The sequence below is a fragment of the Heteronotia binoei genome, chromosome 2, assembly GCF_032191835.1.
Source record: "Heteronotia binoei isolate CCM8104 ecotype False Entrance Well chromosome 2, APGP_CSIRO_Hbin_v1, whole genome shotgun sequence".
Taxonomy (NCBI): domain Eukaryota; kingdom Metazoa; phylum Chordata; class Lepidosauria; order Squamata; family Gekkonidae; genus Heteronotia; species Heteronotia binoei.
Genome location: NC_083224.1, coordinates 81149960 through 81279581, shown reverse-complemented (window position 1 = coordinate 81279581; position 129622 = coordinate 81149960). Strand labels below are relative to the sequence as shown.

Genomic DNA, 129622 nt, shown 5'->3' with positions numbered 1-129622 from the left:
GTTTCTTCCCAGCCCACACAAACTCTGAAATTTTCCTTTGCCATTTATAAAATTGTTTACTGTCTTTCACAAGTTTGAAACAAATACATTATTCTTGGCAAATATTCATCTTAATTGCAGCTATTCTGCCAAGCAATGACAAATTAAGTTTATTCCATTTTATCATATCTTCATCCATTTTACGCCATAGCTTCTCATGATTGTTTTTAAACAAGTCAATATTCTTCATTGTTATCTCCACACTCAAATATTTTACCTTAGAGGTAACTTCACATCCTGTTATCTTCTACAGTTCCTTTTGTTTGCTTACTTGCATATTTTTAGATAGAAGTTTTGATTTTTCTTTATTAATACACAGTCCCACCAATTCCCCATATTCTTGTATTTTATGTAACAACAAAGGTGTGACTTGTATGGGATTTTCATTTATAAACATTATATCATCAGCAAAAGCTCTATATTTGTAAGTAAATCCTTTTACTTTTAATCCTTCTATTTCTTTATCTTCTTGGATTTGCATCAGTAAGATTTCAAGAGTCATTATAAACAACAGTGGGGAAAGCAGACAGCCTTGTCTTATACCTTTGCTAATTATCATGTCTTCTGTAAGATCTGCATTTATACATAACCTTGCACGTTGTTCAGTATATATTGCTTTTATCATCCTTATAAAGTTTTCTCCCAACTCCATTTTCTCCATTACTGCAAACATAAAGTCCCAATTTAAATTATCAAATGCTTTCTCTGCATCCGCAAAGAATAATGCTACTTCCTTTTCTGGATGTCTTTCATAATATTCTACAATATTTACAACAGTTCTAATATTGTCTCTTATTTGCCTTTTGGGGAGAAACCCCGCTTGATCTTCCTTTATAAAATTTATCAAATGTTGTTTAAGCCAATCTGCCAAGATTCTTGTATATATTTAATAGTCATTATTTAATAGTGAGATTGAGCTATAATTATTTACATTCGTGACATCTCTATCTTCTTTTGGAATCAACGAAATAACAGCTTCCTTCCATGTATTTGGTATTTTCCCTTTTATTCTTATCATGTTCATCAATTTCTGAAGTTTCAGAATTAACTCCTCTTTGAAGGTTTTAAAAAATTTAGCTGTATATCCATCTGGCCCAGGTGCTTTTCCATTTTTCATTGCATTAATTGCTGCTTCAATTTCTATTTTTTCAATTGGATCATTCAAGACTTTCCCCATATTTTCTGTTAAGGGTGCTATTTTAATATTTTGTAAATACTCTTCCATCTTTTCTTTCTTTAACACCCTTAAATAATTTGGCATAATACTTAAAGAATTCTCTTTTTATTCCTTCTTGATCTACCACCTCTCTTCCCTCCACCACAATTTTATTAATAATTTTACTTTCTCTCTTTTTCTTCAATTGCCAGGCCAAGTATTTTCCAGGTTTATTTGTTCCCTCTAAAGATTTCTGCTGCAACCTTTTCAGATTCCATTCCAGTTCTTTATTTAACAAATGTCTCATTTGTGTTTGTAATATTGTAATCTCCCTCATAATTTTCTTTTTCCCTGGCCTTTTTCTCAGTTCCCCTTCTTTTTTCTTTATTTCATTTTGAATGTCCAGCATCTGTTTTTCGTTTGCCTTCTTGTCTTTATTATTCAGTGTAATCAATATTCCTCTCATTACTGCTTCATGAATGAAATTCTAGTCCCAATTGCTTATTCCATAAAAATTTGTAATCCTTTTGTTTGATATGTACTTCTTGTAAACAAACTATATTACAATTTTGCTTTTTAATCCAATGAAACGTTGCCTTTCTTTTTTGTGGTGAATTTAGTCCATTTACATTCCAAGATAATAATTTGTAATCCATCATGGTGCAAATTCTTTATGTTCTTCATAAAATCCACACAGTTCCTGTGTGCTTGTAATTGTAATCCTTTTTCCTGGTAGCTCAAAGCTCAAACCTTCAGGTATTATCCATCTATACCTCATTTCATAGTCCCATAATTTTTCTGTCAATTTCTTATATGCTCTTCTGTCATTTATCACTTGTCTTGGCAACTCCTTCATAATTCTTACTCTGCTGCCTCCCACTATCAATGTCTTTTCAAAGTTTTTATTCATGATTTTTCCCACCATTTCTTTTGTCTTGTATCTTATAACCGCATCTCTTGGTAGATTTTTTTTTTCATATAATAATAATAATAATAATAATAATAACTTTTAATTTCTATCCCGCCCTCCCCGCCAAAGCAGGCTCAGGGCGGCTTACAACATAAAATACATTATACATCAGATTACATAAATTGCAAATAAAATCCAAGTTAAGACAAATTACAAGTTAAAATTTACAAATTACAATGGTGCTAAAACATTCGATCTTCAATAATTCCATAAAATTCAGTAACCAAGAGCACTTTTTTAGAGGCATTTCCTAGTTTATCATTGGTTGAAGGCTAGTTTATAGAGGTGGGTCTTACAGGCCCTGCGGAACTGTTCCAAACTCCGCAGGGCCCGCACCTCTACCGGGAGTTGATTCCACAGCAGTGGAGCAGCAATAGAGAAGGCCCTATCTCGGGTGGCCTTCAATCTGGCCTCCCTTGGCCCAGGGACGGTCAGCTGGTTTTTTCCAGCCGACCGCAATGCTCTTTGGGGCTCATATGGGGAGAGACGGTCCTTCAGGTAGGCAGGTCCTCGGCCATATAGGGCTTTAAAGGTGATAACCAGCACCTTGTAACGAACTCGGTATCCCACTGGCAGCCAGTGCAGTTCGCGCAGCCCCGGCTGTATGTGCTCCCATCTTGGGAGTCCCAACAACAGCCTAGCCGCCGCGTTCTGCACCAGCTGCAGCCGCCGAGTTCGGCACAGGGGCAGCCCCATGTAGAGAGCGTTGCAGTAATCCAGTCTCGAGGTGACCGTAGCATGGATCACCGTTGCTAGGTCACGGCGCTCTAGGAAGGGGGCCAACTGCTTCGCCCGTCGGAGATGAAAGAACGCGGACTTGGCAGCGGCCGCTATCTGTGCCTCCATTGATAGTGAAGGCTCCAGAAGAACCCCCAAGCTCTTGACCCTATGTGCCGCTTTCAGCAGCACACCGTCAAAAATCGGCAAGGGGATTTCCCTTCCCAGGGCACCGCGACCCAAGCAAAGGACCTCTGTCTTCGTTGGATTCAACTTCAGCCCGCTCAGTCTGAGCCAACCTGCCACGGCTTGCAATGCTAGGTCCAGGCTTTCTGGGATGGAGTCAGGTCGGCCGTCCATTAATAGATAGAGCTGGGTGTCATCTGCATATTGATGGCACCCAAGCCCAAACCTCCGGGCAATCTGGGCAAGGGGGCGCATGTAGATGTTAAATAACATCGGAGAGAGAACTGCCCCTTGTGGCACCCCACACACTAGGGGGTGCCTCCGGGACAGCTCCCCCCCAATTGCCACCCTTTGTCCCCGTCCATCAAGGAAGGAGGAAAGCCACTGTAAAGCCAACCCCCTTATCCCTGTGTCGGCGAGCCGGCGGGCCAGTAGCTGATGGTCGACCGTATCGAACGCGGCCGACAGATCTAACAACATCAGCACCGCCACGCCGCCTCGATCCAGATGCCGCTGGAGGTCATCCATCAAGGCGACCAGCACTGTCTCCGTCCCATGACCCGGACGAAAGCCGGACTGGTAGGGGTCTAAGGCGGAAGTGTCATCCAAAAAGCCCTGCAACTGCGACGCTACTGCCCTCTCTAAAACCTTACCTAAAAATGGTAGGTTCGAGACCGGTCGATAATTCGCCAATTCGGCCGGGTCTGCTGTACTCTTTTTTAAGAGAGGGCGGACCATAGCCTCTTTCAAAGATGTTGGGAATTGCCCTTCCAAGAGGGATCTATTTATGATATCCCGTATAGGATATCTAAGCTCCCTCTGGCAAGATTTAATTAGCCATGAGGGGCATGGGTCGAGATCACAGGTTGTAGAGCGTGCAGTTGAGAGAATTTCGTCGACTTCCCCAAGACTGAGCGCGTCGAAGTGATCCAGGATAACTTCAGAAGACAGGCACGGAGCCCCGGGTTCTTGTTCTGCATCCAATGTGGCGGGAAAGTCCTGGCGGAGTGACAAGATTTTATCTGCAAAAAATTTCGCAAAAGCCTCACAGCCTATTTCCAATTCTCTCATATTTGGTCTGCCCTGGGGCAGATTGGTCAAATTTTCAATTATCTTAAATAATTGTGCCGGGCGCGAATTTGCAGATGCAATCCTGGCCGCAAAGTAATCTTTCTTTGCGGCTTTGACTGCCATCTCATAAGACTTCATAAACGTTCTATAGGATGTTCTTGTCGCTTCGTCACGAGTATGCCGCCACCGTCTCTCTAGTCGTCTGAGCCCCTGTTTCATCTGGCGAAGCTCCAAGGTGTACCAAGGGGCCAGCCTGCTACGGGGGCGCAGAGGGCGCCGGGGTGCAATCTCGTTGATGGCTCTGGATAGCCTGTCATGCCAGGTCTCTACCAGGTCATCAAGGGAATTGCTAGGGGGCCAGGGGTCCCGCAGAGCCCTTTGGAACTGCTCAGGGTCCATCAGATTCCGCGGGCGAGCCAAAATAGGCTCGCCGCCCATACAGGGTTGAGGCGGCGCACCCACATGGGCCTTGAGGGCTAGGTGGTCCGACCATGGCACCGCTTCTACTGCGATACCGTCCACCAAAATCCCGGACGCAAAGATCAAGTCCAACATGTGTCCGGCCTGATGCGTGGGGGTGGTAACAAATTGGGAGAGTCCCAGTGTCGCCATGGAAGACACCAGGTCCAGCGCCTGATTGGAGGCCGCGTCGTCTGCATGGACGTTGAAGTCACCCAAGACCATAAGCCTTGGGAACTCCAACGCCCAGCCCGCCACCGCCTCCATCAGGGCTGGTAAGGCGTTGGCTGGTGCGTTTGGCGGACGGTACACCAGCCAAATCGCCAACCCCTCCCCCACCTCCCATGCCAGACCGGCACATTCCAGGCCCTCGATCGTTGGGGCCGGGAGAGCCCTGAAGGAGTAACCCTCCCGTATGAATAGCGCCACCCCTCCCCCCCGGCCAGTTGTCCGTGATTGGTGAAAGACCGAGTAGCCTGGGGGCGCCATCTGGGAGAGAGCCACCGTCTCTCCATCCCGCACCCAGGTCTTGGTCACGCAAGCCAGGTCCATATCCTGCTTAAGCAGGTAATCTCTAAGGATTGAGGTCTTATTGTTTATGGACCTGGCGTTACATAACACCAATGACGGAGACTGGCATTCCCTCTTGGCCCCACTACCTGCCACCCTCGGGATGGGACGCAGACTGGAAGGGGAGTTCACTCTATACATATAGTCACACATGTTTCTAGTCCCTTCAGGATCTTCCTCCAAAAATTCTGCAATTATTTTTATTATATATTCTTTCAAATCAGTTTGTTCATCCTCAGATACTCCTCTCAGACGTATCTGGGTCTCCATCAATTTGCAGTCATGAATTGCCACTTTTTCTTGTATTTTTAACATGGTGGAATCATGTACTTTCACTCTCCCTTTCACCTCTTGCACTTTTTTGATGTCACCACAGTCTCATTTCTGAGATCCTCTATATCTTTTTTTAGCTCTTCAATATCTTTTCTTTTCTTTTTTGGAAGCAGTTATCATCTCCCTCACCTCTTTCATTATCCTGGCTTCCATTGCATCTAATTGGTCCTGCATTTTCTCCAGTGAAGCAGTCCTTGCATGGGTTTGCTTATGGTCTGACATGTAAAAACACCGAAAATTTTGACCTCACCAAATTAAATTTCAACTATCAGATTTAAAAGAGTGAGGCTTGCTCTTTTTAATAAGCCTAATTTTGCTGTCCTTAGAGCCTCCTGGGCTCAGATATTAATTTTTAAAGTTTTTATTTTTTCCATAATGGCGGTCGCGACTTTCTACCTCACTTTAAAAAAAATTTCCTTTTTCCTCTAGAGGCTTCTAAAATAGTTATTAACAGTAATGTCCAATAGTATTTACCTTATAATCATCACCTCTGTCGGCTCCACCAATTTTTAATGTCCCGAACACTTTAAAAAAATTATTTAATTTTTAGCCTCCTAGCAATGGCCGCCGATGTTTTTCTATGATATTATAGTCCTAGAGTAGGCTGGCTCCTTCAATGATTTCCCTTTTCCATCCGATACTTCCTGCTTTGCTTGCCACCAAATCCCGTTTTCGCTGGTAGAGAGATCTTACGATGCTTGACGTATTTCCTGTGGTGGCTGTGGGAGCAGCAAGTCTATGATGATGGGTCTTTTTCTCCAAAACCGCAAGTAGACAAAACAATAAATTCCTTTCCACTTTTTAGCACTGTCCTTTAAATTTACAAAGTCCAAATTTCGCTCCTTCTCCCCTTCTTCTTCCAAGCTTTCTAGATTTCAATTTCCCACCTTCTGATTTTATTTTGTTTAACTTTAATTAGTCCCGGAATGAAAGATAGCCATCTGTACCTTTTCTGTCATTATCCAGATCAACACCGGTCTTGTATAGCTTTAGATGTTTAGCAGTATCAAAGAAGATTAGGATCCTGTTGAGCTTATGTCAAATAAATGACTCTGGAAACTTCTGCAGATGATGAAAATGCAACTCGTCTCCGGAGATCCTTCAAAGCCTCAAAGGAGTTCCCCGCCCCCCCAGGACTCCCTTTTAGCCAAGGTAAATCTCCTCAAAGTTTCCTGTGCATATCTTGGACTGATCTCTGACTGAGAAAAATAGGCAGTAGGCATTAGATTGCCTTCCACTACCCCGAACAGAAGTTCCAGCCTGCTCCCCTTCTGAGAAGCAGTTCAGCTCGGCATTTTCCAACCCCGGAAGTCCCTAGACGGCTGATAAAGTCTAAATAGGGCTCTTGTGGCTTTTGACAGTCGCAAAACTATGGGCTGGCCGCCCTTCTGTAGGTACCTTGGCAAAGGCCTGTAAAGCACATTTAGATATTATAGCAAGGGTTGCAACAGGGAGCACAGCTTGTGTTTCAATAGTGCTGAACTGTCCAGATCCATATAGTTGTTCAGCAGTATAAACTCCATTGGAGCCACGCCCTTGAGCATTAGCCAAATTACAATATTCAGTTTCCCATACCTCATACTGTCCAGAAGTTATCATCATCCCCACGATATTTTTCCAATCTTGAGGAATCACAGTGTATCCATTAGAGAGCCCTTCTAAAAGACTTTGCATATCGATTCCCCCTATGCCTGTGTTTCTGACAGCCTTTTGAATTTCACTCAAAACAGAGTGGGGCAACACAGTATAGTTAACAACCAGTTGCCTATTCTCATTCTGTGCATATGTTCATATGTTACTGGGCACACTGATAAAAAGTCAGGCAATTCTTCCCTTGTCAATGCACCCTCTTCCTGTTCCTGTCGTACCTTTTTTTGTAAAGTATTTTCCACAGGTTTTTGTTCCTCCTCCAAAACTTCATGGACCATTCATCCCAGGGCGTTAGATAGTGGGCCCATGGGTGGAGCCGTTAGCGGAGGAGGGGGAAAAGGATGGGCAGGGGGCACAAGTTGGACACCAGCGTATTTTGGGGGACAATCTTTGGAGAGCTGGCTTGTGTTAGAAACGGGCATTAATATCTCTACTGCATACTGACATTGATGCCAGGCTTGAAACAGTTTGATAGAAGCTCGAGGCTCTGTATGAAAAGTCTTCACTATCTTCTCCAAGTCCCAAAGTTTAAGAGAACCTCCCTTCGGGTACTAGGGGCATTGCTTACTGATCTCTTGTAACAGAGTCTTCAGTTGGCCATAAGTCATGGACCCGCTGGACTTTTGGATGAGGAACCTCAGCTCCTCTAAACATTTTCTCTGGGTTTGCGAGAACTGTCCTCCCATACTCACCAATGAAGGGGTCGTTGAGAACGATGGAGTGCAATCAAGGGGCCTATGCCAGGCGTTGATGAGAGGGGTCCCTGCTCACTGCACCACTTGTAGGAATGTCACACGACTCAGGGTTGAGGTTCATCACACCAGTCTGTCTCTGTGTCTCTCTGACAGTGGTGGTCATTTATTTTATACATTCTTCTATACGCAATCATTTACTAGGAGCATGGAGAGCAAGGACACCGATGTTCACCTTAGCTTGTTACCCCAAATGTGCATTCCAGGAATGAGGTGAAAGGGCAGAACATTCCGAGGCCCTCAGCATTCTTGTATAGGGCAAAGTACATAAAGGCTTAAGGCTGCCTTCTAAGTCTATAGGTGAAGCTGGATCAAGATTGGTGTGCCAGACCATTGACCCTTCCTTCAGTAGGGGTCCACTTGGGTGTATTTGTACGTGCTATTGGCCCTGAGCATTGTGACAATGTCAGGTAAGAAGGGGTCTGGAAAATCCAAGGGTAAGCAGCCTGCCCCAAAGGCCCCTAAGGCTCCATCTAAGAGGCCACCACCGCCTTTATCTTCTTCCGATGATGAGGGCGATGAGGGGGTTAATGCTAGCATAATGCAAAGGCTGTTGGCGCTGGAGGAGGCGTCTGGTATTCCTCCTTCAGAGAGGATAGGAGTGAAAAAGGCTTCTAAAAGGGTGCTCCAGGCGAATATGTTAACCAAGTTGTCTATTCTCGAGGGCAGGTCTGGTGCATTCATCACCGGCAGTGCCATGGGTCTCAGCATTCCAGATGGGGGATCGGTGTCATCGTCGGGAGCTGCTGGACCTGGGTCGACACTGGTGCCTGTTGGAACTGTTGGTAAGGCTGGGGAGATTCCGCAGGCATATGCGGGGCTGGCTTGGTCTTGGGGGCCATGGGGTCATGCCTCGCCTGCCGGACAGGTCATCCCTGCTGTGAGTTCTGGGTTTTCTCCTCCCACAGGTATGGGCTCGCAGTCAAATTGGTCTTGGCTGACTGGACAGTGCGGCCCTTATGGAGTTTGGCCGGGTGTGGGGCAGCAGGGTCTTGAAGGCTCTTGTATGGGGGGTTGGGGCTACCTTTCTCCTTACGGGGTGATCCCTTTTACCGCTTTATCTTTTGGGGAAGTAGCTTTGCCTTTAGGGTATCATTTGTTGCCTGCAACAAAAGATAAGATCCTAAAGGGGGAGTATGTCGATATTTTCTCCCTTCTGTTCCAGGAGTTAGAGAAGAAAGATAAGGAAGACCTGGATGACAAGGAAAAAGAAAAATTGAAGAAGCGCAAGGTGGACTGGACTTGGGCCAATTGGCTTCCAGGGTTTTTTATCTATGCTGGAGTAATTGCACGTGCTCAGCCTTGGAGGGTGGCTGCTCTCATCCAATACATGGATATAATTTATAAAGAGTACACTATGTTTAGTGGGCCTGCCTGGATTCAATATGATGAGGAATTCAGGATGAGGGCTGCATTGTACTCTTCCCTTCAGAGGGATCGCATTCATCAGCAGCTGTGGCTACAAGTCATGTCTCCTGCGCAGCCAAATTTAGGCAACCGCTCCGACAGCGGTCATTTGGTGGCCAGGTCAGCAGCAACCTCCTCAGCTTTGGCAGCCTCTTCCTGCAGTTTAGCGGGGCAGGCGGTTCAACCCCGCCTGCTTTGTTGGGAGTTCAGTTTTGTTAGCTATCATAAACAAGTTATATTGTTTATTATATGTTTTCGTGTTTGTTGGTTCCTTCTGGTGCTCCAGTGAACTAGTGGAATACCTAGCACTGTGTCTCTGTACCCAGTTATATTACTGTGTTACCCCCATAAGAACATTTTTGTTTATGGTAATAACAGCACAGTTGTTTAAAAAAATTACAGTAGTAAACAGTATAAACCTGTATTATAGCCACTGTCTCCATCATATGCCTAAGGCTAATTTGCATGTTACAAAGTCCATGTATTCCCCATGTGGACTTCCAACAGATGGGTTTTTGGTGTCACTTGCTGGAAACTTCATATCCAGATCTGCATGGGTCCTATTCAGGTTGGAAACATGGCATATGAATACAGTGGGCTTAAGCATCCCCCTCCCCATGCCATTTTCTCAACCTGAAATGGGCCCAGTGAACCACTATTTGCCCATTGAGAAAATGTACATGTTCTATTAGCTACACACAAGTTTATTTAGTGAGGCTATTTCAATCCAGGGGTTTAAACCTCCTCCCCCTTTTGCCCAATGGTCCCAATCAGAATCAGGCCCTCTCATTGCATATCTGAACAAAAATCCTTGTGATTTGCATTTCCTTAGCATATTTCTTCAATGTTAACAGACTGATAATGTCTTATTAGATCACCCTGGCAAGCTCCAATTCAGCCTAATGCCATTGATTAGATAACCCTGAGAAGTTCATAAGTATGGTGCAATTTAAAAAGTTTTCTCAAGTTTATTTCCAGCAGCTTTTGAAATGGAAGCCCCAGTGTTCGTTATCATAGTCTATCAATAATTCTAAACTTTCCCATTAATTTCATAGATCCTTTAAAAGCCATCTCAGATAGTTGCCAGCATGACATCTAATAATGAATTCCATATGCTGATGCATTGTGTGCAGAAATATTTGGTGTACTGTTTAAAAATGTTGGACTCTAATCTGGACAACAGGGTTGGATTCCCTACTCCTCCAGATGAAATCTGCTAGGTGACCTTGGGCAAGTCACAGTTCTCTCAGAACTCTCTCAGCCCCACATACCTCAAAAGGTGATTGTTGCGGGGGGAAAAGGAGTGATTGCAAGCCACTTTGAGACTCCTTACGGTAGAGAAAAGTAGGGTATAAAAACCAACTCCTCTTCTTTCTTTGACCTGAACTTACTGCCAATCAAATTAATTCAATAGCCTTGAATTCTGGAGTTTGAGTAAATCATTAACTACTTTTTTTTGCAGAGGTCACTCACCTTTTTTTTTTTGCAGAGATCTTAGTGGATCATATACTGAACATGAGTCAACAGTGTGATGCAGTGGCTAAAATGGTAAATGCAATTTTGGGCTGTATCAACAGAAGTATAGTGTCCAGATCACGTGATGTGATGGTATCACTTTACTCTGCTCTGGTAAGACCTCACCTGGAGTATTGTGTTCAGTTTTGGGCACCACATTTTAAGAAGGATATAGACAAGCTGGTCCAGAGGTGAGCGACAAAGATGGTGAGGGGTCTGGAGACCAAGTCCTATGAGGAAAGGTTGAACGAGCTGGGGATGTTTAGCCTGGAGAGGAGGCGGCTGAGAGGTGATATGATCACCATCTTCAAGTACTTGAAGGGCTGTCATATAGAGGATGGTGTGGAATTGTTTTCTGTGGCCCCGGAATGTAGGACCAGAACCAATGGGTTGAAATTAAATCAAGAGTTTCTGGCTCAACATTAGGAAGAACTTCCTGACTGTTAGAGTGATTCCTCAGTGGAACAGGCTTCCTCGGGAGGTGGTGGGTTCTCCTTCCTTGGAGGTTTTTAAACAGAGGCTAGATGGCCACCTGACAGTGATGAAGATCCTGTGAATTTAGGGGGAGGCATTTGTGAGTTTCCTGCATTGTGCAATGGGTTGGACTAGATGACCCTAGCAGTCCCTTCCAACTCTATGATTCTATGATTCTATGCCCATAAATTTATCATCCTCCCATAATCTTTTTTCCTGCCTCCTTCAGCTGATAACCATAACCAGAGTTGACGTCAGCCCTTTAAAAAAAAAAAACGTTGGTTGCCAATGTAATGAGTTTCTGGAAAACCATAATGTGATTTCAACAAAGATGTTTATGTAAATGCACCATATATACTATATTAATATCTTAAATGTGTCTCAGCATTTATAACAACTTTAAACAGTTGATGATCTTAAGGAATCAGTTGACTCCAAATGGAAATCGACCATACTGGGTTTTTCATAGTTTTACACAATGATCCTGAATTTATAACATTACTTCTCAAATTCCATCCCAAACTCTCATTTATTATTGTGTTTATGTATTTAAAAGATTGTAACCCTGCAGCCTTCAGGTTGGTTTACAAGTTACTTCCATAAAATATAGAATACTAATAATGAATAACAGAAATTAGAGATGATAGCAGTTCAAAAGTGTATTAATTTCCATTAATGTGTCAAGCAAGCAGAACGGTCTTAGCCTGACATCTCAATAGAAGTTACAATGATATCAAAAATACCAAGGGAGGAAATTCCAAAGTCAAGATGCCACCGCAGTAAAGAACTTCTCACCTGTAGATATCCACCCACCTAGGATTATAGCAAGGGCAGCCAATCAACAGCATTAGGCAAATAATCCAATTGATATAGTCAGGGGTTGCTTTGCAGAAAACTAGGTGGTGGAGCTCATTAGCATAACGCATTAGCATACACTACCCCCCCACCAGCTAAAAGCAACCCAATGCAAGAAGAGAGAGTCCCAGGCAAGCAAGGCTTGCATGGGCTGGCTAGAGATCCAGCCAGCCCAAGCAGGCCTTGCTCACCTGGGGCTATCCTTGGTCACCCCCTCCCCAAATCAAAAGACCAGCAAGCCACCCACCACCCAAAATCACATAAGAAGTGGGAAAAGGGTGATGTGGGCTTCTCCAGGGGTTAATGAGGCTGCTGGGGGCATGGCAAAGCCCCTGTTGGCTAGCTGACTGCCCGCTCTCCTAATCCAGGGATTGTTATGCAGCTGCACCTACTATTCAATGGACAAAGTAGGTGGGGAGGAGGAGGGGCTCAGGAAAAAGGTTCAGGAGCTGCACTCCTGTGAGCTCACAGCTCAAGGCCTGGTAATAGTACAATCCTAAAAAAAGTTTCCTCAGAGTAAGCACCACTAAATAGACTTGAGTAGGATTTTAAGTAGATCTCCTTAGGACTATTTTCATAATCATCTGAAAATAGGTGTCCCTTTCAAACAATAAGAGTCCTAGATCTTTGTAGATTTAAAAAAAACCCACAGAGTGGACTGTTCTTGGTAACAAATTGGAAACCAGTTAATATTTTAAAAATACTGATTAAATGTGTTCACCACAGCAGTTCCCAATTATCATTTTCACCATTGCATCTGGAGCAGTTTAAGTTTTGTAATATTTATTTTTTCATATTATATCATTGTATGAGTTTAAAATACAATGAGGAGATAGGACTAAGAAAAAATCAGGTGTCTTACCACACCAACTGTACAGTCCAAAGCAGTTAACATCCTTCTAAATCTGTTGTGGTCAATGGGTTCAGGAAAGTGTAGCTCTGCTAAGGACTGCATTGCTAATTACTTTCTCCCAGACCAAACTAAATTCTTCATACAACCAATGGCAATGGAATTTGGGCACATTAGAGTTTGTTCATCTGTAGCAATTAAAATTACCAACCTCTAGGTGAGACATGGAGTTCCCCAGAATTACCACTAATCTCCAGATTACAGAGATCTGTTCCCCTAGAAAAAATGGCACCTCTGGAGAGTAAGCTCTATGCCATTATGCCCCAGTGAGGTCCTTCCCCTCCCCAAAGTCTATTCTCCCCAGGCTCTGCCCCCCCAAATCCCCAGGAATTTCCAGAGCTGGAGTTGACAATTCTAGTAGCAATGGGTCACAAGACAACTGATAAGATACATGACTAAGCAGTCTATCTAGGGACAGTTAAGGCACATGGCAGTCTGCTTTACAAACTTAATCTGAAATTCTGAAAATTTCACAAACTTAATCTGAAATCAGAAACCAAGAGAACAGCAGCATTCAACGGGGAAGACTGACTTTGTTTAATCTAGGCTGATGGTGCAAAGCCCACCCTGTTGTTGGCCATATCAAAGACTGAATAATACTCCTTCAGAAAAACATCTCCCAGGATCCATAGAGGCTGTCCATTTGGGGAAGGAAGATAGGTGGGCTCAATTGCAACATAGCAATATCCATTATTCTGTAAAACAAAAAATTGAAAAGAAAATAAAAGTTTTCAGCTGTATATCCACCCAGGAAAATAACACATACATTTAAGGATGTCTGGGATCAAGTCCTAACTAGATCGCAACACTAGGATATAACTGTCCATCACTAGGTCTTTTCAGTAATAGTATTTCTGAAACATAGGGCCTTTCTTCAAGAACATATTTATAAGAAATAGACCCACATTACTGGTGCTCCCACCAAGCACCTGTGTTCAGCCTATGCTGATCCTGTACATATCAAACAAAAAGGGCAATAATAGCCAATACAATAAGTGGAATTTGCACACTTGCAGAAGCAGCAATAGTGTGGAACATAATCTGCCCATAATTCACTGGTATTGCTACTGTTCATAGTCTTACTTTTAGCAGATTTTATAATAAAACTTCTGCATTTGCAAATTGAGGGAAAGAATTCAGAATCAAATGACACATTGATGAAAAATTCATGACCTCAAGGAGATGACCACAAAAAAAGGCTGGGCAACAGAATAACAGTTGTCTCAAACAAAAAGATGGCATCCCTGTATAACAGTTATGTTTGCTATTCATATCTTAAACAGAATTTCCAAGCTATTATAGCTAAGTGAATTGCCATTAAGTTTTGGACACTCAAAGAATATGGCTTAAAACATTCACTGGAGAATTAAGAACACCGTATACATACAGTGGAGACATAGGCAGAAGGAGGCAGTGGGAACTGGGATCCATTAATGACAAAGGTGATGGTGGGCATGTTCTGAACATCATTGCAGTTAACAACATACTATGAAGGAAGAAATATGAGAAGGAAGTTAACTCTGGAAGAAGGTTGGCGGAGACATTCAGTGGATCAATACCCCCACCCAAAAACAGACAGATAAAACATTTTAGTGCAATTCTGAGAATGGAAGCCGTACTGTAAATAAATGCACCTGTCCTATGCACAGCAGCTTTTCCAGCTGCCTTGTTCACAGATATAAGAATATCCTATACAGCAGGGGTGGCCAATGGTAGCTCTCCAGATGTTTTTTGTCTACAACTCCCATCAGTCCCAGCCAGCATGGCCAATGGCTGGAGCTGATGAGAGTTGTAGGCAAAAAACATCTGGAGAGCTACTGTTGGCCACCCCTGCTATACAGAACAGACCAATGTTTGTCTAGTCTGACTATCTGTTTCCAAAGGCAGCAGTCCAATGAGTATGCAGGAGACGCCAAAGTAAGATGATCTCACATCTCCTGAATTCAGTCTGCTTATTTGGCCATTATCTTTGGTGTGACTACACTCTTCTCAATATCATTTCTTTACTTCAAATATTTATATCCCATTTCTTCATATAAATATAGGTGAGATAGCTTATAACACTAAACATTCTTAAAAAACAGAAATCAACAAGATAAAAGGATAGTAACAAAAACAGACAAAATACAGAAAAACCATTAAAAACTGCCTAAGATAAAATGATGTGAGGTCACACACACCTGTGGTGAAGTACTTAAATTTCTCCTTCCACATAGCCAACAGATGAATAGCAGATACTTCCTTCCACATATTCAACAAATGAATAGCAGAAGCACTCTTTCACCTACCTCCCCATTGTATTCTTCTGCTCCTACAGCCTGTAGGAAGCTTCCTATGTACTGCCCTGGGACAGTAAGCTGACATGTGCCAGTGTCCACAATTGCTTGGCAGCCTTGGCTGCACCAGCCAGTTGCCTGGCTTCCAATTGCAAACCTTTCGAGACAAAAACAAATATTACCATTGTGTAAACTTTGCAACAAAGCCAGATAAGTGTCAGAAAAATATAAAATGCCTAATAATAAATAAGAAGGGGGATTATACAAAAACATTTGTTGTAGTACCAACATTCTGCTAAAGAGATTCCAAATACAGCTGTCATCTTAAAGATAATAATTTACTATGGAGCATTCAGGACCATCTATAGACATCACATTGACAAGAAGAGGCACACTATTTCTTATCACTGTCAAACATGCTAGCTTTTGGAAACTAGAAACCATGGAGCATTCAGAAATGTAAGGGAATGATGTGCATATTACTGACAAAGGTGAAAATTGATTAAAACAAAATGATAGTATTCAGAACCCTGCCTCACCTAATTATCATGTCCTGGAAAGTTTTTGTTGTTAATACCCACAGTCAGATATATGACTGGTAGATGGTGTTCTCCAGTTCAAAATCTAGCCATGTTATTGGAAATTGTAGATGATGATGGAGGCGGAGGAATTGTTCCAGTCAAATATTTGACCAGTACATGTTGCCTGCAATTTGAGATCTTGCCAAGTTCTTGGGAATTGCAGAGGTGTCTTCCCATTATTCTCACTGTTTCAAGCCACACTGTCTTCTGGAGCTGAACTGTGCCCAGTGCTCAGTGCCCAGAATATCCAGGTGTTTTTTGAGACTTCTAGGTACTGCCCCAAAGATTCCAAATGACAGCTGGCATGATGGTCACCTTCTTCTCCCAGAAGTGCTCTAATTCTATTCATAGGTCTTGGTATTTTGTGACCTTCTCCTGTTCTTTTCTATTCTGCTGTCTCCTGGGATTGCAGTGTCAATGATCCATACACTATTTCTCATTTTTTCTACAATTTTGATACCAGATATGCTATGTTCCAGGTGTTTATCTGCTTGTAACTGGAAGTTCCAACAAATCTTTATTTCATCATTCTCCATGATGTTTTGTCTGGTTTGTGCTCCCATTAATTTCTGGCTGATTGATTGATTGATTATTGGATTTTTATCCCACACTCCTGCAGAGTACAGTGTGCCAGTAAAACATAAATCAATTTCCATATGGTCAGGCCCATAGCTATGAGGGGGCCTGTGAGGGCACAGTCCCCTGACTGCTAGGCAGGGCCCCCTGACTTGGGGCCCCTAACCAGCCTCCAGTGCCTCGGCTGCATCCTTCTCTATTCTGCCGTCATCATACACCATTGCTTCTGCTTGCTTAGGGGCAAGAAGAATTCTCTGATCCATCAGCATGCAGAAACAACAAGGCACTTTTGGAGCCCAGGACTGAAACTTAAGCTCCACCTTGCTTCTGCTTGCTTAGGGGCTGGAAGAATTCTCTGACCCCTCAGCAAGCAGAAACAACAGGGCACTTTCGGAGCCCAAGACTGAAAGTTAAGCTCCCTGTTGCTTCTGCTTGCTTAGGGGCTGGAAGAAATCTCTGACCCCTCAGCAAGCAGAAACAACGGAGCACTGAAAGTGCTCAGGACTGAAAGTTAAGCTCCCCGTTGCTTCTGCTTGCTTAGGGGCTGGAAGAAATCTCTGACCCCTCAGCAAGCAGAAACAAGGGGGCACTTTCAGTGCCCAGAACTGAAAGTTAAGTTCAAAGTTGCTTCTGCTTGCTTAGGGGCTGGAAGAAATCTCTGACCCCTCAGCAAGCAGAAACAATGGAGCACTGAAAGTGCTCAGGACTGAAAGTTAAGCTCCCCGTTGCTTCTGCTTGCTTAGGGGCTGGAAGAAATCTCTGACCCCTCAGCAAGCAGAAACAAGGGGGCACTTTCAGTGCCCAGAACTGAAAGTTAAGTTCAAAGTTGCTTCTGCTTGCTTAGGGGATGGAAGAAATCTCTGACCCCTCAGCAAGCAGAAACAATGGGGCACCTTCGGAGCCCAGGACTGAAAGTTAAGCTCAAAGTTGCTTCTGCTTGCTTAGGGGCTGGAGGAAATCTCTGACCCCTCAGCAAGCAGAAACAAGGGGGCACTTTCAGTGCCCAGAACTGAAAGTTAAGTTCAAAGTTGCTTCTGCTTGCTTAGGGGATGGAAGAAATCTCTGACCCCTCAGCAAGCAGAAACAATGGGGCACCTTCGGAGCCCAGGACTGAAAGTTAAGCTCAAAGTTGCTTCTGCTTGCTTAGGGGCTGGAAGAAATCTCTGACCCCTCAGCAAGCAGAAACAATGGAGCACTGAAAGTGCTCAGGACTGAAAGTTAAGCTCCCCGTTGCTTCTGCTTGCTTAGGGGCTGGAAGAAATCTCTGACCCCTCAGCAAGCAGAAACAAGGGGGCACTTTCAGTGCCCAGAACTGAAAGTTAAGTTCAAAGTTGCTTCTGCTTGCTTAGGGGATGGAAGAAATCTCTGACCCCTCAGCAAGCAGAAACAATGGGGCACCTTCGGAGCCCAGGACTGAAAGTTAAGCTCAAAGTTGCTTCTGCTTGCTTAGGGGCTGGAAGAAATCTCTGACCCCTCAGCAAGCAGAAACAATGGAGCACTGAAAGTGCTCAGGACTGAAAGTTAAGCTCCCCGTTGCTTCTGCTTGCTTAGGGGCTGGAAGAAATCTCTGACCCCTCAGCAAGCAGAAACAAGGGGGCACTTTCAGTGCCCAGAACTGAAAGTTAAGTTCAAAGTTGCTTCTGCTTGCTTAGGGGATGGAAGAAATCTCTGACCCCTCAGCAAGCAGAAACAATGGGGCACCTTCGGAGCCCAGGACTGAAAGTTAAGCTCAAAGTTGCTTCTGCTTGCTTAGGGGCTGGAAGAAATCTCTGACCCCTCAGCAAGCAGAAACAATGGAGCACTGAAAGTGCTCAGGACTGAAAGTTAAGCTCCCCGTTGCTTCTGCTTGCTTAGGGGCTGGAAGAAATCTCTGACCCCTCAGCAAGCAGAAACAAGGGGGCACTTTCAGTGCCCAGAACTGAAAGTTAAGTCCAAAGTTGCTTCTGCTTGCTTAGGGGCTGGAAGAAATCTCTGACCCCTCAGCAAGCAGAAACAAGGGGGCACTTTCAGTGCCCAGAACTGAAAGTTAAGTTCAAAGTTGCTTCTGCTTGCTTAGGGGATGGAAGAAATCTCTGACCCCTCAGCAAGCAGAAACAATGGGGCACCTTCGGAGCCCAGGACTGAAAGTTAAGCTCAAAGTTGCTTCTGTTTGCTTAGGGGCTGGAAGAAATCTCTGACCCCTCAGCAAGCAGAAACAACGGAGCACTGAAAGTGCTCAGGACTGAAAGTTAAGCTCCCCATTGCTTCTGCTTGCTTAGGGGCTGGAAGAAATCTCTGACCCCCCAGCAAGCAGAAACAACGGGGCGCTTTCAGCGCCCAGGACTGAAAGTGAAACTCCACATTGGGCTGACGTTGGGCTAGAGGGCGCCTGCAAGAAGAGGCCATTCTGGCCCTCAAGTGGGTTGGCAGGGGTAGGGGGCGGATGGCTCCATTGCAGACAGGGCAGGGTAGGGTAGGCTGGCGCACACAAGTGGAGGTCCCGGCTGCAGTCCTGGGCTGGGGATCAGTGGAGAGGTGATGTTCGCCTGCAGGGGTTTTCTGGCCCGGTCTCGCTGGCCACCCAAGCGAGGGTGGGAGCTGCGCTTGGCCAGCCTCGGCTCGCCCTCCGACAGGAATAAATCCGAATTGGAGGTCTTGTAGCCCCAGAAGTCAGTTGTGACTTGGTGGCGCCTTCCACCACCACCCCTTGTCTCACCGGGCTTGCCTAGCTGGATCATGCTACAGGTAAGGGCAGGAGACCATGCGGCACGTAGCTAAACCTCTGAGTGGCTCCCCACCAGAGCTGCTGGAAGAGGGGTGGAAAGGGATCACCTTGGGGCAGCTGTGAGGAGGGAGGAGGCTGTATGGCAGCAAGCTGGCAGCTTTCCTCCTCAGCAGTGGTAGGAGAGAAGGCCATGGAGGTTGGGGCCACTATGTGCCCCCTGAAAAAAAATCAGGGCCCCCCAATTCTTCAAATCCTGGCTACAGGGCTGCATATAGTTTCAGTTAAAATCTAAAAACACAACTAATCTACCTGATGGTGAGTAAGTAATACATCAGACCTGAGGGATATAACTGTATATAACTCTGGAAAGGGTCACCATGTTAATAACTGGACATAGCCCCTAGCCTATGGTGGAAGTTAGTATGATGAATAACTTAGGCTAGTAGGAAAAGGGGCTGGTTAGAGCAGGGGTAGCCGGTATAATGAGCCACCCATCGCCTCAACCAAAGGCCTGACAGAACAGCTCCATTTTACAGGCTCCGTGGAACTGTAATAGGTCCCCCAGGCTTTGATCTCAATTGGCATGGTAAGTCAATACTTCTTGCAATCCAGTGCAACATAGCTGCAACTCTATTGTGATATTCTTTATATGTTTAGGCAACTTTACTGTGGACACTGACCATGTTGTCCACTGTTTCATCCTTCGTCTTGCAAAGTCAACATTTACTGTCATTACTGGTATTCTGAACCTTGGCTTTCATACTTATCGTTTTTAGTGCCTGCTCTTGCGCAGCTAGGATGAGTCCGCCTGTTTCTTTCTTCAGGTGTCCATTTTGGAGCCACTTCCAAGTGTTTTCATTATCAACTTTATTCTCTATATCTTTCCGATATTGCCCACGCAAGTACTTTTCCTTCTAGTTGTCAGAGTGAGTTTTGATTGCAATCTTTTTTGTAATCGTCTTTGGTTTCTGTAATTTTAAATAAGTCTGCCTTGTATACTTTAACTCAAAGCTTCTCTTTGCTTTTCTTGGTGTAGTCATTCAATGCTTGTTTTTTTCCCCCTTCACCTGGTTGTTTAATTTTCAGGAGACCTCTTCCACCTAACTTCTTTAGTAAGAAAAGATGATCAACATCACTTCTAGGGTGCAGTGAGTGATGCATCATCATTATCTTGAAAGTTTTGCAATCTATTATTTCTAATTCTGGTTGTTTCCAACCCATAATGCCAGCTATGTATCTTGGAACTGGGACTGCCCACAGCCCTCCTGCCTTTACCATGTTGCCTCTATTTAATTTTGTTCGCAATATCTTTTTGACTTTTTTCATCTGAGGCAGGCCCGACAATTGGTCCCTTACCTTACCTCCCATGATCTAGCCATAGTGATTCATGCAATGGTCACCTCCAGATTAGACTATTGTCACTCTCTCTGTGTGGAACTTCCCTTGACCCTGCTCCAGCAACTCTAGTAGGTGCACAATGCAGCAGCCCAGTTATTGGCATCAAGTCCTATGCGGGCGCGGATGCATCCAGTGCTGCGTGAACTACACTGGCTACCTCTCAAGTACTGGATCCAGTTCAAGGTATTGGTCCTTACCTTTAAGGCCCTTTATGGCCAGGGGCCTGCATATCTTCGGAATCGCTTCTCCCTGGGCTCTGAGGTCTGCTGCTGCTCAACATCTGCGTCCCTGAAAATTTAGACCGGGCCTTGCAGGATATGGCAATGTGGTTGAGGGGGAGCGGGCTGAAATTGAATCCAGCGAAGACAGAAGTCCTTTGTCTGGGTCGGGGCGCCCGGGAAGGGGAAATACCTCTCCCGGTCTTCGACGGGGCGCCGCTGAAAGCGACGCACCGGGTTAGGAGTCTGGGAGTTTTACTGGAGCCTTCTTTATCAATGGAGGCCCAGATTGCAGCCACTTCCAAGTCAGCCTTTTTTCACCTGAGGCGGGCAAGGCAGTTGGCTCCCTTCCTAGAGCGCCAAGACCTGGCAACGGTACTTCACGCAACGGTCACCTCGAGACTGGATTACTGTAATGCCCTCTACATGGGGCTGCCTCTGTACCGAACCCGGAAGCTGCAGCTGGTGCAGAACGCAGCGGCCAGACTGTTGTTGGGGCTCCCTAAATGGGAGCACATACAGCCTGGGCTGCGCGAGCTGCACTGGCTGCCAGTTACATACCGGATTCGTTACAAAGTGCTGGTCATTACCTTTAAAGCCCTATATGGTCGAGGACCTGTCTACCTTAGGGACCGTCTCTCCCCATACGAACCCCAGAGAGCACTGAGGTCAGCTGGAAAAAACTTGTTGACCACCCCCGGACCGAAAGAGGTGAAGCTGCAATGCACCCGTAACCGGGCCTTCTCCTCTGCAGCCCCGAACCTATGGAACCAACTTCCAGAGGAAATGCGGGCCCTGCGGGACCTTGAACAATTCCGCAGGGCCTGCAAGACCTTCCTCTTCCGACTGGCTTTCGCTGACAAAGAAAGAAATTGCTAATGATTACCGCCATTATAAAAGCACAATTAGCATTAGCACTTTTATCAACTTAATTAAGTGATTTTAAACTTATCAGAATTTTTAATGTTTAATGTTAATGTAACCTTGTCTTTTGTATAAGGGAAATTGAATGATGTTGTTAGCCGCCCTGAGCCTGCTCCGGCGGGGAGGGCGGGATATAAATAAAATTATCTATCTATCTATCTATCTATCTATCTATCTATCTATCTATCTATCTATCTATCTATCTATCTATCTATCTATCTATCTATCTACCTACCTACCTACCTATCTATTCCCTGGTCCTAAGGATACCAGGCTGACTTCAATGAGGGCCAGGGTCTTTTCAGTCCTACCTAGTGGAATGAGCTCCTGCTGGAGATCCGGGCCCTGCAGAACTTATCAAGGTTTTGCAGAGCCTGTAAAATGGAGCTCTTCCACCAGGTTTTTAATTAATCCAGCAGGTGTCCTTGAAAGTCATCACTTCCCCCAGCATTTCCTCATTATGGTGCTATGCTATGTTGTTAGCCATCAGCCACATGCTGTTTACCACCTATGTCTGTGCTGTTCCTGTTTTGTAATGTCTGTTTTTATGATATTATTTTAACTCTGTTGTGTTATTGCTGTAAGCCGCCCTGAGCCCGCTTGCAGGATAGGACGGGAAATAAATCTAAAAATTAAATAAATCTAAAAATTAAATAAATCTAAAAATTAAATTAAATTACAATTAAACTCTTCAGTAGTACTCTTTGGTTGCATTTTTCTTAGCAAGGGTATGTTTGATGCTGTCATCTTCCAGAATTCCAAGATATCTGTAGTTTTCTTCAAAGCCCAATGTTTTGAAGTTGTTGTTGTCTGACATCCTGTTTAATTACCTTTTCTCTAGTCAGTGCTAATGGTCCACATTTGTCAAGACTAAATTCCACTGCTATGTCTTTGCTGAATATTTGAACTGTATTTGAACTGTGTTTAGTAAAGAATCAATTTCTAATTATGATTTTCCATACATTTTCATGTCATCCATATAAAATAAGTGTGAAATTTTGGAGGCCTGACTTTGAAAGCTGGTATTCTAGGCCTGTGCAGTTGAGAATGATGGTGGGTGGTACTAGGCAAATGTCAAAGAGCAATGGTGATAGCAAATCTCCTTGGAAGAGTCCTCATTTGATATTAATACTAATTTCTTCTCTGCCCAGGGCTGCAGCCTCACCCCCTGCTCAGACAGTCTGGTGGCCCCAAACATCACAACCCTACTAGGACCAGCCCCCACCCAGCAAACTCACCCAAAGCTCCAGAAGGCAGTGAGCAATGGCAGGCACTGGCAGACAAAGCCATGGGTGGGGAGGAAAAGGTAGAAGTGGTGGTAGCTGACAGGGAGCCCAAGGAGGCCAGAAGGAAGATGGAAGAAGGTGTGGAGGTTATACAGGGAAAGGAACATAAAAGGAGACTCTGAGGAACAGGCCAAGGAGGAGAAGGGCTGGAGGTTTGGGTTAACAGCAAAGCTTACCAGCTGGAAGCAGGCAAGAACCCCTCCCTGGCTATTTCTGAGGCCTGAGAAGTGTCCCACCAGGGGAATATGCAAAGGTGCAGCACAGCATTCCCACAGGGGTGACTCACAGTGTAACATTCTCCATTCACTATTAACATGGTGTTCTATTTACTCACATCATTTTTTTATAAACAATTGTTAGTTTTGCTGATGACTGTCATTTCTAGTGTTTCCAGTATCTATGTATAGGGAAACTAGTCAGACGAATTCTTGTGATCAATCCCAGCAACATTCAGGTTGTTTTCCCACCATTTACAATTTTGTAAGAGTATTTTATCAATCAATGCCTTAAGATTTTTGGGAGATTTTTTTTTTGTTTTTGTGGTAAAATTGAATTGAGCCATAGATATTCTTGAATAGAATTGGCTACAATTTCTGTCAGTAGTTTAAAAGCTGTTGAGAGGCAGGTACTGGGGTGAAGTTGATTAGCACTGCTCCTTTATCTTTGTTCTTTAGAATAAGAAATGTTCCTCCAGTTGTTATATCATCTTCTACAGCTTTGGAACAGAGTGCATCATTAAGCTATTGCACCAATCATGGATGAAAACCTGTCAGTTTTTCAAGCTAATGGCCATCGACTTCATGGACTTCAGAGCCAGCTTGGTGTAGTGGTTAAGTGTGCAGACTCTTATCTGGGAGAACCAGATTTGATTCCGCTGGACCTTGGGTCAGTCATAATTCTCAGGATGTTCTGTCAAGAGCAGTTTTTCAAGAGCTCTTTCAACCAAATCTAACCTCACAGAGTGTCTGTTGTGGGGAGGGGAAGGGAACGGAGATTATAAGCCACTCTGAGACTCCTTTGGGTACTGAAGGGTGGGGTATAAATCCAATCTCCTCCTCCTTCTCTTCTTCTTCTTCTTCCAGGTGCTGTCCAGTTTTTCACTTTCTTCAATTGTTTTCAAAGGCTTTCCAAGGTTATTGTAAATTCCTCCATTTGCTTTCCTTTCAGTTTGTTTTCCACATCTGTGATCCAGGTGGCTTTTTATATTGTATTCTTTTGAGTCTTTGTCCTAGAGTTCTTTCCAGAAGGCTGCAGTATTTTCTTTGTCTGGTTTTACTTCTACTTTTTCATCTCCCTCTAGTGATATTGTAGAACTGTCTTTGGTTAGTCTGGAACTGGAAGTTTTATCTGTATTGCTAGATCCTACTGTTGAACCTTTTAATCTTACTGGATATTGCAACAATTCTTTGATTTCTTCTGCAACTTGGGCTAGTGTTTTTATATCTAACTGATATTTCTTCCTAAGGTTTGCTTTTCTTCTTTTGTTCTTGAGTTTCCCTTACTTTAATTCTTTTAAAGCAGTTTAAGTCTGAATTATTATTGTTGTTGTTGGGAGCAAAATCCAACACATGCTTAAAACTGTTATTGAAATTAACAGGATTTAAGAGTGGCTAGCATTAGCTGGATCTCACCTTTAGCACCTTGAAAATGATATAGTCTTCCTTTCCAGTATCCAAGCAGACTAGTTGTCTCCCTTCAACCCCCACTTTAAAATGTCACAAAGGAATAATGCTATACCCGTCTACAGAAAAGCCCTTTTTATCATTTGGAAAGTGACATACCAACTAATAGTCAAAGCACAGAGAGAATGAGAATTGTGACTTTCACTTACTCCTCAATGCCAATCTGCCAGTAAACCTCGCGGGTGACAGGTGCCCAGGAAATCTGCCCAGAGAAGAGCTGAGTATCAACACCTCCCAAGATCAATTCCCCTCCATACTGAACAGTTGGTTGACTGGATAAAGAAAGTCAAAACAACGAGGTTAGCTATTCATCTTTCATCATCATTCATAAACCTACTGAAGGTTTATATGTGTGGATATGAGAGCAGAGAACACCAGAGGAAGTCTAAAAGGAGAGCAGAAAGCAGAAGATAGTTAAAGAGAACAAAATAAGCATATCAAGCACAATTTATTTCAAAGTACATAACAACTCACATTCTCTGAGACCAAATTTTTTTAGACTTCTGTTTGTTTTCAGATTTTTATCATCCAACTCTGTTGTACAGTTCATTGGATGTTCCATCCTGTTGACTGTGTTTTACACTGTGTAATTTGCCTTGAACTTCCACAGGTGGACTATAAATAAAACCTAAATAAAATACATCAACTCCAAGGATCATATCCTCAAAAATGGAACCAAGGAGCACTAGTTTAGGCTCATTTGTCAATTTTAAAGAGTTCTATTGGTTTCAGAAAGAGTAAGGGTACTGTCACCCTTGCATTTTGTGAAGAATATATTGCTTCTACTGCTCTCAAGTTTTCACCACATTCCATGCCTTTCAGTTGCTGTAGCATAAAGTGCCAATGGACATTATTGAAGGCCTTCTCAGCATCTAAACAAATTAAAGCCAGTTGTTTCTCTGGATAAGTTTCATAATATTCCAAGATATTACAAACTGTTCTGACATTATCTTTCAAATATCTTCTAGGAAGGAACCCTGCTTGATCATAATGTATTATAGACTGTAGAACTTTCTTCAAACATTGTGCCAATATTGCAGCAAAAATTTTATAATCCACATTTAAGAGGGAAATTGGACGATAGTTTTTAATATCGTTCAAATCATTATTTTTTTTTTTGGAATCAAAGATATTGTAGCTTCTTGCCATGAAACTGGTATTTAGTCTTCCTCTTGAATCTTTTCAATAAGACACTTAAATGGTAAGAGTAAAAACTCTTCATAAGCTTTGTAGAATTCTGCAGGTAATCCATCTGGACCTGGAGTTTTACCATTCTTTTGAGATGCCATTGCATCTCCAAGGTCCCTTATTGTTATTGGCTCATTTAAAGTTTTTAGTTGTTCTTCTGTAAATTTATTGAGATTATTTTGGTTGATATATTCTTCTAAATCTATTTTATGAACTTGCTTAACTTCATATAATTTTTTATAGAACTGTTCCACAGTTTGGCATATTTCTTGCTTTTGAGTTTTCCCTTTATTGTTCTCATCTTTCAGTGTCGTAATTATTCTTTTGGCCTTTTCTTTTCTCATCCTATAAGCCAACCATCTTTCAGGCTTGTTGGCATTTTCAAAAAAATTTTGTCTACATACCTCAATTTAATCTCCATCTCCTCCATAAGAATCAAATTCAATTTGTGTTGCATTTCTTTCACCTTTTTTTGCAATTCATGTTTTGTTGGCTGTTTTTTAAGATTCTTTTCAGCTTTTCCAGCTTGTGACATTAAGTTTTGAAAATTTTCAATTCTTTCTTTCTTTTTCTTGATGCTATATCTAATTGCAAGGCCCCTATAATAAGCTTTAGCAGTGTCTCAAACTACTTGTATCTTTACCTCTTGTGTTATGTTCTGTTTGAAAGAAGATTCCATTTCGACCTTAGATTCTTTAAGAAAGTCTTTATCTTTCAAAATTGAAATATTTAGCCTCCATGATCTTCTCATCCATGAACCTTTGAGTTTTATCATTACAAGGCTATGGTCTGAAATAACTCTTGTTTGAATTTCTGTGTCAACTAAGTCATTAATCAAGCTTGCAGAAAGTCAACACATATCAATTCTTGACCAAGTTTGGTGACTAGAAGAATAGTAAGTAAAGTCTTTGGAGTTAGGATATCTTGTTCTCCATACATCAACCAAGTTCATTTCTTCTGATAATTTCCAAAAACTTATTGGCAACTGAAGACCTTTACTTTTCATCTGTTTGTGCATTTTTTTGTCCAGTTGTCTATCAGAAACTGCATTGAAATCTTCTATTAGGCAATATTCTACATACTCCGAATTTGATAAATCTTGAAAAAAATTCTCTTGATGATCATTTGGGGCATAGATATTTGCAAGTAAATTTTTTTTATTATCCACTGTAATTTCCACTAATAGAATTCTTCCATCTTCAGAAGCATACTGCAATTGTGGGTTAAATTTGTCTTTAATATATGAGAGGAGTGAAATAATGAAATGAGCTGAAACAGGAGGAACCAAATGTAATGTCTTAGTGATTGTTAAGGTGCAAGGAGCAGAACCGGGTACAAACATTTAGTAACCATAGCACAGGGGTATTAGCCATTGTTAAAATGCAGAAACCGAAAAGAAATAACACGGCTGAACAAGCCATGGCAACAGTAAGATTGATAGCAATAGAAATTAATCAGCAGCAAGTACGCAGGCGTAATCAAGTAATGAATATTAACTGACACACCCCACCTCGGGGAAAAGTAAATTTAAATGCACATGCAATGTATATAACGGGAGGGGTACATATCAAGGAGGGGGTGAAGTAGGCATGCCGGGTAGCCTGTACCCTCTAAGTACCTCAGCCTATGGGGAAAGGAGGAGGGACTCATCGGCCGGGAGTAAAGGATAAAATGGCATGTATGGAACTAATCAGGGAGCTCGTTGAAAAGCGACTCCCCTCTTTCTTGATATCAATAAAGTTGTATACTTCAAAGGAGACTCCCGACTGACAGCTCTTTTTCTTTGCATCTCCTGGAGGGGCCAGGGGAGGCAGCCAAATTGTCTCTAACAATTGGGGGCTCTCGTCCGGGATCACGTGACCTGTCGCCAGCCCACTCAGCGAACTCCAATTGGGAAGGTGCACCTCGTGAGTATTTCACGACCCATTGGATCTCCGTTGGCTGGGATTGGAGACAGCTCAAGACCCGTGACACTGTAGATAGCAGTCAGTCGGTGACGCTCCAGGCAGGAGGGGCCTGCCAGGCAGGAGGGGCCTGCCAGAAAGACGAGCTCGCACAAACTTGGGAATCGGGACGTCCCGTCTAGTTAAGGTAAGACCGCGGCAAATGGGAAATAGAAGTTCTCAGTTTAAAGAGGGTAACGGATCTGGGGAGGTTTAGGGAATCCCCCAGATACAGACAGACAGTCATTTAGCACTGATGCTAAAGAAGCTAGAAGGATAGTCTTTGACTGTTTGAATAATGAGAAGATGGTGAACTTCTCTGTTTTTGTGTGGCCAAAGTATAGGTTGCTGGAATTTATTTGGCCTCCCTTTGGTAGCTTTGATGAAACAGTGAGACAGCTGTTAAACATTTATATTAATGAAAGGAGGCCTTGAAATGAGGAATCCAGTTATGTGGGGGCATGGATGCCTCAACCAGGATCACTGGTCTGCATGATGAAATTTAAAAGGGAAAAACAAAAAGAAATGGTTGCTTTTAGTGTTGCCACACCAAGGGGAACTCTCTTGGCTAAAGTCTCTTGGGGAGGGACAGTGGCTCAGTGGTAGAGCATCTGCTTGGAAGCAGAAGGTCCCAGGTTCAATCCCTGGCATCTCCAAAAAGGGTCCAGGCAAATAGGTGTGAAAAGCCTCAGCTTGAGACCCTGGAGAGCCACTGCCAGTCTGAGTAGACAATACTGACTTTGATGGACCAAGGGTCTGATTCAGTATAAGGCAGCTTCATATGTTCATGTTCAAGTCTGGATACCAGTCTCCAGGTGTAGCCAGGAGACATCCTGCAATTTCTCTAGATTGCAGCTGCATTCTTAAAGTATTCCAGGAACTTCAACCTGGACATGGTTATTGGGTGATCTTTGTCAGATAATCCTCTTGTAGTAAAGAAAGTATTTATAGTAATGAGTGTTGGGAAACAGAGAGGGGAGAGAACTGGTCAAACCCCCCCCCCACTCTGTTGGAATATTTTTTCCTTTTCCTTTCTTTTCCCTTCTTTTGTTCTTGTTAGTATTTGGTATTTGTAAAGAAGTGACATATCTTTACACTTAGTGAAAAGTGTTAAGTTCTGTCTTGCATAAGTAAACTAATTTGGAAATGTTGTTGGAACATTATAAAGAAATACATTATAAAGAGAGTGCTGTCTGTATAGTCAGAGATTAAAAGTGTTGGAAGGTAGTAAAGTGTTAAAATAAAGTTTGCTTTCATGGTTGGACTTTAGCAGGATAACTGTGGCACAGAAGGTTAAAATAGCTGAAAGTATTGGGAAGGATTTCTTTCTTTTAAAGTGGTAATGAGAGTTAAGAGTTTATTTTGGTGTACATATTTTGAGTAGCTAAAACAGATTCAGTTGCTTTCCTTGTACATTGTTTGGCAAAACCTTTTATAGACCAAACTTTGAGCCTTTCTCCTGCCAGGAGACTGGCATCCTCCAAGTCCTAGCCCCTCCTTTTGGAATGTTAGGAAACAATACAATATGTAGCTAAAATGGAGAAAGCAGGTTCTTTCTCCAAGGATTTTTTTTCTTGCTGAACAGAGGTTTGCCTTAAAACAAAGCAGAGTTAAGTATTCAGAATGAATGTAAGATGAGAGTTTTTTTAAAAAAAAGTTTTTATAAAGTAAAAGGACAGTTGTAGATAAATTATTTTTCCCCTAATGTTACTCTTTCAAAAGCCGGTTGTTTCCAGTTTTGTTAAGTTTTTAATTTTAAGCATTTACGGCTTTTAAACCTGGTTTTTATCAATGTTCTGTAAATAAACAAGGAAGTTGTTGAAGCACAATTAGTGGGAGAAGAAAGTGCAATGTTTATGTCATTGGTTATAAAGAACATAATGCTTTAACCCTAAAAGGGTGAGGGCCAATGTTCCCTTTAAGATGAATTGGCATGGGCAGGCTCATGGACTTCTAGCCTTCAGCTCACACTTTTTGTAAAAGTAGTCCCAGAGCACAACTGCCAGTACTTGGCAGCTTAAAAGGAACATTGGTAGGGTTAAAATCATGCGCTATTAAAAAATGCACTATTATATCAGAAGTTGTGGAATAAAAAGTGAGATATCTGAATTGGACCCCCAGAGGTAATAACATTCTCTTAAGCAGACTCAAAGTTTTAATGATGTGAATTTAGAGATTTCTAATCCAAAGGTAGGCAGGGCAGATCTCTCCAGCCTTCTAGATGCAGTGGGGTGAGAATGGCAAACTTGTGTGCTGCCTAGAGAAAGAACTTTTGTTGAGAAATACTTTTAATAGTAGTTTATAAGCAATAAAACAGAATAATGCTAGTTATGACAAATTCCAGATTTCTAAAATGTAAAACTAACTTTATATTTGAAATCTGGAGACTTTTAAAGAACAAGGAATGGAGAAACATGATAATGTAAAATTTACAAAACCTCCAGATCAAAAAGCTAACCAAATCTAAAAGATGTTCCTCTACTCCAGGGAAGTGCTGGTTCTTTCCAAGCAGTAGAGGAGAAAAGGTGCAACGATATAAAGGGAACAAGGGGGAACAAATGGCAGGAATAATTAATTTGGGATGGTCTGGCCAAACCTGTACTTCATGTTTTCAAATGTAAACTCTATTAAAGAGAAAGGGTAGTTTATTTAGGTTAATAAAACTCTTAAACATTTTGTAGGGAAAAAGAAAATGAAAATGCTAACCAGTAAAGGTGGGGAATTCAGATCCTGAATTTAGCAGGAGCTCACAGGAGAGCAGCTCCTGAACTTTTCTGATGGCACCATCTCTTTCTCCCCATCTAGCTACCTTGACTATTGAAAAATAGGTGCAACTGCATAACAATTCCTGGATGAAATCCACCAACTATTTTTTTTACAATACCCCTGATAAAATTAATATCAGAAGAATTAAGGATTGGTGAAGCAAAGGGAACAGAACAGTTAATTATGTGTGTGCAGGTATCAGATATAATTTTTGGATAAGGTTATAGAGAATAAGCTAACTAATGTGGCAGTTAAAAAAAAAAGCTAAAGAAGAAACAATAACAGGGTTTTGGGAAAAGTGGCATTATAAAGTTTAGTTAAACTTAAGGTATAATTTGTGTAAGAGACTGTAAAAGGAAAAACAGTGGCTCTCCAAGCCATTAATTAAATAAGTGTTAAAGTGGTTGTATGAAGGGAAGTATTAGGGAGTTCAAGCCAAGATGGATATAGGAAATTTGTATGTTTAGGAAATTTTTAAATAAAACCTATATTGTGTGTGTGGTGTATAAAAGTGGATTGTACTGCCTTGCAGAGGAAGGCTATCAGTTACTCTACCTTGATATACCTACTTCTATCTATCAAAATGATGCTAAAAAGTTTGCCTCAGTCAGGAATAACTGGCTGAGTTATTATGTGTTATTTGGATCAGCTACTGTCCGTGCTGTTTTCTTTCTTCAACAGAAAAGCCTTGCTGATGCGAACGCTGTCCCTACACCAACATGGACTGGGTGACTGGGTTTTAGTCAAGACTGGAAAGGAAAGGCCGTTGTCTCAGCAGTGGTTAGAACCTTGCCAGGTGACACTAACAACGTAAACAGCAGTTGGCACAGCAGAGAGTGGCTGGATGTATTACACATGGTGAAAGAGGCTCCAGCAGCAGTGAATTACATGGCTGATAAATAAAATTGTTGAACGGTAGCATAAAATCACAAACAAATAACTTTTAATTTAAGTTTTCTAAGTGTTAAATGGACTCTAAAAAAATTGTTTTATATAATTCATATCGTTTGATACATTATTAGAACTTTGGAGTAGCAGTAGGTTGCAAAAGTGAGATTGTGTAACACATATAAGGTTAAGGTTTACCAGAATGACAGGTGGCTGGACCCTATCGTCGAAGATTGTATCTGATTTTACAAAAACCTCTGTTAATAATACTGATCTCTAAGGTCCAATGTCCTGGAACTGGAGGAAATACCTGAATCTGCCACGCTCATTATATGTTTCAGCAGCATGGAAAAGCTCTAGATTAATTTATGAGCATCCCACATCAGTAGCCACGCTGAGTCTGCTACCTGGACTAATAAGTGAGCCCCCCATTAGTAGTAGGGTCCTTACAAGCATTATCTCAATGATCAGAACGTGAAATATTGTTTGTCTCCCCCTCAAAAATAGGAAAAACCGGATTAAGGTGGTTTAGATACAGCAAGTTGACCCCAGGCTTGAGTTTCTGTTGCATTCATAGTGGGGTATGGAACTCTATAGTGCCAGGCTTCAACCAGGCACAAGAAAGAATGAGCAAGCTGAGTAACTACAGCGCTTGCACAGACTACTTCTGGTTGTCAAAACCAGGAAATCATACACGGGGGAACAAAACTCTCCTGTGGGGCAAGACAACTTTGGGAGATATTTTTCCTGACATACCAATGTTCCAGGCTGATTATTCAGGTAAAGGTAGTATATGTTCAGGGATGAAAATAAAAGATCCCAACCTGTGGTTTTTCTTTGATAAATGGGCCACTAATTATCACCCTGGGTACAAGAGAGGGGCATGTGTTGGGATAGGATTCTTAACATTCCCGGTGCAGGTGTTGCCCAAGCATTCCCGGGTAAAAAGGGAAGATCACCTCGGTCCCAGAGACGGACAGTTAGGAAGAAATTGCAAAGATGAAGTAATTGTGGGCCATCAGCTCTCAGATGATGCAGGCAGCCGCATAGGGGGAGGATTAATAACAGGTCTTTTAACATTAGGAGCCTATCCAGGAATAGTGGCACAAGAAAATCGTAAAAGCATAATAGGTCTGACCTGTAGACTAGAGAAAACGGTGAATGCAACAGGGAAGGTCATCAGAGGATTGCAAACTGAGATAGAAGAATTAAGTCAAATCCAGCTACAACATCGGATGGCCCTAGACTATTTGTTAGCACAGCAAGGAGGATTCTGTAAGGTGATAGGAACACAATGTCATGTGCAGTTTCGTGATTTAAACAAAAGCATAGAAATGCACCTACAAGAAATGCAAACTACTTCAAAGGAAAACTATGAAGGAATACAAAGTCCCTGGAACTGGCTTAACTCCTGGTTACCAGGCTGGGGGTGGCTCAAGAGCATATTGCAGATCGGTATGATCATAGTAGTAATCAGCATCATCTGTTGTTGTTGTCTCCACTGCTTACCGGTGTGTAGCAGTGCTTGCCAGTCAGCAATAAAGAAGCATACCAAGAAAGGGCAAGCTCAGCTGATGGTTGCAAAGTTTGAGAATGTTTCAGCTCAGGTAAAAATAAAAAGAGTAGGGATTGAGAGGAGTGAAATAATGAAATGAGCTGAAACAGGAGGAACCAAATGTAATGTCTTAGTGATTGTTAAGGTGCAAGGAGCAGAACCGGGTACAAACATTTAGTAACCATAGCACAGGGGTATTAGCCATTGTTAAAATGTAGAAACCGAAAAGAAATAACACGGCTGAACAAGCCATGGCAACAGTAAGATTGATAGCAATAGAAATTAATCAGCAGCAAGTACGCAGGCGTAATCAAGTAATGAATATTAACTGACACACCCCACCTCGGGGAAAAGTAAATTTAAATGCACATGCAATGTATGTAACGGGAGGGGTACATATCAAGGAGGGGGTGAAGTAGGCGTGCCGGGTAGCCTGTACCCTCTAAGTACCTCAGCCTATGGGGAAAGGAGGAGGGACTCATCGGCCGGGAGTAAAGGATAAAATGGCATGTATGGAACTAATCAGGGAGCTCGTTGAAAAGCGACTCCCCTCTTTCTTGATATCAATAAAGTTGTATACTTCAAAGGAGACTCCCGACTGACAGCTCTTTTTCTTTGCATCTCCTGGAGGGGCCAGGGGAGGCAGCCAAATTGTCTCTAACATATATATTGCCACTCCCCTTTTCTTCTTGTTCATGTCTGTTGCTGTAAATAAATTACCAAGTTTTTTTATTTTTCAAAAGATGTTGATCTTTAGTTAAAATATGAGTTTCTTGTAAGCAAATTATGTCCATTTCCATTTTTGTCAAATATCTAAATGTCTTCCTCCTTTTGGCAGGAGAGTTGAGTCCATTCACATTAATTGAAACTATTGAAGCCTTTATGGGTTTTGCTTATCATTATCTTTCTTATCTTTTTTGGAATGCTGTCTTGTGTGGTATCTCCGTGGTTCATATGGATTCTCTTCACCAGAACTTTCTTCTTCCTCCTCCTCCTTCTTTTCCTTGCCTTCTTTTTCCTTCACTCTATCCAGAAAATTCTGAGCTTTAAAAATGGAATTAATCCTGTATCTGTTTTCCTGGTAGGTAAAAAGAAGGCCTTCTGGCATTAGCCACATGTAGGATATTTCTCTTCCTCTCAAAAAGTCTGCTAACGCTTAATATTCTCTTCTCTTTTGTCTCACTGGCCAAGGTACCTCTCTTAGAACTTTCACCATGTTTCCAGCTATCATCATAGGTCTGTCTCTTACTTGCTTCAAAATGTCATCTTTAGTCCTCTTTCTTGTGAGCCTCAAACGAACTTCACTAGGTAATTTGTTTCATCTTGTATAACTCAATGGCACCCATCTAACTTGATTAAACTCTTCTTCCATCCTCTGAGGAGTCACCTGTAAAATTTCAGCCAAGGCTTCACTTAAAATTTTCTGTAAATCTTCAGTTTTCTCTTCTGGTATATTTTGAAACCTCAACATGTAGGCGGCTCTGTCTACTTCCAGTTGCAAGAGTCTAGAATCGTGTATATTCTGTTCTTTTCCCAGATGTTCCACCTTTTGGATATTTTCTGTCACCTGACCATCTAGTACTTTTAAAGCTTTGTTGGTCTCAGCTGTCTGTCTGCTGTTTTCCAAAAGCTCTTGTTTAATCTCTGCCATCTGTTCACCAATATTGTCTACTTTACTAGTCAGCTGTGTTATAGCAGTCATTTAGGTGTTTTGCATTCCTTTCATATCTCCCTGCATGGTCATAAATTTTCCTGGCCCAGGTGGAGCATTAGGTGAAGGAAATAGTGGCTTTCCTTCTCTGTTTTCTTTTTTTTTTTTACTGTTTCTTTGAAGCTAATCCCAGCTTTATTTTCCATTCTTATTAGAGTAAGCACACTCACAGCCACAAGTTCAATAATGCCTCTTCAGCGTTTGTTTTGAAACTCTATGTTCCTGTTTATAACAGATAAGCTAATCTCCACCAAGCAATGCCCTTATTATAAAGTAGTTTTTAAAAGAAAACAATCTTCTAGCTTCTATCAACAATTTGTGGTAGCCAAAACAATGATAAGAATAATAATAAACAAAACTTTTTAGCCAACCACACTAAATAGTCAATAGGCAAAACAATTCAGTTCACTGCAACAACAATTCACTATTACAAGTCCTCTAGCAATGCTGATTCAGTTGAACTCCAAATGATCACGTCTTTCAAATAACTTCAAATTTCAGAAACTTCAAGGTGTAAATTTGTAATCCAGCGCTGAATGCCCTATTTGTAATCCAAGAGTGAGATCCAGAATTAAAAATTAAGCCAATAATCCAAACAAAAGAAAAGGAAATCATGCACTCCCCCCCAAAAAAAGGCAATAAATAATAGGAAATAGGAAAAAGTTCACCTATTTGGTGATACAAAAAGGAATAAAGAATGAAGGCTGCATTAAAAAAAGGAATCCTAAGCCAAAAAATATTTAAACCATGTCAAAAAATCTTCCAACCACAGATAAAAAGAAGGCAAAGAAAAAATAAAAAACAAGTTTAAAAGGTTATATCCATATCATCCAACAAATATAGATAAAAATCCACTTTGGAAATTTGTAGAAGTATTCTTCTTACAGCCAGAGATCCTGCTATGTCTTATAAATCAATATCAAATATCCACCAGCCTTTAAAAGTTAGTTAGAACTCTTATAAATTCATTCAGAGCACTTCAGTTTAAGCTTCAAAGTATTTTTAAGCCAGCTGTCTTTCACATCCATATACACTTGCAAGCAAGCATCTTTCCCAAAATCCAAAACATTTTTCTCCTCTAAAGGGGGTTTAAAGCAGATCAGTTAAGTTCCACCATCAAGTCTCTTATATAACTAAAGATTGGTCTGGTCTCCTCATGGAGGTATTTTCAATATTACCAGGTTAGGCAGAAACTTTTGCAAGCCTTTGAAAAGAATAAGGGAGAGTCCCCCCCCACTTCTCAGTCTTTTGCCCCACTTGAAATCTGGTTCAGTCCTGGTTCTCCTTTTTCCTGCTTGTCAGAGATATCGCCATTCAAAAGATAGTACAGGAAAAACCCTTACAATAGTAGGAACATCGATGTCACTTATCTTGATACTGGAAGATTTTAAGGTCCAAAGTGTAGAATGCAGAAGGAAAAAGAAAGAAGTCAGTGGCTGACCCTCTTGTCATTTAAAAATGGCGATCGGAGCGATGAGGCTAGGAGCAAGCAGGATCAGGGAGCAGCCGCCTCCGCAGAAACCCCCGTTCTACCGCTCAAGCCCCCCTGCCTTCTGGAACCCTTCCTGGGCCCCAGAGTCAAGTCGTCCTTAGGGGGAGACCCCTCTACGAACTGATTTAGAAGCGGCTCTGGACGCGCTGGTCCGACCGCTTCTAGCCGCACGTTGCCAAAACCAGAAGTCCGGCTCACATGCATTTGTGATGCACAGGAAGATTCAAGTGCAATTGAAAAGCAACCTTCCTGCATGGCCATCAGGGCCAGTGCCAGGCTTGTTGGCTCCCTAGGCTGGGAGGGTGGGGGCCGCCCCCTCCCTCCCGGACAATTTAAATCATGCAGGAGGGTGCCCATGAGCAGCTTCTGCCAGCACTACCTGTGATTGGGAGAGCACCCAGGAGCAGGCACTGGCCTCCCAGGCAATTTAAAGTCCCCACCAATCAGCTGATTGGCAGGTCCTTTCCCAGGCACAAGAAGAGCAGTGGCTGCTCCTGGGCATCTCCTACATGATTTAAATTGCCCAGGAGGGAGGGGGTGGTCCCCACCCTCCCAAGGGGTGCCCAATTCAGCACCCCCCCCCAGGGCTGCACCCTAGGTGACTGCCTAAGATCATATTGTGGGTTCACCAACCCTGATGACCATCTATCAAGTCAGAAATCTGACAAAAGCCCATTTAGAATATCCCTTCTAGTTTTTCTGCATACATGTCAGTAGCAGATGAAAGGCTGAAAACCACTTTCAGTAACCTGTCAAAATTCACATGAGCACATGAAACAACCTTATACTGAATCAGATCATTGGTCCACCAAGGTCAGTATTGTCTACTTAGACTGGCAGCATCTCTCCAGAGTTTCAGGTGGAGGTCTTTCACATCTCCTTCTACATGATCTGATCTCCTTAATGGGAGATGCTGGGGGCTGAATCTGGGACCTTCTACATGCCATGCAGTTGCTCTTCCACTAAACCACAGCCCCACCCAATTTTGTTTATTCTAGATTAAGCCATTATATTCCCTCATTTTTAAAAAAGATATATATATTACCGTGAGAAGTAGAAGCTGAAGTTTGGTTCAGAAAGCTGCCCTTGCCTCAACATCTGTTGCATGGCAGTGTAGCCCCCTACGGCCATGGCAGGGTAAGCCATCCCCAAAATCCCATCAAAATTGGCATAGTAGAAGGGACTGGCAGGTTCATCCTCACTAAGGCCGAACACCTGGTTTTGAACAACAATGTTTTGGACCTGGGAGAGAGAAGAACATGGATTTTCCTTGTTGTGGGAGGCAACTATTATGGAGAACTCAAGAAATATCATTACCTGCAATACCTGTCATTTTAAAAGTAATGAAGAGAGATACTTTATTTTGATTAATTTCTGCTCTTGTCTTAACAAGAGACCCATACATATGTCCTGATTAGTGCTGTAGGGAAATTTGAATTAGTGCTGCTTTTTATATTTTCATAATGAGACTCAACCTTGTATCTATGTCCCAATAGCCTTAGAACTATCTGCCCATTAAAAGGAGATTAAAATAATTCATGGAGGATAGGTCCATCAATAGCTGTTAGCTATGAGGATAAACTGGAATATCCACATTCAGAGTCAGTAACCCTTTAAATATCAGTATTGGAGGTAAAAAGCACGAGGCTTGGGTCTCCATGCTCTGCTTGAATGCCTTTTGAGAGCATCTGGTTGGCCAGTGTATGAAACATGATCTTCAACAAGATGGATCCACTGACATGATCTAGAATAGCTGCTTTTAGATTCATGAATGTAATTACCTTAGTCATCACAACATCGTAACTCAGTACTTCTAAAGGGGGCAATAGGGTAGTGAATGGCACTAAACTTCTTATGGTGATTTAACCAATGAATTCTTTGGTTGCAGATCACTTGCTTATTATTACTTAATATAATTTAACATAATCATTTTATTATGGATGTTTAATAAGCATGCATGCTTTCATTCTGTTCTGCAAAAGGAATGAATGTGATCATAAAACTGATTTTTAGTGTATAAACTTGAGAGAAAGGTGGTGAAACACAAATAATTAACTTTTATATATCTTTGTAATAGCAACAATAATGTTCCACAAAGCTCACAATACTTTTAAGCTGTCACAGAGGGCCACTTCCTGAAGTAGGGCTGCCAACAACCTAAAGAAAAATGTCCTGACCCTTTAATAGAAGCTTAACCCAGCTCGCTGGGGGTAAAGTGTAGATGACTGGCAAACCACCCCATAAAAAGTCTGCTATGAAAATGTCGCATCACGATGTCACCCCAGAGTAAACAACTGGTGCTTGCACAGGGGACTACCTTTACATTTAGTGCAATGTTGTTTACCAAGTGCTATTATTAAAAGGGGCAGGACACTTTTTCCCCTCTGGATTGTTGGCAACTCTAATTTGAAAGAAGGAATCCTGAGTGAGCCTGAGCCTCATTAGCATGGATCCTAAATAGCACAAGCAGCATACTTCAGTTCTTTGTCTTATTTCTACTTGACAATTATCTTCAAATCACAGTAGTTCTCTGAATTTGAACTGTCTTACTACAAGGATTCATAATATTCTTAACTCAGCCATAGATGGAGGATTTCCAGAGCAGCACAATTAAAGAGTGACTGCGTGAAGCACTTACCTGCAGTGTATCATAGCCTAGCATGACAGTCAAGCTCCCACTGCCATAAGACAGTGTATAGGTCTGTCCCTCATTCGAGTATGTTGAAGATTGACTTGGGTTGAATCTGTTGTGGTTAGCTGGGGCAGGGAAAAAACAAAAACTACAGATTGATGTCTGTGGTAGAGTGTGATATACATTCTCTTCTCAAAGCTCAGTTCACAATACGTCTGACTTTACTACAGACCCAGCCCATTCCTCAAGAGCTTCTCATTGGACGGAACATGTTTGATGAAGTTTCACTCTGAAGTGTCAAACACCTCAAAAAGCAATGATACATCTTGCACAGAGATGTACACAGGAACCTTTCATTTTGCTGCATCTTGAACAGAGTGCTCCCCTTGTATTGTGTGCCCTTACAGCTAAGAGTTTTGAGATGATGACATCACCCCCATATGCCCTTATGTTGTGTCCACGTCATAAGAAAGCCCATATGTGAACAGAGCACTGGGTGAAGAAGGTTCAAATATTTGCTTAGCCATGACATTCATTGGGCGTTTTTGCACTGACCTTAATCGGCAGCAACGCCCCTCTTCACAGCGCAGGATCTGCGCAGATTTCGCACCAATTGCCGCGGAGCACCCGGAAGAGCCGCAAAGTCCCGCGGCTTTTGCAGCGCAAATGGAAACCGCCAAAAACCAGTTTCCATTTGCGCCGCAAAAGCCGCGGGACTTTGTGGCTCTTCCAGGTGCTCCGCGGCAATTGGTGCGAAATCCGCGCAGATCCTGCGCGGTGAAGAGGGGCGTCGCTGCCGATTAAGGTCAGTGCGAAAACGCCCATTAGGAGGCTTTGAGCAAATCATCACCTCCCAATCAATGTCACAGTCCTGCTGGAAGGATGAAATGGGATTGTTCATTGCCCTGAGTTTTTAGAAGATGAGTAATGTACAAATAATGTATTAATTACAGTAGACAATCCATGGAGTAAAAATTTTCCAAGACAACTCTATTCTGTCTCTGCCCACCTCAAGTCTACAGAGGGGAAAATCATATCATGAGAGCCAGTTTGGCATAGTGGTCAAGTGTGTGGATTCTTATCTGGGAGAGCCGGGTTTGATTCCCCACTCCTCCACTTGCAGCTGCTGGAATGGCCTTGGGTCAGCCATAACTATCACAGAGGTCGTCCTTGAAAGGGCAGCTTCTGGGAGAGCTCTCTCAGCCCCACCCACCTCACAGGGTGTCTGTTGTGGGGGAGGAAGATAAAGGAGATTGTGAACCGCTCTGAGACCTTGAGTGGAGTGCGGAATATAAATTCAATGTCATCGTCGTCGTCATCATCATCATCATACCTGAGAGTTAGTGCACAGCATTTTGCCAAAAGCCATTTAACTTAAAATCATTGCTTTCTAACTGTTCCGTTTTTGTACCTATTGTTCTATATTCTTCTGCTGCAGAGACAGCTAATAATAGGGTGGAAAGATGTTATCTCAACAAATGTGTGTTCCCAAGCCAGCATTTGCTAAGAAAACTCAAACATGTGCTGGGAGTAAGCAGCCCCATAGCCATGGCAGGGCCCACAAGGTCCTGGCCCCACCACTTAGACACCAAGACCAGGGCTCTGCCCCCACCACTCATCACACCCGGCTCTCTCCTGTCCTCCCCTCTCTCCAGAGGACAAACCCCTCACTGGCCCAGAGGGTAGCAGGTGAGCCAGGAAGAATGGAGGTGAGACCTGTATGTCTCCCCCAACAGCAGCAGGTGGGCAGAGACTGGTGGCAGGAGGTGCCAGGCTCCGGCAGGTGGGGTGGAACATTCCTGCACTCCCTGGCCTTGCTTAAAAGCAGGTTTATTTGTATATCATTATGAATGGTGATTGCAGCCTTGGCCACATGTGAATAAGTGCTGGATCACAAGCCATCTCACAGGCAAGAATGTGCAGCATGATGTTGGTTTGTTTTTTTGTTGTGGGGAGGGGTTATTGGTGGCCCCCTAACGCTCCCCCAAACAAAAATCATGTATGTGTCCCACCAAAATTGAAAACCTGGCTATGGCTCTGGGAGTAAGGTAAGGAGCAGCAAGTATGCCAGGTGGCATTTCTGTGCAGCTGATTCTCTCCTGCATATGTTCCTTGAGGCCATTTGCATCTGCTCTACCAGTTACCTGAGGTTTCAAAGTTTATTTGGGAGAAAAAATATTTAAGACAGCCATGGTGTGTGTGTGTGGGGGGGAGAAGGTTATTTATTATCTATTACATATATAGCCTGCCTTTATGCTATCTTGGAGCTCAAAGTGACATACTTGGCTTTCCATGGAATTCCTTCATCAAGGCACTGCTCATCTCCATACCCTGCTTAGCTTCAGCTTCATTGTACCATCAAACTTCATTGTGCCAACAAACTATACCATTTGCAGGAGAGAGAATTGGAGGTAAGGAAGGGTAAAGCAACACCCTGCCCAAAATCTTCCTGGTAAAACCCTTCCCCTACACCTCCAGATGTGACTTATGGCCTGTGCATAGGCCATATCAGTATATAAGGTTAACGTGCATAAAGGAAGAGGGAGAGCATGTGTGCTGGTGCCACTCTTTCCTATACACAGTTGTTGTGGGAGGTCACAGCACCTATGCACTCATAAGCATTGCCCTTATCATAAGGAATGATAGCGAACAAACATTTCCTGACCATAGGGGTGGATCCTCTGTGTAAAAAGCTTGTATGCAAGGAGATGCTGTGCCCATGTGCAATGAATACATGTGGGCAGAGCTTTTTTCTTTTTAGAGCAGGAATGCACAGGAACGCAGTTCCGGCTGGCTTGGTGTTGGGGCGTGGCCTAATATGCAAATGAGTTCCTGCAGGGCTTTTTCTACAAAAAAAGCCCTGCATGCAGGCAAGAATGAGGTTCAGCTGTGAGGGAGGGCAGGACCAGCATACTTGCTCCTACTCTTTCTATGTGCAGATTGACCCTTTATGATATGTCAGCAGAACAAAAGTTTTCGCATAACATAGTTTCACTTTCATTACTTTGATATTATTTATCTAACATGCCAGCATTTGTTTTCTCAAAAAAAAACCCTATGTTTTAAATGAGCCTTAGTGTTTTATGCCATTATATCTTTGTTTATTCATTTATTGATAGATAGCTATAAACCTTTGTAGTGTCTTCCCAGATGGAAAGAAGAGCACCTTGCCCATGCAAGTGAAAAAGTAAGGGATACCATACAGTATATGATTATAACCATTTGTGCTTACTGTTTGGCAGATAAGTTCAGCTTTTTCCAACCAAAATCTATTCATATATTCACTTCAAAAAGTCTCAAAACAGTAAGGTGGAATACTCACCACAGGCCTCAGTATTACAGTACACAGATGGTACCCATAGATTGGAAGAACCTGTGTCCATGACAACCAAGAAGTTCTGTGGTGGAGTCCCAATACTGATCTCTCCAAAATAGAATGACTGTCAGATGAAAAACTTTGATAAGAGAGAAGATTCCACACCACTTTTAATTTCAACCACTTTGACATACTAGGAACAGGATTTTTGGAGTATTTCAGACTGCCGTGGAAGAGAAGACGCAGGACAATATTGTCCTTGAACACAAGAGCTTGCAGTTCTGAAACACCAGTGTGGATCCAAACCAGTAACTTTACTATTTCCCTGGAATTTTAAGGACATTAAGAAAACATTTAGATCATAAAAACCAAGCCACAACCCATGAAACAGCTAAGCTAACCAACTCCCCAAAAGGACAGTTGTTGCTGTTGTTGTTCAGTTGCGCAGTTGAGTCCAACTCTTCGCAACCCCGAGGACCATATAACACTAGGCCCTTCTATCTTCCACCATCCTCCTAAGTTCGCTCAAATTCATGTTTGTTGCATTGATAACACTATCTAACCATCTCATCCTTTGCCATGAGCTACTTCTAATACTGAACAACAACTTGCTTATTTTACAGTGATAACTTCTGTGCCAAAAGTGTTAAAATTGTTTTGAATGAATAGCACTTGTAATGGGCTAATGGCATGCAATAGAAAGAGAAAGGAAGAACATGCTAGTGTCACAGAGCCCTGCAAGTTCTCCTGGATGGACAGTATAGACAAGAAAGGGAGCTGAAAAAAGAAAGAAACAGATAGAAAGATAGTGTTTAAATACAGTACTCACATTTAAGTAATTGGTGATTGGTTCATAAGCAACATTGTATTCATTAAGGTGATATTTTGTTGCAGGATCAACATGGTGGTGCTTCAGAAATTCTTCTAATACTCCTTTCTCTTTCATCTCCTCCCGAATGGATTTCCTTTTCTTCAGAATGATTCTACACAAGATGAGAAGAGCTCAGGAGATCAGCAATCTTTCTTCTGTGCCCTCTTTGTTCACCACTTTTCCTCTTGTAGTACTGGAAACTCCTAATAAGCTATAATATTATTTAAGGCAAGGAAAGATATATGGAAGCAGAAGTACATTTATGAAGTTTTCAGACCTACAATTTCTTTGTCATAGAAAGATGCGGATATATTATAGGCAGGAAATGTTGGTCAGAAGTTATTCCCTGATGTATGCACAATGGTACTTCCATTTCATTCATGACCATAGCTGGGATACTCACCTGTCCAGCCCATCTGACAGGTGGAGAAAAACCAGAGCTAAGATCAGCCACTTCATATTGCTCAGTGTTTTCACCAATGTGATCTTCAAGAGATTTCAGCAATCCAGTCCACAGTTGGAACTATGTTTCCATTTTTATACTCAGGACAATTGTCCTCTGATGCCATATCTATTTACCCTTAGTTTTTTATATCATTATGCACACTCAATATCTATACCTTTTGTTTTCTTACAGATTATATTAAATTATTTCCCTTTGTTAGAAAGGGGTGAAATGCAATTTGTGTCCTTGAGTTTAAAAAGTAGTACAAATTGGTGCAGATATGAAGCTGTGTTAAGAGGAAAAGAAATCAGTGATAAGATGTCAGTAAGTCAAAGAATAATCAGTTTGCAACTGCTCCTAATGTTTTCAGATATAATAAAGGCTAATTCGTCATCACACTTGCTGCTATGCGTACTTGCATCAGGCTGTATAGATTCTGTTTTGACTGTGCTGAATCCAACAAAAAACAACAACAACAAAATTTCTTTTGTGGAATGTTGGGCCATGGTGGACCATGACCTGGGAAAGATGCACAGCCACATACTTGAATCACTTGATGCACAGCCACATACTTGAATCACAGTGGTGGTCAATGCAGCTGGCCTTTCAGATTGGCACAATCTATTTGGCTTAAAATGTTCCAGTCTTTCAACCTGAGATGTGTGTCAAAGTGTAAAACTGCTTCTTGTTCCACTTGTCCATTAGAATAAAACGAGGCTTTGAATTTGTGCCCATAGTTTATGGATATGTTTTCACATATCATTTATTTGTAACATTGAGTGCAAATAATCTCCTTTTTCTAAATCTATATTGAAAGAAAGAAAGAAAGAAAGAAAGAAAGAAAGAAAGAAAGAAAGAAAGAAAGAAAGAAAGAAAGAAAGAAAGAAAGAAAGAAAGAAAGAAAGAAAGAAAGAAAGAAGTTAACCATTTGTCAGTATTTCATATAACACATCAAACACTATAGAAAAATCAAAAGAAAAATAGACTAGAATTGTGTTTCCTGTTAAAGAATACCATAGAAATCAAATATAATAAACAGCCAATAAAATTAGTTCATCAAGTAGGGTCAGGCATGGAGGCAGGCAATGGCAAACCGCCCCTGAATGTCTCTTGCTTTGGAAACCCTATGGGGTCACCGTAAGACACCTGTGACTTGATGACACTTTCTACAGCCAAATTGGTTAAAATTTCAAACCCTTATTCAGTGCTCATACATTTTTGATATTTTGAATTTCAAAACATCACTTGAACGTTTATTTCAGAATCCTTTACTTTGCTTTTTAAAAAATTAACTTTCTCAGAGTTCTTTAGCTGATATGAAACTCAGAAAGCACAGTTGGCCAAATCTGTAACTTTTACTTTAGTAATATCTATCTTTTCCTTGGTCTTTTTCTTCCTTATGTCACTAATCCAAGCTTTTCCCATGGTACTTTGCCTTACACAGGAGCACTCCTGAAAAATGAATAACAGATATGGAGCAGCTGAATCCATCACAGATATGGGGAAACTGATCACTCTGGAATTAGGAATACCCAGGATGGGGTCCAGACTCCAACCACACACACAAGAAAATTGGCATTAGACATGACTCGGAGACACTGAGTTTCAGCTTGAGAATATGCTGCGTGGCTCCTGAATTCCTTTTCTGGCAGCAGAAGCAGGTTAGTGTCCCAGTGACAGTATTTTTGGACCATGTTTATGTGATACTGTGAAAGGAACATGGGCTTGTCCATGATTTCCTTTCTCCATGGTCACCTGGAATGTATTAATACATAATATTTGAGAATGTGTTAGTACTGAACACACTCTCTCCTGAATTATTGCCACATATAAAAAGGAAAAGTTCATGCAATTAGCAAAAACTATAAATTATTCTTTGAGTCCAGTGGCACCTTTTAAAGACCAACAGAGTTTAATTCTGGGTATAAGCTTTTGTGTGCATGCACATTCCTTCAGATATATTGAAACAAACTTTCTTGAACCTTACATATAGATGGGGAGATAGTTGCTAGGAAGGGCTAATTTGAATCAAGATGCATATGTAACAGCAATAAATATAGCTAAGATTGGATTAAAGCAGCTGGTAGCACCTGTGAAGAGCAGCAAATTAACATACAGATAATGAAAGAGCAAACCCATGCAGGAACTAAGGGGAAAGCAGGGAAAGATCTGGTCCACCAAAAGTTTCCACAAACTCTTGGTCCTGAAACCCATCTCTGAGTATTGAGCAAGTCTCACAAGCAAAATGCCCTTTTAACCCACTTGCAGCTTGCATCTACGGAGAAAGGAGACAGAGGTAATTCTGCCTTCTCCCTTGTTGCTGCCCTACCCTGACCAGTAGTACATTTTGCTTGTAAAGCTCTCCTGATCCTCAGAGAGGAGTTTAGGGACAAATGTTTGGAGAAGAGGAAGGCAAGGAATTTGTCAATTCCTTCTGTGAACTCTTCTCCCAGATTCAACCTTAGTTATTTTTATGCAGAAATATTGTCTCCATGTCTTTATGTCTGCCATAAACATCAGAAAAAGTCTGTTTATATATGATGTAAAAAAAATTCGTTTCAAGTTTAAGAGAAGCCACAGTTGTGACATCACATTGTTCTGTGCATAAACTTATTCAGATGTTCTAATTTCATGATATTTGATTGAGTTGTTCAGCTGATGCCTCCCATATATATTCTGCTACCATTCCCAAGATTATATCAGTAGGCACTGGTACCATGTTAGGAACATGTATGCTTCCATTGCCCTTTTGCAAGAAGATCACTAAACAAAAACAGCCGTATGTTTCATAATCCCCCTGGGCTGGACTCAGACTAGGAAACAGATTCCTTTGAGGATGATCAGGATGAGCTGGGGATCACTCTGGATAAAGATCAGGATGTTCAGGAGCACACTTAACACCTCAGGACCCTCTTCAGACACAGTGACCCGTTCAAGCCCAACCCCCCCCCCCCCCCCCCCGGATTCCACAGCCACAGTCAGACTTGCCTCTGAAGGCTTAGCTCCTGATGAAGTCAACCTGCCAAACTCCAGGGCAATCAGTCCACTGTCTCAAAAAGACCAGAACCACCAGTTCCCCAGGTTCTCCCCACCACTACTACCATCACCCAGCAGAAGGGGCAGAGATGACTGGACTGCAATGAGGCCCTTCCATAAGTCTTGCAGCCATGCTCCAGCTACTGAGCAGATCATTCACTACGTGATCACATATAGTGCTCCACAAGATCAGAATTCAGCCAAGCCCTGGCCAGATGAAGGCCAGAATCAGGTGGGGTCTCTTGCTGTTCAGGCTATTTAAGCCCTGGGCTAAACAGAGAACTGATCCATCCAGTTAGCATGTCTAATGTACTTCTGCTCTTCCTGTGAACCCACAGCCAGCTAGACTCAGTCTGTGACCCTGACGTCTGTGCTGCTCTGAAGGCCAAACTCCAGGTACTATGCAGATTCCTCCTTTTGGGGATCTGGAATCTACGCAAAGGATCAGCAGCCAAAGCCAGAACAAAATGTCATGCATATACTGAGTTGGCTATTTTTAAAATATCAGCTTTGAATCAGTGGACTGACTCATGAAAGAAAAGTTGGTGTGCTGCCTAACATATGCATAAAAGAAGCTCTCTGCTGTGTTAATGGTTCATATTTATGCACAAATCACATCTGTTGTTAGAAAGTGTTTTAAGATGTTTAGTGAGTGTTGCTGGGTTTATTCATATCATTTCCTTAGTTATGAGATAGATGATAAGCTGTTGGTCAGAGCAATTCCACTTATCAAACAGATGTTTCACTGTTGGTCCTACAGGGAGCACTAAGCAGTCAAGAATTATGTAATGAGGTCTTTGAAATGTGTTATAGTACTCAGAGCTCCAGGTATAAACTAAATTAAAAGGGGACACCCTCCCCCACCCCCACTGATTTGCTAGTAAAATCCTGGTGTTTTCTGTGTTATTGGGCATCATATGTTAGGATTTGCCTTTTTCTGAAAGGCACAAGATCTGTCTCTGCAGATGATTCAGGTTTAGTTTACCTTTAGTTGGCAAGTTTTGGGGTTTATGATAAATATTTTTTACCATGACAATGATAACACCTTGGATATTTTCCTTTTGAAGCAATTACACATTTGTATGCCTAGCCACAAGGATGACGTCCTTTATTTACCTGAATCTCTTGGGGCTACCAAGCTCCAGATGGTGGCTGGAGATATCCAGTTATTAAACCTGTACTCCAAGCAACAGAGAAAATGACTGTTTTGGAAGATGGACTCTATAACATTATAGGCCACTGAAGTCCCTCCCCTCCCCAAACCCCACCCTCCTCAGGCTCCACCCTCAACATCTCCAAGAATTTCCCAGCCCAGAGTTGGCAACTCCCCCGCCCCCTCAATTGAAAAAATATAATTTAGGAGAGGGATCTACCTAGCCAGGGTTCTGCATGTGCATGCATAAACACATGCACACACGCACATGCACTATTCCGGAACCCAGCCAGCATGTGTCAGTTGCTGCACCTGGGCGAGGTGTGAAGGCTGAAGCCCTTGAGCGCTGATGTTGGATGTCTGAAGGGTTCCTGGTGGCAGGTCAACCACTGCTTCATTGTCCTCATGAACGGAAGCTGCTCAACGTAGGCTATCACTCGCTGGGTCGTGTCCTCCTGTAACTCTTCCAGGTTAGTTTGGATTTGGACCTCATAATTCTTCTTCAAGAGCTTTCAATTCCACTGCTAGTTTTTCTGCCTCTGTCCATTGCATTCTCCTTGAATCTTGGCCATTTTTAGGTGTTTCTTCTTCCTGGCAAATTCTGCCTCTTTGGCTGCAGCAGCAGCTCTGGTTCTTGCTTTCACCAATTCCAATGTTACACTTGAAGTTTTGGACTTGATAGAAGAGCGATGTGACAAAGAAACCTTGGAGTGGTGAGATGAGGAAGATACAGATGGCGCCCTTGACATCTTGGGCCCTGCAGGTGCGGCGTTTGGCATTACCTGCTTGTTGGCATCTTCAGCCTCATCTCCACTTTCCTTCAGGTAGAGTTCCTCTGTTTCCCTCTCTCGGGTTCGCTGCTCTATGCTCTCCTGAGTGGCATCGCAGGCGTCTTCCCTTCTCTGATCGGCTACTTGCAAGCGCTATTTTTTTTCCTGGGCTTGAGGTGTGTTCAGCCTGTCTAGGATGCCAATGATACAGCGCTGGTAGTCCTTACATACTACGTAGTTTGTTGTAATTCTTGCCCTTAACTTGCACAGGCTGTCTGTATTGGCTGTCTTAGCTGCTGTATCAATGTCCTTTTGGACCATTTTCCATGCTTTCTTTAACCTCTTGATTAAATCCTCTTTCATGGCTATCAGCCTTTCACTCATCTTTGCAGACAATGGTTTGACCTCTTTCAGCGACATATTGTGGGATGGCCCGGCCTCCGTGCTGGTTGGTAGGGCTGTGTCACATGCATCGCTAGATGTCACTTGTCCTATCTCACTATGACTGGCAGTTGTATCTAAGCTTGGCTGCAATGCGCTGTCATTGGCATCCCCCATGATTTTGGGTCACAGGCTTCAATGTTGAAAATTCACTTGCAGTACTTTCGCTCACCACTAGATGGCACTTGGGTAGACAACTTTCAGGTGTGCAGCTGCAGTTCCCACCCTTGCCATTAGGGGTCACTGCAGGCAGTGAAAACTGCTTACAGTGCTAGCGCTCTTCCACTAGATGATGCTTCAGCATGCAACTTTCAGGCATGCGAATGCAGTTCCCATCCTTGCCACTAGGGGTCGCTGCAGGTGGCCTTCCCCTTGTCACTGATTGAAAGCTCCTAGCTTCTTTTAGGTTAGCTAAGCAATGCAGTATTCTGGTAGGTTGGGAACTCCCTGGGACTGGTTCACTGATTGTTGCCTTCAAGCATCAGCTGTTAGATAAACTCAGATGGTGGCTCTTCCTCGTGGAGGGAGGGAGAGAGGCTCCTGGCTGGGCAATTTCCGTTTGCATGCTCGCATTGGAAAGGACCATATATGACAAGGCAGCGTCTTATCCCTGGAGGGTCTAGCCTAGCTGAATACTGTTGGTTGGCTTGCTTGTGGAGGCATCAGTGAGGTAAATGAAAGGGAAAGGGAGGGGTTGAGCTTTTGACTTGGTTTAAGCTTTCCTCTTTTTTTTTTTTTTGCATCTCTTGGGTTTGGCCTAAAAGGTGTACTTGTCTATCACTTTGTTCTACTGCCTTAGACCAACTCAGCTGCGTTCTTTGTCTTGCAAAGGAGGGCAATAAGTTACTATGGCAATAAAGCCACTTTCCGCTAGGGGCTTGTTTAAGGAAGTTGGTGAGAGGGGGGAAAAGGGCGTCTTGCTTGTCTCCCTTACACCAAGGACATCTGAACACATGTATAGTCTTATCTCTTCAAATGTTAATGGATGAGCGTCTCTAAGGCAGCAGCCAATCCTCTACCCCTCTCTCAACACATGCATATCTGTAGAACTCTCAATGTCTTTGATGCACAGCGTAGAAAAGCATGCAAAGCGAGGATGTGGGGGGGGAGCAGAGGCGAGGTGGAGGGAAGGAGGAAATCAGTTCCTTTGTTCCCTTTCAATGTCTTTAAGGCAAGCTCCATTGACTTTTTTTTCTACACAAAGAAATGTTCATTGTAGGGAGCAAGCTTGTCTTTACATCATGCAAAGAGGTACATTCACATCACAATTGAACTTTTCCCAAAGGGCTCTGTGTCTTTTCACTATTCCAGAGCCCAGCCACTAGGATAGCTTTCTAGCAGCCTTCGTCCAGATGTGTTCAACTCATGCACTCACACTTGTAGAACTTTTACAGACTTTATTGACATCCCAAGGCATTTTCAGAGTACTCACTGTGCCCTGTCTTCTGGTGGGACATGCATGCTGAAATGTCTCTTACAAGTTATGGATGCGAGGTAAAAAGACAGACGCATCCCCTTGGGTCACCATGTTGAGCAAATAGCTTAACAAAGGATTGTAAAACAGACAGGAAAGGGACAATAAACTTTCCCGGGTCTGCAGAGGGGGCTGAACCTTCCACAATTAGCCAATTAGGGGGAACTATATAATCCCACCTGACCTACAGTGCCTAAAGAACTACAAACCCCTTGGTTCCATGCATTTAAAGGTACAGCATTTCCTTCTTATTATTGCATTAATACTCTGCCCTTTAGCGCAGGCAGAACATGCACACTTTTTCCCATTCCAGTGCCCAAACTGGATCGAGGCGGTGTGGCAGTGCTGATGTTATTAGATCTGTCGGCTGCATTTGACACAGTCGACCATCAGCTGCTGATCCACCGCCTCGCCGACATAGGGGTTAGGGGGTTGGCCTTACAATGGCTTTCCTCCTTCCTCATGGGTCAGGGACAAAGGGTGGCAATTGGGGGTGAACGATCCCAGAGGCGCACACTAGATTGTGGGGTGCCTCAGGGAGCAGTTCTCTCCCCGATGTTATTTAACATCTATATGCGCCCCCTTGCCCAGATTGTCCGGAGGTTTGGGCTGGGTTGCCATCAATATGCAGATGACACCCAGCTCTATCTGCTAATGGACGGCCGGCCCGCCTCTGCCCTGGGGAGCCTAGATCAGGCCCTGCAGGCTGTTGCAACATGGCTTAGGCTGAGTGGGCTGAAGCTGAACCCAGCGAAGACAGAGGTTCTCTGTGTGGGTTGTGGCGCTCTAGGGAAGGAAATATCTCTCCCGACCTTTGACGGTGCGCCGCTGAAGGCGGCGCAGTGGGTAAAGAGCTTGGGTGTTTTACTGGAGCCTTCATTATCAATGGAGGCCCAGATAACAGCCACTGCCAAGTCAGCATTTTTTAATCTGAAGCGGGCGAGGCAGTTGGCCCCTTTCCTGGAGCGCCGGGACCTAGCAACGGTGATCCATGCGACGGTCACCTCAAGATTGGACTACTGTAACGCCCTCTACATGGGGCTGCCTCTGTGCCGGACCCGGAGATTGCAGCTAGTGCAGAACGCGGCGGCCAGGCTGCTGCTTGGCCTCCCAAGATGGGAGCATATACGGCCGGGGCTACGCGAACTGCACTGGCTGCCGATTGTATACCGGGTCCAGTACAAAGTGCTGGTGATTACCTTTAAAGCCCTATATGGCCGAGGACCGACCTACCTGAGGGACCGTCTCTCCCCGTATGAGCCCCAGAGAGCACTGAGGTCAGTAGGTAAAAACAGATTGACCACCCCTGGGCCAAAAGAAGTTAAACTTCGGACTACCTATGCACGGGCCTTCTCTACCGCGGCCCCATGCTTGTGGAATCAACTCCCAGAGGAGTTGCGGGCCCTGCGGAACCTTGATCAGTTCCGCAGGGCGGAACCTTGATCAGTTCCGCAGACCCTTTTCAAACAGGCATTCATGAACGGCTGACCAAGTCCACAAAGAAACATCAAAATGGTCCAATCTGGAGATCCGCCATCATTACATAAATTGACAGGCATAGCGTCGATCAATAAAGGTACTGCCAGATTTAACTTAATGTTTTTAGACTTAGTAACTGTTTTAACTAATGTATTAATCAGTTTGGGGTTAATTTAATGTTTTGTTAAATGTATTGTTATTTTGCTGTTGTTAGCCGCCCTGAGCCTGCTTGGCGGGGGAGGGCGGGATATAAATAAAATTTTACTTTTTACTTACTTACTTACAAACTGTATTCAGTATTTAATGAATTCTGTTTTAAATGTACTGTGAATCATGAGACAACATAGAATCATAGAGTTGGAAGGGACCTGCAGGGTCATCTAGTCCAACCCCTGCACAATGCAGGACACAATGAAGGTATACCTCTGTTCTTAGTGATAATTTAATTCAGATGCCACTTGAAATTGTCTCATCTGCCAACAAGGCTCTAACAGGCAGCAGTGGAATGTTTCCATACCAGGTCTGTTTTGACAAGGCAATAGGGAAAACCACCCCTCCTCTGGAAAGAACCACAAGCAGGCTGGGGGTGAGCAGGGACGGCACCCACACACCCTTTCTCTATGCTACTGGCTGCTACGCTGCTCCCCCTCTTTCACCCCTTCATTGAGTTCTGTTGTTTCCTTCCTGCAGTTTGGCAAAAAAAAAAGCCCACTTCACATCTGAGCTGCCTCAAAGAGGAAAACCCTGGGAGTCTCATGTGTTGTGCTCAGAAAGAACAAGCTATCAAGTGGAATCCACCTCCCAAAAATGGGGGCATGCTGTGTTCCCAGGGCTGGAGTGTCTGAGTCAGTGAGGTAGGTGATCACCTATAGCACCATCTGGCAGCAGGGGAGGGCTCCTGCATGCTTACCTTGCCCAGTCAGCAAAAAGAGGAACTGTTGCAGCTGCCCAGCCCTTCCCAGCATGGCAGCACAGTGGCAGGTGCATGTGAAGCAGAGAAATAATGAAGTCCGCATGCATTGTTGGTATGAAACGAATTTTACTTTGGCACCAAAGCAGAACTTAGCTGGCCATAAGCCCCCAAAATGACTAAGTTAAAATCTTTCCCCATCCAGTCAGTTTTATCCACCTCCAAAACAAGCAGGCAGGCTTCACAAGTTATCTGATTTAACATTCTCCACCCCCTTGTATCCCTTTCTAGTACTTTTCCATACCTCCTGTCTCCATGCGTTATCAGCTTCAGCAAGAAGCTTCTCTAAGTCCTCTTTGTTATCTAATACACATCCAGAGGCCTCAATGAGGTCACTGTCTCTAATATAATTTAAAACCTTGAATCCACACCCACCTGGGGCTGTGTGCTTCTAACGAAGGGTTGCATCAGAAATCTTAATTTTAAAGGCAAAAGTATGCTTTTATTCATTATTATAGGGTTATTCATTAATTATTCAGGGGTTCCCCTTCACATGCCACTCCTCCACACAGCCCCCAGCAGGCACAGCAGCCATACTTGAGCAGGGCCAGCATGGAGGAGCCATAGCAGCCACTCTGCCCTTCCCAATGGAGGCAACATGGTGGCGTGGCAGTGGGTGTGCTCCCCCTCCCAGTGCACTGAGGGCAGGAGTACCCTCAGATCAGACCCGCTGCCACTGCCATGCTCGCCCTCATTGCCTCCAGCCCCCCACCCCCCCCAGACACATGCTGGGTAAATTTCTGTGTGGGTGTGGGGCAGGAACTCAGGGGCGGAGCAGGCTGTAGCCTAGAGCACCAAAAATCCTGGCACCAGACCTGTGTGTTCCAGCTGAAGAAAAGTCCCCATGTGGAAGTGTAACCTCAGATTGTGGGTTCTATGGGGCAGAACATGGAATTCATTGTATTACTTAACATTATATCATGTAATAAAAACACAGATCTTTGTAAAACAACAGAACAGTGATATTTTAAAGGCCAAACAATTAACTTTTCCCTCCTTCACAGCTTGCCACCCCCAAAGTCCATCTCTTTCCTCTTGGTGGCCCGAGAAGTCTCCAGCTGAATGCTCTCTGCACCAGCTTTGAAGATAAGGGTCCCAAATGGCACTCCCCATTAGATAACACAGTCCTGAAACAAGGTGTAGAGAGCCTATGATTCAGTTTTAAGCTCCCCAGTAGGGCAGTCTTTCTGTTGCTTCCCTCCTCTGCTGTCCCTACATAATGGACTTTTATGTATATAGAGGCTCAACCCTCTTCCTGCCTCATTTCATTCCTAGCTAGGGGTTACAAAAGCAGCCTAGAGTTGTAGTAATGTAACAATTGTCACATTAACACCACCAACTGCAATAAAATCTATAACTCTATATTATTTTGTTTGAACTTTAAAATGCTGTGCCTTCATTATTTCTGACAAGGTTAATTTTGGGTTCTCCTGAGTTTTCAAAGTTGTCCCTTTTTTACCGGCTGACTCTGACCATCCCTCACAACCTCCAGCAACAATGTGGAAAAAGCATGTGCTTTACAGTAAAAGGGTGTCAATGAAGAAGTAATCGTGTGAAGGGCAATTCAAGTGGCATCTTCATGATAATGTGCAGAGCTCCTGCTAATCCATCTGTACCTCAGCTCCTTATAAAAAATGATATAGCAGCTTTTCCTGAATTTTCCAGGAGGTTGTGAGGTATGCTTAAACCTAAAGTAATATAAGAAATAACACCATGATTTTATGACAATTCCAAACCAAGGCTTGGATCCCAAGGAAAATCTCCATTGAAGCAGCAAAATTTCTGTTAGTGGAGCATGACTTCATCTAGGGCTTTTTTTTCTAATTAAATTTTGCTCTTTTAGAAAAAACTTGCAATTTCACGATTCTCTTCTAAAGACTCTTAAACTATTTTCTCACAAGGCAAAAAAAGGTCCATGTAGCCCTGATTTAATGTAATTCTCATTCAAATTCCACAAGTGCTTGTATGCATGCTTTTCCCATTGTGGCTTCTGCCTTGTGGAATGGCCTGCCTGAGGAGGTCAGGAAAGGCCCCACTCTTCTGGCTTTCCTCAAGCTACATAAAACTGAATAAAGTAAGAGTCCAGTAGCACCTTTAAGACCAACAAAGTTTTATTCAAGGTATAAGTTTTCATGTGTTATACAATCACACTTATTCAGATAACACAGGGAAGCTTATACCTTGAATAAAACTTTGTTGGTCTTAAAGGTACTACCGGACTCTTACTTTATTCTGTTGCTTCAGACCAATACAGCTGCCCACCTGGATCTACATAAAATTGAATTATTCAAGATGGCTTTTCTGTGTAGCCAATAGAGTGCACTGTGCAAAATGGTTCACGCACACTTCTGAATAAATTATTGGGGCTGTGTTCTATACTGCTGTATATTGCTTAATGTAAGTAAGATCCTATTATGTAATTACTGTACTACTTCATGTGTCATGTTGATACATATGCTGTGTTTCAGTCTTTTCTGATTATTCTAGACTTCTAAAATCCTAATTTACTCTTTATTGAATGTCCCATTTGTTAATTGTACTGATGCAGTGTGTGTAATTCGCTTTATCTGAGGAAGTGTGTGTGCACAAGAAAGTTCATACCTTTGTTGGCATGAGGTGTCACTGAACTCAAACTTTGTAAATAAAATAAGTAATTGCTGTTAGTGTAATAGCTTTATTTGCTTGCAGTTACTTCAAAAGAGGACCACAACTCCAGTCAGTGATTTGTAACAGGAAAGGTTTCAGGCGTTTTAGAAAGAAAACAGTCAGGTCCTTAAAAAGGAAGGCCAATGCGCTTTGTGTGCAGTAGCATGAATAATTGTGGAAGAAGCAAGAAGCAGCCTGGACTGATGAAGAAGATGGCTGGAAGTGTTTATGCAGCTGCTGCAAAGCCAACCTGGTTGTTGCCCACATCATAAACAGAGTAGTAGGACCTGAGGAAGACATCACCAAGGATCCACAAAGGTTGCCCATTCTGGGATGGCAGGTAAGTGGGCATGATACCAACACTGCAATAGCCATTATTGTTCTGAAAAGGAAAAAACCCCACAAAGTTTGGCTTGGAAATCCTAATCAAAGCAGTGGAATAAATATTTAGATTTGAGTCCAGGTGCACCTTAGAGACCAACAAGATTGCGGGGGGGGGGGGCAGGGCGGATACACTTTTGAGAGTCAAAGCTTCCTTTATTAGATATACTTTGACTTGCAAATCTTATACCACCAAAATCTTGTAGGTCTCTAAAGTGCTACTGGAATAGAATCTAGCTGTTCTACTGCAGACCTGCATGGCTACCCTCTGGAACTACCTCCATGGAATAAATATGACATTCCATAAACACATTTGGGGAAATAGATTTTAATATTTAGTCTTTATGAGGCAATGGTATTTTAATACTGTTTTTAAATGTTAGCATTTGGGGTTTTTTTAAAAAAAATCATGGTGTACCTTAGAATGCATCTGTACCAGCAAATTTTGCGTGGAACAGTTCTACATGCCCTGTACAAACATTTTGATTTTTGGTTATGAAATGGAGCCTCCAAACAACAGCTTGACATCATTGGTGCATTCATGATGTTCACTGTTGACATTGTATTTATTCCCTTTCTACCTTGGGGAGGAAAGTGTAAGAATTGCTATTTAAAAAAAAAAAAAAAAAGGGTGAAGACTGTTTGGTTCCATCATATAGGAAAAAGCATGTATTCCATTATCTATAACAGGGGTGGCTAATGGTAGCTCTCCAGATGTTTTTTGCCTACAACTCCCATCAGCCCCAGCCAGCATGGCCAACGGCTGGGGCTGATGGGAGTTGAAGGCAAAAAACATCTGGAGAGCTACCGTTGACCACCCCTGATCTATAAAGTATAGCATGAAAAATTATTTTGCTGAAGGCAAGTACATGGATAGGGCAACTAACCCTTAAGGAAAGGAAAGGTGCAAACCTGTGCAAGCTTAACCTGTGCAGATCCTAACCCTGTGCAAGCAGCAGTCGTTCCTGACTCTGGGGTGATGTTGCTTTCACAACGTTTTCACGGCAGACTTCTTATGGGGTGGTTTGCCATTGCCTTCCCCAGTCATCTACACTTTACCCCCAGCAAGCTGGGTACTCATTTTACCGACCTCGTAAGGATGGAAGGCTGAGTCAACCTTGGGCCAGCTACCTAAATCCAGCTTCCACCAGAATCAAACTCAGGTCATGAGCAGAGAGTTCAGACCACAGTACTGCAGTACTGCTGCTTTACCACTCTGCACCACGGAGCCACTAACCCTTAAGGCAGAGCAATAAAACAATAAACAAAGATTCTACTGAAACAAGCTGCATGTGACCTGAGATTAGTTGTGTCACAGTTTTTTAATGGAACCACATACCTCAAGGATGTAGGCAGAAGGACTCAAAGGGAAACTATTTCCACTGATGACAAAAGTGATGGTGGGCATGCTCTGAATGTTGCTGCAGCTGACAACATACTGTGGAAGAAGTAGTAAGACGAGAAAAAAGACAGTTTATTTCAATCACTGTTCAGTTCCATATATCCCAAAACTTTTTTTCAGCTGATATTATAACCACACGTACAAAGAGTCCAAGAACAGGAGCATGCAGTACTCCTGATGCTCTCAATACATGCATTTGCCATTTTATCTGAATAGGGCACTATATGCATTTTCAGGTTTGATGCACTCTACACAAAACCTTTCTAAAAAAACATATGTAACCCCACATATCAGGAGGATTAGCGATACCATATGCTTTTGGTAAGCATAGTTGGATATCTGCAAATGCAGTGTCTGAAAAGGGCTTTATAATCCTTCTGACTTTAAATGTACCTTTTCCTAACAAAATTGGAATGGTGATGTTCTTTGATTTATCCAAAGCCAAGCTGAGAGCTAGAGGCAGAAGGTAATCTCAGAGTTTTTTGACCACTGGATAATAGTCTACCTCTCCACAAGAGAAATGAATTGCCAGGAGCCTTTGTGCACTGGAATATACATACCAATGGGGACTCAAATAACACAAGTATGCTAAGCTTTGTGGACACTGATATTTAGTGTTCTCATCTGACTGATGTAGAGTTTTCGTCTTCCCTAAACACAGCTGCTTTCCCCTACCTGTCCATTGCCATCTTGCTGAGCTCCAATGTACTGCATCAGCTCTCCAAAGACCTGTTGTGGAGCAGTGAGGAGGGATGTTCCGGTATCTACAATTGCCTGGCATCCCTGGCTGCACCAGTCAGAGATCTGATTACCAATATAGAAGCTAGGGGGAAAAAATTAACAAGGGTTAGCAACCCACATATACATTTTTGTTAAATGATGAAGGTGGGTCACCAAAGATGATGTGCTTGCTTGCATTTCATAGAATCATAAAGTTGGAAAGGACCTCTAGAGTCATCCAGTCCAACCCCCTGTACAATGCAGGAAACTCACAAACACCTCCCTCTAAATTCACAGGATCTTGTCAGATGGGCATCTAGCCTCTGTTTAAAAACCTCCAAGGAAGGAGAGCCCACCACCTCCCAAGGAAGTCTATTCCACTGAGGAATCACTCTAACGGTCAGGAAGTTCTTCCTAATGTTGAGCCGGAAACTCTTTTGATTTAATTTCGACCCACTGGTTCTGGTCCTACATTCTGGGATCACAGAAAACAATTCCACACCATCCTCTATATGACAGCCCTTCAAGTATGGTGATCATATCACCTCTCAGTCGTTTCCTCTCCAGACTAAACATCCCCAGCTCCTTCAACCTTTCCTCATAGGACTTGGTCTTCAGACTCCTCACCATCTTCATCGCCCTCCTCTGGATCTATTCCAGCTTGTCTATATCCTTCTTAAAACGTGGTGCCCAAAACTGAACACAATATTCCAGGTGAGGTCTTACCAGAGCAGAGTAAAGCGATACCATCACTTCACATGATCTGGACACTATACTTCTGTTGATACAGCCCAAAATTGCATTTGCTTTTTTAGCCACCACATCACACTATTAACTCATGTTCAGCATATGATCCACTAAGACCCCAAGATTCTTTTCACACATACTACTGCTAAGACAAGTCTCCCCCATCCTATAACCATGCATTTGATTTTTCCTACCTAAATGCAGAACTTTACATTTATCCCTGTTAAAATTCATTTTGTTGGTTTTAGTCCAGTTTTCCATCCTCTTAAGGTCATCCAGTATCCTGTTTCTATCTTCTACTGCAACCCCTCCCAATTTAGAATCATCTGCAAATTTAATAAGCATTCCCTCTATTCCTTCATCCAAATCATTTATAAAGATGTTGAACAAAACAGGTCTCAGGACAGATCCTTGAGGCACTCCACTTGTCACTCCTCTCCAAGAGGATGAAGAACCATTCACAAGCACTCTTTGGGTGCAACCTGTCAACCACTTACAGATCCACCTAACAGTAACAGAATCCAAACCACATTTTACCAACTTGTCAACAAGGATAATCTGTGGAACCTTATCAAAAGCCTTACTGAAATTAAGATAAACAATGTCTACAGCATTCCCCTGATCCAGCAAAGTAGTCACTTTCTCAAAAAAAAAAGAGATCAAGTTAGTCTGACATGACTTGTTCTTGAGAAACCCATGCTGGCTCTTAGTAATTACAGATATCCTTTCTAAATGTTCCAGGACTAACTGTTTGATGATTTGTTCTAAAAATTTTCCAGGTATAGACGTGAAGCAGACGGGCCAGTAGTTACCTGGATCTTCCTTTTTCCCCTTCTTGAAGATGGGGACAACATTTGCCCGCCTCCAATCTTCCAGCAGCTCTCCTGTTCTCCAAGAATTCTCAAAAATAATAGCCTGAGGCTCAAAAATTACATCTGCAAGCTCTTTTAAAACCATTGGATGCAGTTCATCTGGCCCTGAGGACTTAGTTTAATTTAAAGAAACTAGGTGTTTATGTACTACCCCTATGCTGATCCTAGGTTGGAACTCCATACCCTCCTTATATGTTCTGTTTTTGTCATGTTGAGCACTGTTTCCCTCAGAAGAGAAGACTGAGGAAAAGTAGGAATTGAGTAGTTCTGCCCTCTCTTCATTACCCTTACAATTTCACTTTCCTGCCCTTGCAATGGGCCTACCATGTCCTTGTTCTTTTTCTTACTCTGAACATAAGAAAAGAACCCTTTTTTGTTGTTTTTAGCATCTTTGGCCAGCCTAAGCTAATACTGAGCTTTAGCTTTCCTAACTTTTTCTCTACAAGCACTGGTGATTTGTTTATATTCATCCTTGGTTATAAGACCCTCTTTCCAATTCCTAAAGTCATTTTTATTCTCAAGTCTTTAGAGAGCTGTTTATAGAGCCAATTCGGTTTCTTTAGGCTTTTTCCATTTTTTTCTTCTCAGAGGAATTGTCTGTGATTGTGCTTTCAATATTTCGCTTTTAAGAAACTCCCACCCCTCTTGAACCCCCTTCTTCCTAAGTATTTCTGACCATGGGATTCTACCCAGCATAGTTCTAAATTTATCAAAGTTTGCCTTTCTGAAATCTAACCTATAAGTCTGACTATATATAGCTTTTCCCTTCCCTAAGACTGTAAATTCCAAAATCACATGGTCACTACTGCCCAGGGTGCCCATTATTTCCACTTCTTCAATCAATTCTTCCTTGTTGGTTTGAATCAAATCCAAGATAGCAGATCCCCTTGTTTCCTTCTTCACTTTTTGGAAAAGGAAGTTGTCAGCAAGACAAGTCAGGAATCTATTTGACCTTTCATTTTTAGCAGAGTTGGACTTCCAACAGATGTACAGGTAATTGAAATCTCTCATGATCACTGTGTCCCTTCTCAGAACTTTGCAATCTGTTGTAGGAGTATCTCATCCAAGTCCTCTGCCTGGCTTGGTGGTCTATAGCAGACCCCCCATAATAATATCACTGTTATTTCTTACTCCTTTTATTTTTATCCAGAGACTCTCATGTTTTCATGGGCTCACCAGAATAGCCACGTTTCCCCCTTACTTTAAAATGCTTACTTCCAAAAGAAAGCAGGGTTGTTCTCTTTTTTATAATTGGGCTATAAGAGTCACACTGCTTGATCCAAGACCCTTGGACAAGAAGAAAGCTTTCATGAAGCCAAAAATAAATTCAATTATACTTGTTTATCTTTAATTTATTATTCTCAGAGGAGCTGTGTAAGCAAATTGCATGTTCTTTGGATCTTTTTCCACAGTATCCAAACTGATCTGCTATGTATCAGGCAATGGTGTTGGATCTGACCCAGGAGAAATAGATCCAAAGAGTCTAAAATCCATAATGCTCAGACACAAAACTAGCACTTTCTGATCAGGCTGTTAGTTCCTACTGGACACTACCCTGTATCTAGTTCGGAAGACTTAAAAGGCATTTAAGTTTTAGAAGAAGGCCCAGCAATACCTGCCATTTCCTCTGTCCTTCTGCAACCCACTGAATCTCCTCAAAAATTTTCCACTGGAGGATTCAGTGGCCCCTCAGAAACAGCATTGGGGGCAAAGTAAAGGGGGTATGAACTGGGAGTGGGAAACTGGCTGGTATTACTGCCCCACCTTCCTAAAGTGTAAGTGTCTTTATGTCTTTGTGTATAATTAGAACACTTTTACCTTTGAATTCCAATTTGCCAGTAAGCTTCTTGGGTGACTGGAGTCCAGACAATTTCACCAGAGTAGAGGCTGGAGTCAACTCCTCCCAAGACAAGTTCACCACCATTCTGGGAGCTCTCTTGCCTAGCAGCACAAATACATAGCAGAAAAAGCAGTTCACATGGTAGCTTTTCACAGAGACTGCCCTGTTACTAGGACTTATGAAAGTAGGCTTCCCAATCCCCCGCCCTGAGCGGGGGACCCCCTGATTTGGAGCCTCCTCCCCCGCTCGCCAAAAATCCAGAAGTGGGGGGAAAATGGTGGCCTTTCCCTTCCCACCCAGCCACTATCACAGCAGCTTCTCCTCGCCCCTTTCCTTTCCTTTCCTTTCCTTCCCTTCCCTTCCCACCCAGCCCCATCACAGCAGCGTCTCCTTGCCCCTCCCCTTCCCTTCCCACCCAGCCCCGATCTCAGCAGCTTCTCCTCGCCCCTTCCCTTCCCCTCCCACCCAGCACCATCACAGCAGCTTCTCCTCGCCTCTTCCCTTCCCCTCCCACCCAGCCCCATCACACCAGCTTCTCTTTGCCCCTTCCCTTCCCCTTAGGCTTCCCAATCCCCAATTCCCGGTTTTACAGGCTTTCCTCAGCCAGCTGGCCGGCAGGGGAAGCTCCTCCCCCACAGCCACCCTGTACCTCTAGATCTTGGGCAGGACCTGCAAACAGGTATAGTTTTAGAATGTGTGTGTGCCTTTAAATTGGGGCAGGAAGTACTTCATGGGGAAGGGTTAGCAACAGCAGACATTGTGAGAGTGCAGCCCCCCTGTTTGTTTTGCTTTCCTTTTGGACAAGTGAGTGTGTGTGTAAAAGAGCAGAGTAGCCCCTGTACTTTCCAGACCTCGTTGTGGAGGCACCAGAGACTCCTGCTTTGTTCTACTGCTTCAGACCAACACGACTGCCCACTTGCACCAGAGACAGTTAAGAGTGTGTGTGAGTGAGAGAGAGAAAATGGGGGGAGGGGAGGGAACTCTATTATTCCCTATGGAGACTTATTCTCATAGGAAATAATGGAAAATTGATCCACGGGTATCTGGGGCTCTGGGGGGGGGCTGTTTTTTGAGGTTGAGGCACCAGATTTGCAGCATAGCATCCAGTACCTCTCCCCAAAATACCCCGCAAGTTTCAAAAAGATTGGACCAGGCGGTCCAATTCTATGAGCCCCAAAAGAAGGTGCCCCTACCCTTCATTATTTCCTATGGAGGGAAGGGATTTAAAAGATGTGTGGTCCCTTTAAATGTGATGGCCAGAACTCCCTTGAAGTTCAATTATGGTTGTCACACCCTTGCTCCTGGCTCCGTCCCAAAGTCTCCTGGCTCCACCTCCAAAGTCCCCAGATATTTCTTGAATTGGACTTGGCAACCCTATATGGAAGTCTCAGGGCAGCACAAAACCAAGATAGTGACAAAGATTCTTAAGCAGGTAGTGGCCTCTGCTCTGTCAGTAGATCTACTGATGTTCAGAGGCCAAGCACCTACAATAATGCAGGTATATGGAGTGTGAAAATCCACAGCTATAGTGGATAAGGAGCCCTGAACTGAGAATAAAATCCACATATTTGCAGAGTTCTTGGCCCCCTTTATTCTGACAAGCTGAGTGCTAGATTTATGCTAATTAATGGCTTGTGTTTATGATTTTATGAACTCAAATTTTCTCAAAAAAGAAAGAAAGAGACCTTCAGTGATTTTTTTTCCAAATTGGCACATTTTTCCTTGTGCCCCCATGCAAAAAAAAAAAATCTCCCCACACATGCAAGACAAAGAATGTCAGGGAGAAAAGTGGTAGTCCAACTACTCTTGCCTTTTCCCATGCACCCATAAAGGAGCAGAGGTCTATTAACCCTCTCCTGTTTTCAATAGTACAACTTCAGATGTCTCACACCATATTTTGTGCGGGGACTCTTTTTTTTTTTCTTGTCCTGAGAATTTATGTTGGACTTGGGGAGTTCTAGCATAGAAAGTACCCTCCCCTGCCATTTTAGATAGCAGATGATTAGCAACTGTCATAAAGAAAAGGATGAAATTATGTCAAAAATCAGAATTAATAATTCCTTGTAACTTTATATTCAGTGAAATGAAAATTAAAGTAAATCTCAAGGTTCAAACTATAGCAACAAAATAAGAGCTTGTTCCTACATATGTATGCTGAAATGGGCTCTATACTGGATTTAAAAATCTGATAATCTTTTAAGTGCCTCTGAACATGCTGTTTGTTTTGACTTCTTGTGTTATTCAACTTTGTATGGGTAAAAAGAGAACTGAGAAATCTATAATATGATATATAAGCTAAGCATATGCCAAAAGGGGAAAAAAAGATCTCCATCCTTACCCACTCAGATAGAAGCTGAAAACGGGGGCACTCAGAAGGTTCTCCTGCATCAGCCCCTGAACTACAGTGGTAGCACCACCAGCAGAAATGGCAGGGTAAGCAAGACCCAGAATGCCATCGAACTGGGCGTAGACAAAGTTAGTGCCGGGCTCAGTCTCACTCAGGCCAAATTGCTGGTTAGTGATGGAAATGCCCTGGATCTAGAAGAGGACAGAATGAATCATCTCAAGTAAGTAGAAAAAGCATGTTGTGACTAAAAGCACAATTTGCCATGATAGTGGAGTGGAGTACCAGTTGGTCATATTGTAAGTCTAACAAACTTTCACAAATATGGCAAATTGAAAAATTATACATACAATATCTGAAGAGTATTGAGTCATTCAAGACATTATAGAGCAGGAACTCTAGAATTCCTCTCTTGATTTTTGACATTGAGACACTACTGAACAATATAGGCAGCAATTATCTGTGTTGAATCATCGTGTTGAAAATAGTCCTTATCATGTTAAAAGAAATAATATTTTGAATGGTACATAGTGATCACTGCACTGGAACCATTATTTCCAGCTCTATTTTCCAGCATTCACAATCAATCATTTTCTGGTACAACTCAGAATATGGAAACACTATGAAGGAGATAATACAAGCAATATAATGACATGCAAATTATGTGTCATGGAACTGGTAAGCAGAGGAGAGGGGTGGGGATAAAATGTCTTACAAGTCTCAAAATGATTCATTCAGGTTAACCCAATGTACAAAACAGACCTATCTTGCAAAAAACACTGCTGTGACTACCTCCTCGCCAAACGGAGTGCAAACATGGGTAGACAAATGTTGAGGATCAGCATACTTGAATCTCATTTTCCAGTGAACATACCTGGCCTTCGTCATGATGTCATTCAATATTCCCCAAATCCATTTTCTTTACAAAAGCAGGACCAGCCCTGGACCCTTTGGCACCCTAGGCAAGGCTAACTACTTGCGCCCCACCCCCTTCTCTGGGATAGCTGCGGACAGATAGGTAGCTATGCCCCCCCCTTTTCTGGGGTAGCTGCACGCACATAGGATAGAATGGAGAGATTGGGCTGCTGCTGTGGTGCAACCCCAGCAGCAGCCCAATCCCTCCATTCTATCCTGTGGGCCCATAGGATAGAATGAGCTCCATTCTATCCTATGGACCCATAGGAAAGAAAGGAGGAATCAGGCAGCAGCTACCTCAGAGAAGGGGTTGCCACACCACCCATACCTCTTTGAATCTCTGAGAGGCACTGGGGGGGGGGGGAGATCTTTTCCCTGCTCTTGCACCCCAGGGGTGCAAAAGCAATGAGAAAGCCCCACTGCTCATGCCTCTTGGAGTCTCCTCAGGGGTGCAAAAGCAGGGAGAATGCCCTTTTGCCCTCACCTCTCAGAAACTCTGAGGGGCCTGCATGGGGGGGGGGGGCTTTATGTTGTGAGCCGCCCTGAGCCTGCTTCAGCAGGGAGGGTGAGATATAAATCAAATAAAATAAACTCAGAGAGATGGCCAGGCTGGGTGGTGGTGTGACCTAACCAAGTCACATAGGAGCACCCAATTCGACACACTCAGAAGACCAGAACCCTAGGCAATCGCCTAGTTTGCCTAGTGGCAGGGACAATCCTGTACAAAAGCAATTTGATTTGCAGAAATACAGTGCTTTAGCTGAGAGTTCTCAGATGACTAGGGATGGGCACAAACTGGCTCATGAACTAAAGTCCATGACCAATTTTGTGTGATTTGTGTATTGCAGTTCATGGTAGGTCAAATTGCACAAACTTCCATGAACTTTCATGCAGTTCATGAAGGTTCCTGTTGGTAAATGGATACATTTCCAGATAGACTGTCTCTGCTCAAACAAAATCTTTACCAAACTTCAAAACAACAGGGGGCATAATTCTCCAGCCTCAGAAACAAACCAGTCTTGTCAGTTTTAAGAGTTCTTTCTCCCCCTCTGCCCACATTCCTTTGTGTTCTCTTCCCATTTTCTTGCATGCAGCTTGCATCTTTGCTTGGATTTGCTGTGACTGTGCTTTGAGATAAGTCCTTTTAAACTTTCAATGCCAATGGCACTGGATTCTGCAGAGTATTCCATTTCTACTGGCTTGACCTTAGTCCTGTTGGGATTTCACAGCCACAGAGGCCATTTCTACTGCAGAGATTCTTGGGTACTTTGATTATGTTCTGCTGGGCTGCTATTGCTCTTGATATTTTATTTTATTTTTTGCTTTTCCCACCTCCATTGAAAACAATGGAGTACCTTCTTGAAGGGGGTGGTATCTTGGACTCTGTATATCCAATCCTCACCAAACTTGGGTGTCAGGTAGAGGAGAGTCAGCCAGAGATTATCTGTGAAATTTGTAGTTTTGTGTCTCTAGCATGTTGTAGGGCCATTCTACCACGCCAGAAACTGAACCAGTTTGTTTAGCCCCTAAAAGTTTATGATAGTTTTTGGCTCATGAGCCAGGCATGCCATGAACCACAAACTGTCACAAACCCCATTTTTCCCAGTTCATGTCCATCCCTACAGATGCCCTTAGTAAAAGTGAGGACATTTTCTTGGTGCTGCTGCCCTTTAGTAACATCCATAGAAAACCGTCCTCGGAAGCTGACTGGACATTATACAGGGAAACTTTTTAAATACATATTTTCAAAAGCATGATTCATATTGTCTGTAATAAATTTCATAGTCCTTTTATACAACTCATAACTTTCTGTATCTGCAGCTTTGGATACAGCCAAGAGAATTTTAGTTCATGTGTGATCTCAATGCATTGCACCAGGTTGTTAACAGCGAGTTTCTTCCTGACCACTATTATTTCTTCAGAAAGCATCTGCTGAAACCAAACCTTTATCCACAATGCCTTCCTCCTTTAGTACTACTTACTGTTACTGTGTCATAGCCAAAGATCCCAGTGAGGCTACCGGTTCCATATTGCAGAGAGAAGGTTTGGTCATTGGTGGAATAAGTGGAAGACTGACTAGGATTGAATAGTGGATGATTTGCTAGAAGTGAGGAAAAGAACGGTGTTACTTTTGAGCTCACTAACCATAACAATATTTTAATGAAGTATGTGTATCCCCCTCCCACCACCAAATCTGAAGCTGTGTATAGATTTTTCAGTGGCAAAAAGTAAACCAAATAAGAGTTAATCTTCATTCATGCAGTATTTCTTCCATCTCTTATGGATTTGTGGGCTGAGGATACTCACTGCAAGCTTGACTCTGGCAATAGATGGATGGCACCCAGAGGTTGGATGACCCAGTGTCAAACAGAACCAAGAAACTCTGGGGTGGAGTTCCAATGCTGATCTGGCCATAATAGGACATCTAGAGAAAGGAGGACTCTTGTCACCAGGGGCCTCCTCTTGTCATTCCCATAATTTCCCAGCCCATTCAACTCAGTATCTTCCAACAAAAACAAAGTGAAAGCTCTCCACCTTCATTTGGTAAAAATGCATCAGTAATGATAGATAACATCCATAAAAAACAAACATTTTATACTGTTTATTTTTTATTGTTGATGGTTTTATGCTGTAAACCACCTTGAGCCCATTTTTGGGGTAGAGCAGGGTATAGATAAATATATAAAATAAAAAAATAGCCAAGAGCCAGGAGAGTTAGAAAATAGTGCAACTATATTTAACAGTTTGAAAAAGCTATAAGGGTTTCAACAGTACCACATCACTATGAACACATACAATATAAAGTCCATATGTGTTCGGTATTAGTAACTAAATCCATGCTGCCTGCAAAATGTCCATACCATATACTACACTCCCCTGCCATGAGTTTTCATCCTACCCCATCTCTTCAACATTGTTCTAACAAGTCTACACTAATTATATTTTAAAATTCCCATTTTTAAAAATTCCAAATAAAGACAAGATCTGAATATTATTTAGGACCTTACTTTGGATTCCTGCAAGCAGTTGCTGAAATCCCAGACATCTGACAACATTAAACTGCCTTGTACCTAATCAGACTTTTTGGTCCATCAGGATCAGTGTGATCAGACAGGCTGTGACCACACACACTAATAATGCACTTCCAATCCCTTTTCAATGCACTTCTAACTGAATTTTTCTGTGTGAACCTCAGATTGGCAGCAACTCTCGTCTTAGGCAGAGGTCTTTTACATCACTTGCTGCCTGATCCCTTTAACTGGAGATGCTGGGTGTTGAAGCTGGGACCTTCCGCATACAAGCAGATGGGTCTACCAGTGAGCCACAGTCGTTCTTCCCTTCCTGTCATGGTTTTAGGTAGTTTCCTTCCACCAGTCTGTTACTCACATCCATGTAGTTAGCAAGAGGTTCATAGCCAGTGGCAAAGTTGTTCAAGTACTTGCTGGCTGGGTCAAAATGATATTTTTCAAGGAAATCCTGAAGAACACCCTTCTCCTTCATGACCTCCCGCATGGGCTTGAATCTTTTCAGTGGAATTCTGTATGGGATGGAGAGTTAGGTATAAGAAGCCAGAAACTCTTCCTATGCTGAGTTTTAAGTGTAACATCTTCTTAAGAATCATCTTAAGTGAGGCAATTATAGTGACTCACAACTAATTCCTCCAAGGTACCAGGTAACCTGATGCTTTTCTAAACACATACAATGTCTTATCTTAATACTGTCAGATGGTGTCCGGCATTGAAAAGTAGAGGATAGCACTTACATAGCCAGTGTGGTAGGCTGGCTGGAATGTTGGACTAGCACTGGGGAATCTTGTTTTAAATCCCTGCTCTGCTACAAAAACCCAGTGGAATTATCTTGGACTAATCAGTCTGTCAGTCTAAACTTCATCCTGTATTTCTGTGAGCTTGAATGGAGAACAGTGGAAGCATGTATGGCACTGAGCTCCTTGGAAGAAGGGCAGGAAAGACAGAAACAAGAGTTCCTCCCATCATCAACGATCTTTTATAGATTTTGAAAGTCTATTTTTTCCATGTATGTTTTAAATAAATGTCCTGTGTATCTATAAAGCTTTTTGATCCAATATAAGGTGTAATCCAGACTTTGGATCCTAGAGTTCCTCTGTATATTTGGCTATTTAGATTGTGGTCCCTAAAGGAAAGAAAGGGCTCCCAGTGTGCATTGTAGGAAGAAAGGTGATTGACTGATAGTAAAGGAATGGAGAACAGAATCGCCACATTCACAGTATAATGCTGCAATGCTGGCAACAACAAGAGATGGCTGTCTTTTTCATGCCTTCCTAGGGAGCTTCTTAAGGCTTCTGGCTTGCAACCTTTGAGAAAGAATGCTAAATTAAATGAAGCAATGGTCTATATGTAGCACCATTAATCTACATGGTGCTTTACTGAGTCCAAGAAAACAGGTTCTTTATTATGTGACACTGAAAAAAAAGCTCCTGTCTACTTATAATACTCCTATAATTAACCACAAGTCTAGTTTTTGTATGTAACTGAAAACACAGATGAAAAAAAGAACACTAGTGTATAATTGGAAGCAGAAGCAGATATAAAATGTCATTTTTTTTGCAGAAAATGTCATATAAATATTGTTTATGTATGCTGAATTAAAAATCCAATTTTATCAGCTTTAAAAATGGAATTTGACTGAGAATTTTTATATTCAGAAATAATATTTATGGTTTTTAGGGGAGAGTTTTTAATCAGCTTTGCATGTTAACAGTATTTTTCCACTTTCCAATTCAATTTGCTTTTTAAAAGCCAGTGCTGTTTACATTTTATAGTCAAAGACTGCAAGCTAGCTAAAATTTATTTATGACTCTCATTTTACTCTTACACATGTTTACTCAGAAGTAAATCCAATTGAATTCAGCACAGAGTTCTATTAGAAGTCCTGCTGAAAACAATGGGACTGACGCATCTATATTTTTCCATCCATATTAATGGACAGGGCTTCAGTACTTGGCACACTTTCTTGGGAGTAAACCCCACTGAATACACGGTATCTTACTTCTAAGTAAAAATTGATAATATTGTTCTGCACACATAATTACTGACTCCAACTGGATTGGGGTCCTATAATAATAGAAGTGGTTTGCTTATTTAAAAAATGCATGTGGGATCCAGCCAAAGGGCAACATATTTCCACTCTCCAAGAAAAATATAAATCTCAAAGACTTGTATATTGCCCTATTTACTTAATTCTAGTCAAATTAGCAATTTCCCAGTGGCGATAATGAAAGCTAGAGATTACTGAACACACCAAATGATAAACATACCAAAGAATCTACTTCACTGTTACCCTCTGCCCTTTTCTTCTGTCACAGCAGAGAAGAAGAGAGGACTCTCTTCCATACTTACTTGATAATGCCTTCAGAGAGGTGAAGGCACACCAGAGCAAGGACCAGCCACTTCATTGTGCTCTTTCCTTGTGTGGAGTTTCTAAAGTGAATGGTTAGCTACTGCAGATTGATTTTAGACACTAGGTGCGAAACAAAGACCAGAAATTCCTCTTATATACCTTGGTGGATGCTGTTTTCTCCACCCAAGGATCAAAACCTTAACAGCTTACATTTTATCTCGAGAACAGCTCTTTAATCAGAAAAGCAAACACTCTTTTACATTAAGTTCATTGTTTTCAGGGCAGGGGTTGGCACCTGCTCATGTCTGCAGCTTTCTCAAACAACCAAAACTGCATCACTAGCTCCATTTTATCTTCCACTTGCTTGAGGTTAAATAATTATGGTGGGTATTTTCTCAAGGGAGAATGGAGGAAAAGCTCCACCAGTGGAACTGAATCAAAACAAGGGGAAAGTATGGAACTATAAACATCCCTTGTCCAATTTCTTATCAGTAGGTCATCAGCACTACAAGAAGTCTGTTCCATAGCAATCCAAATGGAAATAGCTAAGGAACAGACTTCTTTGACTTGAACAAAAAACTTCTGCTTTGGATCTGAAGGATCCATGTTGACATAATGAAGGGTGTAGCGTATTGAATCATGGGGTACTTCCACCACTCCTAACCATATGCTATATTCCTTCCTTTTCCTGCACTTAAACTTGAGGTTCATGAAATATCCCTGAGCATTTGGAAGTCCCCATAAAGATGGCATGTGAAGGCATGAGGCATGTGAAGAGGAAGCTGAAAGGAAAGGTAAATACAGTCAAAACCCTTGGGGAAGCTTGGAGGCTATTTAAAAATACAATCCTAGAAGCTCAGATAAAATATATACCACAAGTTAGGAAAGGTACAAACAGGTAAAAGAGAAGGCCTGCATGGTTAACAAACAAAGTAATGGAAGCTTTAAAAGGTAAGAAGGACTCTTTTAAGCGGTGGAAAGCTAGTCCAAGTGAAATTAATAAAAGGGAACACAGGCAATGGCAAATCAAATGCAAGACTGTGATCAGGCAGGCAAAAAGGGACTATGAGGAGCATATTGCAAAAAACATAAAGACCAACAATAAAAATTTCTTCAAATATATTAGAAGCAGGAAACCAGCCAGGGAGGCAGTGGGGCCCTTGGATGACAAAGGGGTCAAAGGATTACTGAAGGAGGATAGGGAAATGGCTGAAAAGCTAAATGAATTTTTTTGCCTCCGTCTTCACTGTGGAAGATGAGAAGTATTTGCCTGCTCCGGAACCACTTCTGTTGGAAGGGGTGTTGAAAGTCCTGAGCCAGATTGAGGTGACAAGAGAGGAGGTCCTACAACTGATGCCGAACCCGGAAGTTGCAGTTAGTGCAGAATGCTGCTGTCCGGTTGTTATTGGGGCTCCCAAGATGGGAGCACATTCGGCTGGGGCTCCGGATTCTGCACTGGCTGCCAATAATATACCGAGTTCGGTACAAGGTGCTGGTTTTAAAGGTAATAAGCCCTATATGGCCTAAGGCCTGCCTACCTTAGGGACCATCTCTCCCCACATGTTCCCCAGAGAGTACTGAGATCGGGATCTCAAAATCTGCTCGTTATCCCCGGGCCAAAGGAAGCCCGCCTGAAATCTACCAGGGACAGGGCTTTCTCTGTAACGGCCCCTTTCTGGTGGAACCAGCTGCCGGAAGAGGTGAGGGCCCTGCGGGACCTTGGCCAGTTCCGCAGGGCCTGTAAGACAGCCCTCTTCCGGCTGGCTTATAACTAACTGGCATTGGAAACCAAGTGTAGTTTTAATAGACCGCTGTTATATGTTTTATTTTACTGTTTTAACTGTGTAAGATGTTTTAAATTCAATAATTTTATGTTAGATTTTATGTGCTGTGAGCCTCCCTGAGCCACTTCGGTGGGAAGGGCGGGATATAAATTGAAATAAACTTGAAACTTGAAACTGATGGATGAATTAAAAAATAATAAGTCACCAGGTCCGGATGGCATACATCCGAGAGTTCTGAAAGAACTCAAAGCTGAACTTGTGGATCTCCTGACAACAATTAGTAATCTTTCATTGAAATCTGCCTCCGTTCCTGAGGACTGGAAGGTAGCAAATGTCACTCCCGTCTTTAAAAAGGGTTCCAGAGGAGATCCGGGTAACTACAGGCCAGTCAGTCTGATTTCAATACCGGGAAAGTTGGTAGAAACCATTATCAAGGACAGAATGAGTAGGCACATTGATGAACACAAGTTATTGAGGAAGACTCAGCATGGGTTCTGTAAGGGAAGATCTTGCCTCACTAACCTGTTACATTTCTTTGAGGGGGTGAACAAACATGTGGACAAAGGAGACCCGATAGATATTGTTTACCTTGACTTCCAGAAAGCTTTTGATAAAGTTTCTCATTAAAGGCTCTTTAGTAAACTTGAGCGTCATGGAGTAAAAGGACAGGTCCTCTTGTGGATCAAAAGCTGGCTAATTAATAGGAAGCAGAGAGTGAGTATAAATGGGCAGTCTTCGCAGTGGAGGACGGTAAGCAGTGGGGTGCCACAGGGCTCAGTACGGGGTCCCATGCTCTTTAACTTGTTCATAAATGATTTGGAGTTGAGAGTAAGCAGTGAAGTGGCCAAGTTTGTGGATGACACTAAATTGTTCAGGGTGGTAAGAACCAGAGAGGATTGTGAGGAACTCCAAAGGGATCTGTTGAGGCTGGGTGAGTGAGCGTCAGTGTGGCAGATGAGGTTCAATGTGGCCAAGTGCAAAGTAATGCACATTGGGGCCAAGAATCCCAGCTGCAAATACAAGTTGATGGGTTGTGAACTGGCAGAGACTGACCAAGAGAGAGCTCTTGGGGTCGTGGTAGATAACTCACTGAAAATGTCAAGACAGTGTGCAATTTCAATAAAAAAGGCCAACGCCATGCTGGGTATTATTAGGAAGGGAACTGAAAACAAATCAGCCAGTATCATAATGCCCCTGTATAAATCGATGGTGCGGTCTCATTTGGAATACTGTGTGCAGTTCTGACACTGCACCTCAAAAACGATATTATAGCATTGGAAAAAAGTGCAGAAAAGGGCAACTAGAATGATTACAGGTTTGGAACACTTTCCCTATGAAGAAAGGTTAAAATGCTTGGGGCTCTTTAGCTTGGAGAAACGTCGACTGCAGGGTGACATGATAGAGGTTTACAAGATTATGCATGAGATGGAGAAGGGAGAGAAATAAGTACTTTTCTCCCTTTCTCACAATACAAGAACTCGTGGGCATTCAATGAAATTGCTGAGCAATCGGGTTAGAACAGATAAAAGGAGGTACTTTTTCACCCAAAGGGTGATTAACGTGTGGAATTCACTGCCACAGGAGGTAGTGGCAGCTACAAGCATAGCCAGCTTCAAGAAGGGGTTAGATTAAAATATGGAGCAGAGGCTATTAGCCACAGTGTGTACATATATGTGTGTGTGTGTGTGTGTGTGTATATATAAATAAATTTTTGGCCACTGAGTGATACAGAGTGTTGGACTGGATGGGCCATTGGCCTGATCCAACATGGCTTCTCTTATGTTCTTATGTTAGATTAACAATTTATTCTGTTTATTACATGTGCATCCCATCTTTTTACTGATGAACATGAGCTTTAACCACGCAGTGACCTGAAACATGAGCAAAGCTGAAGGAAAGTGACCTGCCCAAAGGCACTTTGTGAACCTCAGGGATTTGAACTGAACATTCTAGCCATTGTGCCACATGGGTTGAATTCCAGTGTTCTTGTGCAAAGCAATTGTATTGGTGCTTTATCATGAGCACAGACTGTAGTTCTCTGTACAACCACCTAGACCACTGTAGAGATATTTAGTGGGTATGGACATGCTACTCATGACAGGGGCCTCATACAACACTTTACATGACCAAATTCTAGAAAGAAATAGTGACCCTGCCATAAAAGTACCATTTAAACAGCTGGACCTCATACAATCATGCAGGAGCAACTATATAGACAGCAGCATGCACCTTTCTATTCTGTTAATCACATTATAGTACTAAAAAAGCAAAGTTTATGTATGTATATATGTGCCATCAAGTCACCACTTTTCAAGCAATGCAAGCAAGGGGCTTATGGAGACCAAGCGAGCGGCTTTCAAGGCAAGCAAGAAGCAGAGGTGGTTTGCCATTGCCTTCCTCTGCAGAGCCTTCCTTGGTGGTCTCCCATCCAAGTACTGAAACTGCTTAGCTTCTGAAAGCTGACTATATCAAGCTATTCCTTGGCCTTCCGAGCAAAGCATACCCATCACTATATCTAGTAGTACAAGGCTGGCCAGTTATGATAATAAAAACAGCACAAACTCCCATAGATAATGTAGGGTGAGGATCCTAACCTTTTGGAACCTGTGGACACCTTTGGAATTCGGATACAGTGTGATGGGCATTGGGCACAATCACAAAATGGTTGCCATAGGAGACAGAGCCAGACACAAAATGTCAGGGATTGAAGTTATGCATATAATAGTAACTCTTCAACATTTCAGGCAGAATCTCTGCTTTAGGATGCCTTTTAAAATGAATATATTGTTTTAAATATTTCCTTGGATACACACAGCTAATATTTAATCTTTAGTGAAGATCCTTGAGCTGTGGCAGTTTTTCTGAATCAGCACAGCCAACCATATCTCCAATAGCCAATCAGAAGTGCTGCTGGGCAAAAGTCTCACCTGGTCTCTCCTACTTTCTAAAAACATGAGGCGGGTGTCAGGAAAGGTCTCAGTGGGCAGCAAACCTCTGACATAGAGAAATTCCATTGGCACGGCAAAAATTATGACTTTGTAAATTCACCACCACCACCCCTCCTCCCAAGATAGATGAGGTCTGGAAATGTTTCAGGGGCATATGATATTGACAGCAGCTAAAGGTCAGCAAAAGATAGAAGGGAGGGGATGAATATTAGCCTGCATAAGCCCTGAAAAATTACAGACTGTACAAGGGGGATATTGTAGGGGTACAGCTGAGAATTTCCAAATTGTTCACCTCACCTCCAGCAATTCCTCACAGACTATCCTCCACATTGCACACTCAGCTTTTCAAGCTGTCCAGGCAAGCAGCCTTATGAAGTTTCCTACAAAGAGGAATATGATAATTGTTTTCCACAATTTTAAAACACCTTAGAACAAAGAGCAGAATCTATCACTCCATACAGATAACAGCTGTGTAACTCTATAGTAATGGTGGGGGGGAGTCTTGTAGGCACTTGGAGACAATTGAATTTTTGCATGAGCTTTTCACAAGCAACTGTAGGCTGGTGTAAAGAAGAATCAGACAGGTTTCAGAAACATGGAAGTGTCCTCCTCTAGCTATGTGTGACAGATACATATTTTAAAAATACATTACTTTTGCCGGCAAACCAGTGCTTCAATGTTCTCACAGTAGCTCCATGGGAGTAGCTGCAAGCAGCATGGCTGAACTGAAGTATTCTCATCCAGCGGCTCTTTTGGAAATCACCAATATCATTACTGGTGCTGAGTAAGACAGTCTTCTATTGCTCATGCCGGATGCATTTTTGGGATTATTTTAAATTTTAAAACACTTTGATAGATAGTAACCACCAATTCATTTGTGTTGATGAGCAGTCATGTAACTCTTTAAAACAAAAATGAAAAAAGTAAAGTTATCCACTCAGTCTCATGCGAATGTCCTGCTGTTTCAAGACCCTTTTTGTTTGTTAACCTACTTTCCATAGAAGAATGTGCAGTCATTCCCACCCCCTCCAGTAGCTAGGGATGCATCAAGTGATTGTGACTTATGTCTGACTATACTGTCTCTTATTTCCATTCTTTAAAAATACTCCTGATATCAAATTCTTTTTTTAATTCTACTGCTTGATAAAGAGAAGTCTGTTCCCATTACACTCCTCTCTTTTGTCAGCCTTCAAATACTTAAGAAACCTTATCCAAGGTGGAGAGCAAATCCTTCCTCTGGTCTTGATTGTGTCAGGTTACCCAGAGGTAGAAACTTACTGGTCACTAGATAAGAACCTACAATGGCTACTCACCTGGCACCATTCACCTCAAAAGAGCCTGACCCTGAGTTCACATATACATGCCACGTGGCAATTGTAATGCTTTCTGCAGTATTAAAAATAAACAAGGGTAAAGATAAGCAGCCAGTAAGGACAGACTTATCACACAGAATATACAGTAGAAACTGTTCTCTGTGTAGCTCAGAATTACACCGCTCAAAGTGGCACTTGGATGGGGAAAAGTGAAGTGAATACACACAGAGAAGGAGTAATGCACACATAACACTGATTGACTGTGTACTAACTGGATTGGTATTTGCAACATTTCCAGTAGTACTTAGCAGTTGTATTGACACTTTCAGTATTCAAAGCTTATTCAAAGCTCTTAACATACAAAGTCACATAATCACTATATACAGTTTTAATTAGAAATTCTGTCTTAATTTTCATTGTGTGTGTGTTTACATTTGGTTTTCTCTTGTATGGAAACACCTAACAAAAGTATTTTTAGAATAATCCTTACAAGAGCTCTGTAAAGTCAGTCGCTGTTATTATCCCCATATTGCAGATAGGGCATTGAGGCTGAGACTGGCTTGCCTATGGCCCCCTAATAAATTGTGTGGCCGAGAAGTGATTTTAACCAGCAACCTCTTGATTACATCTTCTCTCACACACTGTGCTATACGAGCTTCCAGTAAAAGTTTCCACTGTCCACTAAACAGGGCAGTGCTTTTCTGCCAAAATGAGTAATAATGCAGTTGCATGTGATATCAAACCAATAGTCATTTTTTACAGTACAAATATCCAAGTGTTCAGCTTCAGATACTTCCTGTGAGGGACCAATATATAACAAACTGATTCTCAGCTATGATACCTATTCCTGAGTTTAGGGGGTGTAGTGTATGTGTTTGGCTGCCTGATAATATTATATTTATAAGGCTTATTCTCTGCACAGACTCGCACATTAAAGGGTTCTTCTTCCCTGAAGTTTGGCGGTGGAAAGTGCCATCGAATCACAGCTGATTTAAGGTGATCCAATAGGGTTTTCAAGGCAAGAGACATTTGGACATGGTTTGCCATTGCCTGCCTCCGCATCACAACCATGGTATTTTTTCGATATTTCCCATCAAAATACTAGCTTCCAAGATTGGGCAAACCTGGGCTATCCAGGTCAGAGTTCCTTGCAATTTACTGCAGCACAAACTTGCATGGTATTAGTTCATATGGCTTAGAGTTGCCTTTGTATCAGTTTACTCCAAGGCTTCCCCAGTCTTGTTGGGACTGTGGGAACTTTTGGAATGCTGAGAACAGGGAGTAGACACCACAACATAATGGCGACCAGTGGTGGGGAGGGAAACAATCCCAGAATGCCTGTCAGGAAAAGCTGTAAGATAAGGAATCACTTGCTGTGGATGAAGTAGTTTCAGAATGATCACTCCCTGAAGTCACAACTCCTGGGTTCTCCTAAAGCTCTTCCAAGCTCCACAAAGCCAGGACTAAGTTTTTACATTGAGGAAGAAGCAGCTGTGCACTTCCCTCCAAGAGGCAGCCACGATGGCACTCACAGGGGCTACACTGGAAATCACTGGGTTACTCCATCAATGGTTAATGAAGTAATAAAGGAGCTATCTGTACCTAGGAGTAATATTAATTTCTCTTTTCTTCTGTGCCATTAACAACTGCATGATATGGAGAAAACAATCAGTGCAGTTTTCCTCATCACTGCACTTTCAGTCTGTGGAAAACTATTTCAACTGAATTTCTGCCTGTTCTGCAGCTATTAAAGTCTCAGAAGCTCTGTCAAGAAACAGGCTGGCAACAATATGCTGGACCCCTATAGAAAACTTGCTTACACAAGGAACATTAACATGTGGAATTCACTGCCACAGGAGGTGGTGGCGGCCACAAGTATAGCCACCTTCAAGAAGGGTTTAGATAAATATATGGAGCACAGGTCCATCAGTGGCTATTAGCCACAGTGTATGTGTGTATATAAAATTTTTTGCCACTGTGTGACACAGAGTGTTGGACTTGATGGGCCGTTGGCCTGATCCAACATGGCTTCTCTTATGTTCTTAACATGATGCTGCTTTATATTGAGACAGACAAGTGAGCCATCAGGGTCAGTATTGTCCACCCTGACAGGCAGCAGCTCTCCACAGAGTCTCAGATGAAGGTCTTCACATCACTCAATAGGTGATATTTTAAACTAGAGATGCTTGGTCTTGAACCTGGAATCTTATGCAAACAAAGCAGATGTGGCCATTTCCTTAATTATCACAAAACAATAGATTATTGATGCAGTGGCCTGCTGACCAGTTGAGACTCACATGTGGGGAGAATTCAGCCATCGGTGATAAAGCAAAAATTCTTCAAAGGATCCATGGATGGCTATTATATTAGCATTATTAATAGGGGCATAGACTGCATCCTGATATCATGATAAACTGGTTTTAATTGTAACTTGTGCCATGAATTCTGATTAGTCTATCAGACGTGAGTGACCAATCCTCCTGTTTTGTTTCTTGCCTCCTCTCTGCCTCCAAATAAGTAGTACTTTTTCCTTATTCCTCTGGTTCTGTGGCTTGGTTGGCTGCAAAGGTGGCACTATTGAAATATGGTTTGTGCATTCAAATATCACACCAAACCACAAACTATGGTCAACAAGCCAGCTACAAACTCTTGCTGCCAATCATGGTTGGGTGCCAAAAATTAAATCCTGGTTTGTTGCATCATTTAATATTACCACTAACTGAGGTTTTATCAAACCACAGCTTATTGTGATGTCTGAATGTATTTATTTACTTTATTTACAGCCCATGTTTCTTGCTGATATGCAAGGGAATCACAAAGTGTAAGACAATGCAAGCAAATAGAATGAGTCATACCGAGACTGATGCATAAACAGATTACAAAGATTCTCACTTTTTTTTTTTTGCTTTTTAGGATGGGTGGTATTTCTTGTTCTGTTCAGATCTGGAACCCATGGCCAAAAAAACAGCTTTACCTTCTAGTTTCAGAGCAGCCTTCTAGTTTAGAGCAGGAAAGACCCATCAAGACCAAGGCAATCATATTTCTCTTAATGCATACCAAAGAACATTAAGTACTACCAGAGCTTTTGTTGAGCAGAAACACACAGGAACACAGTTCCAGCTGGTTTGGTACCAGGGTGTGTGGCCTAATATGCAAATGAGTTCCTACTGGGCTTCTTCTACAAGAAAAGGCCTAAGTACTACAATTCCCAGAAAAGAAAGGAGGTTGTTAGCTTGCATGCTGAAAAGCAACATCCACTTCCATGCGTCAGAAAAGCAGCCCCAATATGCCAGCCTCATAAACATATAGCTCCAAATTGCTTTGATGATGCTGGAGAGATCCTGACCCCTTGTTAAGATAAGCAACCTTATCCAATCTACCTTATAGCCTGATCTTAGGAAAGTTTGTTCATAAGCAAGGCCTGCTGGCTTCAATAGGACATATTAAGTGGAAAGTGGGGATAAAACCACAAATGCAGTTAATGCTACGCACTTGTGTATTATCAAAGATCAAGTGCTCTTAGCATATATCAAGAGAATTAGATAAATTGTGATAGTGCCTAAAATATATATTATGGTGGTATGAAGTGATGCCCAATCCATGGGAAATGTTTCCTGTGCAATGTTGCCAATAAGAGATATTGGAGCATGAGTGACACCAAAAATTCATAGAAGATGCTTCACTGCAACACATCATTTAGCTATATGTCAGGTCTATGTGTGACTACAAAGGGACAAATACTGAATACTGTAGCATACTTTAACAAAGGATATAAGAAAACAGCTGCTATAAAAGACCAAAGGGGCAGCGAGTGCACTATGGTGTTTCCAGTGATGAACAGCCACGTGCATCTGGGAAGCCCACAAACCAGCCATGAAGAGAATTGCCCTTCCCTGGGTCGTTTGTTCCCAGCATAAATATACAGCCCCTGAACACAGTTTTAATGCATTTTATGGCTAAGAGCCACTTATGGCAGCTATACTTTCCATAAACTTATCTGACCTTTAAGGAGGAAAGAACAACACTTAAGCTAGTTGCAATCTGCACATCTTGTGATGTGGCCAATGTCTACACAAGCTTGAGATAACAGATGCTAAAAAAACCTCAGAGAATGAATACTGCACTGTGGAGGGTTTACATGTTATATGTAAACATGTGTATTAGTATGTGAGTGCTCTTTAACAGGCAGTGTGGCTTAGACCCAGGGAGACCCAGGTTTAAATCACTACTCACTGTGAAACTTGTTGAGTGATCTTGAACTCATCACAACTTTCTCTCACATGGTGATTGTAAGGATAAAACAGAGGAAAGGAGGAGGAAGAGGAAGAAAAAGACTACTGCAGGTTTATACCCTGCCCTTCTCTCGGAATCAGAGACTCAGAGCGGCTTATAATCTCCTATATCTTCTCCCCACACAACAGACACCCTGTGAGGTGGGTGGGGCTGAGAGAACTCTCACAGCAGCTGCCCTTTCAAGGACAACTCCCGCAATAGCTATGGCTAACCCAAGGCCATTCCAGCAGCTGTAAGTGGAGGAGTGGAGAATCAAACCCAGTTCTCCCAGAAAAGAGTCCGCACACTTAACCACTACACCAAACTGGAACCATTGGAGAAAGGGTGGGCTAATGATGAAATAGGGATGGCTTAAGAAAAAGCTGCTTCAGAAGGAGGTGACTGAGAGAAGCAAAACGTGAAGAATTCTGAACGTCTGAATGTTATTTCTTTCCATTGATTTATACCCTGCCCCTCCCACAAATGGTTCATTATGCCTGAAGGGTTCAAAATTCATATGCTGTTGTACTCCCCCCAACCCCTCCCCCCACTAAGACAGCTTTGAGGATGTAATACACATTCATACATAATGCCCCTGAGAGAGATGTAAATGGGAGGAAGGATGACAAAATGGTTAAAAAACCAATTATTTTATTAGGGCCAGGGCTGACAACCAGTTCTGGGTAAACAGCTACTGCACAAATTGCATGGCTCACCCAGAACTGGCTGCTCACTTCTGTTCAGCAGCAGCCACCTCATGAAAACCAGTGTGGAGGAATGGTTAGAGTTACTGGTAAGGTAATTAACACCACATTGTTTCTGATTAGGAAAATCTGATTAGTTCAAATCTTCACTCTGCTGTGGCCACTCACTGGGTGACTTTTGGCCATTCAAACATTTTCAGCCTAACTCACATTATACAGTTGTTATGATAAAATGGAGAATAATGTTTTAGGCCCTCATTATAGAGAAAGATGGGGTATAAATGTAGTAAATAAATAATATAGTCAATGTTGTGGGAGTCAAAAAAAAGGTAGTGTCAGGTTGTTAAGAAGAGGAAGCAGGAAAAAGTGAAGAAATGGAAAAGAGGAAATGTTTCAAGGAAGGGATACAGGTGAAAGTGAAGCACCCCCTTAAGTTCTTGCAAGTTCTGCACCACGCAACTGGGCCCGATTCATCTGGCACCATGCAACTTGGACAGTTTTCCCACAAAGAGGCTGCATGAGGAGGAAGCTGAAGACATGAGGGCAGATAAAGGTAGGCTTACTGTTGGGTGGGAAGGAGAGAAGGAAGCAGGGACAAGGGAGACCTTATGGTGGCTTTCAGGAAAGGGAAAGAAGAAATAGTGTGTGGGGGAAATGAGATGCCTCTTGCAAATCATTGAGGGCCTCCCATTTATAAGATTCCTAGTTTTCTGTGTGGTTGCTTACTGGCACTAAGTTATACAATTATCTGGAAAATTTACTGATAAGCAACAAACTGGAGCTACTTCTAATTTTTCTTTTGAGGTAACCTCTAAGTTGGAACCAAAAACTGTTACATATGTAAGACTGTATTCAAGAGGAGCATTTAGCTTAAAAGCCCTGTGAAGTTGATTAGGCAAGATGAAGGCTTATCAGAGAACACTAGCAAACTTTAGCGGTTAGGCAGATATCTGAACCTTTGTTTCCTTCATCTAAATCTAACATTCTAAACCACTGAATTAAGGCCAGCTCATGCCAGGCTCCTTTAGTGGTCTAATGCTAACATTCAGGAATTCTGTACATTCTGTAAAATCATTTCAGTAAAACTTTTCCACATATCCATGAAACATAACTAAAAATATAACTGGCTGAAAAATCTAAAACTGTTAAAAGACAAGGATTAAAATTTCTCAATTTGTTCTTGTTCAGGAAGAGACCAAGGGGATTGGAACCAGGCCATACATTACCTTGGCTATGAACAGTAGCCAACATATCTGACAGCGATTTGAATCCTGGGAGGTATCTGAGGATTTTTCTTGTTAACAGTTCTGTTGGCCATGATGACCCAATGTCATTCAAATCAAGAACGACTTACAATTTGAGTATGCAATTACTCTCACTCTGTTCTGCTTTGTGGAAACTTCTCTGCCATTATTCCTTGGTATTAATGAAATTATCTTAAATTCCATGACTATCAGCTTGCTTTCCTATGACTGAAGACCAAACACTCTTATCTTGAAGCTATCTTAAGTGCATACACCAAAAAGTGGTTTGTTACTTCACCTGTGTACTCACAAGAAGCATAATGTGTTGCTGTTAAGTGAGGATGGATTTATTCATTTAAAATATTTTTATTCTAGTCTCCAGAATCTGCCCAAGGGAGCAAATGTGTTGCTTTGCACAGTGGTTTTCTGTTGTCACATTATGGTGAAGAACTATAGGCAACTTGTTATGTTGGAGTTTAAGCATAACTTCTCTCAGTTTGGCCGTTTCCCACACATTCTACACTAGGTTTTGCCTAAACCCCAAAAATATAATAAGAAAAAACCCCAATGTGAATTCAATACGCCAGTTTGGTGTAGTGGTTAAGTGTGCGGACTCTTATCTGAGAGAACCAGGTTTGATTCCCCACTCCTCCATTTGTACCTGCTGGAATGGCCTTGGGTCAGCCATAGCTCTAGCAGATGTTGTCCTTGAAAGGGCAGCTGCTGTGAGAGTCCTCTCAGCCCCACCCACCTCACAGGGTGTCTGTTGTAGGGGAGGAAGATAAAGGAGATTGTGAGCCGCTCTGAGGTTCAGAGTGGAGGGCAGAATATAAATCCAATGTTGTCGTCTTCTTCCATTCCAAAATAAGGATGGAGGTGATATGGAAGTCTTGTGAAAAACTGAAGGTCAGGAGGGAGACACTGTCACTGTCAAGACTGTCTTGGATAATTATACAGATCTTACTCAGAAATCAAACAAGCCTCATCATCCAAAAAATAATCATTAGATTTCATTTATTCTTGATACATTCTTTTGCACATTAAAATAAGACATGAGCACTCCTCAGTCACATGGCACTGCTAATGCTCTTCGCTTTGAAGGCTATACTCAGATGAGATACAAAGGAAAAATGGAGATACACAGCAGGAACCACTGTGGGGGGGAGGCAACAGAGCAACGTTTATGGTCAGAACAGCTAGGCATTCTCAAATGCCTTTGTTTTCCTGTCATGACAAAGATAGTTATCAACAAATATTCAGGTGGGTAGCCATGTTGGTCTGAAGCAGAAGAACAAAGGTGAGTCCAGTGGCACCTTTAAGATCAACAAAGTTTTATTCTGGATATACACTTTTGTGTGCATGCATACACCTTTACATCTGAAGAAATGCGTATGCACACAAAAGCTTATACCAGAATAAAATGTTGTTGATCTTAAAGTTAGCAATAAAGACAGTGTACAAGCAACTATGAAGAGAACTGCAGAGTAAGGGCTTAAGATTTGCCTAGGCACAGCTGGGCCTTTCCAAATAAATCACTCACAGAGGAAATGGAATCCCCCTTTCATAAGCATATATTTTCCTGTGCACTTACCCATCTAGTTTCTGATTTACATTTACCGGGCTCTGGTCTGGTAACTAGCCTGATTACTTTTATTTTCTAAATAGCACTTTTATCAAGAAAGTTGCTATAAGAATTCAGAATATTTCAGAGCTAAAAGTTCCTGAAGAGGGAATAGTGATATGGGGCTATACTTTATATGGGACAGAATTCCTTCAATACCCACACAAGGGGAAAACTGTGGCACATGAAGCTTCTCCTACCACTGTAGTGAGAAGGTACAGGTGAGAAGCTATAGACACAAATAAGGACCATTATCCCAGGGACCACACAAGGCAAGACAGCTCTGCTACCAAGAGGTACAGACACACCCACAACTCACTGTGGGGCAATGAAGAATATATTGGAAATTAGAGGTATATAAATAGCCCTTTCATATGGGACAAAAACCAAGTTAATTACAACCTACTAGGGATTATATCTGATGTGCTAAGCAACTTCAATAGTTTTAATTGGCACTTGTGTCACTCAAGTTCTGTAAACACCAGCTAATCTTCATATGGCCCTGTGAAGCAAGTAGGTGCTATCATTAAGTGAATGAGCAGTTCCTGCTCCAGTCTTATGAGAAACACTATGTACAGTGTAGCCATGAATAGTCTCTGATGCTCTCTGGACAACTGGTGCAAGATGAACACTGGCTTCCACTGTCCAAGAAATACTTTAAGACGTTTGGCCACTTACTTTTATTTACAACATTTTTAATTTGTCTTTCTCCAACCAGAGGCTCAAGGTGAATTGCATTATGTGTAAACTAGGAGGGTATCCTTGGATGCAGTTTATCTTTACCAAGCTAAAATGCGGGAGTGGTATAGAATTTCCCCTCTCAACAGAGGTTTAGGGCGTTTTCGCACTGACCTTCAAGTAGCGCGACCACCCTCTTCACACCGGAGGATCTGCCCGGATTTCGCACAAGAAGCGCCGGCGCACCCAAAAGAGCCGGCTGCTTCCGTCGCGAAACCCGCTCAAACGGAAACCGCCAAGAAGCAGGAAAACGTTTGAGCGGGTTTCGCGACGGAAGTAGCCGGCTCTTTTGGGTGCGCCGGCGCTTCTTGTGCGAAATCCAGGCAGATCCTCCGGTGTGAAGAGGGTGGTCGCGCCACTTGAAGGTCAGTGCGAAAACGCCCTTAGTGTATTTAGAGTCCTGATGAGACCACAGACTGCACACATTCAACCTGTGCTGCACCAGCTACACTGGTTGCCAGTTGCATACCACGTCGTTTCAAGATTTTGGTTATTGATTGTACATGAATTGCTATGAATATATTTTATTCTTTATTTGATTACTTGAGCAGTTTTCTTGCTTTCCTCCAGTTTGCACTGTGCATTCCTTGCTCAGACGATGTCCTCTACAAGGGCCAGGACATTTTCAGTCCTGGCCCCGACTGGTGGAATGCTCTGCCGGAAGACACCAGGGCCTTGCAGGAGCTGTTACAGTTCCACAAGGCCTGTAAGGCAGAGATATTCCACCAGGCTTTTGCCTAGGACAGCAACAGTTGCGGAGCTGGAACCTCTCTTCTCCACCCCCACCTCCCTTTAGGAGTTTCCCCTCGATGCAGTGTTTGAAAATCTTTAATGGCACTTTAATAAGATGCCATATGGTTGTATTTTGTTCTTAGATTAATTGGTTTTATTGCTTAAATATATGTATTTTTATCTATTGTTGTACATCACCCAGAACTCAGCACTGGCTGGGGTGGGGCGATTCATAAATCAAATTAATAATAGCAATAATAATAATATTTAGCAACTGCACTTTCCTCACCATTGCACAAAGGCAGGCGCCTCTGTTCATCTCTTTTTTTGAAAACCCAGTGAGAGTCGCCATAAGTTGGCTGTGACATGACAGCACTTTCCACCACCACATGGCCACTAATTTCTGCAAACAGCTCCAGGCCAAAGCAGTAGAAAAAAAATTCAAACAGAACTGGAAGAAATACTGAAGACCAACAAAACATTCAACTAATGTTTTGTTCAACTAAAGATCAATATTAAATGTTCTGTTGATGGTCACCTTTTTCCAGTCAGAGATTCCTGGATTTTTAACCGTTCCAAGGCAATACAGTTTTCCACAACACTGCAATTCTGTTGGGAGGGGGTGAATGTCTGCTTACCACGTACCAGTTAACAGAGCCTCTCTCATAGAAAGGGGTGGGGCAAATTTATACCCTTGGTCAAAAATGTCTGGCAAGAGTATCACCTGTCAACACAGGGCTAGGAGCTGTTTAAACAATACTTGGAAGGACAGCAAAAAAAAAAAAGGGGGGGGGGTAAAATTAACAAGAACACTTATAAAAGTGAGCACTAGATGGCAACACATGAAGCAGATTTATACTGACTCAGATCCTTGGTCCATCAAGGTCAGTGATTACTGAGACTGGCAGTGGTTCTCCAGGGTCTCAGGCAGAGGTCTTTCACATCATCTATTATTAGACTTTTTAACTGGAAATGGTAGGACTTGAACCCAGAAGGACCTTCTGCATGGCAAGCAGTGGCTCTACCAAGGCCTCAGATTCAGTAGGAGCTCACAGGAGCATAGCTCCTGAACCTTTTTGAGAGTTCCACCTCCTGCTGCTCACCTTGTCCATTGTATAGCAGGTGCAGCTGCATAACAATCCTGGATGAGCTCCACCACCTGTTTCACTACTGCTAATACAGTGTCTCTACAAGACAGATGGTTCCTACCTTTGCATTTGCTTCAACCATTGTAGAGGCAATTGGATGTCTTAGCATTAAAAGCCTGGACCATGCATACTGAGTGTCCATCTCTATGCCATGCAGTAAGGCACCTTGTCACAACACACTTCAAAAGCGAGGTTTTCACTCTAATGACAGTGGGTCAGTAGTGAATAATAGAGGATGAGCATTTTAAAACTAAAGGTGAGTCTTCTTCATATATACTTCAGAACATGCCAGGATAGAACCCTCCCCTCCCCTCTTCTTTTAAGCTAAGCTGGTATCCAATATTTTTGAGTAGGCACAATTTCCTTGTCATCCTGAATCAATGATTTGTGTAAATATATTCTTTAAACTTCACATTAGATCTGAAGAAGCAACTGTAATTCATTCTCTTTGTTCACAGTTCCTAAGTTAAACCAATAGGTTTGCTACAGACCACTTGGCTTGCTACTAACAATGAAAGCCAGCCAGTCTTTCTGATTAAAAAAACAAATTTTGCATTGAAGTCTTTTTACAAAAACATATGCTATAATGAATTCTCATACACTTCACTCATCAGCACAAAGAAATCTCAAATTGGGTCTACATTCACCAAAATGCATCTTTACACTCCATTGTGACCTTACAAGATTTTATCAGAGCATCTTCTTGCCTATACTGTCATACACATAGGGTACACAGTGAAATATTCTAACTGTGGTGCTCCCATTCCCAACAGCAGTGGTTCTTAAGCTGTGCTCTTCAACACCACAATAGAAGCAACAGACAAATTATGTCAGATTTCTTTGGCAGTTCCACTAAAGCTGTTTGCACTGTTGAAGAAGTTGTGCGGATTAGCCACCATGCACAATTCTTTTGAGTGGCCTCCTATAGGACAGCTAAAAGGTAAGAAAGACTCCTGAATCTCAGTGTACTGTCTGGCCAATGTCTCTAGGACATGGAACAGGTATACACCAAACAACATCCTTCCTGCTACCTAGCAGAGGGTCACTGGGTGTGTATGAGGGAGGTATTTGTGAATTTCCTGCATTACGCAGGGAGTTGGACTAGATGAGCCCGGAGGTCCCTTCCAGCTCTGATTCTAACAATGCTTCCCATTTGCCCTTCACCTCACACTTGCTCTTCACCTCACATATTTCTTCATTTGTTTTGAGTACACAGTACAGCTACAGTAGAGTACAGAAATTAAGCAGCATCTCACATGGAGACCATAAGACACAAAAATCTGGTTAACCCCACAGAATAGTCCAATTAGAACGGTGGTTTGCAATGATTCAGCTTCTCAGTTTCCAAAAGCTCTTCTTGTTTGAACAGACTTTAGTGATTGGGCCTAAGAAGATAGGGAGCATAGTATGCTCTAGTGAATATTTTAGATTGATCATTTAATTGTGTTTCCTGTTTACCCCATCTGGATTCTTTGGGATTCTTTGGGAAGGAATGGACTGCAAATAAAATTCGAGCTGTTCATCTTCAAGTTAAAATAGTTTCAAAACATATAAAGCTGAATTCCATTTTACAACAAAGATTAAATACGGAGGAGGTGGGAAGAATGGAAGACACAAATTAGTGACAGCAAAACACCTTCATTGGAAAATAGTGCATTAGTAACCTGTCAAGGAAAGTGCTGGTACCCTTCTTGGCGTTAGGAAGAGGTTTAGGAGTCTCTAGCCTGACACCAGAAGGTCCCTGATACTGTAAAAGCTTGTTTCCCATATGGTGAGTTTTTCTATCACAAAAGTAAAAGCCAAATAGTTTCTCAGGGCAGGGCAGTTTCTCAGGGCAAATACTCATCTCTAAGGCAGTTCTAATTATTCTTGGAAGAGCTGCCTCTAGGGACGGAATGGTGGTAGCAAAATGAAACTGACATATGCACATTCCCTGTGGTAAGGGGTTTTTTTTTCATCTAAAATATCTCTGACCGCCAGATAAACAAAGCTTACTCATCAACAAAATTATGCAAAAATTATGCATAATTGTGCAAAAATAGTCTTTAAGTTGATTCACAATCTCAAGCAAACCACCAGTGAATTCAGAAAAGTGCTGTGAGTGGAGGGATAGCCTGTTGGAACTGAAAAAAAAAAGGTAAAGGTAAGTCCCCTGTGCAAGCACCAGTTGTTTCTGACTCTGGGGTGATGTCTCATCACGATGCTGAGCTAGGCATAAAAAGGGTGCATACAGACTACCTGCTGCCACTCCTCTGCTGCCTGAAGTACCTGGCTTTGATTCCAGCATGGATTGAAGTCAGCCTCTTCACCGTGCTTCAGCCAGATTTTTTTTATTTTAAAAATAACTTTTGTAATTGTTCAGCATGTTTATCCTGCCTCTATTCAGTGCCTTTAAAAATACATATTTATTCAATGTCTGTAAAAAAAAAAAACAGTCCCCCTCTCCTCACTTGGACTGGACAGCAGTATATTGGTAGGTAGTTTAGAATCTTTTTGACACACACAATGAGGCCATGTTGCAACCTGGCAATCTAGATGAGGAGAGGATGGTGATTTTGCAATTGCCAGAGGGAAAGTCAACCAGTATTCTGCACAGCCAGTCTGCATTTGAAACAGCTGCACCCAAGCTCAATTCAGTTTGAAAGTCTGCATGTTCATCAAAAAAGGGGGGGGGAGTGCACATCCACAGTGAGTTCACTGCTCTAGATGTCATGTTCAGTTCAATCAAGGCATGCCTGTAGACAGTCTAAAACAAAGTGGAGGAAAAGTACCTCCAAATGACATCAACAAAACACTGAGCTGCAGCTAAACCCACATTTTCTCTTAGCTCTGCAATGACAAAAGATGCTGGTTTCTCCAAGAGAATCTGGCAAGCTACTATGGTGACAGCATCTCCTGAAAGGCCAACTGAGGCTTTGTTAGGTTTGGAGGGGTTAAAGTTGTTCTTTTTTGTGGTGAGGCTGGAGAAAGGTATATAATGAGACAGATGGAGAGAGTCAGAGAGAGGAGCTAAGAGATTACGGTTGTCTGCATGCACTGCTATCTTTATCTGTGCATGGATCTCAAATGGTTTGGATAACCCTGGATTTAGGTTGAAAGGCCTGGGAATCTAGCTGTGTGACCTGGAGCATGTATGGTTCTGTGCAGCACTAAGATATTCCCTCCACCATCCTGGCATGCCGCTTAGCAAATGAACAAGATAGCTTGTGTAGATGACTGGCATGGAGCAAGTGCCTTCTTTCTAAATTATTTCATATGAACAAGACTTTCTACCATCTTGAAACATCTATCCTTTAACACATTCCAGGTACTCATTTCCAAACTACTGGCAACGGATTCATATGCCAGCATACCACATCTCCATTCTTCCTACTACTCCTTTTTGGTTTTCAGCAGGCACTGCCAAATACGTTGCTTGTGATGAGACACCCTCCTCTCAGCACTTCCTTCTCGCTCAAGAGAGAAGAATTAGCAGCGAACAGTTACATTTTACATTGGATTGGCACTTCAACTTGTGATGTATAAATAAATAAATAAATAAATAAAGAGCAGTTGAAATATAAATAAACAAATAAATAACACACATTATGCTTCTGCATACCTTCAAAAATAAAAGGGATAAACTCAGTGACTGTATCATTAGGGTGCTCCTCACAATTGCTTCTTCCTTTGTAATGTTTCTATACTTTCCCAATTAAATACGTTCTACTCACAGGGCCTTCAAAAGGGCCAAGTCAAAACCAGAAGGGAGAATTTCAAAGTACAATACCTATATAAAGCTGGAGGGAAAGAACAGGTGGCATCATGACTACCAGCCTCCCCACTATTAAATGAATCAAGTTTTCAAGCACTTTGCAAGGCTTTAAAAACTACATGGCAGAGAAAACGGAGGTTGGGAAGAGGCACAAATAGGCTACATTTCTCAAGTTAGCTTGATGAATATATCCCAGTTTGTCACACTGAGAAACAAAGGTGCGATGGAAAGATGGCAGTTACATCTTTCTACATGATTTCACTGAAGAGCAGGTACTGAAGCCACAATGCAGTGCTTGGGTTGGGCTTTCCTCTCACACAGGTAGATCAGTGCTGTTATGCCGAGTTTTCCTGGTAGTCCCATCGTCCCTAGGCAGTGCCCTCTGCAAGCTGGACATGGCTGCTGTCTTTTTAAGGTCAATGACCGCATAGGAATCCGTCCTGCGGGCTGGATGTGGAGCAGAAAGTGGGGCATAGGGGACTGGTGTGCTTTGGTGCCCTTTGTGGGGGTCATCCTCCAGTTCCACTTGAATATAGTTGAGCTGCCTTTGCTGCTCCAAACAAGGCCGGCGGAAGTCAAAATTGAAGACACTAGGTGTGCAGCTACGATGGTGCTGTATGCAATTCTCCCTGCGCAAGCCCCCATGCAGGGCAGCACTTTCTGAGTTCATGTAATTTTGTAAAGGGTCATCTTCCTCAAGCTCAGGATAACCATTGGGGGAAGGTGTCATTGCATCACCAGAGTCCTCCTCATCCTGGTCGTGCCTCAGTGGCTGGCACTCCCACACAGGTGGCAGTGAGGGCAGGTTCTCATAGTGCAACAGGGTGGTTCGCCGATGAGAACAACTGGGAGGATTCAGATCTTCACGGGGAATTTTCAACCGCCCACTGCCCCCACGACGAAGCAAGGTCCCTCGAGAAGGTATGAGGCCATTGACATTTTCGTACACACATTTAGTTGTGAAGCACTCATTTTTGCACTCGTTGTTATTGTTAGGTGTGCAGATGTGCCCTGCACACTCCCAGCGGGGTCTGCAGAAACCATCACATTTCATCATGTGCCTGTACCCTGGGGCAGGGCCCAGAACAAATTTCACCTCACTCGGCTGTAGGTAGACTTGGGGGTTCCGATCCTCCAGGGAGCAGGTATGATTAGAATGGGAGACAGGAGGATGGACTTCAGGCAAAGAATGCATGCAGTGGTGGCCTCTCCTTTCTTCCTCACCACTGGCGGTATTCACATAGGTGTGGGACTACAGAAGAAAAGAGATTAGAGGGTGATGATGGACCAAAACAACAGTTAGCAAAAAGCAAATATGGGACAGGCTGAAGGACCAAGAAAAGTGCTGCAAATATAGCTGGGTATGTCTATTTTGGGAAGAAAGAGAAGATACTTGCAGTAATGGTGGTAAATGCCCACAAGCCATATTAAGTCTTAAAGGTAAGAACCAGCATTTTGAATTCAGCCTGGAAACAAATGGGCAGTCAGTGCAGATCTTTCAGCACTGGAGTGATACGATCTCCATATCCTGCCCCTGACAATAGCCTGGTTGCTGCATTCTGAACCAACTGAAGTTTCTGGACCATTTTCAAAAGCAGGCTTATGAAGAAAACATTACAGTAATCTAACTTGGATATAAAAACAAAACAAGACAAAACCAGAGCTATAAAGACCAGAATAGATGAAAAGGAAACAGCTTTTTGTTTGTTTGTTTGTTTTTTGCAGTTAATAAAATGAGAACTAGGAAGCATTTCTAAACACCATAAGGAGAACAGAAGTCTTACTTGCTCATCATTGACAATTAGGGCATGTGTGGAGTCCTCACTAACTGAGGAATGGCGTAGGCTGCTCATGGAGGGATGTCGAGCAGCAGGGCAAGATGAGGCCTCCCCAGGAAAACTGTGGAATCCATTGGGATATCCTGGAACAGTATATCCAACAGCTGAGAAAACAAATTAGGTTAGCATCAGATTATAAGCAGAGCTCCAAAACGTGCCATATAAGGGTGCATGAACACTGCCAAAGAAGGCAAGATCCATTTGTAGGAGGCAAGTGTACCTAGAGTGCCTCATTGAGATTCTAATTTGAGGGGGAAGTACAAAGGAGCCAACAAGGGACATGCTAATAAAAAAGATATTAAGGACCTGATTCTCGTGCACATCTTTTGTGGTAGAGCTGCTGGAATCCCAGAAGAAACATCATGAGAGTCTAAAACTCAGGGGTGGAATTGTAGCAGGAGCTCCTTTGCATATTAGGCTGCACAACCCTGATGTAGCTAATCCTCCAAGAGTTTAGAAGGCTCTTTTTTGTAAGCTCTTGGAGGATTGGCTACATCAGGGGTGTGTGGCCTAATATGCAAAGGAGCTCCTGCTACAATTCCACCCCTGCTAAAACTTATCAGACAACTGTTCTCTTTTAAGCTACCTTGGAAACAAAGCATCAGGGTGGTACAAAAGGTATAGTTTTACAGTAAGCATACCACATGGAACACAAGTGGAACTGATTTTATGGCATAAATAGCAATAAGCTTCTAGTCTAATCCACTTGGGAAATAATAATGTAAACATAGGATCACCCAGTTTAGGGAAAACAAATTCCAAACAGGCAATTGATCTTTTGCATAGTACTGTAATATTACCCATCTGCCCAAGGAACTGGATTACACTACAGCAGTGGACTGGCGTGAGCTTTCAGCACTCTGCAATGGAAAGGCTGAGCTCCTTAAGTTGCACTACAAGCTCTTGGAACTTTACAAAAGGAATTAGTAAGCCTCTAGTTTAAGGAGCCTGCTTGGCCCCACCAAATAATATAGGTTGAGACTTCAACAAGGAATCTAAGAACATAAGGATAACATATAACTATGTGACCACTTTACTGTTGGGTGTCTGAGGTGCCCGAGTCAGTTCCAGTTCAGCAGGATGACTGTTTCTTGTGATGACGACAGGCTCCTCCACCACACTGATACTGTTACATTGCATCAGGTCCTGCAGCAAGTTAAAAATCTCCTCAGCTCTTGAGCACTTGAATGCAAAAATTCCTAAACAAATAGCAAAAGGGCATCGGGGAGGAAGAAGGTTTGTTTTAATGCCAACATGGTTTAACTCTCTAAAAACAGAACTACATTTTTGAGACCCAGAACATACTTGCACAATGTAATATAACTAACTGGTGAAACTCCTTGTCAAAGAAATAATCTCTAGGGTTACATAAGAAAAGTTAATTAATATGAATGAGAAGTAATATGAATTGAATAGACAGGATTTCTTTATAACTGCAAATCAGAACCTAAATGGCTTAAGCTGAGAAGGCAATTCTCACTTGCTGTTTTCTGAGACCATTAGGGGATTTATTTATGATGTTTACATCTCATCCCTGGGGCCTCAGGGCACTTACAGTACAAAATTCTAAATTAATTACGAAAACGAACTAGGATAGTAAGTGATAACATCCAAGACAAGCCGCACAAAAATTATCCAGTTTTCATCATGCACCAAAAGGCTAGCAGTAAGAGGATCTAACAGACCTCCCAGGGGAGCAAGCTGCAGAGTCAGTCGTTGTCACTGAAAACAAGAAGAGTTGGTTTTATACTCTACCCTTCACTACCCAAAGAAGTCTTTGAGTGGCTTACAATCACCTTCCCTTCCTCTCCCCACAACAGGCACCTTGTGAGGTGGGTTGGGCTGAGAGCACTCTGAGAGAACTATGATTGGCCTAAGGTCACCCAGAAGGCTTCATGTGGAGGAGTGGGGAATCAAACTCAGGGCTCTAAATTAGAGTTCACCTCTCTTAAGCACTACACCCTGCCCTGCTCCTTGACACCAGCAACTTAAATCACAGATGCCATCGTCACTGGGACAAGACTTCATGAAATGATAGAAGGAAAAGCTTATATGAAGATGATGCTCATCCAAGTACTTTGAACCAAGGCTACTTTACTTTCTGGCTTTCTTCTTCAGAAAGATAGCTCTGGCCAAAGAGAGAGAAATAATGTTTAGGAATGAGAAGATGAAATAAGACCTGAGCTGTTTTATTGCACCATTCAGACAAATGTATGCTATATGATAATTAAACATGTTTAATGAACACATACTTCAGTGCTAGGGCACCCTAGTGCTTTATCACCTTGTTGCTTCAAAGCACAATCCAGAACTGCAGCTTGATGCAAAGGTGCATCTTTTTTTTTTTTACTGAAATGCTATTGCTATTCCAAAAATTTTTTTTTATACAAATAAACCATCAAAACATATTTTTCCCTGAAATTTAGTGTGCTCTGAATGATAATCAATGAATCCCAAACATATTTTTCAGTAAAAAAAATGGGAGGAAAGAGAAGGGAAATAAAGAATAAAGGATGTGAAAGATGAAGTGAGAATAAGACAAAAGTGACATGTTAAATGGTAACATTATAAAAATTATGTAGTCGCTGGGCTGGCACAATGAATATTCTAAAAGCAACTATCATTACATACCTTTTTACTAACACAAATATCCCCCCTCTCGCAGCTCTGTGTGTGTGTTTCCCTACTGAACATCCATGAAAAATTCTGGTAATACCAATGTTTGATCACAATTTTGAGATATTTTTATTCAATATGTCAGGGCTGATATTTATGATAAACCCTGGTGCATTTTTTTCACACTCACACAAAGGTTTATTAAGTGCCAAAAATAAAGGGAATGCACTGATTTTGGATAGCAAGGGCCCACAACAACAGGCTCAAAACATGAACAGGCCATTTCTCATAACATCATCTCAGTCTGGGGCCTGATCCCCTCCTCCAGACCATAAAAGTCTTTTCACTAACTCTACTTTGACTTAAACTTGAGGAAAATATCTTTTGTAGTATATCATACACCACTGTCCCTTCCTGCCGTAAGTATTTACATCAATTGTCTGATTATGCCGAGCTAACCAATTGGACACTGGCACGCACAAACACACACACACAAAAATCCTCATAGCAACAAGGACAAGAGCATAGCAACAACAGCTGCTTCTCTGAAGAAAAATATTCCTGGCTTTTAAAAATTAAAAATCCAAACTCCTCACCACCACCCATATATCTACTGTATCTTCCTCACTGTAAAGGGACCAATCATGTAAAATTGGTTTAGAATACCAAAGCCCTAAGGGGAAAAGATAAGAAAATATATATATATAAGTCAAATAACATTTATTTATGCCTGTTTTTAAAAAATCCTACTAAAATACCAGGATCTTGCAGCCACTGACAGGTTTTGCTTATAAAACTAGTCTGAGAAAAAAATAAAAGCAAAGGGCCCAGTATTATCACATACAAAGATGACTCAGACCGGTGATGCAAACCAATGCCAGCAAAGCACAAGCTACAGTTTGCAAACCAGGAGCCTCAGGTATATGAGCTCTTCCATCTCCAAAACAATCGTGCATGAGCTCTCCCTGCTCCAAAACAATCATACATCCCTTGTCAGCATAAAACATGGCAATGTGTTATATGTACACCAATGCAAACCATGGTTAATGGAAATCACAATTTCCTTGTAAACCAGAGAGTGACAACCATGGTTTGAAGTAGGCTTGCACATCATGGTTATATGGAAGCCTGGTTTGCATCAGAGTACAAACAACACAAACCACTTGGGTAATGCAATGCAGTTATTCCCTGCAATGTGCCATTTGGATGGAGTGTAGCCATGTACTAGAAGTTAGTCCCATATCATGTAGAGTTACAGTACTCTGTTCAAGTCTGGAAACTAATGCCTAATCCTCAGCACAACTCTGTTAAAACAGCACCACATGCAATCAAGGACTAAAAGATTAATAAATAGTACCAAATCTGCTGCAGATGCCATTTGGATCAGCAGAGAGATGTTATGTTTAGACCTACTAAGACGTACACAGCACTTACATCTATGTCTTTCCTACATAAAAGTATTTCTGCCTATTCACAAAGCACAGTTACTTATTCAAAATATTTATATTTCACATTCTCAGCTAAAATGGCTCAGATTATCTCTAAAACCACTCAGTGTTGCTAAGAGTCGCTAAGGGACTCTCCAGACAAAGATTACTTCTGGGTCCACTTCACACCACCCAGACCTAATCCAAGCACTATATGAAAAGAAATCATATTCTTTGCTGTTAACATGAATAGGCTAATACTTGGAAATCTGTTCATGTACTACATGTTTTTCTCTATTTCATTTGTCCCATTTATGCCACACCTTTCTTCCCAGGAGAGCATACATTCTGCCCCCATTTAATCCAGAATGTCAGATAGACTGGTAGTGACTTGTTTACTGTTCTCCTTCCTTCCTACTCAGTAAAGAGCCCACTGGATTTATAACCCAGCTTCCTTAACTCTCAAGATTTTCTCCATTTCCCCACCACCACCATTGGTTCCTGGTGTTACTTATACTATATTGTAATATTAATTATATTATGAAATAATTGAGTCCCAACGCAGTGGTCTTATAGCCCAGTTCCAAACGAAGGTCCTAGGTATTTTTTTACTCTGTTTCAATTTTTTCTTCCACAGTGGTTAGGGCTCTAAAATATGATACATAATTCCACATTAATCACATGTAAAGTAAGATTAATTACATAATTAATATGTATAATTATTCATACAGGCTGACCTTCAATCAATTTATATCCAGAACATCAATTGTATGCAATTTAAGTGGTGTACAATTGACGTTCTGGATATAAACTGATTGAAGGTTAGCCTGTATGAATAATTATACATGATATTAATTATGTAATTAATTTTACTTTACATGTGATTAATGTGGAATTATGTACCATATTTTAGAGCACTAACCATTGTGGAAGAAAAAACTGAAACGGAGTAAAAAAATACCTAGGACCTTCGTTTGGAACTGGGCTATAAGACCACTGTGTTGGGACTCAATTATTTCATAATATAATTAATATTGGAATATTTTTGCCTAAGCGTCGGGTTTCTCACAAAATGTTTTTTTTTTTTTTTTTTTTTTTTTTTTATTATTTTATTTAAACCACAACAAAATTAGTTACAGAAAAATAAGTATACCAGTAGAGGTAGCTTATGGTATATCACCATTGCTGTCTTCTGCTAATTCAGTTACTTTGCATTTCAACAATAAATAGAAAATAATTTCATACAAATCAACCTTCTCCCAACCAGTTGTATAATTTTTCCCATTTCTTCGTAGCCTCACATTTTGACATTCCTCTTATTACATTTGACAGAATATCCATTTCAGCAATATTTAAGATTTCACGAATTAGATCATCTCGGTGTGGGACAGCTTTCTGCCTCCAGAGTTTAGCAAAAAGGATCCTGGCCGCTGTCAGAATGTAAATAGTAATGTACTCGTCTTCCCGCGGGATTTCATTACGCACATACGAAAGCAATATTGTCTCTGGCTTCAATTGTATATTTACTTTTAACATTTGAGTTAATAATCTATGTACCGCAATCCAATATTTTTTAGTTACTTCACAATACCACCACAAATGGAAGAATGAACCTAGGCAATGACCACACTTCCAACACTTCGGGGAGTAGGAGGGGTTTATTTTATTCAAGTGGATTGGTGTAATGTACCACCTATGAAAGAGTTTAAAAAAATTCTCTCTAAGGTTGACTGGTTTGATTATGCTATAATTGTTTTTCCATAAAAGAGTCCACTGTTCTAGTGTAATATTTTTCTCTAGATTTTTGGCCCATTTGATCATTACTGCTTTAACCACCTCATCCTCCAGATTCCTTTGTAATACATAATTATATACTCTCTTAATTATTTTACGTGGTCCTGATAACAGAATTTTATCAAAGTCAAAGTTATACTTGGAGAAACCTGAAACCTTATCCCTATTATATTTTGTTGTAATTTGTACCATTAACCACCAGTCCATGTTCCAACCTAGGGCCTCAAGCTCCTCTCTCTTTCTCAACTTATCTTTATCGTCAAGTATGTCAGAGTATCTAATCAGATTCGTTGGCCTCCACAAATGGGGATGCATCGTGGCCTCTACCGGGGAAATCCATCTGGGGGTTTTAACTCCATAAATTTTGTTTTTGATCTTAATCCAGCCTTCGTAAAGAGCTTTCCTAATAAGGTGGTTTTTAAAATAACTCTGGGATTTCCCTAAGTACCAAAGATTAGCGTGCCACCCAACTTTAAGATCAAAGCCTTCTATCGCTAAAATACGATTATCTTCTAGCAGCACCCAGTCTCTTAACCAAAGTGTCGTACAGGCTAGATGGTAGGCTTCAAGATCTGGGAGAGCCAAACCTCCATTTTGCTTTGTATCAGTCAAGACCTTCCACCTAATCCTGGGTTTTTTCCCCTGCCAAATGTATGATCTTATCTGCTGGTTGATCTTAATAAAGAATGGCTTTCTAGCGGCAAAGTTTACCATTTGTAATAGAAACAAAATCTTTGGGAGGATAGACATTTTAATAAGGGCGGCCCTCCCCATGAAAGACAGTCCTAAATTATTCCATTTTTTCAGCTGCGAATCCGTCTCCTTTAAAAGTGGGATGTAATTATTTTCATAGATTGTACTACATCTGTTAGAGAGTGTAATACCTAAATATTTTATTTTTTTTTCCAATTTAAAATCCGTCCTTCTCTCAATATCTCGGACTTCCGGTATCCGGCGAAGCGAGGCGGCGGCGTTCCTAACCACTGGCGTGGGACCCACCGAATTTCAGCCTTTTTTGGGGGGCCGATAGGTCCGTACTTGCTCCGTGGAGGAGCCTAGTACTTGGAAGGGGCGAGGGGCAGGGGTGAGCCGTTTGGCCCCCCCGACAGTGATCCCTCCTACCTCATCTTCCCAAAGGCAGAAGACGTCTCAGGACGGCCCAGCTTCAGCCGCCGGCACAGAGGTGGTGCATGGAAGCGGAGACGACGTGGTTTTTGTTTTGGCTTACGGTTTCTTTCGGACTCTGGGCGATTCATTGAAGACTCTGTCTTGGTCCAGCAATCGTCGGCGGCCGCGGCTCGTTTCCTCCCCCCCCTTCTCTGCCGCTGGCGGGGAGGACGTGGAGGAGCCGGTAGCGGCCCGTTGTGTGGTCCTGTCGGGCGAGTGGAGCCTAGTTTGAGCGACGTGGCTACTTGTGGCGGGTTTGGTGAGCCCGTTCAGTGCTAATTGGAGGACCCCACCTTTGGTGGATAGAAACCTTGAAGGAGCTTGCCCTTTAAGAGACAGGCGGGGCTGGTGGAAACGACGGCGGAGTGGAAAATACTGAGCGGGTGGACGGTGGCTGAGAGGACTAGCTTTTCGTTTCCTGCTTCGCAACCTCTCACCGCAATAGACGAGGAGGGGGTTACTCTACTTATAAAGTACCAACGGTGTGAAGGCTACAATCAAGACAGGTTGCTACACAGGTCTATAAGGAAGATTGGACTGGATCGTAAGTCCCAATTGAAGAAAGAATCTTTGTTGGACTGGGTGCAATTGTATTCATATTAGGGTTTTAGATTGCGTTGGTCTGTATTTGAGTAGTGCCTATCAAGTGTTTGGCCAGTCTTACTGGTTACATAGTAGAATACTAAGAATACTAAGGTTATATGCTTGTTAAGGTTTTATATTGCTTAAAGTCTAACAGCGAACTTAGATATTTCAGGATTCCCAAAGGAGTTAGGACTCCAAAGGGATTTACTTTTCTCATCTCTTACTCTTTCCATTTGCTCTCCGCCTTTTTGGGTTTTTTGTTTTTGGAGGCTTTCCCTCACTTTGGTATTTTTTTTTTTTTTTTTGCCCTAATAACTGGTCAACATTAGAAGTGTTTGTTAAACACCCTTTAATTTTTAGGATGTCTCAGCAAGGCAAAACAAAATTCTCGCCGGGACAACCAAGAGCAGTGGGTGCCTCAATCCCACAGGACTCTATAAAGGAGCTTCAGCAGAATTTCAAAGAGGCACTGAACCAAATGCAGGCTTCTTTATCCAAACAGATAGAAGGGTTGGCAGATAAAATGGAAGGTTTAGACAGCAAGTTCAATGACACCAAAAAGGATCTATTAGAAGTGGTGAAGATAACAAAATCAATAGAATATAAATTAAAATTAACTGATACTAAAGTGGAAGATTTAGACCAAAAACAAGCTGAACTTAGTAACAAACTGGCCCAGATTGAAATGGGGAAGGCTGAAAACACTCTCAGACTTCTTAACATACCAGAGGATAGGAATGAATATTTGTTGAAATTAGTGGCGGATGCTTTAATAGATATTCTAGGAATGGAGAGTGATGAAATAGAGAAAGAAATAGACTGTATTTATAGGGTGAATACGTTATATGCCAAAAAAAATGACCTTCCCCGGGAGGTACATGTGAAATTTATTCGAAGGATCACGAAAGAAAGGATATGGAGGGAAGCTAAAGAAAGACAAATAATGATAAAGGGAACTAAAATTAAAATAATGAAGGAGATACCTTGGTCAATAAGATCTAGGAGAAAAGCATATTTAAACCTAGCGGAGAGATTGCAAGATAAGGGTATTATGTATAGGTGGTTAATACCCGAAGGATTGTCATTTACATACGCAAACACGAGATACAGAATTGATTCTATGTTTAAGCTAGATGATTTTATTACTAACCAGGCAAGAAATTGGCAAAGGAAGGAGAAATCTAGAACGGGGAAGGGCCTGGATGATAAAGCTGCACAGGGCCTACCACGGTCACCAGAATCTTTATATCCTCACGAACACGAACACGAAGAGGGAGAAGTAAGTCAAGAAGAAGAAGCCACACAAAGAGAGACTAGACTACAGAGGAAGAAAAAAGCACACCTGATTGAGTGATAGGGAATACAAAATAAAATTATGACAAATAAATTGAGGATCATATCACTGAATATTAACGGATTAAACTCCCCCCAGAAAAGAAAGAGAACTTTTCTTCAGCTTAAAAAATTGAGGGCGGATGTGATATGTTTACAAGAGACACATATAAAAAAAAAGGACGAGTATCTGCTAAGCAATAAAGGACTTGGGAAAGCTATAATTACATCAGAGGAGGGGAAAAAAAAAAGAGGACTGGTAACTTATATAAGGGGTGATATTCAAGCTGAGTTAATTTTTGAGGCTAAGGATGCTCGATTTCAGGGCATAGAAATTGTATATGATCAGCAAAAATTTCTTTTGGTTAATTTATACGCCCCTAATGGTACGCAGGGGGCTTTTTATAAGCAGTTATGTTCCAAGGTGATTAAAAGCAAATATGAAAACTTCTGTATCACTGGTGATTTTAACGCAGTGACTACTCCCGACTTGGATAGGAGCTCATTACCCGAAAATAAAAAGAAGAGGAAGAGGTCGGGAAGCAAGGTATTACCCGAGATATTTTTTAATTTGGTAGAGGAGTTGGCTCTAGTAGATATTTGGCGTATTTTAAACCCAAGTAGAAGAGACTACACTTTTTTTTCGAACCGACATAAATCCTGGTCTAGGATTGACATGATGTGGGTCTCACTGGGTTTGGTTAAATTTGTGGATGAAGTAGATATTCTTCCATCAACAATTGCGGATCATGCTCCTATGCTTTTAGGGTTGGGCTATACAAGAAAGAAATCCGGTTGGAGAATGTACCCTGGATGGATTAAAAATAAGAAGTTTGTTGATTACATAAAAGAAGAGATGACATTCTTCTTCCAACTGAATAAACTGGAGGAGACCTCGAGTTCGTTAGTATGGGAAACAAGTAAGGCTTACTTCAGAGGGCTAGTAATCAATTTTATGGCAAACAAAAGACGAGAAGATACCAAAGCCATGACTGAATTGACGGAGTCAATCAAACAAAAAGAGAAGCAGTTAAAGCTAAATCCATTACAAAAGGATATTAAGGATGAAATTAGAATTTTACAGCACAAGCTTCATCTGATCATGGTAGAAGAAATGGATAGGAAAATTGCATACTCTAAACAACACTATTTTGAAAAAGCTAATAAAGCAGGGAAATGGTTAGCTCATAAAGTTAGGAAGGAAAAGGAAAAAAAGACAATAAAGGTTCTAAAAGACAAACAGGGTAGACCTAAAGTACGAGCTGATGAGCTAAAGTTAATAATTAGAGAATTTTATACAGAACTATATGGAAAGGGGGAGACATCTAAGGAAAAACAAGAGGAATATTTACTAAATAAATTTCAGCTGAAATTAACGGAGGATAAGATAAAAATATTAAATGAACCGATTGCCATGTATGAATTAGAAAAAGTATGGTCTAATTTAAAGAAAAATAAAGCGGCAGGTCCCGACGGCATACCTCCAGAATATTACATCACCTTTAAAGACATTCTTATAGATCATTTTAAATGCTTAATTGAGGAGGTCTGGTCTTCCGCAAAGCTGCCACAATCATGGGCAGGTAGTAATGTTATGTTGATTCCGAAATCGGGTGGCCAATTGGACGATATAAGGTACTATCGTCCAATATCTTTACTAAATGTGGACTACAAATTATATGCAGCAATTTTGGCCAATAGATTGAAAAAGATTTTAATAGATGTAATACATCCAGACCAATCTGGCTTCCTGCCCAATAGATTCATGCGGACAAATATTCGGATAATTGCAAATGCGCTGGAATACTACGATCTAAGCCGGGACAAACAAGCAGCCTTTCTTTTTATTGATGCTGAAAAAGCTTTTGACAACCTTGATTGGAACTTTTTGTTTAACGTGCTTAAGAAAATGGACTTTGGGAAGGATTTTGCTAGAAATATCGAAGCAATTTATGACAAGCAGACAGCCAGGATAATTATTAATGGGGAATTAACCGAAGAGATAAAATTGGAGAAAGGGACAAGACAAGGCTGCCCGCTTTCCCCTTTGCTATTTATTTTATCGCTGGAAGTATTAAGTAATGCGATCCGAGGAAACCCGAAAATTAGGGGCTTGAAGACAAAGGGTGAAGAATATAAGATTCTGGCCTATGCAGACGACATGGTTTTAATTTTACAGGACCCGGCTGAATCAGTGGATGAAGTACTAAAGGAATTAGATGAATATGGAGAAGTAGCAGGCCTCAAGGTGAACAGACAAAAATCAAAAATTTTGACAAAAAATATGTCTCTACAAGAATCACAAACTGTTTTAAACTGTCACTTCCATTTATTATTTGTTACTTATACTATGCTTTAGAGTGGTTAAAATAAAAAGAGTGGAGGTGAACATAGATAATTTTGGATCATTCCATAAAGCTGATTGTCAGAAGATTGCAGATGAAACAAAGGAAACTATTCACAGTTTAGGAATTCACAGCTATAAGATTTGATGTGGCCATTAGCTTGAATGGCTTTTTAAAAGGATTACATAAACTTATGGAGGATGTCTTGTCTACAGCTATTAGCCATGATAGTTGAAAATGAATTCATGCTTAGAGAACTTTTCCTCTGAACACCAAAGACTCCATCATATCCTGCTTGTCAGAAGCATCTTGCCAGCTACTGATGAAATGCTAGATGGGCTTTTGGCCTGATACAACCAGGCAAGTTAGACTTTAGAAGTGAAAGACTGAAGGAACACCCCCCCCTCCATTTTTCTGGGCTTTCACATTCCTAGGTGGATTGTCCATGCAAAAATTACCAATTTGAAATCTGTTACACTTAAAAAACTGCTGAAGTTCACTGTAAAATAGGAGACATTTATGAATTATATAATTACTACCACTATCGTATCAGATTGTAACACAATTCCAAAATCTGAGTGAGCTCACATTTTACTACAGGAACAATCCCAATATCATGTCTTACTGCAACCACCAAGATCCAACATTTAACTGGTAACATTATGCCTGAAGAGAACTCCTGGTAAATAACAACCAGATTCACAATGCATAAAAAAGAATTTATGTGTTATTCCAACTTTACAGAAACCTGCAGCAAGTTTGAAAAATATACACATACCTTGCCCTGTCTGGCAGCGACGCCCACTCTCAAAGGAGAAGAGGTTGGAGTCATAGCCATAGCGGCGCAAACAAAGATATGGCCACCGGACAGCATCACGTTTATGTGTGTGCAAAACAAGCTCCCTCTGTGTCAGCTCCATAATCCCTGAGCCCAGCTCGTTGCCTTCATCATCAACATTTGTCACCTGTATGAAGACCAAAAAGTACTGTCACAAGTCCAGTCATTATGTAAAATAGTCCACCTGCAAGTGAACAGTCAAACACACTAAGTAATACACTTCCAAGGCATTTTCCAACTGGATTTTGCTGTGTGAAATTACAAAATCCACTTTCAAACAGTTCTGAAGTGGATTGAAACTGCATTATTTAGCATGTGTGACAATACCCCAAGATGAACAAGTGTGATATACAATCATATGCTGGTGGGGTGTGTTAGTTTAGGAAAATATACTGATTGAGTAATTTCTCCTTGGCCAATCATTTTCTTCTTGTATAATGATATGAAAACTGTTCAGAATGACTTCATCATCAGTGACATATAAACCTGGAAACCCAGTCCCAAGAAAGATCTCCAGGGCCCAGGAAGTGATTTCATACACTGATTCAAACTCTTTCCACAGTCCCTCAGAACACAGGCTCCCACCTTACTATTAGAAGCTATGTTTGTACTTTGTGGAGATGCGTATTATGAACTTAGGCCAGACTCACAAGCTGCCTAAACAGCTACAACTCCCAGCGGACACATAAAAGTGTTACATCAAGAAAGGCAATCCAATTTCCTGTCTTTTTCATTAGAAAGCTGAATTGCATGCCCCTGCACCTACAGCATAAAAAAGTTGGAATCAACACCACCAAGCTTAAACTAACAACAGAAGTCTTGACATAAAGATGGTCGCTCTGGACTCTTTCAGTGTCAGGATGGCATGGAGTTTTGTATGTTCTAGTTCACTGTATTAATTTATTTAGAAAAGTTTTATGCTACCTCTTCAGAGACCTCCTTGAGGTGGCTCACAACTAAAACCATACAACAAAGCGAAAAAACAAACTATTAGAAACAAGCCAGAATGACCCTTGATGCTTACCGTGAGGGGTCCTTCTCCTCAGAGTACAGGAGACATCTTGGGTGTTTTCCCAATGTCTAATCAGGGAGGCATGAATTTTAAAACTTCCTCTTCCTGTATGCTGTGGGAATCACCCCTAGCTCAGTTCAGGTGACTCCGAGAAGCAGTAAAAAACCTATCACTTTCTAGAAAAAAACAGTGCAACAAGAAAATTAAGTCTGTAATGACATAAACGGTGAGAAAAGAACACTGAACTGCAACCTGTACCTTGACAGAAGAAATTAGCCTAAAAAGACAGCACGGAAGGTAGACCAGAATAGTAGAGCGATAGATGGGAGGGAAAGATGTCCTCCTGTACTCTGAGGAGAAGGACCCCTCACGGTAAGTACCAAAGGTCGTTCTCCCTCAGAGACAGAGGACATCTTGAGTGCTCCCAGAGCAGTATGTTAGTCAGGGAGGGATCGCTGTATTCAGGAACATGCATGCGTCTCCTGAACGCTGCATCTGCTGAAGAGTATGCATTTAATTTGTAATGCCATACAAAGGTGGAGATTGAAGACCACGTCGCTGCCTTGCAGACCTCTTCAACTGAAGCTTTCTTGTTGAATGCTGCATTAATTGAATGGACTGAAATCCCTGGTGGCACTGCCAGGTTAAGTGACTTATAGGCTTCTGCGATACACAACCGGATAGCATAGCCATTCGCTGATCTGGACATCCTTAAACCAAGGTTTGGAGCCATGATATTAATAAACATGGATTCAGTTTTGTGCACACTCTCTGTCCTGACCAGGTAGATCTTGATGGCTCTGTGCATGTCTAGCGTGTGCCATGTACGCTCCTTGTAATGCTTAGGATCTGGACAAACGGATGGTAGAGAGGTCTTCTGATCTCTATGAAAACGAGAAGACACCTTTGGTATAAAGGTGGGGTCTGTATGAAGCACCACCTTATCTTTGTGAAAAATACATAACTCCCGCTTGAATGACAAAGCTCACAAATCAGAGATTCTTCTGGCTGAAGTAATTGCAATTAGGAAGATGGTTTTCATACACACCCACTTCAACAGAATCAACATGAGTGGTTCGAAGGGGGCCTTAGTTAGGGCTGTAAGGACTGCATGAAGCCTCCAGGTTGGAAAACGGTGGCGCTGAGGGGGAGATTGCAGAGTAGCCCCCTTGAGAAAATGACGGATATGCAGATGAGACGAAAGGCAAAATCCATCGACTTGGTAAATAACTGATGACAATGCTGCCACCTGTCATTTTTAGAGTAGCTGGTTTCAGGCCGGAGGACAGGCCATCTTGCAGAAACTGCAGACGCTTTGGGATTGAAGGGTGTAAAGGATTCACCTTCTTCCATCTACATCACCTGTGGAAAGCCTTCCAGGATGTGTTGTAGTGTAGTGGAATCCTTTCTGGATGCCAGGATGGTACTTGTCACTTCTTCTGTATATCCCAAATCTAAGAAAGATAGCCATTCAACTTCCACACAGTCAATTGCAGCCATTTGGGGTGAGGATGCCACACTGGACCCTGCTGGAGCACGTTGAGCCACACCAGTAGATGGAACGGGTCCTCTGCTGCCATCCATCACAGAGACGAGAACCATGGCCACCACGGCCACCATGGAGCAACCAGAAGAACCCTCGCCTTCAATAGCCTTACTCTTCTGAGAAACTTTGGTAACACCGGAATTGGAGGGAAGGCGTACAGCAGACCTTGAAACCAAGGAGATGTTAGTGCATTTGTGGCTTCTGCCTGTTGGTAGAAGTACCTCGTGAAAAACCGAGGAAGTTGATGATTTTGATGAGATGCGAAGAGATCTAAGACTGGGGGGCGAAAAGGTCCACTATTTGCTGAAAAAGCTTTCTGTTCAGCCACCACTCCCCTGATTGCAGACTCTCTCGACTGAGCCAAGCTGCCTTGACGTTCAAGGTCTCCTTTATGTGTTCTGCTCTGATGGACTTCAGATGACCCTCTGCCCAGCAAAACAATCTCGCAGCTTCTCTGTGAAGAGCACCTGATCTGGATCCCCCCGATTGTTCAGGTATGCCTTGGCTGCCATATTGTCCGTGCAAATCAAGAGATGACGTTTGGTCACTTGATCCTGAAACTGCAACAGAGCCAAGCGAACGGCCCTCAATTCCAAGACATTGATGGGTAACCTGGACTCCCCTGGAGACCACTGGCCCTGAGCAGGTGTTTCATTGTGGGTCGCTCCCCATCCTGAGAGGCTGGCATCTGAGAATAGTTGTGTCTCTTCCACTATGTAATAGATCTTCCCCTGATGTAGGTTGGACTCTTTGGTCCACCACTGTAGACTCTCCCAGACTTGTAAGGGCACTGTCAGCGACATGCTGCGTTTCTGCATGATTTGGAATTGGTATGTGCGGAGAAACATTTGTAGATGTCAAGACTGGAAATCAGCACCCCCATCAACTTTGCCAAGGTCTGAAGGGAAGAGGAGTGTTCTCGGAATACTTGCTGAACTAACTTCCTGGTCTTCTGCACCTTGTCCTCTGGAAGAAAGATTGAGTTCCTCTTGGTATCTATGATCATTCCCAAGTGCTCCAGTCATTGAGATGGGCAAAGGTGGCTCTTTGACAGATTGATCAGGAAGCCATGCTCCCTGAGGCAACTGATGATGGTATGGACATCCTCTTGTGCCTTTTCCTTCAATGAGGACCTTATCAAAAGGTCGTCCAGATAAGGATGCACATTAATTGCTTGTTGTCTGAGATGAGCCACTAGGTTCACAAGAACTTTCGTGAACACCCTTGGAGCTGTAGCCAGGCCGAATGGTAGGGCCTTGAATTGGTAGTGGGAATCGTCCACACAAAAACGAAGAAATCTGCGATGAAGAGGCAGAATGGGGATATGCAGATACGCCTCCATCAAATCCAGGGACGTCAAGAAGTCCTGAGGTTGAAGGGCCTCTGTGATTGTCTTCAGGGATTGCATCCGAAAGTGTCTGAGTTTGATGGCTCTGTTCAGAAACTTTAGGTTCAGAATTGCCCTCCAATCCCCATTTTTCTTGGGGACTGTAAATAAGATGGAATAAACCCCTTGACAGCTCTGCGACTGAGGAACTGGCTCTATTGCAGAAATCTCCAGAAGGTGACAAATCGCCTTGAAAGTGATGTTTCTCTTGTCCAGATTGGACCGTAGAGGGGAAACTAGGAAACAGTCTCGAGGTGTCTTCCTGAACTCTATTGCATAACCCCGAGTAACAATTTCTAGAGTCCATGAATCAGCTTTGGAGGCCGCCCATGCCAAATGAAAATAAAGAAGGCAGCCCCCCACTGGGATGTTGTCCCAGTCATGCCTTGGTAGGCTTTGAGTCTCTATCTTGTTTGTCCTGTCTATCAGAGTGTTGTCTCTGAAATCTGAAGTTGGGGAAATTCTTCCGAAATGGCTGCCTGGGCTGTCCCCATGAAGGCTTTCTATGCTCCTGCTTGGGCCGGGATGTATTATTGGAGGCGTGAAAGGAACTGGAACCAAACCCCCCCCTGTTGGAGCGCCTGATGTACTCGGGCATGGCTTTTTTCTTATCCTTTGTCTCTACTAGTATCTTGTCCAGGGACTCTCCAAATAACTTCTCACCTTGGAAGGGATAGGAAGACACAATGGATTTAGAATGATGATCAGCGGGCCATGCACGTAGCCCCACTCCTCTTCTGGCAACAGAGGCTGAAGCCATTGCTCTGGCACAGAATGTGAGAGTGTCCAGGGATGCATCCACAGAGAATTCTGCAGCTCTGAGAAGTCTGTTGGTACCCTCTACAATCTTCCTATTAGCCTTATCCATACTATAGCTGCTCCAGAAACTATAGAATTTGTGGCTGCTGCCTTGATCGCCATGGCTGTGGCCTCATGGTTCCATTTCAGGGCCAATTCAGTTTTCCTGTCACAATTGTCATGAACAGAGCCATGGCCATCTTAGGACAGGAGTACATGGGATTGAAGAGCTATTATTGGTGCATCAACCAACGGTACCTGTAACATTTCATTCGCAAATTCTGGCAAGGCATACAACTTTTTTATAAAATTAGAAATTTGACAGTTAGAGTTGGGTTTGGTCCATTCAGCTTTTAACTGCCGTTCAAAAAACTCAGGGAAGGGGAACACCTTCTAAGAGGAACGATAATGAAGGAAAAAGTCAGAATTTCCCTTGGGTTTATTCTTGGGGTTAGTCAATGGGTTTGTGATTTCCTGTTCTTCAGGAGTTTCATAAAGGTCTAAGGCTGCTAAGACCTTTGCTAGAAGGGATTGGTATTCTTCTGCCTTAAAGAAACACACAGAGGGTTCTGGCACAGTAATGTCCTCAATCTCTTCATCAGAAATGAACTCTCCCTCTTCCCTGTCCCCCTTTGGGGATCCCACTGACTGGTCCTCCTCTGGGGACTTTTGTCTGTCTGTTTGCTAGCCAATTGCTTCCTTTGTGCCTTTGTTAGCCAGTTGCCCTCCCTGGGCCTCTTGGGGGATGGAGACCTGGATGATGAGTGAGAGCTAGGGGCATGTCTCTCTTCCACGGGTAGCCTACATAACTGCAGCGCCCACTATCTGTTTAATGGACTCTAAAAATTCAAATAGGAAAGAATCTCCCATAGTGGAAGATTCAGCCCCATATGGGGCTTTGAAGGTCTTGCAGCATCCTGGCCCTGGCCCTGCTTCACAATTGAAGTCTCCAGCTGGAGGGTGGCATCAGGGGCTCCCGTCTGTTAGGTGGTATCATGCCGAAGATCGGAGCCTTTTCGCGCCAAAAACCGTGAGCCAAGATGGCCACCGGTCTCGGAAGCAGCCCTGGAACAATGCGCTTCCTCCATGGCCGAGGAAGACCAGTGCCACTTTCTCCCACTCTTCTGTGGGCCGTCCCTTATAGGCACAATGCCGGTAGCCGCTGCAAGCCTAGAGGTCATGCCGGCTCCGGAGAACACTCCGCTCCCGGCCCCACGCTGGGCACTCAAAAGGGAGTCGTCCTCTAAGAAGTCGTCTCGGGGGCGGGAAGTCATCTGGGCTCCTCTTTGCACCGCGGCTATTTCCCAAGGCCACTAAGCCACTGCGCTGCAACTCTCCTCACAGAGAAGGAGGAGGAAAGAGGGTAGAGGAGAGCGGAAAAAATCAGGGAAGGGAAGGCTGTTAGTTGGGTCAGATTAACAGAAGACAGAACATGGAAGGGGAAGGATTCTTTTTTTCTTGCTTTAAAAATAGAGAAGAGGTGAATAGAAGTAAAAAGGTAAAGAAGGCTAGGAACCTATCCTAAACGCAGCTCTCCCTGTTTGAGGCAGGAAAAGAACTGAGCTAGGGGTTGTTCCCACAGCATACAGGAAGAGGAAGTTTTAAAATTCCTGCCTCCATGATTGGACAGTGGGAAAACACCCAAGATGTCCTCCGACTCTTAGGGAGAACATAGAAACACATGTTTAAAAAAAAGGACAGAGGATACGAAGATGCCATTGAACAAATACTTCAACCAATGGCAGAATACTACGTAAGATAGATACATTTATGTTACCTTAAACTTTGTAGGGTGGTTGTCTGGGACACTGTCTTTGCACAGGCAGCTACAGCAACTCCCCATGATGTCACCGCCTCAGACAGGTCCTAAAATGTAAGGAAAAAATAATTAAAATACCAATCACACCAAGTTCAGCTTGTAAAAAAAAAAACCACTACCCACCTACTTCTGTTTAAACCTTTTGTTTCAAACAATTTTATTAGTAACATATGGTAATAAATTTCAATTTCTTACATCATTAATAACTACTTTTTTATCTATCCCATATATTACTTTCTACCCACCCCTCCCCCCACTACTTGACCCCCACCAGTGTTATATACTTAAAATCTTAATATTAAAGGTACCCTTAATTAATAAGAACAAAAATTAATATCCTCCTCCCTCTTGTACTTAGTCATTATCAAAAATTGTCCAATGTCCTTTTATTTTCCACTCTTTTTCAATGTATCTTCTGAACTTTTTCCACTTCGTCTTAAATAGTTCTAAATCATAGTCTCTTAAGGTTTTTGTTAACTTGTCCATTTCACTCCGTGTCATAACTTTTACAATCCAATCCCATTTCTCTGGTATTTTTTCTTGCTTCCACAACTGCGCATAAAATATCCAAGCAGCTGACAGCAAGTACCAGATTAAAGTTCTATCTTCTTTTGGAAATTTTTCCATTTGTAATCCCAACAGAAAAGTCTCTGCAACTTTGTTAAATTCGTATCCCAAGATCTTAGAAATCTCTTGTTGAATCATCTGCCAATACTTTTTCGCTCTTTCACAAGTCCACTACATATGATAGAAAGAACCTTCATGTTTTTTACATTTCCAACATCTATCTGGCATCTTATAGTTCATCTTTGCCAACTTTTTAGGAGTTATATACCATCTGTACATCATCTTAAAACAATTTTCTTTGATACTCTGACATGTTGAGAGTTTCATAGAGTTCTTCCACAAATATTCCCATGTGTCCATCTGTATTTCTTTATTTACATTAATTGCCCACTGAATCATTTGAGATTTCACTACTTCTGTTTAAACTTTGTACATTTTCCATCCATGGTTGCAGAGGAGAGAAGGGGAATGTACAAGAGTGCATGTGAGTGAAAGCACAGATTTTCTGCAACAAAATGTGTATAGCAAGAATGCTGATTTTCAAACAATAATAATTTTCATATTCCATTAGCACTGAGAACAATATACTACAAAAGGTATTTGTTGCATACAAAAAAAAAAGAATGACACAGTCATAGGGAAAAATGTAACTATCCGCTCTCTTTAGGTCTACACAATAAGGGAATGCATGCAGGGCTTTTTTTAGAAAAGCCCAGCAGGAACTCATTTGCATATTAGGCCACACCCACTGACACCAAGCAAGCCAGAATTGCAATCCTGTGCATTTCTGCTCAAAAAAAAGCCCTGAATGCATCTACGTCAAGACCTATGTCAGGATTTCAAAGACAAAATCCATTTGTGAAACCTTTATGCTTGGCTTTATCCTTACCCAGCCATGGTCTCTTATCTTTTAAGGGAAGAGAATGAATTCCCACTTTACTGCCATAGTCCTCTGCTGGGCGTCATGGTAACTAAGATGTCAGGAAGTCATCCTACAACTTCACAGGATCTGTGCGATCTTCTACTGATAAGAAAAATGAAATCAAGAGGAACATAGTGAATGCACCACTGGCACCCTTTTCTATTTCCACATCCAAACATCATTTATTGTTGTTATCACTTTTTTAATGGTACTAGAAGGCAAGACTCAATCAGAAATGTTTGCTATTGCACACACCCCAGTTTAACTTTGTCAGTGTGACAGCTAGAAATTTACTACAAACAATAAAGCATGGCTTCACCGAGGTACTGTTTTAACCTTTACTACATTCTACACTAGTTTGGTTTCCCACTTTGATCCTCCATACTTCTACTGTATGCTCAAAAGCTTACCAGGAAAGGAACGGCCTTTGAGAAGAAATCCAAGGATCATTTTTACAGCACTGGGATTCCAGTCAATTGATCACCTACTATTTGACAACAGGGAAATACTGTCAAATATCCATGAAGGCAAAATGCCCTTGTGTAGATGCAGTGGTTACTCTTTTACTCTTTACATTGGAATGTGATTCAATGGCAAAGGCTCCTTGTTCCCATCTCCTTCAGAGGTTAAAGTTTACCAAATAGGAAGAGATATCCTGCCCTCCTTAAAATCATAACTGCATTCAACTTACAGTCAGTACATGTGTTTTATTTGTTCGGCTTTAATATTTAAACGTTTTGTAACTATTTAAGCTGTCTTTGGGTTTGGAGGATAAAACCCAAGAAGAATAGTTCCATCTCTTGCATTCTATTTAAATACATTTTATTTGGCAATAACAATTGACAATAATTATTTAGAACTTAAATTCTAAAGTTTCATACAACATTTAATGGATGTTTTATAATTAGCTGTGATCCTTCTCATAATAATCATTCTAATAATTACAGCTTTAAACAGTTGAGCACTCAAATGATAAAACAATAAAGAACCAGTAAGCAATCTATGTGTAATTTTACCTGTATTGGATCTAGAAAAGATGTGAGTAAAACCTTGAAAACTTCAAACACTGCATTAAATGCACTCAGTCCTGAAAACTTCAGTAGCTAAAGGCATGGTTCTTGTTTCTCTTATTAACATAAGAACATAAGAGAAGCCATGTTAGATCAGGCCAATGGCCCATCCAGTCCAACACTCTGTGTCACACAGCGGCCAAATATATATATACACACACACACACACACACACACACTGTGGCTAATAGCCACTGATGGACCTCTGCTCCATATTTTTATCTAACCTCCTCTTGAAGGTGGCTATGCTTGTGGCCGCCACCACCTCCTGTGGCAGTGAATTCCACATGTTAATCACCCTTTGGGTGAAGAAGTACTTCCTTTTATCTGTTTTAATCTTTCTGCTCAGCAATTTCATCGAATAATTTCAATCGAATAATTATTTATATGTATTGGTAAGATAACATAATTCAGCATAAACCAGCAACTGGTCTACATCCATACCAAAGTTTTTTTTTCTAGAACTGATCCTTATAATGAATTAGCTTTACGGGCAGCCCAATCCAGACATACCGCTCGGGTGTGGGCGGATCTACAGCATCGCTTGTTGGCTTCCAAAGGCGAGACATTACGCCACCCTTAGAGGGGGAAGAGCAGCCTGACGAGCAAGAGAGAACCCGCCGTCATGCTGATTCCGCCCAGGCGCACGCCATTGGCCCGCTGCCGAGGCGGGGGAGGTGCAAGCTTGCGCAGGACCACAGGATTGGCTAGCCCGTTGCACGTGACTGGATGAGGGGGTGGAGCGCCTACACCTAAGAGGCCATCAATCCCCCCACTCCCTCCCGCTATCAGAGACTCTGCCAATGGCAGGCAGGCGGGCAGAGACATGCACGGACAAGCAGGAAGTGCCAAGTGCAGGAGTTCTCTGTCCTAGAAAGCAGTTGGAATGTGTCTGGGAGCCGCCAGACCAAGTCCGAAAGACACCCCCTGGAGCCCCCCCTCCGGTGTTGCCCTGCTGCCGCCCCCTGCTATGTGCAAGAAACACCTCCCCTGGGGGCCACAAAACTCAGAGTGCGAGCCGTTGGGCATGCGTCCACTTCAGCGCCCCAAGTGCCCAGCGCACAACAGCTCTGTGCGGTCGAGTAGGCTGTCAGCCCAGGCAGGCTGAGGGGCAGCACCCCCCCTCCCCTGTCCAGCCACATGGGGGTAGCGTGGTGGCTCATAGCCCATCCCCCCCCCCCAAGAACCAAGTCTGCCCACCTTCCCAGGCATTCCCTCAGAGAGGGCACTGACAGGAGAGGGGGCAGGAACGTGCAGCAGATGCCAAGCAGGAGAGACAACAGAGAGCGCAGCTCAGACTTTATTTTTCCGTAACAGAGTGCAACAGTCTCCCTGGAACGTGCTAGGCAGTCTCGCCGTGGGCAGAGCTCCATTCTGAGTGGCAGGCAGAAACAGCTGAGGGAGTGGGGGGGGCATGGAGCAACACGTGCAGAAGCCTCTGTGTTGGAGTCCCACCTGCAAAACGGAGACATGAATCAAGAGCACCTGAAGGGCGGCAGCTGGAAAAGCAGGCTGCATTTCGGGCAGGCGCTCTCTTAAAGGGACAGTGTTTGACCCACCTCTCCACATCAGGGCAGGTGCCACACCCACCCACCACCGTGCCCTTCCAGGGTCTGGGAATGCAGCAGAGGGCAGACCAAGGGAAGGGAGCAGGCAGCAACACAGGGGAGTGGACTCAGCAAATGCCCCCTGCTGGAGCCCACTGCCGGGTTCAAGTGCCAGAGACGCTCACACACCGAGTAGTTGAGACCGAGGTGAGGGGGAGACGGGCGAGGGGGGGACAGTGGAACTTACCCAGCCACAGGCTATAGCCCTCGCATGCAGAGCCTCCGGGATCCCGGAACCTGTGGAGACCTGGAAACAAGAGCAGTTAGCCCCAGGAGAGAGACCTCTCTCTCCCCCTCGCAAGTCAAAGATACTGTCAAACCCATCACCAACGTGACTGCCTGTCCCTCACTCTAAGTCTGTATGGTCAGGAGCTCACCAGCAGATCTTCCCTCCACGCAAATCTGTCCCTAACAACTGAGTTGTGGGAGGCAGAGTGAAGTATTTTTAGGAGGGGGGGCGCAATTGGGCGCTGGGGAGGGGACTCGTCAGGGTGAGGTGCGAGGGGATTGGTGAGGCAATTACGCTGCTCCCTAAGAGGTTTGCAAGCTTCCGCAGAGGCGACCTTTGTTTTTGGTTTCAACGAGTGCCTATGGGACACGCCACTATTTTTGCAGGAGTAACGTTGTGCCTCTCGGGAGGGTGTGTCATGGGCCAAACTGCTCAGGAAGCTGCCTAAGTCTGTCCACGCCCCCAACTCCACCTCCTCCTCCACCTGAACGCTGCGCTCCACCTCACTTCCACCCACGCTCGGACGCAGCCCTCAGGCGCCACTGCCCTTGGGCAGAGCGGTGCTTGGGCAGCCCCCCGCCTATGTAACTCCCCTCCACTGTGGCAGCGGCAGTGGTACGTTGGCACAAACCCTTCCTGTGCCCATGTAGCGGCTCATCTGCTCCCAAAAGACTTTCCGCCCCCCCCCTTCTGGATTGTGCTATTAAAGAGTTAATACTACCCAGAGCTATTAGTGTCAAGCATACAAGTAAACACAAAGCAAGTTTTTAAGCTGTGCTCCAGGACTTCCTCAATGAGAAAATCAAAAATGATGGGCAAACTTAATGTGAAAAAACAGCTCATCCACCATGACTAATTTTTCCATGTAAAGGACAACCTCAGAGGAGGACTGGTTTTCAAATCTCTGTATTTAAATCTACGTGTTCCAAGTTTTTCTATAGCAACTTTTTTTACTTACTGGCTGCGGCTGAAAATCCTTATTCCATTCACCCACAATATAAGTTATATCAGCTTACAAAGAGAAAAACAAGTCTATAGTTTCCTAACAAAAAAACTCTGTCTGCCCTTCTCCAGTCCTCTGGAAGCTCACCTGTCTTCCATGTTTATGTTGGCTGTTTTTGCTGTTGCCTCCAGCTTGGATGTAAATTAAACGTCCTTTGCACAGGCATGAAGTGCCAAACATTCTGTAACCAATTAATATACAGCATATATCACTACTGTATTGTGCAAAAATGTCCTTCAAGTTACCCCCTTACTGTGTCTCAGAATATTTTCACAGTGGCAACAAATATACAAAAATATACCAGGCTCTGCTCAATGTCAACCTAAAATGGAGGAGGAGGATAGGGTTATGGCACACTAACAATTTTTGTAAGAAAAATGATTGCCATTCTTTAGAACAGATTTAGCCAATTCATCTCTAAATAATTATGTGAATGCTAGGGTTGCCAAGTCCAATTAAAGAAAAATCTGGGGACTTTGGGGGTGGAGCCAGGAGACATTGGGGTGGAGCCAGGAACAAGGGTGTGACAAGCATAATTGAACTCCAAGGGAGTTCTGGCCATCACATTTAAAGGGACAGCACACCTTTTTAAATGCCTTTCTTCCATAGGAAATTATGAAGGATAGGGGCACCATCTTTTGGGGCTCATAGAATTGGACCCTCTGGTCCAATCGTTTTGAAACTTGGGGGGTATTTTGGGAAGAGGCACTAGATGCTATACTAAAAATTTGGTGCCTCTACCTCAAAAAACAGCCCCCCCAGAGCCCCCAATACCCACGGATCAATTCCTTATTATTCCCTATGGGAATCGTTCTCCATAGGGAATAATAGAGTGCCCAGTAGACATTTCCCTCCCCCCCCCGACGCTTTCTAAAGGGGGGGGAGGGCCTCCAAACCAGGGAATCCCCTGCCCTCTCCCTCTCACACACACACAAATACTTACCAGATCTTCCTCCGGACAACTCTACTTCCTGTGAAAACGAAAGCAAAAGAAAGGGAGGGGCCGTTCTCAGAAGCCCTTCCTGCTTCCTGCCCAGCCTTAAAGGGGCAGACATTTTGCAAAGGGCTCAGGAGCTCTACAACATGAAGCCTACAGGTATGTTCTCCCCCCCCCACCCCCGCTTCCAGAGTTTTAAAGAGCGGGAGATGAGGCTGCGAACCCAGAATTCTCCCGCCAGAGCGGGAGGGTTGGGAAGCCTAGTGAATGCATCTTCACATAAGATGCCCTGGAAATCTTATATATGTGGGTATCTTCACACAAGGCAGTTGCGGGAGAATTGGGTCTCCAAAACTGAGTCTAGGGTCACTTGTTTTGATGGCTCTACTCTGCACTAATCAAGAACTTCAGCAAGAGAGCTACCAATGTGCCAAAACAAAAATAGCCTAACCCTGTGCCACAGGAAATCTCTTTCAAGATGTATGCCCTATTACTGTAAGCATGTTGCACCAAATTTTAAGAGAAATGATACAGCATGTAATTAAAATTAAGCTAAATTGAAATCAAAACGTAACAGGCTTTAACAATAGACCTCAGCTTACTCCCATGCAAGGATTAATATGAAAAGCTGTATTTTTTTCCAAATTGGAGTAGTAGTAGTAATAAACAACCAGCCTGGGAAAATGTAAATATGTAACATGACCCAGCCCTGCAACTCCGTAAAAACCAGTGGATATTTCTAGTATAAAGCAGCAAATCTGAAGGCAACAAATGTGTAGGAAACAAGGCAGACAGGATTAGTGAGCTATCCACCCTAAGCACTTAAATATCCATATGCAGTGCCTTCCCTGGAATCTAAGTTGTAGACTTGTATTAAAGGTTAAAAGACTGCCAAATGCATGTGCGCACACACACACACACACAAAATGCCTAGCAGTGATAGAGGTGTCTTAAACTGGTAGTATCCTCAAACACAGTATGATACTGCATAACTTGAAGACAGCTGTGATTATGTATTGCATTTAGTGCAGAGGGGGTTTTTAAGCATTTCTTCAATAAAACATATCTTGCCTTAGCAACAGATTATATTTCTCCCAATACACTCAGTGGGACTTGTTTTTTGTGTAAACATGCATAGGAGTAGGTTGCAGTGTCATGTATTTAGCACATTTTTATGCTATCCTTCCTTCCAAGAAGTTCAGCATGACATATGATTGTCCTCTCCTTTTTATCCTCACAATAATACCAGTCCATGACCACTATATGGTTTAGGCTGAGAGTGACTGACTGGCATGATCCAGTGGGATTCTTAGCACAGTGAAGATCTGAACTCAAATGTCCCTGGTCCTAATCTGAGTATACCAGCACACTGGTATCATTGTAACAATAGTTAAAATTAGCAATACCAAAACCATTTGTTAATTCATTTGCCATGCTCGTAAATAATATATCCTTGAAAACACATTTTAACTGTAACAATATTAGTTTAGGGTTTCCGGATATATTTCCAATATTTCATAAGAATTTCCCCCTCAAATATTTCCAGGATTTATATTCCCCCCCCCCCCCATTTTAGACCACACCATCACCACGCCTTATACAAAAATTCCCAGTTGGGCTTTCACTCCTCTTACCACAATGTCACACATATCTCAATGCCCTCTCACTTTATTTAACCTCTGCCATGGCCTCTTCAGTAGCTTTACAATGTTGCAATACTTGTCTAGACTAAAAAATACTACAACAATTTCCTCTTGATGTATCACATAATTAAATCAACCACCCTTTCCCAACAAACATAATATGAGTTTCCCAATCATTCAGACATACTTCAGTATTGCCTCCAATCATCTCTCTTCAACATGTAACCATTCTTAAAATATGCAGTGAATCTGTTCAATTCAGTATTAGAGGGTGTTGCCATAGTCAACCATAGACCACTTTTAAAAAGAGCAAAACAGAGTGTGGTTGATAACAATTAATACTATAATCAATACATGTAATCAAGTTTGCAAAAAGATTTTAAACTACATGCTCCAAGAATTAAACTAACCTCTCACTGCCAGGAATTAGGAAGACACCTTTGCCTGGTTAAGGAGGAAGGATTGCACACCTCCTTTGCATAGCCACTCTGACACTGGACATGGCAAATTATCCTGAATACCAAATGCAGCTGATATAGTGAAACAGAAGGCTCTCAACTTCATATGCCTTTATACATAATTCTACATTTACCCCTTCTCTACCCTTTGTCTATTATTGCCTCCATCTGCTGAAATGCCTCAGTAGCCTATGCAGAAGTTGTATGCACAAGGTTCCTTCCTAAATATAAGTATATTACCTCTTCTTGTTCCTTGCCCAGTATGCTCCACTGATTCTGTACAAATACAAGAACTAAAAGCAGGCAGAATTCCGTAGTGCTATGCAATACCTACAGTGGCCTGGGATAATGAGATATAAAGATTCAAATAATTGTAGTAGCCTACAAATGATGGGTATGCTCAAAACTCTATACAGGGAGAATCAACAGGATTCTGTTATTCCTAGGTATAAAAACTGTAATCAAAGACAGAATTATTAGACACTAAAAGGGAAAAAAGCCTGCTGAGGGAAAATCAGCATGGCTTCTGCAAAGAGAAGTCCTTCACCAACTTTTGCTTGTTCCTTGAGAAAGTGAACAAGTATGTAGACAATTGTGACCTGATAGAAACAATATACTTGGATTTTCAAAAGGCTTTTGACAAAGTACCTCACCAAAGTAAACTTAGCAGTCATGGGATAAGAGGATGAGTTCTCTTATGAATTAAAAATTAGTTAAATGACAGGATGGAAGCAAAGAGTAGGGATACAGGTACAGGAGGAAAGTAAGCAGTGGAGTCCCACAAGGGCTGCTGTCAGACTGGAAGGTTGGTGTGGCTTCGGCATGCTGCTAATTACTTTGTCACATTTTGTGACAAAGATTCTTGATCAGACTCCCAACCCTGATCTCACCTCAACACACGCTTCATTCATGGTTGATTGTTCAGATTAGTGATGCACATCAACCAAGGATTGTGCAGTCTTGTCTTTAAAAAAAAAAACCACTTTGACATTTGAAAAATATTTATTGGGTGCACATGCGCACCCATGTGCTATGCACTATCAGTTTTTTAACTGGAATGGTAAAAATGGAAATAAAGGTTCACAGTTCTGAACCAGTTTGAGCGCACACTGGGAGAGTTCAGATATCCAGCAACATGGATTGCATGTGCGGGGATACATAAGCACCTGATTTTCGGACCTCCAAAGGAACTGTTTGGCAACTGTATGAGACAGGATGTTGGACTCTATCTGATTCAACCAGGCTATTCTTATCTTCTTATATCTTTATGCATTCTCTGTATTTGCATGTTCACTGTGAAAATGAAGAATCTGCTTCCTAATACAAATACTGGCATCTTGAAAATCACACTTGTGGTTTTGGTCAAAACTAATGAACGTAAACAAATTTAGGAACGTGCTGACTCTATCTACTGAACACTCAAGTCAGCTTTTCACATAGCAATCGAGTAAATGTTACAAGATCAGCACAAAGTTTCAAACATAATCCTAACATTCGAAGCATGTGTCTTTTCTTTTTAAAGTCTGTGCAAATGTCAGAAACAAAGCAGGTTAGAGCTGAACTGTTTTTCTGTGGGTGGAAAAGGAATGAGAGGTTCTCACCATCTATGAAAAAAGGCTATATCAAAGGTCATATGACCTGGATGTACAAAAGCCATGTGAAATAAGGGGGGGCCCTTTGGTGAGACTGAAACAAAAAATATTCAGGACTGAACGTATTGCTTGGGGATGCAACTGCCCCCAACATTTCAGCACTGTACACGTGATTAAACAAAAGCTTGCAAATGTTTCTATTTTCTATACTTTACAACATAAAATGATTAAATCTATGATTTTATCAGGTTAGAATGCACATCTACAGACTCTCACATTAAAATCAAAACATGCAACACTTCAACAGAATTCCAATGCACTGCAAAACTATCCCTACTGGTTGCTATTTTTTGCACCCAAGCTCTATCAAATACCCATACACATATGCTTGTCCCCATTCTGCCTTCTCCCTTCTTGCCCTCCAACACAACAATTTGTGCTCCACCACCAAAGTAACCTGAACCCAGAATAATAATTTGTATAAAACAATGTTTTTATAACAAAACAAGTACATTTTTGAAAAGACAATTTGTCTTTCTGTGATAGAGAAATTGGATTTTTATATGCACAAAGTAGTGCTACTGATTGCTCCTACCTGCAGGTTAGTTAGGGTGGTCACTACTGAATCTAGAGCTTTTTCAGAGGCTGATCCTAATTTACAGAATAGCATTCCTGAAGTTTCTTCTTCTTCTTCCTCTTCCTCTGTCTTGCAGAAATTCAGGGGAGCTTTGATATTGCCACATAATTTTTAATTATATGTATTTGTTTAGTACTTACAGTTTTATTGTATTTATTATCATTGTAACCTATATGGAGTCCAACTTTCAAAAAAGCAGGCTAAAAATCTTCTAAATAAATAAAAATAAACACATATATACATACATTTTTTTATCTCACCCTTCTTCCAAGAAGCCCAGGGCACTGTACAACATTTCCCTCGCCTCCATTATAGCCTCAAAAGAAATACAATCTTGAAATAACACAGTGGAGTACAATAGGCTGAGAAAAGAGAGTGATTGGCTAGAGGTCACCCAGTGAGCTTCACGGCAGAGTGGGGATTTAAATCTCGGTTGTCAAATCCTAGTTCTGCACTCTGAACACTATACAATGAAAAAACACAGAGGTATCTGTAATGATCATGATAATCAATGCAAAATTTTCAAAAAGCATCCTACTCCAGCTTATTTCAATCAGTTGAAAGATGGGCCACACACACTGAAAAAAATACAACCTGTGTATCACAGAACACATTTGCATGGAAATTTGTATGTGTGTCACATTTGTACAGAAACTCTTTTATAATTTTCTGCCTCTTTACAACTTCACAGTGCAATCCCAAAACAGAGTTTCACCCTCAAAAGCCCACAAAAGTCAAAGGACATAGATGGGTGTAGCTCAGCTTCGGATACAGCACTGTAATTTTCAGACCTTATACAGCATGTGGCTGCTCTATGGTTAGTCATGGATCACAGAGAAGTTGTGCACCAATTCGGTGATGTGTAAAAATTATTTACTTCGTAATAAGTACTGAAAAACCACAGACCTCCAAAACAATAACTTTTTGTTTTATGAGATAGTGGCTTTCTGGCATCACATACTTAAGGGTCACTAACGGAGATCCATTTTCTAATGACTGAACAACACTGTCCATGATATGGTGGAAGCTGATTCCATTGAGTAGTATTTTACTTGCAGTCACCAAGTTTAGCTCATAAGAGCTAAAACTGATGGCATACTGTCAGTAATCACTGCTCGTATTCTAATAACAACACTGGCATTGTGTTGCATGTAACAAGTTACAATGCAGTAATCTAGAAGGCAACACTATGATGTATCTCCTCAGTATCTTATTTATGTTACATGTATCTTATGTATGTAGTATCCTATGTATGTATCCTAATCAGGGCTTTTTTTTTGAGCGGGAACGCATAGGAACACAGTTCCGGCTAGCTTTTTTTGCAACAAAAGCCCTGATCCTAATCAACTCAAAATATCAAAATAAAAACACATACAGAAAACTGACAGAATATACATTGTGACAAACAGTCTTGTGGCACATTAAAGACTTGAAACCTTTAAAAATATTGTCAAATATATTTTTGTTGTCCAGAGACCAAATCTTTATATGCATAAAAGTACTGTTATTCTTTACTATTTGTAAATGTGGCTAAATAATACATAGCTCTATGCCCAGGTGTACAGGTACACAAATATCCAACACACTCAAATATTAAAAATATAAAGGCATCTAGAATCATAGAGTTGAAAGGGACCTCCAGGGTCATCTAGTCCAACCCTCTGCACAATGCAGAAAATTCACAAGTACCTCCCTCCCACACCCCCAGTGACACCTGCTCCACACCCAGAAGATGGAGGAAAAACCTCCAGGATCCCTGGCCAAATTGGCTTGGAGAAAAATTGCTGCCTGGCCCTAAAGTGGTGAATAGCATTTCCCTGGGTGTGTAAGAAAGAGCCACAAGAACTAAGCACTGATGCAACCATTCCTGCCCTCCCTCTCATGATCTGCCTAAGTTCACAGAATCTGCATTGCTGTTAGGTGGCCATTTAGCCTCTGCTTAAAAACCTCCGAGGGACAGCCTACCACCTCCCAAGGAAGCCTGTTCCACTGAGGAACAGCTCCAACTGTCAGGAAGGTCTTCCTAATGTTTAGTTGAAAACTCTTGATTTAATTTTGACCTGTTGGTTCTGGTCCAACCTTCTGGAATGACAGAAAACAACTCCACACCACCCTGTTTATGACACCCCTTCAAGTACTTGTTGATGGTGATCATATCACCTCTCGTGTCACCTCTCCAGGCTAAACATATCCAGCTCCTTCAGCCAACTGCCTTCATTGCCCTCCTATGGACACATTCCAGCTAGTCTATATCCTTCTAAAATTGTGCTGCCCAAAACTGAACACAATACTCTAGGTGAGGTCTAACCAGAGCAGAGTAAAGCGATACCATCACTTCACATGACGTGGACATTATACTTCTGGTGATACAGCCCAAAATTGCACTAGCCTTTTTAGCTTCCACATCACACTGCTGACTCATGTTCAGTGTGTGGTCCACTAAGTCCATCATTTTCACACATACTACTGCCAAGACAAGTCTCCCCCATCCTATAATTATGCATTGGATTTTTCCTACCTAAATGTAGAACTTTACATTTATCCCTGTTAAAATTCAGTTTATTTGCTTTAGCCCAGATTTCCTGCCTGTCAAGATCATCCTGTATCATGACTGTCTTCTACAGTATTTGTGATCCCTCCCAATTCAGTATCATCTGCAAATTTAATAAGCATCCCCTCTATTCCTTCATCCAAATCATTTATAAATATGTTGAACAAAACAGGTCCCAGGATAAATCCTTGAGGCACTCCACTTGTCCCTCCTCTCCAAGAGGATGAGGAACCATTAACAAGCACTCTTTGGCACAATCTCGCAACCAGTTACAGATCCACCTAACAGTAATAGGATCCAAACCACATTTTACCAATTTGTCAACAAGAATATTGTGTGGAATCCTATCAAACAGCTTACTGAAGTCATGATATGTCCTGCCATTTAAAACCTTTTAAACAGAAGTACCTGAGGAAGAGTCTTCTCCTTTTTACTCATTTTTCTCTCACCCTTCACAAAGGAAACCTCACCACCTAGCTTTTCATTCATTGGAGTCCTATGGCTATTTTTGTTCCTTTGCCCCTCCAACACAATCAGCTCATTCTCACAATTTAAATAAAATCATCTCCTTAACTTCTTATACTGTGACAAAATCTGTATGAAGTTACAAATGACATATACATCACAAAACCAAAAACAATTAAGGATAAGTTAGACTATGGCATGGATAAGTGGTTCCTAATCATGCTACTCATGAATAATTTTGTAACATTTGGGACACACTAGCCAGTTCTAAGCCCTAAAATACTTAGCCTTCTTCTGCATAAACCCCTGTTGGGGCATCATCCAAAACCAGAGCTGCAGAAATTCCATGAGCATGAAAAAAGTTACTGGCACCTGTGAGTTTAAAATAAATTGCTGAGCAGAAAGGTTAAAACGGATAAAAGGAAGTACTTCTTCACCCAAAGGGTGATTAACATGTGGAATTCACTGCCACAGGAGGTGGTGACGGCCACAAGTATAGCCACCTTCAAGAGGGGTTTAGATAAAAATATGGAGCACAGGTCCATCAGTGGCTATTAGCCACAGTGTATGTGTGTATATAAAAATTTTTTTGCCACTGTGTGACACAGAGTGTTGGACTTGATGGGCCGTTGGCCTGATCCAACATGGCTTCTCTTATGTTCTTATGTTCTTAAAATAATGCAGGCCAGTCTTCTAAAAATACTGGCTCTCAGAAACATAATTTTGTTTTTAAAAACCCTGTTTGGCAATTTCTTTCAATGGCATTACAGGGGGGGAATTCAGGTGAAATGGCAGCTGATGGGAAAAAGTTAACACAATACTCCACAGCTAGTGAGAATACCTCTGCATTTGCAGCAGCAATTATGAGAGGAAAAAGGAACCCTAGACCATGTGGATGCAGCTTGATCTTGGAACTGAGTGCCACACTGCCACTATGCTCAGCGTTCAGTCTGGAAAACAGGACCAGTCTTCAAAATATGGTTACTACCGAGGCAAGAGCGATGACCACAGTTACCAAACAACAAGAGGGATGGCTCCACAGCACGAGAGGTGACAATTCATGGACAAAATGCAGCATTCACTGGCTGTGTATAGCAGAATGAGTGATGGGTGAATGGAGAAGAAACGAAGCCATCATAATGGGAGGCAAACCATGGTGGATGGTTAAGTGATGATGGAGAAGACTATCCGAAGGCAAATCTTGTGAAGCAGCAGTTGGGAATACAAGAAAAGCATATTTAGGATATGCAAGTATGTGGCGGGGGGGGGGGGGGGTCGCTTGAAACTGCGAATAGTCATTGAGAACAATTACGGTACCGAATACTGAATTATAGGGAAGATGGGGGGGGGGGGAGTGTCCTAGCCTAGGCATGGCTACTCGAGAAAGCAAGCGTGTTTGGGGTGGGGGGTTTAAATGATCCTCGTCGCTCTTGGTGAATCTGCAGAGGAAGCGTGGGGAGGCCAGGTGCATGGATGGCAAGCGCACGAAAACCATGGATGGTTTGGGAGCAGGGCAGGGAGGGGAATTCTGAGATGCGAGGACGCCGCTGAAGGCAGCCGCAGGGGGTGCCTAAGGACCCCGAGCGAGGGTTATGGTGAGACCCATGGCCAGGGGACACCACAGGGCAGGCTGACGGGTTCAGTACCTGCGGCGCTGGCGCTGTCCAGGCGCTGCGGGAGCCGAAAGGACGGAAGAAGCCAAATCGCCGCTGCCCTCCCCTCCCCCAAGCCTAGCTCAGGCCTGGGCTGCCGGGAGCAGCGAGTAGGGCCTCAGCCTAGAGCGTCTCTCTCGCCGGCAGGAAAACCCGGGCCCAAGGCGCGAGAGAGCGGAGGGGTTGCGGCCGCTAGGAGGCGCTGCGCAAGTATCACTCCGAGCGGCTTTGGAATGGGACAGCCAACGTCGCGAGGGGAGAGCGCGGAGGGATACTGGTCACGCTCCTTAGAGGTTTTGTTGTCTGGCACGTCCCCAAAGGAGGTTTTGTGCCTTTCAGTTGTTCTCTTGCCTACAAGCTTCCGAATGTAGAATTTAATCTTAGCCCCGAGCTGTCAAACAGGTTATAGTAATGTGAAAGTGCCTTTGAGCATGGAAAGAGTGCTTTCTCCTCTCCATCCATGGTTCAAACGGAAGTTATCTAAAACGAGGGTCCCATTTTAGAAATTAAATACTAACGTCGGGAATAAAGACCGTGACTTTACATTCCTTCGTGCTGGGAGCCGACCGCTATAAACAGTCTCGCTGCAGAATGACCATTCACATGACTGAACAGAATTTTTTGTTGTTGTTCAGTCGCAGTCGAGTCCGATTCTTGATGACTCCGCAAAGGTTAAGGTCCGTAAAGGTTGCCTGGAGATCAGGTGTAAATCCAGGAGATATCCAGCCACCATCTGACGGCTGGCGATTGTAATGTAAAAAGAAAGAATGAATCCCTAACTCAGGGTTCTTTGGAGTCCGGTTTGGTCCCACTTCAAGGTGATAGCAAGTAGGTGGGGGGGGGGTTAATGCTTATACATTATTTAGCTTTTGTTCTTTTAACCTCAGCAAGCAGGTCTATAAGTTTTTTGGATTTAACCTATTCATCCCAGGACCTGAGGAAGATTTGAAATGGTGTACTGGATCAACCCACCATAGTCCATACTTTATATTTGGGATTTGTATGCTGTATATTTGTAAACAAATGATTGGCTATTACTAAATTGTCTCTTCTTGTGCCTGGAGCAGTGTATTTTTTATTTGTACATCTAAAGGTTGGCAACTGTAGTGTAAAAAGAATGGAAAAAGGTAAAAGTCGGATCTACACGGATCTTCATGAATTCATATGATTTGTACATTGAAATGAAATCAAACCACTTTAATCCTATAGATCCTGTCTTAGACTATAGGCAGGACCACAAAAATCATGCCTCCACGAATTCGTGGCGCCTCAGCAATGCAAAAACTGGCTTCCAAAGCACGGATCCTCATGAATTCATATGATTTTTATGGTGAAATGAAATCAAACCACCATTATGTTGTAGATCCTCTCTTAGACTATAGGCAGCACCAGAAAAATCATGCCTCCACGAATTTGTGGCGCCACAGCACTGAAAAAACATGTTTCCAAACCACGGATCCTCATGGATCCTCATGATTTTTGCTTTGGGCCACCCCAAGATAACCAGCCAATCACATATCATGTCCATGGGCAGATGTTGCAGCACAGAAATCGTGGATCCACGTGTTCGTGGCAGCGCCAGGGACCAAAAACTTGCTTTTGGACCACGGATCCTCATGGATCCATGTGATTTTTGCCTTGGATCCCCCCAAGCCATCCATCCAGTCATATATCATGTCCATGGGCACAGTTTACACCACAGAAATCATGGATCCACGGCTTCGTGGCAGCGCCAGGGACCAAAAACTTGCTTTTGGACCACGAATCCTCATGGATCCACATGATTTTTGCCTTGGATCCCCCCAAGCCATCCATCCAGTCATATATCATGTACATGGGCACAGTTTACACCACAGAAATCATGGATCCACAGCTTCGTGGCAGCGCCAGGGACCAAAAACTTGCTTTTGGACCACGGATCCTCATGGATCCTCATGATTTTTGCCTTGGATCCCCCCAAGCCATCCATCCAGTCATATATCATGTACATGGGCACAGCTTACACCACAGAAATCATGGATCCACGGTTTCGTGGCAGCGCCAGGGACCAAAAACTTGCTTTTGGACCACGGATCCTCATGGATCCATATGATTTTTGCCTTGGATCCCCCCAAGCCATCCATCCAGTCATATATCATGTCCATGGGCACAGTTTACACCACAGAAATCATGGATCCACGGCTTCGTGGCAGCGCCAGGGACCAAAAACTTGCTTTTGGACCACGAATCCTCATGGATCCACATGATTTTTGCCTTGGATCCCCCCAAGCCATCCATCCAGTCATATATCATGTACATGGGCACAGTTTACACCACAGAAATCATGGATCCACAGCTTCGTGGCAGCGCCAGGGACCAAAAACTTGCTTTTGGACCACGGATCCTCATGGATCCTCATGATTTTTGCCTTGGATCCCCCCAAGCCATCCATCCAGTCATATATCATGTACATGGGCACAGCTTACACCACAGAAATCATGGATCCACGGTTTCGTGGCAGCGCCAGGGACCAAAAACTTGCTTTTGGACCACGGATCCTCATGGATCCATATGATTTTTGCCTTGGATCCCCCCAAGCCATCCATCCAGTCATATATCATGTCCATGGGCACAGTTTACACCACAGAAATCATGGATTCACGGCTTCGTGGCAGCGCCAGGGACCAAAAACTTGCTTTTGGACCACGGATCCTCATGGATCCACATGATTTTTGCCTTGGATCCCCCCAAGCCGTCCATCCAGTCATATATTATGTCCATGGGCACAGTTTACACCACAGAAATCATGGATCCACGGCTTCGTGGCAGCGCCAGGGACCAAAAACTTGATTTTGGACCACGGATCCTCATGGATCCACATGATTTTTGCCTTGGATCCCCCCAAGCCGTCCATCCAGTCATATATTATGTCCATGGGCACAGTTTACACCACAGAAATCATGGATCCACGGCTTCGTGGCAGCGCCAGGGACCAAAAACTTGATTTTGGACCACGGATCCTATTGGATCCATATGATTTCTTCTTTGGATCCCCCAAGCCCTCAATCTAATCACATATCATGTCCATGAGCAGAGTCTGCACCACAGAAATCATGGATCCACGTCTTCGTGGCAGCGCCAGGGACCAAAAACATGATTTTGGACCACGGATCCTCATGGATCCGCATGATTTCTGCTTTGGATCCCCCAAGCCCTCAAACCCATCACATATCATGTCCATGAGCAGAGTCTGCACCACAGAAATCATGGATCCACGTCTTCGTGGCAGCGCCAGGGACCAAAAACATGATTTCAGACCACGGATCCTCTTGGATCCACATGATTTCTGCTTCGGATCCCTCGAACCCTCCATCCAGTCACATATCATGTCCATGAGCAGAGTCTGCACCACAGAAATCGTAGATCCTTGTCTTCGTGGCAGCGCCAGGGACCAAAAACATGA

The 129622-nt window shown here is 42.5% G+C and overlaps 3 protein-coding genes and 1 long non-coding RNA gene across 4 annotated transcripts; all 4 read right to left on the bottom strand.

The window, feature by feature from the left end:
* Window positions 1-12920: 12920 nt before the first annotated feature.
* LOC132566418 (pepsin B-like) lies at window positions 12921-43609 on the bottom strand. Its single transcript, XM_060231430.1, has 9 exons — window positions 43475-43609; window positions 43030-43183; window positions 42207-42324; window positions 38891-39009; window positions 37298-37494; window positions 24859-24981; window positions 15353-15497; window positions 14452-14550; window positions 12921-13759 (listed from the first exon to the last, which is right to left on the bottom strand). The coding sequence occupies exons 1-9, from the start codon at window positions 43528-43530 to the stop codon at window positions 13607-13609; spliced, it is 1164 nt and encodes a 387-aa protein (XP_060087413.1). The 5' UTR covers window positions 43531-43609; the 3' UTR covers window positions 12921-13606.
* Window positions 43610-55557: 11948 nt separating this feature from the next.
* On the bottom strand, window positions 55558-70211 carry LOC132566416 (gastricsin-like). The gene is made up of 9 exons (XM_060231429.1): window positions 70085-70211; window positions 68094-68244; window positions 67014-67131; window positions 66689-66807; window positions 63786-63985; window positions 61426-61548; window positions 57944-58091; window positions 57206-57304; window positions 55558-55867 (listed from the first exon to the last, which is right to left on the bottom strand). Exons 1-9 carry the CDS (start codon window positions 70138-70140, stop codon window positions 55712-55714), a joined length of 1170 nt encoding a protein of 389 aa, XP_060087412.1. The 5' UTR covers window positions 70141-70211; the 3' UTR covers window positions 55558-55711.
* An 18622-nt stretch (window positions 70212-88833) lies between these two features.
* FRS3 (fibroblast growth factor receptor substrate 3) lies at window positions 88834-110923 on the bottom strand. Its single transcript, XM_060231428.1, has 5 exons — window positions 110806-110923; window positions 104226-104412; window positions 93219-93380; window positions 92128-92285; window positions 88834-91595 (listed from the first exon to the last, which is right to left on the bottom strand). Exons 1-5 carry the CDS (start codon window positions 110869-110871, stop codon window positions 90657-90659), a joined length of 1512 nt encoding a protein of 503 aa, XP_060087411.1. The 5' UTR covers window positions 110872-110923; the 3' UTR covers window positions 88834-90656.
* Window positions 110924-112792: 1869 nt separating this feature from the next.
* LOC132567596 (uncharacterized) lies at window positions 112793-126311 on the bottom strand. Its single transcript, XR_009555100.1, has 3 exons — window positions 126175-126311; window positions 116333-116426; window positions 112793-112953 (listed from the first exon to the last, which is right to left on the bottom strand). It is a non-coding gene; the product is annotated as an uncharacterized LOC132567596 (long non-coding RNA).
* Between the last annotated feature and the right edge of the window lie 3311 nt (window positions 126312-129622).

Excerpts from the sequence above, each read along its gene's own strand:
- LOC132566418 (XM_060231430.1), bottom strand. The coding sequence starts at position 43,530 with ATGAAGTGGCTGATCTTAGCTCTGGTTTTTCTCCACCTGTCAGATGGG. Across the intron at positions 37,495-38,890 it reads TAGGCTATGATACACTGCAG|GTCCAAAACATTGTTGTTCA; the intron begins GTAAGTGCTTCA and ends TCTCTCTCCCAG. Across the intron at positions 14,551-15,352 it reads CAGAAGAATACAATGGGGAG|TATGTTGTTAACTGCAATGA; the intron begins GTAGGTGAAAGA and ends CTTCCTTCATAG.
- LOC132566416 (XM_060231429.1), bottom strand. The coding sequence starts at position 70,140 with ATGAAGTGGCTGGTCCTTGCTCTGGTGTGCCTTCACCTCTCTGAAGGC. Across the intron at positions 67,132-68,093 it reads CTCTTGCTAACTACATGGAT|ATGTCCTATTATGGCCAGAT; the intron begins GTGAGTAACAGA and ends TCCTTTCTCTAG. Across the intron at positions 57,305-57,943 it reads AGCAAGATGGCAATGGACAG|TATGTTGTCAGCTGCAGCAA; the intron begins GTAGGGGAAAGC and ends CTTCTTCCACAG.
- FRS3 (XM_060231428.1), bottom strand. The coding sequence starts at position 110,871 with ATGGGGAGTTGCTGTAGCTGCCTGTGCAAAGACAGTGTCCCAGACAAC. Across the intron at positions 92,286-93,218 it reads GGCACCTCAGACACCCAACA|CTGTTGGATATACTGTTCCA; the intron begins GTAAAGTGGTCA and ends TTGTTTTCTCAG. Across the intron at positions 91,596-92,127 it reads TAATTGTCAATGATGAGCAA|TCCCACACCTATGTGAATAC; the intron begins GTAAGACTTCTG and ends TTTCTTCTGTAG.